This window comes from Heptranchias perlo, chromosome 15 (genome assembly GCF_035084215.1).
Source record: "Heptranchias perlo isolate sHepPer1 chromosome 15, sHepPer1.hap1, whole genome shotgun sequence".
NCBI classification, from domain to species: Eukaryota; Metazoa; Chordata; class Chondrichthyes; order Hexanchiformes; family Hexanchidae; genus Heptranchias; species Heptranchias perlo.
Genome location: NC_090339.1, coordinates 8,277,476 through 8,399,371, shown reverse-complemented (window position 1 = coordinate 8,399,371; position 121,896 = coordinate 8,277,476). Strand labels below are relative to the sequence as shown.

Sequence of the window (121,896 nt, the reverse complement as noted above, 5' to 3'; positions counted from 1 at the left end):
AATAAAAACAGAAAATGCTGGAAAAGCTCAGCAAGTGAGGCAGCATCTGTGGAGAAAGAAACAGTTAACATTTCAGAACTGGACGATGTTAAAGAGTTAAAGTTTTTAGGCAAGTACAGGGCCAGGAAAGAACAAAAGTGAAGATCTGTGATAGGGTAGAGGGCAAGAGTGATTAAAGACAAAAGGGATGATGGTGCAAGGTAAGGAGGGTGGTGATGAAACAAAGGTTCAACCTAGCGTAGCCGTAAATGGCAACAGCAGAACCATAACCAGAAGCTGCAGTCCAATAAATAAAAAAAATATATTGAAAAAAAATGGGAGCAGTGATTATAGTCTGAAGTTATTGAAATCAATGTAGAGTCCGGAAGGTTGTAAAGTGCTTAAACGAAAGATGAGGTGCTGTTCCTCAAGCTTACGTTGAGCTTCATTGGAACAATGTAAGAGGCTGAGGACAGAGGTCAGAGTGGGAGTGGAACGGGGAATTAAAATGGCAAGCGACTGGCAGGTCAGGGTCATGCTTGCGGACAGAGCAGAGGTGTTCAGCAAAGCGATCACCCAGTCTACCTTTGGTCTCCCCAATGTAGAGGGGACCTGGTCATTATCACATTGCTGTTTGTGAGACCTTGCTGTTTGCAAACTGAATGCCATGTTTCCTATGTTACAACAGTGACTACACTTCAAAAGTTCTGAGTTGGCTATAAAGCGCTTTGGGACCTCCTGAGGTTGTGAAAGGCGCTATAGAAATGCAAGACCTTTCTTCTTCCTCCTCTTCCTATGGCCTTCACCTTGTTACAGTCTCTGAAGGGATTTTTGAAATTCCCGCGCCTCCCCTGGCCGTGCTCGCGCGTGCGCACGGGCGGCGGTTGACAGGCGCCGCGCAGTTGCTTTGGCCGGAGCCGCGAGCGCTGGGTGCTCGAGAGACGGGAGCCTGAGGCCTCGGGCCTGATCCGGAGCTGCGATCGGCACCTGCGAAAAGGGCAAGTCATCGGGAGCGAAGCGTTCAGATTTAGACCTTGAAATTTTTCCGGGTTGCGGAGTCCGAGCGCGGGCGAGGCCTGTCTGAGGGCGGCGGCCCGGCTCGATCCGACTGCGGTGCCGGACGGGCCTGTGGAGAAGGCGGGCGGCCGCTCGGGCCTTTCCGATGGTGGGGAGGCTGAGCCGTGCCGGGGCGGCTCGCTTGGGCCCAGCCGGCCAGCGTGCCGGCGTCACTGTCTGTGGCAGGGGCCGCCGCATCCTCGGGCCGGGAGGGGAGGTGACACATCGAGAGTTATTGGGAAAATCCAGAGTGTTTGGGTTTGATCCACAGCCCGTCAGTGACCTAAAAAACCTCAACAGGCACCCCGGGGACAGCTTCCCCTGCCCAGGCTAGCTCCCATTTATTCCCCCACTCCTGATCATCTCCCCCCCCTCTCCTGATCTCCCCCCCCCTCTCCTGATCTCCCCCCCCTCTCCTGATCTCCCCCCCCTCCCTCTCCTGATCTCCCCCCCCTCCCTCTCCTGATCTCCCCCCCCTCCCTCTCCTGATCTCCCCCCCCTCCCTCTCCTGATCTCCCCCCCCTCCCTCTCCTGATCTCCCCCCTCCTGATCTCCCCCCTCCTGATCTCTTCCCCCCTCCTGATCTCTTCCCCCCTCCTGATCTCTTCCCCCCTCCTGATCTTTTCCCCCCTCCTGATCTTTTCCCCCCTCCTGATCTTTTCCCCCCTCCTGATCTTCCCCCCACAAACCCTGGTTCCCCCCTCCTGATCTTTTCCCCCCTCCTGATCTTTTCCCCCCTCCTGATCTTTTCCCCCCTCCTGATCTTTTCCCCCCTCCTGATCTTTTCCCCCCTCCTGATCTTTTCCCCCCTCCTGAACTTCCCCACACAAACCCTGGTTCCCCCCTCCTGATCTCTGCCCACCCCCCCGGTACCCCCCCCCCCCCCCCGATCTCCCCCCCCCCACCCCCCCCCGATCTCCCCCCCCCCCCGATCTCCCCCCCGATCTCCCCCCCACCCCCCCCCGATCTCCCCCCCACCCCCCCCCGATCTCCCCCTCCACCCCCCCTGATCTCCCTCCACCCCCCCGATCTCTCCCGAACCCACCCCCGATCTCTCCCGAACCCACCCCCCGATCTCTCCCGAACCCACCCCCCGATCTCTCCCGAACCCACCCCCCGATCTCTCCCGAACCCACCCTCCGATCTCTCCCGAACCCACCCCACGATCTCTCCCGCACCCGCCCCCCGATCTCTCCCGCACCCGCCCCCCGATCTCTCCCGCACCCGCCCCCCGATCTCTCCCGCACCCGCCCCCCGATCTCTCCCGCACCCGCCCCCCGATCTCTCCCGCACCCGCCCCCCGATCTCTCCCGCACCCGCCCCCCGATCTCTCCCGCACCCGCCCCCCGATCTCTCCCCCACCCACCCCCCTATCTCCCCCCCCCCCCCCCCCCCCCCCCGATCTCCCCCACCCCCGCCCCCTCTCTCCTGATCTCCCCCCCAACCCTGGTTCCCTCCTCCTGATCTCCCCCCGGTTCCCCCCTCCCCCCGGTTCCCCCCCCTCCTGAACTCGCCCGTTCCCCCCCCTCCTGAACTCGCCCGTTCCCCCCCCTCCTGAACTCGCCCGTTCCCCCCCCTCCTGAACTCGCCCGTTCCCCCCCCTCCTGAACTCGCCCGTTCCCCCCCCTCCTGAACTCGCCCGTTCCCCCCCCTCCTGAACTCGCCCGTTCCCCCCCCTCCTGAACTCGCCCGTTCCCCCCCCTCCTGAACTCGCCCGTTCCCCCCCCCTCCTGAACTCGCCCGTTCCCCCCCCTCCTGAACTCGCCCGTTCCCCCCCCTCCTGAACTCGCCCGTTCCCCCCCCTCCTGAACTCGCCCGTTCCCCCCCCTCCTGAACTCGCCCGTTCCCCCCCCTCCTGAACTCGCCCGTTCCCCCCCCTCCTGAACTCGCCCGTTCCCCCCCCTCCTGAACTCGCCCGTTCCCCCCCCTCCTGAACTCGCCCGTTCCCCCCCCTCCTGAACTCGCCCGTTCCCCCCCCTCCTGAACTCGCCCGTTCCCCCCCCTCCTGAACTCGCCCGTTCCCCCCCCTCCTGAACTCGCCCGTTCCCCCCCCTCCTGAACTCGCCCGTTCCCCCCCCTCCTGAACTCGCCCGTTCCCCCCCCTCCTGAACTCGCCCGTTCCCCCCCCTCCTGAACTCGCCCGTTCCCCCCCCTCCTGAACTCGCCCGTTCCCCCCCCTCCTGAACTCGCCCGTTCCCCCCCCCTCCTGAACTCGCCCGTTCCCCCCCCTCCTGAACTCGCCCGTTCCCCCCCCTCCTGAACTCGCCCGTTCCCCCCCCTCCTGAACTCGCCCGTTCCCCCCCCCTCCTGAACTCGCCCGTTCCCCCCTCCTGAACTCGCCCGTTCCCCCCTCTCCTGAACTCGCCCGTTCCCCCCCCTCCTGAACTCGCCCGTTCCCCCCCCTCCTGAACTCGCCCGTTCCCCCCCCTCCTGAACTCGCCCGTTCCCCCCCTCCTGAACTCGCCCGTTCCCCCCCCCTCCTGAACTCGCCCGTTCCCCCCCCTCCTGAACTCGCCCGTTCCCCCCCCTCCTGAACTCGCCCGTTCCCCCCCTCCTGAACTCGCCCGTTCCCCCCCCTCCTGAACTCGCCCTTTCCCCCCCCTCCTGAACTCGCCCTTTCCCCCCCCTCCTGAACTCGCCCTTTCCCCCCCCTCCTGAACTCGCCCTTTCCCCCCCCTCCTGAACTCGCCCTTTCCCCCCCCTCCTGAACTCGCCCTTTCCCCCCCCTCCTGAACTCGCCCGTTCCCCCCCCTCCTGAACTCGCCCGTTCCCCCCCCTCCTGAACTCGCCCGTTCCCCCCCCTCCTGAACTCGCCCGTTCCCCCTCCTCCTGAACTCGCCCGTTCCCCCCCCTCCTGTACTCGCCCGTTCCCTCCCCCCCCTCCTGAACTCGCCCGTTCCCCCCCCTCCTGAACTCGCCCGTTCCCTCCCCCCTCCCACCCACCCCCATCCCGTTCCCACCCCCCTCCCACCCACCCCCATCCCGTTCCCACCCCCCTCCCACCCACCCCCATCCCGTTCCCACCCTCCTCCCACCCACCCCCATCCCGTTCCCACCCCTCTCCCACCCACCCCCATCCCGTTCCCACCCCTCTCCCACCCACCCCCATCCCGTTCCCACCCCTCTCCCACCCACCCCCATCCCGTTCCCACCCCTCTCCCACCCACCCCCATCCCGTTCCCACCCCTCTTGACCACCCCCACCCCGTTCCCCCCCCTCCCGACCACCCCCACCCCGTTCCCCCCCCCTCCCGACCACCCCCACCCCGTTCCCCCCCCCTCCCGACCACCCCCACCCCGTTCCCCCCCTCCCGACCACCCCCACCCCGTTCTCCCCCCCCCACCCCGTTCTCCCCCCCCACCCCGTTCTCCCCCCCCACCCCGTTCTCCCCCCCCCACCCCGTTCTCCCCCCCCCACCCCGTTCTCCCCCCCCCCACCCCGTTCTCCCCCCCCCACCCCGTTCTCCCCCCCCCCCACCCCGTTCTCCCCCCCCCACCCCGTTCCCCCCCCTCCCGACCACCCCCACCCCGTTCCCCCCCCTCCCGACCACCCCCACCCCGTTCCCCCCCCTCCCGACCACCCCCACCCCGTTTCCCCCCCCTCCCGACCACCCCCACCCCGTTCCCCCCCCCCTCCCGACCACCCCCACCCCGTTCCCCCCCCCTCCCGACCACCCCCACCCCGTTCCCCCCCCCCTCCCGACCACCCCCACCCCGTTCCCCCCCCCTCCCGACCACCCCCACCCCGTTCCCCCCCCCTCCCGACCACCCCCACCCCGTTCCCCCCCTCCCGACCACCCCCACCCCGTTCCCCCCCTCCCGACCACCCCCACCCAGTCCACCCCCTCTCCCCTTTTCCCCCCTCCCACTCCCCCTCCCCTTTCCCCCTCCCCCACCCTCCCCCCCTCCCCCACCCTCCCCCCCTCTCCCCCTCCTGTTTCCCCCCTCCTGTTTCCCCCCTCCTGTTTCCCCCCTCCTGTTTCCCCCCTCCGTTTCCCCCCTCCTGACGCCCCCCCCGTTTCCCCCCTCCTGACGCCCCCCCCGTTTCCCCCCTCCTGACGCCCCCCCTGTTTCCCCCCTCCTGATGCCCCCCCACGTTTCCCCCCTCCTGATGCCCCCCCCGTTTCCCCCCTCCTGACGCCCCCCCGTTTCCCCCCTCCTGACGCCCCCCCGTTTCCCCCCTCCTGACGCCCCCCCCGTTTCCCCCCTCCTGACGCCCCCCCGTTTCCCCCCTCCTGACGCCCCCCCGTTTCCCCCCTCCTGACGCCCCCCGTTTCCCCCCTCCTGACGCCCCCCGTTTCCCCCCTCCTGACGCCCCCCGTTTCCCCCCTCCTGACGCCCCCCGTTTCCCTCCTCCTGACGCCCCCCGTTTCCCCCCTCCTGACGCCCCCCCGTTTCCCCCCTCCTGACCCCCCCCGTTTCCCCCCTCCTGACGCACCCCCCCGTTTCCCCCCTCCTGACGCACCCCCCCGTTTCCCCCCTCCTGACGCACCCCCCCGTTTCCCCCCTCCTGACGCCCCCCCCGTTTTCCCCCTCCTGACGCCCCCCCCGTTTTCCCCCTCCTGACGCCCCCCCGTTCCCCCCCCCGTTCCCCCCCTTCCTGACCGGCTCCCTCCACCTCTCGCTGCGCCCCGGCCCCCTCCTGCCAGTTTATGTCAACGGACCTGAATCCTTTCCTGGAGTGAAGGAGGAATGCCATTTACTAGTTAGCGCTGGTATCAGCGATACGACAGGCATTTGCGATCCCTTGAGCCTGCAAATCAGCTGATGATGTGTGAGCTTGCATGGTGCCACCTGATTTATAACCCCTATGGGATAAAAGGTAGATGTATTTATATGCAGTGCATACACTTGATTACACTGCTATTGTCCACATTCATTTTGCTTCAGAGTTTTAGAAATGTTTTGTTTTATTTTTGTTCATTTCCTGGCAGTAAAGTGAAACAAATACATGGTCTCATGTACCGTTAACATGTTTAGATGACTTCAGTGATGAATAGCTAATGGTTTGCATTTGTTAGCAGATATTTTCATCGTGGTGCAATTCTGTGCCGTAAGATCCTTTAGATGAACATGCTTGGGGTGTCACCGGCCCAAACTTTATCTGAGTTTGTTTGTGATACTAGAAACATGTATCATACCCTGCAAATTGCCTGTACATTTTCTGCCGATAATAAGTGCAATAAAGCAGTTCAGAATAGATTGAAGTTTTTTCCAGGAAGTGGTTTGCTTGTGCCGTTCCGGTTCGGTTTTCCAATGCTTTTTGCAGAAGAGTGAAATGTATTTGCCACTTTAGGTACTCAGTGCCTGCCAATAGGAAAGCCGGATGTAGACTGACGATCGCTCTCAACGCCTTCCAGTAACACGTGTTTAAATCTAATTCGAGCAATCCATACAGCACCAGTTTTAATGTCCACATTTCATCACTCCTTCACAGCTTCGGAATGAGATTGAACTTAGTCTTACTTGAGGAATTGGTTTGGCTTCCTTAGATGGCCTAGTAATTAAATTCACCACCTGGCATGGAACTAAGCAGGCTGGAATGGCCTGATGGTGGATCCTTAGTCTGACCTGAGTTAGATGATATCAGTTCGATTTACAGTACAGCTGCTGCAGTTGGCTTCAGCATCCATAGACTTGGGAATTCAAAAAATCAGATTCTTTCCACTCCTTACCACTACCCAGTATACTGTTGGAATATGCATCTGTATAGCTTAGTACCATGCCAGGTGGTTAATTTAGTTACTGGGCCATCTGGATTGGGCTTGACTGTTATGTCCTCCATAATTGAATAGGCTACTTGTACTCACTGTTGAGCTTCATGCATGAATAATAGCCACAGGTGAGGTACCAAGAGGGTGTGGTTAAAGTGAGCTGGAAAGGTCTATTACAGTATGACATTTGGCTCTTAGAAATAAGTCTAGTGTCTGTTGCATTTAGCTGCTTATGGTCTGTGTTCACTGCAAAGAGCATAAAAGCCATTCAGCCTTCCGGTGCAGAGATCTTTTTAACATTGAACTGTAATTCCTGTAAAGCTGGCCCAGACTGCTGTCCAGTAATGCCAATTTGAAATTGTCAAATGATGTGACATTTGCCAGCACGCACACCAATGCCACTCAGCCGAAACTGACACAGGGTTACCGACACTAATCAACATAGAAAAATGTCCCGAGGCACTTCTCAAAGCCGTCAACAGACAAAAATGGACATCAAGCCAAAAAAGGAGATAATAGGAGGGGCATCCAAAAGCTTGCTCAAAGAGGTGGGTTTAAGGAGGGTATTGAAGGAGGAGAGGTTGAAGTATGGAATATATTTGTCTGCTCAACAGAAACATTGAAGAGCGCAGACAAAAAAACACATGATGCCCTAATTTATCCTTGTCAGTTGTACAATTTAAAATATGATTCAACAAAAGTTCATTTAGGGCTGGCAGTATGGAACTTCAGCTGGGACATTTGCTTGTTTGCTCAGCAGCAGCAGCAGCAGCAGCAGCCCAACATCATGGTCAGCAATTGATTTTCATGCCGATCATAAATTCACACATTACTCCCAGTGTGTTTGAGTCTGTTGACCATCCAAACGTTTTAGGATAAAAATAGAAAGGAGGTGCTAAATAGGTTGGCATCACTCAAAGTTAACAAGTCACCCAGTCCAGATGGCATGCATCCTCGGTTGCTGAGGGACGCATGGGTGGGATAGCAAGAATCTCTGACCACAATCTTTCAGTCCTTCGATATGGGAATGGTGCCAGAGGACTAGAGGATTGCAAATGTTGCACCCCTATTCAAAAAAAGGGGAGAGCGATAAACCTGGACCAAATTAATTCTCACTTGGAGAAGCATGGGTTAATAAGGGACAGCCAGCACAGATTTGTTAAAGGCAAATCATGTCTGACTAACCTGATTGAGTTCTTTGATGAATTATCAGAGAGGGTTGATGAAGGTAGTGCATAGATGTATATATGGACTTTCAATAAAATACCACATAACAGACTTATTCAGAAAGTAGAAGCACGTTAGATTAAAGTGACGATGGTAACATGGGTACGTAATGGAAAAAGGGATAGAAGGCAGAAATTAGTGGTGAACAGTTGTTTTTCTGACTGAAGAGAAGTATGCAGTGGGGTCCCCCAGAGATCGGCATTAGGACCATTGCTTTCCTTGTTTTGTGTATATATATATTTCTATGCCCTGTACCCAAGTCCAGGTTATACGATTTCGAAGTTTGCGGATGATACAAAACATGGCACCGTAGTAAATAGTGAGTCAGATAGTAGCAGACTTCAGGAGGACTTAGATAAGCTGGTGATATGGGCAGACAGATGCCAGATGCAATTTAATGCAGATAAGTGTGAAGTTACACACTTTGGGAGGAACAACGTAGAGAGGCAGTATAATCTAAATGGTTCTATTTTGAGTGAGGTGCGAGAGCAGAGGGACCTGGGGGTGCATATTCACAAATCTTTGAAGGAGGCAGGGCAAGTTGATAAGGAGATTAAGAAAGCATCTGGGTTACTTGGCTTTATAAATAGAGGCATTGAATATAAAAACAAGGAAATCATGCTAAACCTTTACAAATCACTGGTTAGGCCTCAGCTGGAGTATTGTGTACAATTCTGGGCACCACACTTTAGGAAGGATGTGAAGGCCTTGGAGAGGGTACAGAGGAGGTTTACCAGGATGATACCAGGGATGAGGGACTTCAGTTATGTGGAGAGATTGGAGAAGCTGGGATTGTTCTCCTTAGAGCAGAGAAGGTTAAGGGGAGACCTAATAGAGGTATTCAAAATTATGAGGGGTTTTGATAGAACAAGTAGGGAGAAACTGTTTCCTCTGGTAAGTGGGTTGTTAACCAGAGGTCACAGATTTAAAATAATTGGCAAAAGAACTAGAAGGAAATGAGATTTTTTTCACACAGAGAGTTGTTAAGATCTGGAACTCACTACTTGAAAGAGTGGTGAATCAGATTCCATAGGAACTTTCAAAAGGCAATTGGACATGTACTTGAAGAGGACTAAATTGCAGGCTTATGGGGGAAAATGCTGAGGTGTGGGACTAAATTGGACAGCTCTTTCAAAGAGCTGGCACAGGCACGATGGACTGAATGGCGGTCTCCTGTGCTGTAAGATTCTATGATACAACACAGAAGGAGGCCATTTCACCCACCGTGCCTGTGCTGGCTCTCTGAAAGAGCTATCCAATTGGTCCCACTCCCCTCCTCTTTTCCCCATAGCCCTACAGATTTTTCCACTTCAAGTATTTATTCCTATGAAAGTTACTATTGCGTCTGCTTCAACTATCCATTCAGGCAGTGCATTCTGGATCATTCATAAGTAGATATGTGTTTATATATTTCTATTCAAAATACTCTGGGTACCATGATCAAGATATAAATTATGTTTTTAAGATATAAATATATCATGTCAGGAAGGAAATAAAATATAAAGAATTAAATGGTCTGCATTTATATGGCACCTTAATGTCTCAGAAATGTCTCAAAGCACTTCACACATGATTAATTGCTTTTTGAAGTGTAGTCACTGTTGTGTAGTGAAATGTGCGCAGCAAGATCCCATTAACAGCAGTGAGATGAATGATGATGACGAGTTAATCCATTTTTGGTGGTGGTGTTTGAAGTAATGTTGGCCAGGAGAACGACTTGCCCTTTAAATAGTGCCATAGGATCCTAGATCAAATCCAAATGAGTCAGTTTAACAATCAGGCGGAGCCTTCATTTAACAAACCAAAAGGCAGCGCCAGCAATGTAGCACCCCCTTAGTACTGCATATTACCTATTTTACTATTGATCGTTAAAAATATGCACAATCAACACAACAAAATTTATATCTCGGTCACAGTGTGCAGAGTATTTTGACTAATGGAGTGGATAGGTAAACTAATTTCATTCCTCTGCTATTTCCATTCCATAGATTGTGAACCTGGATGACGCAAGTGACCCTACCTGATGTGAGGCGTTTGAGTCAGAAATCATTGTCTGCCCTTTAGAACATTGCCACGGTAAGGAGCTCATTGCATTGTGTTGTTCAACAACAGCATGTAAACATCCTTAAAGTTAGTTTTTACTGCCTCTTTAAAACATGTGTTTTGTCAGATTTCATTTTTAGCTTAAAATAGGGAGAAAAGCACTGAGGGGAAAATGGACCCCAGATAATTTAGGTAAATTCAGGGGAAATCGGTAATAGTTTTTATTTTGAACATTGCTGAAATGGAAGAAAACAATTTTCATGGGACTCACCATCAGACTGTCACTTAACCCCTTGATAGTTTTTTAAAAAATAATTAAAACTAAAGTTGAAGAATTTATGTTTATTGTTGTATTTCCAGCCACTTACCCACCACTATGATGGTATAATAATAAAAACGGAGATTATGCCCAGGGGAACAGTTGCAATCTTTGCTTTTCATAAGCAATGCTTTGGTGTGTAGCCTGAGTTAGCCTTTGATTGATGACCTCAGTCTTCGGAGGACTATCAGTGTAACTGTGTTAGCGAACAGCTGTCATTGCTGCCTACCTAACCGGGAATGAAAGACTGAAGTTTGCTGCAGTTTTATTTTGAATTCGTTCATGGGAGGTGGGCGTCGCTGGCATGGTCAGCATTTATTGCTCATCCCTAATTGCCCTTGAGAAGGTGGTGGTGAGCTGCCTTCTTGAACCGCTGCAGTCCGTGTGGTGAAGGTTCTCCCACAGTGCTGTTAGGTAGGGAATTCCAGGATTTTGACCAAGTGACAATGAAGGAACGGCGATATATTTCCGAGTCAGGATGGTGTGTGACTTGGAGGGGAACATGCAGGTGATATTGTTCCCATGTGCCTACTGCCCTCGTCCTTCTAGGTGGTAGAGGTCGCGGGTTTGGGAGGTGCTGTCGAAGAAACCTTGGCAAGTTGCTGCAGTGCATCCTGTGGATGGTACACACTGCAGCCACGGTGTGCCGCTGGTGAAGGGAGTGAATGTTAGGATAGTGGATGGGGTGCCAATCAAGCGGGCTGCTTTGTCCTGGATGGTGTCGAGCTTCTTGAGTGTTGTTGGAGCTGCACTCATCCAGGCAAGTGGAGAGCATTCCATCACACTCCTGACTTGTGCCTTGTAGATGGTGGAAAGGCTTTGGGGAGTCAGGAGGTGAGTCACTCGCCGCAGAATACCCAGCCTCTGACCTGCTCTATTCGCCATAGTATTTATGTGGCTGGTGCAGTTAAGTTTCTGGTCAATGGTGACCACCAGCATGTTGATGGTGGGGGATTCGGCGATGGTAATGCTGTTGAATGTCAAGGGGAGGTGGTTAGACTCTCTCTTGTTTGGAGATGGTCATTGCCTGGCACTTGTCTGATGCGAATGTTACTTGCCACTTATCAGCCCAAGCCTGGATGTTGTCCAGGTCTTGCTGCATGCGGCACGGACTGCTTCATTATCTGAGGGGTTGCGAATGGAACTGAACACTGTGCAATCGTCAACGAACATCCCCATTTCTGACTTTATGATGGAGGGAAGGTCATTGATGAAGCAGCTGAAGATGGTTGGGCGTTGGACACTGCCCTGAGGAACTCCTGCAGCAATGTCCTGGGGCTGAGATGATTGGCCTCCAACAACCATTACCACCTTCCTTTGTGCTAGGTATGACTCGAGGCACTGGAGAGTTTTCCCCCTGATTCCCATTGACTTCAATTTTACTAGGGCTCCTTGGTGCCACACTTGGTGGAGTGCTGCCTTGATGTTAAGGGCAATCACTCTCAACTCACCTCTGGAATTCAGCTCTTTTGTCCATGTTTGGACCAAGGCTGTAAGGTCTGGAGCCGAGTGGATTTGGTGGAACCCAAACTGAGCATGGATGAGCAGATTATTGATGAGTAAGTGCTGCTTGATAGCACTGTCAACGACACCTTCCATCACTTTGCTGATGATTGAGAGTAGACTGATGGGGCGGTAAATGGGCATACCTGGGCAATTTTCCACATTGTCGGGTAGATGCCAGTGTTGTAGCTGTACTGGAACAGTTTGGCTAGAGGCGCGGCTAGTTCTGGAGCACAAGTCTTCAGTACTACAGCCGGGATAGCCTTTGTTGTATCCAGTGCACTCAGCCATTTCTTGATATCGTGTGGAGTGAATCGAATTGGCTGAAGACTGGCTTCTGTGATGGTGGGGATATCAGGAGGAGGCCGAGATGGATCATCTACTCGGCACTTCTGGCTGAAGATGGTTGCAAATGCTTCAGCCTTGTCCTTTGCACTCACGTGCTGGACTCTGCCATCATTGAGGATGGGGATTTTTACAGAGCCTCCTCCCCCTGTTAGTTGTTTAATTGTCCACCACCAATCATGACTGGATGTGGCAGGACTGCAGAGCTTTGACCTGATCAATTGGTTGTGGAATCACTTAGCTCTGTCTATAGCATGTTGCTTCCGCTGTTTAGCACGCATGTAGTCCTTTGTTGTAGCTTCACCAGGTTGGCACCTCATTTTTAGGTATGCCTGGTGCTGCTCCTGGCACGCTCTTCTACAATCCTCATTGAACCAGGTTGATCCCCTGGCTTGTTGGTAATGGTAGAGTGAGGAATATGCCGGACCATGAGGTTACAGATTGTGCTGGAGTACAAATCTGCTGTTGCTGATGGTACTCAGTGCCTCATGGTTGCCCAGTTTTGAGCTGCTAGATGTGTTCTGAATCTATCCCATTTAGCACGGTGGTAGTGCCACACAACCCGTTGGATGGTGTCTTCAGTGTGAAAACGGGACTTCTTCTCCTCAAGGACTGTGCGGTGGTCACTCCTACCAATACTGTAATGGACAGATGCATCTGCGACAGGTAGATTGGTGAGGATGAGGTCAAGTAGGTTTTTCTCTCGTGTTGGTTCCCTCACCACCTGCCGCAGGCCCAGTCTGGCAGCTATGTCCTTCAGGACTCAGCCAGCTCAGTCAGTAGTGGTGTTACCGAGCCACTTTTGGTGATGGACATTGAAGTCCCCCACCCAGAGTACATTCTGTGCCCTTGCTACCCTCAGTGCTTCCTCCAAGTGGTGCTCAACATGGAGGAGGACTGATTCATCAGCTGAGAGAGGGTGGTAGGTAGTAATCAGCAGGAGGTTTCCTTGCCCATGTTTGACCTGATGCCATGAGATTTCATGGGGTCCAGAGTCAATGTTGAGGACTCCCAGTACAGTGTATATCACTGTACTGCCAACTCTGGGATGGTAATGGAAGAGTCTGGGACGTTGGTTGAAAGATATGATTCTGTGAGTATGGCTATGTCAGGCTGTTGCTTGACTAGTCTGTGGGACAGCTCTCCCAATTTTGGCACAAGTCCCCAGATGTTAGTGAGGAGGACTTTGCAGGGTCGACTGGGCTTGGTTTGCCTTTGTCATGTCTGGTGCCTAGTGGTCCAATGCTGGGTGGTCTTATTCTTATTATGACTTTTTGTAGCGAAATTGTACAACTGAGTGGCTTGCCAGGCCGTTTCAGAGGGCGATTAAGAATCAACCACATTGCTGTGGGTCTGGAGTCACATATAGGCCAGACCAGGTAAGGATGGCAGGTTCCCTTCCTTAATTCGGACATTAGGGACAACAAAATGGGTTTTTATGACAATCAGGTAATTACACATTTTTTTAATTCCAGATTTTATTTAATTAATTGAATTTGAATTCCCCAGCTGCCGTGGTGGGATTTGAACTCATAACTCCGGATCATTAGTCCAGGCCTCTGGATTACTAGACCAATAACATAATCACTATGCTACCGTACCCGTAATTATTAATGCAGTATGTGGGATATAGTTCTCAGATCAGGATCTAGCGATGATTCAGGCCACTGTATAAAAGATCCAACTTGCACAGCCTTTGCCTCTTATCCTGCTGCAAATTGGGTCCAGAAGTGATCGCACATCGCATAAGTGACATCAGCAGGCACGTACAGCATGCGATACGTGTGCTGATGTCATGGATGCAATGCATGCAGATCTAATTTGTGGTTTAAAAAAAAGTAATTTTTTCTCAAATTTGAGAAGAATTTTGTTTTTAACCGATTGATAACCCAGAAAAGAAATCTGGGAATGTATTGGTGGAAATCAGTTTAAAAAAAAACAGGTTTAATGTTCACTAACAATGTGGTTAAATAAATAAAGTGTAAATCAATTATTTTGAAACCTTTTCCTTGTAAGTTATCTTGTACAGGCCTCAGTTAATTCCATAATGGTGCTGTTGGGAAAGTGTACAGTCATGCCAAGGATCAATCTTGAAGTGTGTCCAGTCACAACTTTTGTGCCAAGGACAAACGTAAACAGAATGGGGAAATGTCATGATTGGCATAATATGTTACTTACAAATTCTGTGTACCTAGAATCATACAGCAACAAAGGAGGCCATTCAGCCCATCGTGCCTGTGCTATTCATAGAATGAACAATGCACCAACTGTCCATCAGAGCCCCAAGGTGAACTTTTCCTTTCATTGCAAGAAAGTGGTGTAGCAACTTAAAAAGAAACTTTTTTGATAATTTGGGTTTTGTTTCTTATGTTGTAAAAACCTTTGCTGGGAATTAATTTTTCCCCATCTTCCAATCTTTTCTTTCCCCGTAAGCTCTATGCCGTAGTCTCTGCCTGAGTCAATAGTGAGGCAGCTGTAATATTTTGGGGAGTGCTATTCTGCAGTCTCATTAGCTGTGTCGAATTGTGACCTCAGCAGGAACTGAATTAGAGCACCTGATGATCTACCAAGTTTAGCAGTTTGCTGACTTGGAGTAAACCCAAAGTTTCCCAGGCTGTAGCATGAATATATCAGTGAGTGGAGCCAGCAGGCTGTGATCGGATTTTACAAATCTTAAAAAGGTTGAATTCTAGAACTGTAGTTTAGAATTTGACAAAATTCTGCTCGTTTCTGTGTGAACTAGGTTAAATTGTGCTTTCATTTATCTGCAGAAGATGTCAGAAAGCAAATTGAAGAGCTTAGCTTCAAAAAGGACTCTAAGCAAAAAAGGGCAGGAGGAACTAAGAAAGAAGGTTTGTGTTGCTGTTTCCATATGATATTGTTTTGTGAATTCTGTCTGGCTGCTGAGAACTGTGGTACAATGAAGAATGAATCTAATGCACTCTAAAATTCAGTAGCTATACTCATGTATTTTGGACTGCTTTCTAGATTTATGTTACAATAACTAATGCTTGGAAATATTTTTGTAATTTGTAGAAAAACATCCAACTTGAATTAATTTAGGGAAATATTGGGACATTGATTACATTTAATATTGAGAAACATAAGGCATATATGAGCTAAAATATGATTTGTGTAATTCATTGCAAATCAAAAAAAAGGCTGGGTTTGATAGTTTACAAAATATTGTTTTGATAATTTACCAAAAGTCCTGTGCTTGATAAAATTTTAAAATGTAATTTTTGCACTGTAATTCAGTTTTAAACCTTGGAAGCAATATTTAACATTATTATAATGGAAAAATTTTGATCAGATAAAATATAACGGCGAGCATCCTTGTATTTCAAAAAGCAATGGCAATCCTTTGAGGATGAAAAATTGCTGTCCGAAAACTCAGCAAAAGAAAAGTTCCTGCTCAAGTAAAGTACTCTGCCGTGGAGCAGCTCTAATTTGCAGAGGCTAAAATTCGGATAAAGAATGGAAATTTGTGGAGTGAGTGCACAAATTGAGTGCCACTGAAATTGTTCTTTGCTTCAAACATATCACTTTATAGAATGATGCAAGGAATGACATTTATCTCTCAGCAGTAAGTATTTTTAGTTCCTCAAGGAAAGTCGTTTAGAGCAATAGTAGGGTACAGCAGCTTTAATTAGGAGTGACAGTTAGAAAACTGTTTCCCTTAGTGATGTATTTCTTGCCATGTAATGTGAAAATAAATAATAGTTGAAAAAAATATTAACTTTTTACAGGAAGAGGAGCTAAAGGCAGCTGAAATCTATGAAGAATTTCTAGCCTCATTTGACTCGGGCGGTACAGGCAATGTAAAAACTTTCGTAAGAGGTGGCATTGTAAATGCAGATAAAGGTAATTTTTAAAATGTACTTTAAATTGGTTGTGTTATTGTATTAAAAATGGAACTATAGATATCTGAGTATTCGAATAGTGAGAGAGTTAGGGCCATAGTGAAGACTTCAATGATCCTACAGATTATGTGTTCCAGTTATCTTTGTGCCGTTAATTTTCATACTGAACTATTAGTTTTCCCTGTAATTCTGCACGATAACTGAGCGTGAGCTCTATCTCTGGTGGAATATGAACATCAGTTAAGATGATGTGCTGATTTGTATGGCATCTAGTGACTAAAGTAATATACTACACCCTTGCTTATAACAGTTTTATTTATATTTATTCCAACAGTGCATTTTTGCTTTGTAATTGTCAGTTTTAAAAAAAAATTGTATTCGCAAGGCCCTTCCTCTGTTATCACAGTAAATAGCCATTTGAATGCTGACTAGTAAACTTCAGTAATAATTATAAACAACTATTTGCTTTCTAGAGATTGATTCTTTCCCACCAGAAAGAGACCACCTTTAAATTTCTTAAGTTATGAAAGAGCCTAATGTCCTGTTGGCTGTCTTCTAACAGAAATTTTGCTAGAAATTAGAGGTCAGCGAGCAGGACTCAAGTGTATATCATGCGAGCTCTGTTTCCCCTGATTGGGAAGTTATGTGAAAGATTTGGTACCACTTGGTACTGCCCAGACACACCACTCTAAAGGCAGATACCAGTCTCAATGATTCCTGCAGTATAACTGCAGCATCAGACCTGACAGTCACTTTGGGAGTTTGGATATTACACTTCTTTGGTGTTTGTGCTTTTTCGGATTCATTTTTCCAATTTTTCAGATGAGAAGGAAACAGACGAAAGGAGGACTAAACTGTATAAACCTAAAGCTAAGTTTGGTGAATTAAAAATGCCACAGCAGGAAGTAGCTTCTACACCAACTGTACCTTCTGAAGTGAAGAAATCTGTACGTATAATAAAAGGGTATATAATAATTTATATTTACCCACTAGAAGTGGGCTGTTGTAATTTATATGATGGCACTTCATAGAAGTATAATCAGGCAATAATCGACACCAAATCAAAGGAGGAGATATTCGGAGGGGTGACTAAAAGCTTGGTCATAGAGGTGGCTTTTAAGGAGGAGAGGAGCTGGTGAGGCTTAGGGAGGGAATTCCAGGAGCTTAGTGACTGGATGGCTGACGGCACGGTTGGCAATGGTGGGATGAAGGGTATGGTGGATGCAGAATAGGCCAGATATGGAGGAACACAGAGTTCTCAGAGGGTTGTAGGGCTGGATAAGGTTACAGAGGTAGGGAGGGATGAGCCCATAAAGGGATTTGAACATTTGAATTTTTAAATTTGAGGCTTCGGGAGAAATGTCGGTCAGCAATCATAGGATTGATGGGTGAGTGAGACTTGCTGTGGGTTAGGACATGGGCAGTAGAGTTCTGGATGAGTTCAAGTTTATGGAAGATGGGAGGGTCGGCCAGGAGAGCATTGGGATAGTTGAATCTGGAGGAGGGTTTAAATAGAATAAGCTGAGGCAGGGATTGAGACAGGCCATGTTACGGAGGTGGAAGTAGGCGGTCTTTGTGATGGAGAGGACTGTTAGAAGCTTAGCTTGGGGTCAAAAAGGATGGCGAGGTTTTGAACAGCCTGGTTCAACCCGAGACAGTGGCCCGAGAGGGGAGATGGAATCGGCGGAGAGGGAACGGAATTTGTGGGGGAGGAGGGATGCCTAAGACTATGGATTCAGTCATGCCAGTATTTAACCGGCGAAACTAGCGGCTCATCCAGGACTGGATGTCGGACAAGCAGTGTAAGAGATGCATCATCTGAATTTTAAAACTGTTTTGTCCAGCCTGCTCCCAGGGTCAGTGGCTGGTCTGTGCTAACTTAGCTGGGCCGGATTCTTGCTGTAGGCGCTTGTATGTGGATGGTGGGTGAGCACAGGATCAGCCGTGGCTATGATGCCTTGACATTCAAATAGCCTGAAGGTGCTTATTATCTTGGCTCACACATGAAGATCGTTTACTTGGCTGAGGAACCCCCAAGACAATATCAGTATGAGGCAACACCGTTACAAGAAGAGGACGAAGATTATTGGGAGGGAGGGGGTGGGCCTTTAGAAAGTTGTTTAAAACTTAGCAAAGTGTTCTGAGGAAGGAGTGATACTAGGTTCTGTTTGAAGGAAGGTCAAACTCTTTAACTACTGTGTGTATTGGTACTCCATCTGCTTTTCAAAAGTTGTATCCCATCAGTTTATTTTTGGATAATATTGAAGTTCGCCATTGACATCCTGATTTTCTGGATTTCTTTTGAATATACTGGAAATTCTCAATCGGTTTGGCCATTTATCTGAAAGCATTCTGAACTTAAACAGTACTTTGACTATCTGGCCTCATCATACATTTGTTTGTAACTCACCTAATATGAAAAGGAATCACTGCATTGATGTGCTAGAAATCAATGACTTGTGATTGCAGTTTAAAGTATTTGTGCCTTCTGTTTTGGTACACGGTGTTGTATTTATCTTTTGAGGTTTTTGAACTCCAATGCCTCCCGGTCAGTATCCACAACCAAAAATTGGATGGCATTCCTCGTTGTATTTATGGGTTGATTTGCTGAGAGGCCCATCGTTGACATCAGCAGAACAGCTTTATGGGAAGCTTGAGAGTTGGAATGGAGGGTTACTATGAAGGTGGGAAATTGCATGAGGTTTGAACCATCTCCAGTAAGGTGGCAGAAACATTTCTGCTGTTTGTGCTTTTTTTAAACAGAACTAGATGGGAAAGTACTTTATGTTGAAAGTATTCCCTTCTCTACCAAGAATATCAACTAATCTTTCTGGTTAACAAGTGAATTGACTTAAATAGTGTGGGGAAAACTCTGTGTGCATATTTGTAATCAAGAGGCTAAATTTGCACCGATACATTATTATATGGTTGCTTAACTCTAAGGAAAATATACATTATAAGGACAGTATTGGGGAAATGTGTTAGAATTTTTGAAAGTTTGTTTCTAATTTGGAATGCCAGTAAACTAATGATTTCAAGTACTGTTTGACTTCTGACAAAAAGAGCTTTGCAGTGGGATTATGTAAATGTTCTGAGCTTGTGTAAAGGTAAATTTGGATGGAGTGCTGTTGGATCTTGAGTGTGTCTTAGCATAATTGTTCTGTACAGGATAAATAACTTTTTTCCCCCTCCATTCACCTAAAATAGACTATCAAAAAAGTAAAAGATGAAAAAAAGAAGAGTAATCTGGAAATATTTAAAGAAGAGCTCAAACAGTAAGTGTGCTGCGAAATGATTTCTTAGAATATAGAAATGGCTTCTTAGAAAAATAGAATTGAGTACTTATTGCGCATTATTTAGGATGGTGTCTTTTTTAACATCCCTACAGGATTCAGGAAGAGCGTGAAGAGAGACATAAAAATAAAAAAAGGATTAAAGAAGGAAATTTAAGACCTAGTAGATTTGAACCCATGCCTGCCGAACTGGAACAACAGATAAACAGGCGTGTCTGTGAGCATTCATTTCATTATTTAATTCACAGTCGACAGCAAATAGTATAAATTGAACCATTGTTTTGCAGGCAAAGTGAATTTATTAATCCCTTGCTGTGTTATATAGATTTGAACATTAGTCATTGAAAATTTTATCTCCCTTTAATTTTTAAAATTTTTAGTTTATATCCTAAGAGATGTCTAGATCACATGAAGGGAATTAAGAGTGAGCTATACTTGTTAAGTTAGGGAGTGAAATATATTGTAATTTATGGGACTTTAGCATTAAATTGTAATGCCATCTTAAGACTAATGTAAGGAGTCGCACAACACCAGGTTATAGTCCAACAGCTTTATTTGAAATCACAAGCTTTCGGAGCTTTGCTCCTTCTTCAGGTGAGTGAAAGGTTGCATAAAGGCACAGCATATATAGTCAGAGAACAATGCCTGGTGAATACAGATAATCTTTCTAACTGCCCTTTATCACACCTCGGCAGAGAGATAATCACAGCAATCAAAGGAGTGAATGGTGTTCAGACAGGTTGGTCAGGGAAACATTACATCCAAGAATACTGAATACACAAGGGGTCAAATCACAAAGACAGAGAGAGAGAGAGACCAGAAAGACAGAGAGAGAGAGAGAGAGAATGATCAGGTGTATTAAAAACGGATAACTTTTTCTCGCTGTGTATGGACAACAAGCCAACTACGACTTGAGTCTGGATGACTACGTCAGGTGGGGTTACATGTAGCGTGACATGAACCCAAGATCCCAGTTGAGGTCGTCCTCATGGGTGCGGAACTTGGCTATCAATTTCTGCTCGATGATTTTGCGTTGTCGTGTGTCTCGAAGGCCGCCTTGGAGAACGCTTACCCGAAGATCGGAGGCTGAATGTCCTTGACTGCTGAAGTGTTCCCCGACTGAAGTGCAACCCTTCACTCACCTGATGAAGAAGCAAAGCTCCGAAAGCTTGTGATTTCAAATAAAGCTGTTTGGCTATAACCTGGTGTTGTGCGACTCCTTACATTTGTCCACCCCAGTCCTTCACCGGCATCTCCACATCATGGCTACTATCGACACCACAAACTGCCGGCTCAAAGTGGAGAGGATCTCCAAGAAGATCGCGCATATCGACACAGTCATCAAGTTTCTACAGAGCGGCAAGAAAAAGCAGACAAGATCCCGAAAGGACTACAGATAACGAACCCACTCAAGTCGACATACAACTCAGACTACGCTGAGAGACTCTGCCGTCGTACCTCTCGCACACTCCGCAACCATCTTGTACACCAGTTCTACAGCAGACGCCGCAACCTCGAAACCAAGATAGAGTCCATACTCTCAACCTGTACTCAGGACACAGCAGACCAGCTACGAGACACCGCCAAACAGACGAGGCAACAGAACTACGCTGCCTACATGAAAACCAAGAGCAGGAAGCTTGAGAAACTCGGCATCACCACCAGCATCAACCAAGCCTCCCCCGGTACCACGGTTGCAACCACAGGGAAGTCCATCGTCAATTTGTCCGACCACACCCTTCAACCAGAGGAAATCGAAGTTCTCAGCCGAGGGCTCAATTTCTGCCCCACCACCAAAATGGACCCCATCGGTCTCACGGCGGACACAGAAGGAATTCATCAGGAGAATGAGGCTCCGGGAATTCTTCCACAAATCCCATGATTTCAGGAGCGAACCCAATGAGACAATCAATGATCCGGAACATCAGACAGAGGGATCCACGGTACAGCAACCGAAGAAGAAAGATTCAAATTGGACCCCTCCGGAGGGTCACTGCCCTAAGCTTGACATGTTTGCTCAAGCTGTCAGGTGATGCGTCAACGCCAGATTCATCAGCCGCACTCACAAGACAGTCCAGAATGTCACCCGAGCACAACGCAACGCCATCAACGCTCTCAAGACCAACCGCAACATCGTCATCAAACCAGCGGACAAAGGAGGAGCCATCGTCATTCAGAACAGAACGGACTATTGCAAACAAGCATACCGACAACTGGACAACCAGGAACACTACAGATGGTTACCCGCAGGTCCGACCAAAGAACATACCCACCAGCTCAACAAACTGATCAAGACCTTCGATCCAGACCTTCAAAGCATCCTACGTGCTTTCATCCCACGTACTCCCCGCGTGGAAGACTTCTACTGCCTCCCAAAGATACACAAAGCGAACACACCCGGACGTCCTATCGTATCAGGCAACGGAACCCTGTGTGAGAACCTCTCTGGATACGTCAAGGGCATCCTGAAACCCATCGTACAGGGAACCCCCAGCTTCTGTCGCGACTACAGACTTCCTACAAAAACTCAGCACCCACGGACCAGTTGAACCAGGAACACTTCTCACCACGATGGACGTCTCGGCACTCTACACCAGTATTCCCCACGATGACGGCATCGCTGCAACAGCATCAATACTCAACACCAACAACAGCCAATCTCCAGACGCCATCCTACAACTCATCCGCTTCATCCTGGATCACAATGTCTTCACCTTTGACAACCAGTTCTTTACCCAAACACACGGAACAGCCATGGGGAACATATTCGCACCCCCATACGCCAACATTTTCATGCACAAGTTCGAGCACGACTTCTTCACTGCACAGGACCTCCAACCAACGCTATACACCAGATACATCGACGACATTTTCTTCCTATGGACCCACGGCGAAGAATCACTGAAGAGACTACACGATAACATCAACAAGTTCCATCCCACCATCAAACTCACCATGGAATACTCCTCAGAATTGGTTTCATTCTTGGACACACGAATCTCTATCAAAGACGGGCACCTCAGCACCTCACTCTACCGCAAGCCCACGGACAACCTTACGATGCTCCACTTCTCCAGCTTCCAACCCAACCACGTCGAAGAGGCCATCCCCTATGGACAGGCCCTGTGAATACACAGGATCTGCTCAGACGAGGAGGAACGCGATGGACACCTACAGACGCTGAAAAACGCCCTCGTAAGAACGGGATATGACGCTCGACTTGTCGATCGACAGTTCCAACGGGCCACAGCGAAAAATCGCATAGACCTCCTCAGAAGACAAACACGGGACACAACCAACAGAGTACCCTTCGTCGTCCAGTACTTCCCCGGAGCGGAGAAACTACGCCATGTTCTTCGCAGCCTTCAACATGTCATCGATGACGACGAACACCTCGCTATGGCCATCCCCACGCCTCCTCTACTCGCCTTCAAACAGCCACCTAACCTCAAACAGACCATCGTTCGCAGCAAATTACCCAGCTTTCAGGAGAACAGCGTCCACGACACCACACAACCCTGCCACGGTAACCTCTGCAAGACATGCCAGATCATCGACACAGATACCACCATCACACGAGAGGACACCACCCACCAGGTACATGGTTCATACTCCTGTGACTTGGCCAACATTGTCTACCTCATACGTTGCAGGAAAGGATGCCCCGGAGCATGGTACATCGGCGAGACCATGCAGACACTGCGACAACGGATGAACGGACACCGCACAACAATCGCCAGACAGGAGGGTTCCCTCCCAGTCAGGGAACTCTTCAGCAGTCAAGGACATTCAGCCTCCGATCTTCGGGTAAGCGTTCTCCAAGGCGGCCTTCGAGACACACGACAACGCAAAATCATCGAGCAGAAATTGATAGCCAAGTTCCGCAACCATGAGGACGGTCTCAACCGGGATCTTGGGTTCATGTCACGCTACATGTAATCCCACCTGACGTAGTCATCCAGACTCAAGTCGTAGTTGGCTTGTTGTCCATACACAGCGAGAAAAAGTTATCCGTTTTTAATACACCTGGTCATTCTCTCTCTCTCTCTCTCTCTGTCTTTCTGGTCTCTCTCTCTCTCTATCTTTGTGATTTGACCCCTTGTGTATTCAGTATTCTTGGATGTAATGTTTCCCTGACCAACCTGTCTGAACACCATTCACTCCTTTGATTGCTGTGATTATCTCTCTGCCGAGGTGTGATAAAGGGCAGTTAGAAAGATTATCTGTAATCACCAGGCATTGTTCTCTGACTATATATACTGTGCCTTTTATGCAACCCTTCACTCACCTGACGAAGGAGCAAAGCTCCGAAAGCTTGTGATTTCAAATAAAGCTGTTGGACTATAACCTGGTGTTGTGCGACTCCTTACGTTTGTCCACCCCAGTCCATCACCGGCATCTCCACATCACATCTTAAGACTACACAGACAAAGCACTTATTTATGTATTGCAAAAATACAAATTGCTAATATGAAATTCATTATTTTTAAATTGTATCTAGTGCTAGATGATACTCCAGGATCATATGATGCAGGGGATCCTCATACTACAAACCTGTATGTCGGAAACATAAACCCACAGGTACCTTCAAGCCTTTATTGCAGCTTGTCATATTTTAGCATAATTGATACTTAGAGTTCCTTATTTTTTAATAAGACAGTTTTTCCGTAACACGTTGTTCTGTGCTTCTGTTAGATGGACGAAGAGATGCTCTGCAAGGAATTTGGCAAATTTGGCCCTTTGGCAAGTGTAAAAATCATGTGGCCTAGAACAGAGGAAGAACGAGCTAGACTCCGAAACTGTGGCTTTGTTGCCTTCATGAACAGAAAACATGCAGATAAAGCCCTTAAATCTCTCAATGGTAAGTAGAACAAAGTAGAAGGTGCATTTGTACTAAGTTAAATTGCGGGATATGGTATACAGGAGTATTATCTGACACTGGGTGATCTTGGTCATTTCTTGCAAACCTGCCAAAGCTGTATCATGATGTGCAGCAGTTGACTCAAAGACCCAGTTTCATTTAAACGTAAATATTTAAAGATTTTTGTGTGCAGCTGATATTCATTTAGTTTCAAGCTTTAGAGAAAATCTTTTTGTGAATTTGACAAATTAGAGTAGATAAATTATGGCCCAGAATTTGCTGGAGCAGGGCATCTCGCGGTGAGCGCCCTCAATTGGATTTTTTTCCTCACCTTTCAGGTCGTATTATTTGTGCAATGCAATTTTCTGGAAATGTGAATTGATAACCGGGCGGCAAGGTCAATCGGGCATCTGGGATCTCCTGAATGTCTTGTCCAATGGTCTATCTCCTTAACCAATGAAATTTAAGGATAGAGAAAGAAACAGAGCGTGAATTAGAGTCAAATCAGATACAGAAAGAGAAATTGAGAGAGGGAAAGACAGATTGGATTGAGAGAGAGAAAAAAGAGCCAAAGGAAAAGTAAGAAAAAAAATCCTCTCGGAACAATTTACTACCTGCAGGAGTGAAATTCCAGTTTCAGTTGTTCCCTTTGTGGGCCTCCAAGGTTGAGTTTAATGTCGGGACCATAAATCGTTTCATTAACAGGGTTCTTACGACATGAAATACCAGCCCTAAATGTCTGTAGCGAAATTCATTCGTATTTACGATGCAAATTAGAGATTTGAGAAATTAGAGGAGCATGTAACAAGGGTAATGCAATAATCATGGGGGACTTCAATCTTATAGACTGGGCAAACCAAATTGGCAAAAGTAGTTTGGAGGATGAGTTCATGGAATGTATTCGAGACAGTTTTCGAGAACAATATGTTGAGGAACCAACTAAAGAACAGGCTATTTTAGATCTAGTACTGTGTAATGAGACAGAATTAATTAGTAATCTTATAATAAAGGAATCTCTGGGGAAGAGTGACCATAATATATTGAGTTTGAGAGTGATGTAGTTAAGTCCGAAACTAGGGTCTTAAATTTAAACAAAGCCAATGATGTAGGTATGAGGGGTGAGTTTGCTAAGCTAGATTGGGAAGTTAGATTAAAAGATATGATGGTAGATAAGCAATGGCAAACATTTAAAGATGTAATTCATAATTCCCAACGGATATACATACCCTTGAGGAATAAAATATCCGCAGGAAAAGTGATCCAACCGTGGCTAACTAGAGAAGTTAAGGATAGTATTAGATTAAGAGAAGAGTCTTACAATACTGCCAAAAAGAGTAAGTCTGAGGATCGGGAGGATTTTAGAAATCAGCAAAGGATAATTAAGAAATTGATAAAAAGCGAGACAATTGAATATGAGAGTAAACTAGCACGAAATATAAAAACAGATTGTAAGAGCTTCTACAGGTATATAAAAAGGAAGAGAATAGCGAAAGTAAATGTAGGTCACTTAGAGGCAGAGACAGGAGAAATTATAATGGGGAATAAGGAAATGGCAGAGACATTAAACAAATATTTTGTATCTGTCTTCACAGTAGAAGGCTCAAAAAAATTACTGGAAATACTGGGGAACCAGGGGTCTAATGAGAGGGAGGAACTTAAAGTAATTTAGATTAGTAAAGAAAAAGTTTTAGAAAAATTAATGGGACTAAAAGGCGACAAATCCCCAGGACCTAATGGCCTACATCCTCGGGTTTTAAAAGAGTTAGCTGCAGAGATAGTGGATGCATTGGTTTTGATCTTCCAGAATTCCCTAGATTCTAGAACGGTCCCTGTGGATTAGAAGGTAGCAAATGTAACCCCGCTATTCAAGAAAGGAGGGAGAGAGAAAATAGGGAACTACAGGCCAGTTAGCCTGACATCAGTATTGGGAAAATGCTAGAATCTATTATTAAGGACGTAGTAACAGGGCACTTTGAAAATCATAAAACGATTAGGCAGAGTCAACATTGTTTTATGAAAGGGAAATAGAGTTTTTTGAGGGTGTAACTACCAGGGTAGATAAGGGGGAACCAGTGGATGTAGTATATTTGGATTTTCAAAAGGCACTCAATAAGGTGCCACACAAGATTAGGGCTCATGGGATTTGGGGTAATATATTAGCATGGATTGGGGATTTGTTAACAGAGAGAAAACAGAGAGTAGGAATAAACGGGTCATTTTCGGGTTGGCAGGTTGAACTAATGGGATGCCGCAGGGATCGGTGCTTGGGCCTCAGCTGTTTACAATCTATATTAATGACCTCGATGAGGACACCAATTGTAATGTATCCAAGTTTGCTGATGATACAAAGCTGGGTGGGAATGTGAGCTGTGAAGAAGATGCAAAGAGCCTGCAAAAGGATATCGCTAGGTTAAGTGAGTGGGCAAGAAGGTGGTAGATGGAGTATAATGTGGGGAAATGTGAGGTTATTCAGTTTGGTAGGAAAAATAGAAAAACGGAATATTTTTTAAACGGTGAGAAACTATTAAATGTTTGGGGTTCAGCGGGATTTGGGAATCCTTGTACAAGAAACACAGAAAGTTAACATGCAGGTACAGCAACAATTAGGAAGGCAAATGGTATGTTGGCCTTTATTACAAGGGAGTTGGAGTACAAGAGTAAGGAAGTCTTGCTGCAATTGTATAGGGCTTTGGTGAGAGCACTGGAGTACTGTGTGCAATTTTGGTCTCCTTACCTAAGAGAGGATATTCTTGCTTTAGAGGCGGTGCAACGAAAGTTCACTAGATTGATTCGTGGGTTGTCCTATGATGAAAGATTGAGTAGAATGGGCCTATACTCTGGTAGATGTTGAGAGGATGTTTCCCCTGGCTTGAGAGTCTAGAACTAGGGTACATAGTCTCAGGATAAGAGGTCGGACATTTAGGACTGAGATGAGGAGGAATTTCTTCACTCAAAAGGGTTGTGAATATATGGAATTCTCTACCCAGAGGTCTGTGGATGCTCAGTCGTTGAGTATATTCAAGACTGAGATCGATAGATTTTTGGACTCTAAGGGAATCAAGGGATATGGAGATTGGGCGGGAAAGTGGACTTAAGGTCGAAGATCAGCCATGATCTTATTGAATGGTGGAGCAGTCTCGAGGGGCTCCACCATTTAATAAGATGGTTGATGGCAACCTCCCATTTTTGCGAGATTAGGCGCTAATGTGGCGATTCACAACTCATGGCATATCTCTTCCTGCCACACGTTGCTGGTTTTTTTTATGCACTAATAATGATGGGTGCCGTGAACTCTCTGTTATTTTTCCAGCAATTTCTGGGCCAATATGTTATAGTTATAGATAAAGATTTAGTGTTTATTTTTATGGTGTCTTAAAAAAGAACTAAGAAGTATTAAGAAAATTGCTGACAGCTATTTAGATGTAGCTTTTTCGATGTAATTTAATTTGAAATTGCGTCCGTTTGAGCATTCATGATGGTTTTTCTGTTAGTACGTTTTAAATTAATTTGGTAGACTAATACTTAAAAGGGAAACCAAATTATCTGATGTGCTAAAGATCAGGTGTGGTGTCATGTTTACAGGGAAATTTATAATGGGTTATGAAATGAAGCTGGGTTGGGGGAAGGCAGTGCCCACCCCCCCATACCCTATATACATTCCACCAGCTATGATGGAATTGACTCTTCCTCCTCCTCCATCGGGTTTACCTTTTAATGCACAGCCTAGAGCGAGGCTGAGGAACCCCGATATGCCACTGCCACCATCAAAATCCAAGGAGGAATTTGAGAAGGTAAAAAGATGTGAATGATTTCTGTGCATGCTAGAGAATCAAAAATTAAATGTTCATACAAAAATATTATTGTAGGTCTAGTGTTGTAAGTCATCATTTGTTTAAATGTTTGAAGGTTGACTTTCATTACTCGTTCTTAAATTTTGTTTTTTGTAGATATAAATTGCAGTAATGCAAGTGGCATCTTGTTATATTGAGATGTCAAAGTAAATAGAAATAAATTTGGAACAGGTTTTATTTACTCACATGCGTTTGGGACCTTGGCGACAACAATTCAATTCAACCCAAATTTAGGAACATAGGAACAGGAGTAGGCCATTCAGCCCCTCGTGCCTGCTCCGCCATTTGATAAGATCATGGCTGATCTGTGATCTAACTCCATATACCTGCCTTTGGCCCATATCCCTTAATACCTTTGGTTGCCAAAAAGCTGTCTATCTCAGATTTAAATTTAGCAATTGAGCTAGTATCAATTGCCATTTGCGGAAGAGAGTTCCAAACTTCTACCACCCTTTGTGTGTAGAAATGTTTTCTAATCTCGCTCCTGAAAGGTCTGGCTCTAATTTTTAGACTGTGCCCCCTACTCCTAAAATCCCCAACCAGCAGAAATAGTTTCTCTCTATCCACCCTATCTGTTCCCCTTAATATCTTACAAACTTCGATCAGATCACCCCTTAACCTTCAAAACTCCAGAGAATACAACCCCAATTTGTGTAATCTCTCCTTGTAACTTAACCCTTGAAGTCCGGGTATCATTCTAGTAAACCTACGCTGCACTCCCTCCAAGGCCAATACGTCCTTCTGAAGGTGCGGTGCCCAGAACTGCTCACAGTACTCCAGGTGCGGTCTAACCAGGGTTTTGTATATCTGCAGCATAACTTCTGCCCCCTTGTACTCTAGATATAAAGGCCAGCATTTCATTAGCCTTCTTGATTATTTTCTGACACCTCTAATGTGGAATGATGGCCTGGCTAAGAATCTAGATTCCTTTTTTTTTTGAACGAGCTGGAATGTACAGCACCATATCAGTTTGTGTTTGTGGTATTTTGAAGGTAGTGTCATTTAGCAGCCAGTTTAAGCAGAGTTGAAAACTTTGGTTATGAAAAGATTGATTTGGGGTGTCCATTTACATATGCAAATAGTAGGAATTAAACATTTTGGGCGCACACTACATTCTGTTGATCTTTCATAACAAATTGAGTTTCCTAAAATAGGGGCTCAGTCAACAATTGGAAATCTCAATGATCACAACCTACCTCTTTTTACAGTATCTAATATATTATACATATATTAAAACAATTTGTATCAAGTTCACATCTGTCACACCAGCATTATCTGTTGTACAATAAAATACTTTACGCATATCCAAGGAACCAGTCAAAAAGCAGCTCTACTTCACTATCTTACAGCACATCTTAAACAGATTTTTTCACAAGTCCTTTCAGTATGTTCCTACTGTCTTTATTTATTGCTAGTTGGCATCATCAGCATGTCACAGGTAACATTCAATCCATATAATTCCATGATGAATCTGCTATTATTACAAAGAATTACATACAATTTTACAGCACAGAAACCGGCCATTCGGGCCAAATGTTCCATACCAGTGTTTATGCTCCACACGAGCCACCTCCCACCTTGCTACATCTCACGCTATCAACATTTCCTTCTATTCCTTTTTCCTTCACGTACTTATTGTTCTAAATTGGATAGCCAGGTGGTGAAGGATAGACTACTAGAGCCTAGACTGCAATTGCTTCCCAGCCTTTATTCACAGAGCTCACATTACACCCACACTGTGCCCTAGATCAGCTCCCTTATAAATGGATACGAGAGTTCCCAATTGATACGCATCACCTGGATACAATTAACACTAATTGATTTAAATCACATGGATGCAATTAACACTTATCCCCTAAAAAGCATCTATGCTATTCCCTTCTTCCATTCCATGTGGTAGCGAGTTCAATATTCTCACCACTCTGAAAAAGTTTCTCCTGAATTCCTTATTAGATTTATTAGTGACTATCTTATATTTATGACCTCTAGCTTTGAACTCTCCACAAGTGGAAACATCTTCTCTATACCTACCCTATTGAACCTTCATAATTCTAAAGACTTCTATTAGGTCAGACCCCAGTCTTCTCTTTTGTATAGAAAAGAGTCCCAGCCTGTTCAGTCTTTCCTGAAAGTTCTACTCTCTCAGTTCTGGTATCATCCTTGTAAATCTTTTTTGCACTTTCTCCAGTGCTTCCATATCCTTTTTTGTAATATGGAGACAAAAACTGTGCACAGTACTTTTAAGTGTAGTATTCTTTTAAGTTTCCCAGATGGTAACTAAATGCCCACACCACTTTAAAAACAAACTACTGTCTTACTGTCAAAATCTAAGTCTGCATTTTTGGTGATCAACTTACACACTATTTGTAGGATTTAAATATATTCTAAAATGTGCAGTATGCAGTAAAAATGTGTTTGTTTACAGTTAGTAAAATAAAGATTTATTCCCATGTTGAAAACATACAACTTTTTCTCAACTCTAGCCTTTTTGGTTGATACTGATTTTGGATGTCTGTTACACTATTAATTCAGTTACAGATTCAACCAAACGTATCACATACAGAACATCCAGAACTGATTGTTTTCAGCTCATTGTGTCCCAATAATAGGTGGTCATAATCTTGTACTGTTGTTGCACTGTGGACTTCTTAAAATGTTGTTTTTTTTCTTTATTCTGGAGTGCAGAACTCCAGAGACTCCCAAGTCTTGAGATGTTCTAAAAAATCAGGGTAACCTCAGTACTGCGGGATATTGTTAATCATGACCTCTACCATACTGTTGCTTTTACCCAAGTCAAAACAGAACTTGTGCTTTTAAACTCAGGTTTTTTAGGACGATGTTCTGATTCCCACAACACACAAATTATTTTACTTTGCATTTTGTGATACTCTGCATAGAACCCTGTAGTGATATTTTAGAGTATTTCTGTACTGAGGCCCAGCAACTGATGATTGAACCCAGCATTACTCACTAGAGTAGTGTGTGCTACAGAACAATCAAGGGAGAGCAAACTTTATCAAAATCCAGATGTATAGATTTTTATCTGTTAGGCCAATCGTCCTGGTGAGTAAGCTGCTTTGGAGTATTTAGTGCTTTACGTCTGTTTTTGTAATTTTTTGTTTTGTTTTCTGATTAAACGCCAGCTAAACATAGCATTAAAATATCAACTGTTGCTTTTGTTTTGTTCTTGATGCTGTATGTCCTGCAGTGTTTCACCAGCCAATACTCACATTTTTTATATTTTTACTATTTGATGTGACTTCATGTGCAGACTCTGTCCGAAGCCGTAGTCAAAGTGGTTATCCCAACAGAAAGGTACACTTTCAGTTCATTCTTACTACTACTGCTACTACGACTAAGCAGCCTATTTGCGACAAGATGTTTAGTAGACAAAAGGATTTTTTTCCACACGTGCTTACGTGCCTTAAAGGATGGACCCCATTTCTGCGAGCAACCATATAGTTCTAGAAATATTCTGTTTTTAAAATTTTTTAAAAATTCATGTTCCGAAAAGTGGAGTTATCAATAATTAGACCTAGGAATGGCTTTAAAAAAGTGACTGATTAACTAGAGTTAACTATTACACCTATATTGAAATAAAGATTTCATTAATTATAGCTAGAAGTTTGTGGAAGTTATTATAAACTAATTTTGGCAGAGAGGTTTTTTTTTTGCTTTGTTACTAAAATGTTGAAGTGTTGACTTATACTTTGCTATTGCTAAGTAATTAACTTGGTTGAGCTTGTGCTGTGATGTCTTGCTCAGAGGAATGGGGACTCTTGGTACGTAATAGCTTAAAAAAAGCAGAAAAATAGATTCGTGGATAGAGTGTGCCTTAGTCACAGCGCAATGAACGGACCAGAGGAACAGGGGACTGAAGTGGCGGCCTGCTGGTGCCTCAGGACGCTAAACTGAGTGGAGCCTGGTGCTGGTTTTCACTGTTCCGTGCGAATATCCAGGGCTTCGTGGGATAACAAGGATGCGCAACCACGGTTTGAGCCTGTTAGCTCCTCACTCTTTGGTAGTTTGTACTATTAGTAATCAACTCGGCCACATGAATTATGGACACTTGGTACTTTCAGGTAATGCTTGCACTACAAATAGCAACTTCTATATTTGTGTGTACCAGCTACAATGGATTTGTGAAACCAACTTATGACATTGATTTGTTATTTTCAGATATTATATTTTGTTGTAACATATTCTTAAAAGCTTGTGGATAGTCAAACGTGGTTTTAAAAAAAAAATTGTTTTAAAGCTGCAATATACGTCAGTAAAACACCAAGAACATTCAGTACACTAGTGGAGTTTTTGTCATAACTGCATGTACCAGAATTAAAATGCAATCAAAGTTAGTGAACTTTAATTTCCGAGCATCCATCCATTGCCTGTATGTTTCCTGAAGCACATCATGTCTATAATGACTTGTAACTGTTGTAAAATAACTTGGTGGTTATTGAAGGTGGAACATTTAGCAGCGAATATCAGAAAGGATTGACCAAATTGAAGCAAATGTATCAATATTTTCAAATACTGCTTTTCACTTCTTTGGCTGCACCTCAGTAGCAAATCAAACTAACTTAGTGGCAAAAAGGATCCTGCTGTATATTGTGGCTTTAAAAGGCTAAATATTGAGCTATGAATGCTAATTTGGTATTGATATTTGTCATTGCTCCTGAATTTTTGGGTTTTTTGGATTTTGAGGTAAATAAAGTGGAAATAAGTACAACTGTAGGAAAATGCATCATCCAAAACCTTGATAATATATACGTATGCCAGCAAAATAATTAGATTATGCTTGGGGGGTGGGGGGCAGAATTGGGTGGTGCAGTGGTTTAGACACTAGCCTTTCATCTTAAGAGACCTGGGTTCATATCTGGCCCATCTCCTCTGCTAGGTGTAAGGTTCCTCTCAGTGAAATAAGTTTGGGCAGTCTCAATCCATTTCCTAGTGGGCAAAGGACTAGAGCAGAAAACTGGCAATCTCACTCAAGAGAGGCCACAGAATGGCTGGTGTGGGAAATGGAAAAATGCCACACTGGTGCAATAGGCGGTGCTGTTGAGCTTGGGGCTGAGGCCCATTGTTGGAGCAGAGTAAAGGGAGCTTTACTCCACATCTAACTTTCCTGTACCTGACCTGTGCTTGATGCTTACATTGGGTGCCCAAAATGGAAAAGTGTTCCATTTCCCAGCACTAATTGCCTTCACACTGATGAATACAAAATTTGCACAAAATGTTTTTTTTAAATTTAGACTTTTTAATGCAATTGCAAGAATATTGCCTGTAGTAGCTGATAGTAGTAAGTAATGCAGTAAAAAAAATATAGTTGGTTGTAGTTGTGGAAATTTTCTGTTGGATTTGGAGATCTGCTTTATATATTTTGAAACACTACACCAATTTTTTTTAAGATTGTGGATTACACTGAGAAAGGGGACAGCATCAACTTCGAAGCTTGTCTTATTTCTGTTGATTCAAATGCTACAATGGCTTTCACTTTTGAAAGTACTTCTGTCATTTGCTAGTATTTAAGATATGCTTAACTGGGTATTTTTGAACAATTTTTAATTTTCTTTTGTTCTGTTAGGAACCTATTGTGCCTAATTCATCGAATGATCGAATTTGTGGTGCGTGAGGGACCAATTTTTGAAGCTGTAATTATGAATCGAGAAATTAATAATCCCCAGTTTAGGTAAAAATTAACATCATATTGATGGTTATAATTACCTTTTCTATTAATGTAATGAAATAGCATGACTGTTTTTGTTCATCAACTCCTTTGCCAGATTCCTATTTGAGAACAAGAACCCGGCACATATATACTATAGATGGAAGCTATTTTCTATTTTACAGGTAAATTAAAATTACAGACATTTCAATTAATTTGTTTTTAATAGCAATAGTCTCCCTTGTTTTAGTGTTGGAGTGCCTGTTAATAGTGGTCAACCTTATTTACTACGTCTGATCTTTCTTCGGTTGAAGATGTTCCATTCAGGGAAAATAACAGTACATTCCAAATGTCTTACTGGTATATTAAAATATAATACAGTCAGGAGTTATAAATAAACTTTTTAATTTGCTCCAAAATTTCTAAAAGTACTGCCCAATTACTTTATTATCTGAGAAATATTGATCTAAACTAAGATACAGTTTTGAAATTCAAATTGCTTATGTTTCTGTGCACTTAGGGTGATTCTCCTACTAAATGGCGAACAGAGGATTTCCGAATATTTAAATGTAGTTCACTGTGGCATCCTCCACCTATGAATCCCTATTTGCAAGGAATGCCAGAGGACGGAGAAGTGGAAGTGCCTGTTGAGCAAGAGGAACCAGTGAAGAAGGGGCAACTGAAGGATGAGTGAGTTCTACTCTATAAGATGATGATTGAACCTCTGATTAACTGCCTGCAGGAATCTGTAAATAATTGCTGTAGGAATCCCTAAATAACTATTATATAACTGCTTGCAGGAATCTCTATATAAATGCCTTATATAACTGCCCTATTTAGCTGCCTGCAGGAATCTTTGCATAACTTTTACATAACTGCCTGCAAAAATCCCTACATAACATATTAATCAAATCAAATAGCGCAAAAGATCGCAGAATTTTAAACGTAAGTGAGTTGCGCCCATAACTACTTTACACTCAAGTACCCCCGATCTTTTACGCCAGTACACAGCCCCTTTGTCCAAACCAGTCCCCGCCCACAAAACTGCCCATGTCTTCAGGTTGTAATGGTGAATTTCCCCCGATTATGCTCTTTCGGGGGTTTCATCACATTGCACACATACACCTGTGCTCACATTGATCACCTGACCAGCAGTCGGTTGAAGCCACAGGTCTGCCCTATTGCTGCAGAAATCATCAATTAGTTTAAACAGAGAGAAAAGTGCTGCTTCCCTTTTGGTCTCCAGCCTCACTTTCAAGGGGAAATTCTTTCCCAAAACTTTTATACTACCCCACCTAGCACCTTGAGGCCCCATTGGCCCTGTCCGAGTAACGAATCATTTACATTTGATTATGCTGCTTGATTACGCTGATTCATGGGAGATTTTCCGTTCTGGCTTATGTTAATGAGTTTGCACAGAAACTTGGGTGTAACTTCACCTCAGCAAAACTAGTGCAGTGTCGAGCACTTTCTGGGTGCAATTTGCTGATGGCGCCCCTAGCGGAAACTCCAGGCCCTTGTCTTTTTGCGGGAGCTCAGTTCCATTGGGTGTCAGTTGACTGGTAATACTTTGCAAAGGCACTGGTGTTGTGTTACCCTATACAATTACCTTATACGTCTGGTTAGATATAGACATGCAGTTTGCACCAGGTTATACAGTTTTATACCCAAACTAGGATCTAAACGCACACCCACTAGGTTTCTCTGACACTCCCTGAGTGGTCACAGAATATACGTCGTCTCTACGTCCCTGACGTAGGTTCTTCCACTTCCGCGATGGTTAGTCTCCGGAGTCTTCGCTCTGGCTCCACGCCCCAGATTCTTCATTCTTATTCCGAATCTTATCTCTTCAAGCTGTGTTGTCTCTCTCCCTTTGGTTTAGGCTTGCTCGCCTAGTCTGTGTCTTCTGCTCATTGGCTCTGTCCCGAGGACTTAGGTAGCATTACCTCATTACTCCTTTTCTAAATAAGGTCTTGTGTCTTATCACATCTCCTTTGTCTTTCACAAAACTTAGCTAATTCAAACCGGTTCCAGCCAGCTCAGGCCAGCGACTGGACTCAGGTTACTTCAGTTCAAAAGTTGCTCTTGCCTGTGTGTCAGCAGCTGATGTCTCAGGTTACTGCAGCCCCTGGCCAACATCTCACATTTGCTTCCAGCAGGAGTTGCCGGATAGTAATTGGGAGTGGGATCCCAGATTGATTTTTCTCTTCCCTAACCTAGGAGTGCTGAGGCCCACTGTAGCATCCTTGTCACTGTCCCATCTGGCATTGTCCCGCTCTTTATGGCTCAGTTACTCACTGGATAAACAGTCATTGTGGGAACTGGAAACCATGGGGTAAATTTTAACCTCCAAGAACTAGTGGGTTGAGGACGGGTGGGAGGTTAAAATAACAGCCTTTTGGAGCGGGATCGCATCCCGGCTCCAGCTCGCCCACTTCTGGGTTTAACCCAGGCAGGTTTGTATGCGTGTGGACAGCAGACACCAGGAAGTCATGCCCCCACTTAAAGCTGGAGGGCCGATATTTAAAAGGGGAATGTACCTGATTGAGATACTTGAGGTACTTAATATTTTGTGTATTGGAAAAATAAAATGAATTTAACCACATCTATTCGGGTTTCCCATCACTTTCAATTCACATCAGGTGAAAGCAGACGGGAAGGCCGGGTCGATGAGGTGAGTGCCTTTATTGCACTGCTTCTGGGCCAGGAGGAGCAGGAGTGCTTCATCCAGGCCCAACAAGCTTACCATGCCGACAAGTGGACCATCACCTACCTCCGCCTCTTCACGCGACCTCCGATCCCTCGTACCAGCCCCCCAATTCCCCCCTCCGATCTCCTTGTCATCCCGGCCGATCCAATCTCCTCCCCGGCTCATGATCCCTCCCTTTCTCCAAGCCAGGAAGTAAAATTTATTGGCCTTATTAAGGTCGCGACCACCAACTTACCTTCTGGGTTTCACACCCGAAAATCTCCCCCCACCTCCTTCCTAGCTCGAAAGTCAAAATTCTGCCCCATGTGTTCAACAGTGTGTTTAGAATGATACTTCGGAGCTGAACAGTTATGACAGATGAAGTTTCAGCAAGCTTTCTTCACTTAAAGGAGAAAGCATAGTAGAAAATGTTTGGTTCAAATCTCATAGTTTAGATTTTCAAGCAAATGTCTGTCTTCAGTTTCTCAGTGAATGGATGCTTCACTCTTACTAGTGTAACATTAACATTGCAGGATTTTGTGGGAGGATATCTGTAAGGAACACTAGAATTCAGCATTATTTTTTTCATATTAATTTTATCATTGTCTTGGGTTCATGAGTAGCCCATACTATAAAAGTTATTACAGTGGGCTGTACCAACTCAATTAAAAGCCTTTTCATCACTAAATAACCATGGAAACTAAAAAAAACTCATTTAGAGTTTCTGATGTACACCTCACTGACATCAGCAAACTACCCGACTTAATGTCTAAGCTTATACTACATTTATATTTTATATGGAGATGTACAGTGTGTTGCAGCCACTGCAACCTCATGAAGGGACAAGACAAAAATTTCAGTGATGCTAAATGGAAGGTAGTCCATGAGGAAGTGCTGCCCTGGGTCTGTGGGAACAGGCTGCTTTCTTTATCCTAAAATAATCAATTAAAGTAAAGGTGCTTGGGCCCAGGTGTGAATGTATCTGTGCCCAACATCTATTGTAAGGTCCAGAAAATTATTACTTTAACTTGCTATCTTGTTCAGTTGTTTTTTATATTTGTTCTGGAGTGTGGTTGACACCAGCAAGGCAGCATTCATTGCCCATCCCTAGTTGCCCAGAGGGCATTAAGAGTCAACTGCAGTCATGTGTAAGCCACACCAGGTAGGTGTGGTAGGTTACTTTCCCTGAAGGACATTAGTGTATAAATTGGGTTTTTAAGAAAGTCCAGCAGATTTTGTGGTTCTTTTCTGGTGTCAGCCCACAAATTACCAGGTTATTGAATTCAGTTTAACAATTTGCCAAAGTGGGATTTGAGTTCATCACCTCTGGTTTTTTCTTCCAGTACCATAACCTGTAGGCTACCATCTGATTCCTGTCTAACAATCACCCTTTGGTGTGCTGAGATCAAAGAGGAAGGGAATCTCTGCTCGTTAGTTATTTCTGCTATACTGCAGACTTTAGCTATGTGACAATGAAGGCTCGTGCCATGAGCTCATCCTAACCTGGCTCGTGCCATGAGCTCATCCTAACCTGGTCCAGCTCATTGTTATTAAGAGAGTCAGTGAAGTGGTGTGGCTTTTATTATTTTGTGAACACAGGAGTTATAAATTAACATTTGGAATCCAGTGTAGTTTGCTATATTAATCTTTTGCTTCTGTTTTCATTTTAATTTTTAAATTACTGATCCGTAGATCACACAGTGCCCAAAGTGGAAACTCTACCCCTATATGTTTATGTTCACCCTTCGGTTCATAGGGAGCAAGAGCTTACTTGCACTGAGCACAAGAGAACTATCGGGTGCGACCTGAAAATTTAAGAGTGAAATTCCAAAAATATTAGATCCCCATCTGAGCTCATTTTGAGGTCAAATCCTGCCTAATTGTAAAGGTTGCTGATAATTGAATTTCATTTGCTGAAATGCAAACTATCCTGATCATTGCTATTTTTCATCATTATTCTAGTTTATGGTCATTTAAGGCCAAATGCCTTTGCCTTCTGCATATACCACAACAAGTTAAACATTATTGTTGTGGATTCCATAATAGCAAACTAGGGATTTATTTAATGCAGTGACTGCATTTAAAAAATTTATTTGGAAGGGAGAATTCTGAGCATTGTTTGTATTTTTTTGTTAAATTACTAGTCCAAATGTAGACATGTTAAGGTACAAGTTGTAATGTGTAGCTAACACACTGTAAAACTTGCAGGCAAAGAGATAAATTGGAGAATATCTTGAGAGGCTTGGCACCTCATCGAAACGATATAGGAGATGCTATGGTGTTCTGTTTGAATAATGCAGAGGCTGCTGAGGAAATAGTGGATTGCATTGCAGAATCGCTGTCCATTTTACAAACTCCGCTCCAGAAAAAGGTAAACTTTCAAAAAGTGAAATATTCTATGTGCACGTTAAAGTATGCAAGCGTTTGGTTATTGTTTAGTGCAGGTATTGTCCACCATCAATTGTATAACATGAAATATTATCAAGTTTAATTGCATTTTGTACTGCTGTTAAAGTTGGCGTCAGCAAATTCTTGCAAGATTAATATAATTTAAATAATGTTATACATTGGTTTAGTCATTTAGGGCAGTGCTCAGATTTGATATGGACGTTTGCACCTGTTACCTAGGAACTCCTGATTGTAAGAGACGGCTTTTGAAAGCAAAAAGCTGACTCCATTCACTAATGCTTTATATTTACTTTTCATTGCAGATAGCAAGGCTGTACTTGGTGTCTGACATTCTGTATAATTCCTGTGCTAAAGTAGCCAATGCATCTTATTATAGGAAATAGTAAGTTTCGTCCCTTTTTGTAGTAAATCTTTTAAACTTTTTTTGGAAAGGCATTGCTTGTGTAATTTGAAGTGTTTTATTCTTTTAACAGTTTTGAAACCAAGCTCCCTCAGATATTTACTGATATGCACGAAGCGCATAAAGTGATTCAAGCTAGACTTCAGGCAGAGCAGTTCAAGGTACTATTTTGGAGCAATCAGAAGTTTAAAGTTGAAGGAAAGTATGGGGGCGTTCTCTTTGTTCAAAGCATGCCTCCCTTTTCATAGAAAAAATAATACCTTTGTCTAAACTTTATTGTGTTGTTAAAAAAACATGAATTTTGTTGCTGTGACAAAGACCCTTCAGTTTGATCTCCATCCTTGTTATGTGGCTCCATTGATTTAAATTTCAGGGAACAGCTCCGTTACAAATGGCGATGACATGACTTCAGACAGCCTTGGAAGCTGCTCTGGAGTTGACCGGTCCGAGGCTTGCTCTGCAGCAGCCCTCGGACCGGTTTGAATCGCACTGCCTCTGATGGAGCAGCAGAAGGACGCTCCTCGCAATTGATACCCCTGAAGTGGCCAAGCAGGAAAGGAAACTCCACTGGAGGATCTCCACGCTGCTACAAAATTAACTTTAAAAAAGAAATAAAAATGAAAAAATTTCAGCTAAGAATATTATTTTGCCCTATAAAATGGGTACATTAAACAAAAAATACTCCTTCCTCCCAGGCTTCCTTTCCACTTTGAGACCATCTATGACTCTATGACTCTATTTGTCAAGTGGTATCGGACCATCATTTTACATGAAGGATCAGTTATTTTGCTTTGATGTTGCATATTTATAATTCATTAACTAGTACCTAGGTACAAATATTTGTATTATGTGTAGCTAATTTCCATCATGCTGAGACCATCTGACTGCTGCTTACATTTAAATATCCTTATTCCTCCCAATTTGGCACTCACCATAGATGACAGTAGTGGGGAGTAGAATATTTCCCCACTGCTTGGCATATATTGTCAGGATTGAGCACTTTGAGTTTAGGCATAGCACATGCTGGATGCAGAATTAAGATTCCTGTAATCTGCCTCAACCCCAACCGTAGCAGAGTATTCCCTTGTTGCACCAATATTAGTTGTTTTCCAGTCCCCACATCAGCCAGCATTGTGGTATCTCAAAGCAAGAGTAATGCTAAATTACAGCAGTTTCATGAGTCATTAGAAACTGGGTTGAGAGTGCCCAAATTGATTTCACTTGGCATCCTTACAGATATCAGCAAGGGGAGATTTGTTTTTTTAACCATTGTTTACCAATTTTAATTTGTGGTGCAGTTATGGCACAATATTGGTTTTAACAATCTTCCGTGGTCTGTTTCCATTAATAAAAACAGCAACTGTTGTTTTTACTTGTATTTCTAATTTTCCTTTAAAGTTGTCGTAAAAAAAAATTTACGCAGAGAGCTATGATCTGAAATGCACTGCCTGAAAGGGTGGTGGAAGCAGATTCATAATGACTTTCAAAAAGAGATTGGATAAATACTTGAAGGGAAAAAATTTACAGGGGAAAGATCAGGGGAGTGGGACTAATTCGATAGCTCTTTCAAAGAGCCGGCATAGGCACGACGGGCCAAATGGTCTCCTGTGCTATATGAATAATTGTACACAGAAGGTCTGGGCAGTGCCCTGTCTATCCTGGCACACGATACATTATATAGTACTTGTTTCTAAACAGATGAGCTGTGATTTGTACTCTTCATGCTTCAACGATGTTTGGAATTAAAAGAATGTTCTTTTAAATATATTTAAAATAATAATCGTGCTTTATTTTGTTTCTGTTTAGCAAAAGGTAATGACATGTTTTAGAGCTTGGGAAGACTGGGCTGTTTATCCAGAGCCTTTTCTCATTAGGCTACAGAACATATTCCTTGGACTAATGAAACTGGACGACGATGTATCAGAAAGACCTGTAGTACGTACTGGTGTCACTTAAATTATCTTGTTAATGCTTGAAATTCAGGCACATGTTGCGTATAATTTTCCGACTATTTAAATTAGGGGTTGGAAAATCACACATGGTTATAACCCCTTTTTGTCGAGTTAATTCATATTGTATATTTTTATGTAATGCTAGTAGATGGCGAATGAAATTCTTTTCTGGGTTTTCTTCCCTCTTTGAAGTTGCTTTCTCAGTTCTGGAGATGTCACCTGCTGTCACAAGTGGTTGTTCTTTAGGTATGACTTTAGGTAGTGATGGTTGGTTGTCAGGGCACAGCAGCTAAGCGCAATATTGTCTCCAGGGACACTGAGCCTCAGCTATGATCAGCTAACTCAACAGTAAACAGTAGATTCCTATTTACAAGTAACTTGTCAGGTGTTAATTTGATAGCTTATTTGGTTTTATTGTGCTTTCTACGATAGGAAAAGCTTGGTGAGATTCAGTTAGTTAAAAAAGAACTATACTGACAACACCAGTCATGAGAAAAGGCCATTTGGCTCATTGAAGCTCACCCCTCTAGTATGTTATCTCTCCCACCTTGACATCTATTTGTATTCTCAATACTCAAGTATTTTTACCTCTAGTACCTTGCTTGGTAAATTATTCCAAAAGTTGATGGCTGTTGAGTAAAGAAGTTTTTCCTGATACTTGTCCCAAATTTACTTTTCACTAATTTTCATTTATGTCCTCCATTTCTATTTCCTGTTTTCTTGGTGTACTTTTGAAGTAATAATGTGGATTTATAGTGTTGGGGTCATTTTCAAACTTTATACCCCTGGTGGGGCATTTTGTCCAACATGTGCACCTATTGGAAATTCGGGCACGTGTTGCACATAATTTTCCGACTGTTTAAATTGGGGGTCAGAAAATCACCCATGGTGCCCACCCAAATTTCCAATGTGTGAGGTGGGAAAATAACCCCTTATTTGTTGAGTCAATATATTTTTTATATAAAGAGTCTCGAGTCTGAGGTGCTATTTGTCACACCTCGGATTGCTACGTATGAAATAGTCACACCCTTCCTCAGCACTGTATAACCATCCTAACTCTGTCACCCCATCAGTGCTTCCGGACCACAGCTTACCCTACTAGGGCAGCACCCAATGCTCTCAGAACCTAGCACCCTGTCTTCTACTCCTAAACTCACCTCCACCTCCCATTATCCCCAGACCCCTAACATACCACTCTCATTATTGCCACACTCTACAATTCCAATTCCACTGGTCCCACCTTGAGATTATCCACCAAGTGCTCCCACATCCAACAACCCCTTCCCCAATGCTCACACATCCTGCCACCACCATCCCAGTGATTCTGCATCGAGACTAACCTCCCACCACCACTTCCATATTCCCAGACTCAAGGACCCATCACTCCCCAACACTTCTCTGCTGTTCCCACTCCCACCACCCTACTCCTACAGTTCCCAGAACCTGTAATCATCCTCCCAACACTACCAAACTACATGAACTCACTAATGCTCGTACACATTAACCTACTTGGAATATATTCCCTGCTATCTACATGCGAATCCTGAACTTTCAAACAAAGGTAACACATAAAACCGAGTAAATAAATACACCTGTAATAATCAAAGCCACTGATTTAAAATGTCCATGAATGTAAAACAGACACGTAATTTCGACCCAAAAATACTGTTAACATCCCCATGACTCTTTAATCAAAACCCAATTTCACTTATTCAATCACCATAAATCAGCGGCAATCAATCTCGATCAATTAGTCTACAACAGACCAAGACATGACACAAGGAAAACCCCAGTGGTGGAGAGTTTTGGGAACCATAGGTCTAAAGTCATCTGTTCCTCCCAAGCATGTCTCAAATTACTCATATACTGTATCCAAAATGTTATTTTCTGAAAGAAATCTATCTTAATTTGCATTTGAATGAATCAATACTAACTGCTTCCACTGTCTCGCTAGTTCTTCTAAAACAGTGCATCCTCTACTTAGTGTGAGCATCACCTGGGATGTGTGTGCGTGCATGTGTATGCGTGTGTGTGGTTTGTCAATGTTAAATGTTTATGAATTTTTTCTTTGTGTTTGTTTTTACTCAGGTGCATGACGATGTGGATGGTGCACCAATTGATGATGACCATGTTGCTCCATTAGATGATGTTGATGGATTGCCAATTGATGGAATGCCACTAGATGGAGCGCCTTTAGATGATATTGATGGGATTCCTTTAAAATCAGTTGAGGATGACCTTGATGGCATGCCAAGTAAGCACATTAATAATATTGACAGAGGTGGAGTACTGTGGAGACTTGCAGATTTATTTTTGGGGATGGGTGATAATTTTTACCTAATGTTATGAATATTTGAATTTCAGATCAAAGGATTTGTTTTTGACCACAGTGATCCATTGTACATTAAATTCATAGCTCTGTTTTGAAGTAATTTGTTGTACATGTGAACCTGTAGCCATCGAGCCAGCTTGTTGTAATATGTTTTAGTGAAGGAATGCTTGTAAGATGTATTATTACTGAAGCTTCAAGGTTTACCACATGAAGTCAAGTGTGATGGTGTGAAAAACTTATTTGGATTTTTTTTTAATTCAACAGTTTACCTTTAAGAAAAAGTGTCATTTCTTTCGCAATTGCTTTCATATTTCCCAGGTTCAAATAGAAACTAAATCCGTGCCAGTTTTTGTTGCATTCAGGAACATTTACTGTCTTCTGTTATGGAACAGCATCAGAAAGGGGCAGTTCGGTAATATTTGGAGTCTCGATGGCATGGGGCCCACTTTTTTATATTCCAACCCATATTCTGTCATTCCAGAATAGAGACAAATGCACGTGCTTGTTTGAAAATGACTTCATCTCTGCCCACTGGCCTTCTCCAAAAAAAAGAATGACTTGCATTTGCCTTTCACGACCTCAGGGTGTCCCAAAGCGCTTTACAGCCAATGATGTACTTTTGAAGTGTAGTCACTTGTAATGTAGAAAAAGCGGCAGCCAATTTGCGCATAGCAAAGTCCCACAAACAGCAATGAGATAATGACCAGATAATAGGCCATCGAGCAAATGCCAGCAGGGATATAAGTACAGAGAGAAAATCTAAATGGTAATTCACTTCATGGCAGCACCTTATCAGAATTACTCCTAAAATCCTGTGGTTTAAATTAAGGTGGATCTATTTGTGGTAGTTTTCAAATTAAAGAAAAACATTTTTTTTTCTTAGTGGAGGAAATGGTAGTTATTAAAAAGGAGGAACCACTGTTAAAGATTGCTCCTTCCAAATGGGAAACCGTGGATGAATCGGAGTTGGAAGCTCATGGTATGAATTTTTAATTTACTTTTATTTTGATACAGACTAAATGCTATTATGCAGTATTTCAAACTAATCTGGCGTTTTGTTTATCAATGCTTTCATCACCTGTTGCCTGATTAGAAATTCAAGTTTTAGAATAAAGTGTTCAGAGTTCATGTTATGTTTTTCATTTAAGATAGTGATATAAGTAGCAGTATTTTAAGTGATTTAATACATCTTGTTGAGTAACTTAAATATCTTCTCAAATTTTGAAGAAGTTTGTAGATGATGGCATAAAGCTAACAGCTCAAGGACATTTTGTAATTAGCCAATTGGGGATATTACAGTTTTTATCAAGTGAATAATCTGTAGGGTGAAAATAGAGTTAAAGCTAATAATTCATAAATTTTCAAAAAAAATTGGTATTGTTCCTGTAGCTGTCATTTGTTCTGTTTCTAAAGTGAAATGATTTAAAATGCACAAATTGCTGAGTTTCCAGTAACCATGTGAGGCACGTCACTCTTTCACTAAACAATTCTGCTTTTGCTTATGAAGAGTAAAAGTGTAAATTTTACTTTTGCAGCAATTACCACGTCAAAATGGGATCTTCTTGACCATCGGGAGTCAGAAGAAAAGATTGAGATTAAGTGAGTTGCTTCTAACTACTTTTATTATGGGTTAATAACCATTTTACTTGTTAGCGTGCGCTACCAAGTTGCTCAGAAGCAGAGTAGTAGGTGCCTATTAATGCAAGTTCAATTTTTTTTTGACCGTTTGCGAAGAATAAATTGGTTTCCCACCCACCCCCCAAATCAAGTTGGATTACAAGTTATTTACTTGTTAAATATACAAATGTAGCCATTTTCTGGATGCATTAAAGTAGATTCTTAATTTCAGATCTTAATGTGTGTTTTATGTCACTTTTGTTACTTTGACTTGACTTACAAAATGATTGCTTTCTAATTAAGTTGCACATAGTAGCTGATGATTCAGATTTGAATTGGCAGAAGTGCCCGAATTAGAAAAATAAGACACAAATTCAGTTTTCAAAATTTGGTGCTCAAGACTAGAACAGACAGCACCGTAACACGTTTGTATAACATTCCTTTGACCGTTACATCGAGTCTACAGCACAGAAACAGGCCACTCGGCCCAACTAGTCTATGCCGGCGTTTATGCTCCTCGCACCCCTCTTCATCTCATCCTATCAGCATACCCGTCTATTCTTTTCTCCCTCGTGCTCAACTAGCTTCCCTTTAAATGCATCTATGCTATTTGCCTCAATTACTCGTCGTGGTTTCACTTTCTTACCATTCTTTGGGTAAAGAAGTTTCTCCTGAATTTCCTATTGGATTTATTAGTGACTATCTTATATTTATGACCTCTAGTTTTGGACTCTCCAACAAGTGGAAACATTTTCTCTATGTCTACCTTATCAAACCCATCATTATCTTAAAGATCTCTATCAGGTCACCCCTCAGCCTTCTCTTTTCTAGAGGAAAGATGCCAGCTTGTTCAGCCCTTCCTGATCAGTATATCCTCTCTGTTCTGGTATCATCCTTGTGAATCTATTTTGCACCTTTTCCGATGCCTCTATATCCTTTTTATAATAGGGAGACTGGAACCGTGTGCAGTGTAGCCTAACCAAGGTTCTATACAAGTTTAACATAACTTCTCTGCTTTTCAATTCTAGACATGAACCCCAGTGCTTGGTTTGTCTTTTTATGGCCTTACTAACCTGTGTCGCTACTTTATGATTTGTGTATCTGTACCCCATAATCCCTTTGCTCCTATACCCCATTTATCCAAGCAGTATGTGGCCTCCTTATTCTTTCTACCAAAATGCACCACCTCACACTTATATATTGAAATTCATTAGCCAATTAGACACCCATTCTGCAAGTTTATTAATGTCGTCTTGTATTTTGTCACATTCTTATTTTGTATTAACTGCACCCCTCAATGTAGTATCATTTGCAAATTTTGAAATTGTACTTTTGATTCCCCAGTCCAAATTGTTAATGTAAATTGTGAACAACAGTGGTCCCAGCACCGATCCCTATGGAACACCACTTCCCACCTTTTGCCAGCCTGAGTAGCTACCCTTAACCCCTACTCTCTGTTTTCTGTTCTGTAGCCAGTTGGCTATCCATTCTGACTCCACATGCCCTGACCTTAGGCATGAGTCTACTATCTGGTACCTTAGGGACAAAGGCCTTTCGAAAATCCAAATATATTACATCTACTACATTATCCTTATCCACTCTTTCCACTACTTCGTCAAAGAATTCAATAAGGTTGGTCAAGCATGACCGTCCCTTTTGAAATCCGTGTTGACTACTCTATTTTATTTTCAATTTCAAGATGTTTTTCTGTTAGATCTTTGAGTAAAGATTCCAGTATCTTTCCTACCACTGAAGTTAAGTTAACTTGTCTATAGTTCCCTGGACTTGTTCTCTCTCCTTTTTTAAATATATGGAATGACATTAGCTGTCTGCCAGTCCTCTGGTACCATTCCCTTTTCTAATGAATTTTTATATATGCACGTCATAGTACCTCTGCTATCACCTCCCTAACTTATTTTAATATGCGTGGATGCAATCCATCCGGACCAAGGTTTGATTCTCTCTAAGTACGATTAATTTTATCAATTACCTCCCCTGTTTCTATGCTTAATATCTTTTTTGATCTCTTCTAATGTCATGTCTACCTTGTTAGTCTCCCTGAGGCAAAGTAACTTCAATATTTCTGCCATTTTGCTGTAATTACCTGTGACTTTATCAAAGCACGTCCCTTAGTGGCCCAATCCATATCCTGATTTTTGTTATTTGTGTCTGTAGAATACTTTATTATTGCTTTTTATATTCCTTGATAATCTAATTTCATAGCTTCTCTTTGCTTTCCTAATTGTTTTTTGAACTTCTTTCCTAACCTCTTCATATTCCCTTTTGTCACCCTTTCCTTTATTGTCTTTGTACTTAGTGTGTGCCTTTTTGTTTAGTTTCAATTTTACCCTCATCTCTTTATTCATCCATGGTGTTTCATTATTGGCTAGTTTGTAGTTTTTTAGAAAAATATATTTCTCCTGAACTCTTGATCACCGTTTTGAATATTTCCCATTGCTGCTCTGTCTCTGTCAAAATCTTTTTCCAGTTTACCTTCCCTAGTTCCATTCTCATCCCCATCAAGTTAGTTTTGTTCCAATCTATTACTTTCATCTTTGTGTTGCTTATATATTTCTCGATCATTATTTTAAACTTATTATGTTATAATTGCTATTGCCTAGATGTTCCCCTACACTTATCTGTTCTGGTTCATTTCTCATTACTAGATCCAGCAGTGATTCCTCTCTTGTTGAACTTCTCACATATTGCATACAAAAGGAGTCCTGAACACACTGTAAAAACTTAATTCCCTTTTCCTACCTCTTGCCAATTTATTTGGGAATAGTTGAAATCTCCCATGGTTATTATTCAATAACTGTTACTCATTTCATAGATTTGCCTACATATTTCTTCCTCCACTTCCCTTCCACTATTAGGTGGTCTGTAGAATTTACCTATTAATGTGGTGATCCCTTCTTATCCTTTATCTCAGTCCATATGGATTCTGTTTCTATCTTAATCTTAGTTATGTCCCTTTTCTCTACTGCCATTATGTTGTCTCTAATTAGTACAGCTACCCCGCCCCCCCCTTCTTCCTTCCCTATCCTTTCTAAATACGTTATACCCTGCAATATTTAACTGCCAGTCCTATTCTTTATGTAGCCGTGTTTCAGTTATCTCTAATATATCTGGCTCTTCGCTACAAATTATTGCCTCCAGTTCCCCAGTTTTGTTTCGGATGCTGTGCCCATTGTTGTACAGGCAATTTAATTTGTTTTTATTAATTGTTCCCCTCACTTTATTTTTAACAGTCGTTTTATGCTTATGTTCTATAACTATTTGTTCCCTGACCGTTTGTTACCCTTATTCCTTACCGTGGTCTGAAAGAAACTCTCATCTCCTATATCCTTTATCTTTAGACTTGGTGTTATTTTCACCAAATCCTTTCCCCCATCTTACTAGTTTAAAGTTCTATCCACAGCCCTATTTATCCTTTCCACTAGGGCACTGGTCCCATTCCGATTCAGGTGGAGCTTGTCCCAACGGTTCAGCTCCTTCCTGTCCCAATACTAGTGCCAGTGACCCATGAAATGGAACCCTTCCTTCCCGCACCAATCTTTCAGCCACACATTCACCTTCCTGATCTGCCTATCCCTATGCCAGTTAGCACGTGGCTCGTGTAGTAATCCCGAGATTACCACCCGTGAGGTCCTGTTTTTTTAATTTAGTTCCTAACTTCTGATATTCCCGTAGCAGGATCTCCTTCCTTTTCTTCCCTATGTCATTGGTTCCAACATGGACCCTCCTTTCCAAGTTCCTCTCCAGTTGCTGAGATATCCTTTACCTTTGCACTACCCTCATGGACGCTCTGTCGCGACTGAAGAGGACGCTACCTATCCCCCTAATTATCGAATCCCCTATGACTATAACCTTTCTATTCTGCTCCCCCCCCCCGTACTGCCTCTTGCTCCACGGTGCCATGGTTAGCATTCTGACTCTCCGCTCCACAGTCTGCATCCTTATCCTCACAGATAGCAAGTACATTGTGCCTGTTACATAGGACCAGTGTCTGCAGGACCTCCTTCTTTATCTCCCCCATGTTCCCCTTACCTTGTTGACTGATGTCACACTTACCCTTTCTTGCACCAGTGCTTCTCTCTGAGGTGTGACTGTCCTCTGGAGAAAACTATCCAGATATTCCTCCCCCTCCCTTATTTGTCAGAATGTCTCTACTTTGAGCTGGAGTGACTCAGGCTGAGACATTTCCTGCAGATGTGGCAATCCGGGACGTTCTCACTGTCCACAAACTCCCACATATATTTATTTATTAATTAGCTAGCTAGCAGTAATTTATATCTAGGACTAATAGAATCACTTGAGGTCTGTTATTAATTAATTGATGGATTAGTTTGATTTTAAATTAATTAGTAATTAATTACTCTGACTATTAATTATTTATGTATAGCAGGTACTTTTTTTTACTGCAAATTGGATCCCTTTAATGTTGGGCTAATTTAACCTTGTTGTTTTAACAGGGTTAAGATAGAAGACTGTCACGTGACTATAATGAACATTCATCTGTTAATAGCATCTGTAGTGATTTCTATCCTAGTCTTGACAATCTCCTCCATGTACTATGGGAGTTGGCCCTGCTTTTCCATGGGAAGCACCATAGGGTCAAAGACCCCTTACACATTGGTTAGAGGTGGCACCCAAGTCACCTCTTTCAACACCAAATAATGATGCCTCCCATGCATTGTTGGTGCAGTTGCTCCTCCTTTCTGATCTTGCTTTCAAAGTTTAACGTTGTTTTCAAGTACTGTTTGTTTTTGTGTGTGTGGCTGTGCCAGTAGATGTTCAAAATATCAAGATTCAAGTGATGTACCAATTTTGCAGCAGCATTCACCATTGCCAAGCTTCATTGGCCTGTCATCAAAGCACACTGTGAATGTATGTTGAATTCACCTTGACTTGTCAGCCTATACGTAACTGGACTGATTCTAATGTTGGGAGAAAATGGAGAAGCCCGAATCTGCTGCAGGCCCTAGTCGTGGATGTTGGGCCTGCAAACTTGACAGATTGCAAATCCTGGAGCTTTCTGCATGTTGTTCTGGATTCAATCAACTCAGTATCCCTGATAGTTAACAAACTCCGAAGGCTGATAACCTTTGAGAAGCCTATAGTTCAGTCATCAAGTCCTGGATTGTACTAATTTAGGGCGTGATTATTTCTTGGTCATTTAGGAATGGATATCGTCAAGTTGCCTATTTCCACATTACTGAGAGTAGCAGAATTATCTCTCCAATGGACACATTCCCTGCTGCTTACAGGATTTGGAATCTAATAAGGACTGAGGATGTCTGCTGTGATGAAGCCTATCCTTGGTCCATTCACTTCTGTTTGCCTGAACATCATGATCCCTCAGAGTCCTGTCTCAGATATTTCACTATTGGTGCCAACCTGTAGAGGTCCTTCACTGCAAGCTACAATAGACACTCTAGTTTTAGGTGTGCAGTCTATTACCGAGACAATGCTGATGAGCTGTTATACTTGGCTACTTGTCTCAGGTCTGTCTGCGAAGCTGCAAACCAAGCAACTTGAAAATACACTTTGATGCCAGTAGGCTTTTTGGTGATTCATTTAAGGTCCTGTTAGAGGGCTATCCTTGTCAGGCTTGGTGGGTGGACCCATTGCATTTATTTTGTGCCCAAAAAAGGAAAATCTCTCAAGATGTTTAAATCGGAGAGTTGATAAAGTACTTGCATTTTGACCTGGGATTGGCTGGATTCAGAAAAGTAGTCCATGTGGGGACCCTGCACTGACGCCTTGGCAGCCAAGTCACCAGTCTACTTCACTGGGATAACAAAAGAGGCTCAGGCATGTCAGGAAAGGAAAGGATTTTATTTCTGAATTTCATTGTTCCAAAGTTCTTGGTACTTCCTTCTTATTGCAGACCTGTGATCACTGAACAAAGTGCTTGAAAGAAGTTTAAGATGTTTCTACTCATTTTGTAGTTTCCGGTACATTAACTAATGTTGATGGATCTTTGGAATGCCTACTTTTGTATGAAAGTTTGATGAAAGATGAGATAGCTCAAAGATTTTAAATACAGCAATCTAGTGCGTTCTCTGTGTTGCTCATGAACTTTGACAAATCTCTTCTGGCAGACTTGTTCTCGATTGTTTGGTATAGAGTTCTAACCATTGATTTATTACCATAATGTAAACACTACTGGTTTACAGGAAGCTTTCCATTAAGAAAAGCCTAAAATGTCAAGTGGAAGAAAATTGTTCTCTGGTATTCATCCAAACATCTGTGTCGCTTTATTTTGTGGAGTTCTTCCCAGCATGTGTTGAATCTGAAATCAAACTCTATCAAAGTGCATAATGTAATTTCTTTTCCAAGAGATTAATTTGGGGAATACTTTCTATTTTCTGGGTAGTAAAGAAATTTGTCTAATCCAAGTGATTTTTATTGGGGCCTGAATTTAATTTCCCATAAAACATATATCTTCTTTTCAAACTTATATATTCTAAGGATACTAAATTATTTTCATGAAAAACTGCAGACACAGTAACGTTGATGTCAGTTGAATGAATTGGGGTGTCCAAGGCAGTGGAACTCAGTTGTTACTGGATGCAGATCAAGCAGTCCTTGGACCTCATTGGAAATCCTTTCTCAAGGTTGCATAAAATTTAAAATACAACTAGAAATGATTCCCCCTTTCTATCCATTACTAAATAAACTTGTGCATCTAATATTTAGATGCCAAATGAGTATATTATCTTATTCACTGGGACAGAAATAAGCCTATTTGTCTGACATGGGCAGCTTTTTGAATCTTATGGGGCAGCACCATTAGCAATGGTGTTTTTAAACAGGTTAACAGAATGGCTTGTTGAATGTCTTCTCCATTTACACTCCTGGATGAGAAACCTTCAGGAAAGGTCAGGATACCACTTGATATACTTCTACATCTTGGGCTAATCACAAGAATATCCTAGGAAACCTCTGCAGAGATGCTATGACAAGATTTCTCACACTTTCGCCATATACTATGGTTTGAATCTAATATCCAAGACTGATCTGTGATTTGGCAGATCTATTCTTACTGTAGGTCTTTTGCCTAGATCAGAATGGTCATCCTTTTAGCTACTACTAGGGACATCTAGGGCTCAATTTTAAACCTAAATTGTGGGGGCGGGGGCTGCAAAAATTGAAGAAATGCAGAGCGGGTTCGGAAGCTGGCTCCAACCCGCTCACTTCCAAGTTTCCCACAGATGTACCTGTGTGCATGCGGGCGTCCCGAATCCGGAAGTTAAAGCCGGCGGGATGATAGTTAAAGAACCAAATGTACTTCATTGAGGTACTTAAGGCATTTTACTTGTGACATATTAGGTAGTTAGAACGATTTTTAACTTAGCTGGGCAGCTTTCCCACAGCTTCTGATAGGCGTGGAAGGGCCGGATCAGGCAAAAAAGATACTAAATAAATTAAATAACAAACCATTGCACAAAGTTAAAGCACAAAATCAACCTACCTTTCCACCCTGCTCTGATGTCTCCCTCTCCAATCTCCCCCTCTTCCCCCACCCACCCCCTGATCTCCCCTCTCCCCGGCCGCCCCCCTCCCGATCTTCCTCCGTTTCAGCGCTGGATGACGTCTCTTTCTCGCTCTCTTTCCCTCCCCCCACCCACCCCCCGGGCGTTGCAGCTCCTGTCGGCAGCCAGCCAGTCAATCAGGCTGGCTGCTGGACGCGAAACCTCGAAAGAACTTTAATCACTGTCAGTTACATTGCGATCGTGTCGGAAACGGTAAGTTTTTTTTTATTCAGGTTTGCCATGCGCATCTTCACACACCGCCCCCCGCCAACCCACCACCATTTCAAAATTGAGCCCCGATAGTTTGCAGAGGATGCAGTAACAGAAACTAAAGTTAGGTTGCTTGCCTTGTAGAGTCTCCATAGAGTGGGAGCTTGTCCACATGCCAGGACCCTCCCAGTCAGTCCATCTCCTTTTCTTCAGAGATTGGCATGCTTCTTTGTAGTTATGTTATAACATTCATTATGAATATTAATTGGTTCTTATGGTTTAAAGAACAACTGAAAAACATCTGAGGGAAACGCTTCCATACGGTGCAAGGGGTGGGGGGATGGTGGGGAGGGGGAGTTGTTTTTGGGGGGGGCAGTGTTTGAGCAGTATATTTACAATTTTAGTCAATCCATATCAGCTGCCTTTCTTGATTACAGTATTTTCTTATATTTCTAGTGTGTGCTAATCAATGCCGTAGTACATATCCATGTAAACACAACCATTCTAGTGTTAACAGGTATACCTTTGGAGATCTCTTGATGCTATCTGCACTTTTGCCTATACACAGTTGTGTGCATTGCAACCATTAACTTCCAAAAAGCAATTAATTCTAAGTGTTTCTGGTTTACAGGGAGGAAGTAAAAGAGGAATCGGAGGAGGAGGAAGATGATGGTACAGTATCGGAAGAGTCATTCGTACAGAAAGAAGAGCCCGGAGATTTAAAATCTCAAAAAATGTTAGAAATGTCTGAAGAGAAACGTGCCAAACTGCGAGAAATTGAGGTAAGTGCTGAAATGTACTTGTACTAAACCTTGGGTGTGTTTTAATAGATTGTTTTTTGCAGCAAATCAATAAGAAATGTTATTTGAAAATGTATAGTTCATTTGGAGAATCAGTTTAGTAATGGCGGGGCTGTATTTCATCACTTTATCATTGTTTTCAAAAGCTAAGTCTTGTGTAGATATAGAATGATGGATGTGGAGCTTAAAGTCTGTGAAGGTGTCTGAATATAGAACCCAAGTAGTTAAAGGGGAACAGTATTCTGTTGAATTGTCAAGTAGTTCTAAATGTTGCAGCAGTAGATAACTTGCCTTGAAGTAAGACATTAATTGTTCACTGTTCTGAACTACGTACAACTGTGTTGTAGCTAGCCCAGTATTCAAATACCCTCTATGTTAGCAGCTGTGTTAACGCCTCCATCTAGCGACACAACTGTATGTATTTCTGCTGGTATAGCAACAAGTGGCAGCTTATGAATAAATTAGGAATAGGAGACCATTTTATCAATTTTGTTATCTTATCTTTCCTGCTTGCTTTCTCCAATTGCTACTACCTTGCATGTGTTTGCAATAAAACATTTGTTCCCTCTTATTCAAGACAGTGAGCAACTTGGAGGATGCTACTGCGAGGCAAGGCTTTTCCAGCTCTTCACATACTGTGAACTGGTCCAGTAGCTCTGCCTTCCAGGTGCATCTTGAAATGTATCTCGCTGAAAGAGCAAGGGGGAGGAACAATACGTTATAGACTTCTAGCCTCATTGGGTGACCAGATAAAGGAAACTTGGCAGCAGATTGGGTGGAGTAAGGGGAATGGACTTGTCTGGATGTCTCATATTGCAGCTATGTGCCAAGACCATGCTAATTTGAGATTTATTAACAATTTTTGAACCAGGTGCTCTGGATAATGTATTCTGCTTGATTACATTTTTTATGGGAATTGCATTGATGTTAGTGAAAATAAATTGGAATATTACAATGATTTTCTACAGTGTGGTTGCAGCAAGTTCAAAATATTGGAAAGAGGATTTTTTATCCCATAAACAAACTTGTTTTCCTTTTTTTTAAATGACAAATTTGTTTTAAACTGATAACTTTTATTTCTTTTTTGTTAGTTAAAAGTAATGAAATTTCAAGATGAATTGGAATCGGGTAAAAGGACTAAGAAATCGGGAATGACTTTTCAACAGCAGGTTGAGCATTATAGAAGTAAACTTTTACAAAAGGTAAGATAGTTAACTGTAGTTGGCTGGTTTCCTGAAGTTGAACACAGAATCAACAACTGGCTTTCTGCACAGTGTTACATTGAATTACATAGAATTTACATCACAGAAACAGGCCATTCAGCCCAAGTGGTCTGTGCTGGTGTTTATGCTCCACATGAGCCTCCTCCCACCCTATTTCATCTAACCCTATCGGCATATCCTTCTATTCCTTTCTCCCTCATGTACTTCTTTAGCTTCCTCTTAAAGGCTTCTATGCTATTGGCCTCAACTACTCCATGTGGTAGCAAGTTCAACATTCTAATATAAGATCAGAAATGGGGATGCTCGCTGATGATTGCACACTGTTCAGTTCCATTCGCAACCCCTCAGATAATAAAGCAGTCCGTGTCCGCATGCAGCAAGACCGGGACAACATCCAGGCTTGGGCTGATAAGTGGCAAGTAACATTCGCGCCAGACAAGAGCCAGGTGATGACCACCTCCCCATGATACTCAACGGCATTACCATCACCGAATCCCCCACCGTCAACATCCTGGGGTCACCATTGACCAGAAACTTAACTGGACCTGTCACATAAATACTGTGGCTACAAGAGCAGATCAGAGGCTGGGTATTCTGCGGCGAGTGACACACCTCCTAACTCCCCAAAGCCTTTCCACCATCTACAATGCACAAGTCAGGAGTGTGATGGAATACTCTCCACTTCTCCACTTGCCTGGATGAGTGCAGCTCCAACAACACTCAAGAAGCTTGACACCATCCAGAACAAAGCAGCCCGCTTGATTGGCACCCCATCCACCACCCTAAACATTCACTCCCTCCACCACCGGCGCACAGTGGCTGCAGTGGCAACCCACAACCTCTACCACCTAGAAGGACAAGGGCAGCAGGCACATGGGAACAATGCCACCTGCACCCTCCAAGTCACAAACCATCCTGACTTGGAAATATATCGCCGTTCCTTCATCGTCGCTGGGTCAAAATCCTGGAACTCCCTTCCTAACAGCACTGTGGGAGAACCTTCACCACACGGACTGCAGCGGTTCAAGAAGGCAGCTCACCACCACCTTCTCAAGGGCAATTAGGGATGGGCAATAAATGCTGGCCTTGCCAGCGACGTCCACATCCCATGAACGAATAAAAAAAATTTTTTTTACTCCAAAGAATTCAATAAGGTTTTCAAGCATGACCATCCCTTTTGAAATCCATGTTGACTATTCTTGATTATATTTTCGGTTTCTAGATGTTTTTCTATTACATCTTTGAATAAAGATTCCATTATCTTTCCTACCACCGACTTTAAACCAACTGGTCTATAGTTCCCTGGACTTGTTCTATTTCCCTTTTTAAATATAGGAATGACATTAGCTGTCATCCAATCCTCTGGTACTATTCTCTTTTCTAATGAATTTTTATATATATGTAATAGTGCCTTTGCTATCTCTTGCCTAACTCTTTTAGTATGCATGGATGTAAACAGGAGTTTTATCTGCTCTAAGTTTAACTAGTTTATCAATTATCTCCCCCCTTTCTATCTTAAATGTCTTGATATCTTTTTTGATGTTATAAATCAATTGTAATATCGTAAAGGAATAAGAAACTGTAAATGACTAAAGGATAGAGGGCAGAGTCAAAGTTATCAAAGCAATAGTTCCTGCGGTATCATGATTTTATTTTTATAACTCAGGATGCATGATTGTGTTAATAAAATTTGGTAACCTGAAAAGAAAATGTTATTGCAGTTCTAAGTTTACATTTCATATTAAGGCTAAATACTTGCATAAAGATGAGACCAAAAAAAGCTTAATTTTTTTTCTGTATAGGAAAAGGAAAAAGACCAGGATAAAGAACAAGAAAAAGAAGGCGGGGATCCTGAGAGAATAAAAGATACAAGCAAAGAGAAAGACAAGAAGGAGAAAGATAGAATTGAAGAACGGGGCAAAGACCGAGACAGAGAAAAAGTCAAGAGTAAAGATAAAGACAAGAACAAGGTGAAGAACAAAGAAAAGGAGCGCAGTAAAGATCGAGCACGGATTAAAGAGAAGCACAAAGAAAAAGGGAATTCCTTGTCTCCCTCCAGGTGAGCAAATATAAGAAACAGTAACATGGAAGAATTCCAGTGATGTCTGAAATCCAACTAAAATTGAAATAGTTCGCAGACCCTCTCACTTTCCACCAAATTTCACATAGTGCCTAGAAATCTGCAATTGAGCTTTTATTCACACCCCCAATTTTTCATCCATTAGTTTAGCCAAATTGATCCAAAAAGTTCTATGGCATTCTCTCACTGTTTGACCCATGGAATAAGTTGCATGAAAAGATGTACTTTTAGCCCCATTCCTGCGATCAGTTGTTTAGCTGTTGCCTTGAAAATTCACTCAATCGGGATTTTAATTCTTATAGTGAGACTTCTCATTTACATTAAAAAGTCAAGTAAAGTGTGGGCATCTCAATTTATGCAACTTAATTCAGAATTTAGACCAATTGAGTGTGAATCTCACACTGATTTAGAGCACCATCCTTTAACTTATGGAACTTGATCTGGGATCGAGACTGAAGAGGATGAAAGTTTGCAGCTGCTGTTGACCACAAGGTTGTTCTGAAAAAAAGTTGGGCAGTCTCAACTTAGCTTCTAGTAAGCATAGAGTCCTCAGCATTAAGTTGCCTGTACTAAGCATTGACTATCAGAATCTGTATCTGCTATTGGCAGAAGAGGTGTTTGTCCCACTGACTGCATCTAGATTGGGGAGGACTTTTTATAGAATTAGGCAGGTGCTTAAATTTTGGGCAGAAGAAGCTGCTGATCACTTTCCTTTGTCTCAATTTAAGGATGGGCCCAACTTATGATCAGGACTTCCAGTGATTGTATAACTGTGGTGTCCTGTCACTACAGATGTATCCTTCACTTGAATTTTATTGGTATAACACAGACATTGCCCATTGGTGAAGTCACACATTAGTAGGTTAAGGCTCAAAACTGTTTGACTCTTAGTTTAAACCAAACACACAAACACTTAAGTTTCTCAATAAAAGCGGGGTCAATGGGGAAGCATTAACCCAAGAGGCATCTCCGTAGCCCAGAACATAGCATGGAAAGAGGTTTGTTTTAATTCAAATTCATCTTGTTAGTGGAAAAGAAAGAATACGTAGTAAGAAGATTAAGATCAATAGATTTTTGGACACTAAGGGAATCGAGGGATATGGGGATAGAGCGGGAAAGTGGAGTTATTTCCACATAACTAAAGTCCCTCATCCCTGGTACCATTCTAGTAAATCTCTTCAGCACCCTCTCTAAGGCCTTGACATCCTTCCTAAAGCGTGGTGCCCAGAATTGAACACAAAACTCCAGCTGAGGCTTAACCAGTGTTTTATAAAGGTTTAGCATAACTTCCTTGCGTTTGTACTCCATGCCTCTACTAATAAAGCCCAGGATCCCATATGCTTTTTTGACAGCCTTCTGAACTTGTCCAGCCACCTTCAAAGATTTGTGTACAAAGACCCCCAGGTCTCTGTTCTTGCACCCCTGTTAAAATTGTACCATTTAGTTCATATTGCCTCTCCTCATTCCTCCTACCAAAATATATCACTTCACACTTCTCTGCGTTAAATTTAATCTGCCATGTCTGCCCGTTTCACCATTCTGTCTATGTCCTTCTGAAGTCTGTTACTATCCTCCACATTGTTTACTACACTTCCGAGTTTCGTGTCATCTGCAAACTTTGAAATTATGCCCTCTATACCCAAGTCCAAATCATTAATGTATATCAAAAAGAGCAGTGGTCCTAATACTGTTCCCTGGGGAACATCACTCTATACTTCCCTCCAGTCTGAAAAACAGTTGTTCACCACTACTCTCTGCTTTCTGTCCCTTAGCCAATTTTGTATCCATGGGCTTTAATTTTGCTAACAAGTCTATTACTTTGAATTATTGAACAACATAATTATTAGCATACATTTTGCAACCTTTAGGAAAAAGCGGTGGAGCCTGGGCATTAGTGTAAGCATCTTAATGTGTTTGGAAATACTTTTACGTTTGCAATGTGTTTCAGGAAAAGGAGGTGTACAAGCTCACCAAGTCCCTCAAGAAGCATCAGATGTGAAATATCTGTGTCTCCTTGGTCTGAGAGGTCACAGCTAAAAGAAAATACCCTGTCTAGGTCTCCATCCCCAGCATATAAAGATTCCCCAAGGCAGAGTAGCAAGCGGAAAAAAAGGTGGGTACATTTATCAGTGAAGGAAATGTAAAAAGGTATACTTTACAACTGGTTGGATGACTTGCCATGAAATATGTAGAGTTTTTTTTTAGCATGTGGGCGAACTTGTGGAAATTTACACCAAATTAGTTTCCAAATGGATCTGTCAATACACAGGATTCTAATTTCAGTTTAGCTCTTCTGCTAGGCATTTTTACACCTACACTTATTTATCTCAATTTTTTGGTAGATCTTGGTCACGATCTAAATCTCCTAAAAAGTCAAAGCATTCTCGCTCAAATTCTCCGAAGAAATCAAGACGATCGAGGTCACGCTCAAGGACTCCTCACCGGTCTCACAAAAAATCAAAGAAGAGCAAACGCTGACAATCCATTAGGTTTGTTACTGCGCTGTTATGTACATAAAGGATGATGCAGCATTTTTTTTGTACTTTGTTTTGCCCCTTTGTTACTCTCTTCCATTTGTTTTATAGATGGAATAAATATTTGCTTTTGTATTTGGATAACTGCAACTCATGTTTAAAATGGGAATGTGATTCAGATCTGAAAATGGTAATCAGTTAGAAACCATTTGTGTAACTGTTGTTCTTGCCAATGTAAAGAATTCATCTCTGCACCCTTGCCTAGTTTTGCTTTTGCTTCAATACACGTGTTGTGGTTTTTTATATATAACATACAGAGATAAAGAGCTGCAGGGCCAGTATTTTTGTTTTGTTTTGTGACCCATATAAGCATCTCTGTGTTCAATTTCTGTAATTATCGCAACATGTAAATAAAGTTTTGTGGCTCCTTTCTCTGAGGTTCGTTATTTTGAGTATTAAATAATAGCATTACAACTTAATTGGATCCAAATAGTTTTATCACGGGTGTTTGCTTTTCCTGCCCATTTTTTTGAGAGTGGATTCATGTTCTTTGTGGGGTATGCACCATCTGCGACCGAAAGAAGGGCAGGTAGCCTAGGCCCTCGATGCTTCCAGTACCACTTCGAGCTGCTGCCAGGGAGGACTCCATTCCAATTTTCCCACCTTGTATCAGCACAGCTGGAATTGGGAAGCTTAGTGTGAGAAATCGAACCTATGTTCTCCCATTGCTATGGCCGTGTACCACTGTGGTATTATGAGTGCCCTGTTAGAATTTGTGCACAATTTAGAAACCGTCAACTTCAAAGGTATGTTATAGCTGTGTAAATACATTAGGGAGCATTCTAGCCTTTCATATACAACATGCCATCTTGTCATTGCTTGTAAGGACATGGTTCTTATAGTTTTATATGCCTTAAAAGAGTGTATTAAGCTGAATTACCACAGTGATGAATGTTACAGTGGGAGATGCGCATATACTGACTTTCTCCGTTAACCCCTCATTACAGAATTTTATGCTTTAACATTGTTGGCCTGGGAATGGACATTATAACTAAAATTCAATCTGATGCAACATCCTGGAAGTCATGTTTTTTTTGGCAGCATCTGATCCTTTGCAGCCATTCCTGAACCCATTTGTTAGCTCCCAGCCTGTACCAAAAATTGTTTTGAGATTAATTTCCTGTGTCTGTAGTTCAAGTAACATTTTTGAGGGAAAAGTTAATTTATGCTTACTTAAGTTTTGCAAAGTAGTAGGTAGCTTTTAAGACCCTCTTCCAGCACTAGCCCAGTTCTTGTCTGATTTTGACTAAAATGTCAATTATATTCTCTTCCTTTGGAGAGATTCTTCACTTGGATTTGGTGCATTCTCAGTTTGAAACTCTTGAGACAGAGAGGCCTGGCCAATAATCAGAATTTTATTCCTATGCTATTTGTATGGTTACACTCATTGAACTTGTCTTTATATATGTTGCACCTATATCAATTAGTTTGCCTCATCATGTTCAGAATTACTACATTTTTTGATTTTATTATGCAAATAGTCTTCAGTATAATCAATATAATTTCTTATATGAAGCATTCTGATGTCATGCTGCTTGATAAAGAATTTCTTCATAATATACATATTCATTGTATGCATAAATCCCCTGACCTCAGCACTGAACAGCAGCCTTTCTCCCTTCGTAACTTTCCTATACTCTGTTGGTTTTTTATGTACATGACAGTCGTGGAATATTACCCACCCAGTTGTGCTCAGCTGAAGGATAGATCACCTTGCCCAGCACAATGGTTTCTTATATTCCTACCCTCCTCATTAGCGATATCACCAGTTCTTTCTGAACACCTGAATATGTCTATTATTATGTCCTCACTATTTGGTGGGAGGAGGTAGAGAGTGAAGTTTCAAACCACAAGAATCTTATATTGCTGTTTCTGGCTTGTATGTATTGACTTCAGGAGGCTATTATAGTGCAGTGATGTTGATATAAACTAATCGATCTCCCCCAGCACTGCTCAGGAGTAGACCAGGATCAAGAGTGTGCAGCCTAAATGTGACAGCAATTTGCCCATTGTGTAATAACAGCAAATTTAATTTAAAAATACATCAAGTGACTTAAAGATGTGTAGTACTATAAAAGTATTACATTTCTTACTGATACTGAGAGATAACAGGCCTGGTAGATATACTGGCCTAGGTTTCCCAACTGTAATGCCAATGTGTAAAGCATTCATTGTAACACCAATTGTAATCCATTAAAATCAGAAAACCTAAGCCAATATTTGTAATACTGCTTATCTACCACTTCACACAATTTGCTTAAGATTCAAGTAACTTCTTTTTTCCCTCCCCAAAGCCTCTTGCTGTCAGTTATTGTATATTTTTTTAAATTTTGCACTCCTTTCCATGGTAGATTTGCAGTATTTGCTTTAGCTGCAAGTGCCTCATTTGTTTATTCTTCCTTCCTCTCCAAAACCTTCCTTTTTTTTGGTTATTGACATGATTAGAAAATTATTTTTTTCCCTTTCCCCTTGTATCCCATGGTAGTCTTACTGAAGCTGTCATTGGTGTAGCATTGCCCACCATAGTGCCTTCAGTGACGCATTGGTGTAGCATTGCCCACCATAGAGTCTCCAGTGACGTATTGGTGTAGCATTGCCCACCATAGAGTCTCCAGGGATGTATTGGTGTCGCATTGCCCACCATAGAGTCTCCAGGGATGTATTGGTGTCGCATTGCCCACCATAGAGTCTCCAGGGATGTATTGGTGTCGCATTGCCCACCATAGAGTCTCCAGGGATGTATTGGTGTCGCATTGCCCACCATAGAGTCTCCAGGGATGTATTGGTGTAGCATTGCCCGCCATAGAGTCTCTAGTGACGTATTGGTGTAGCATTGCCCACCATAGAGTCTCCAGTGACACACACTTTGAACAGTTGGATATTAGCCATGCTACGGGCCTGATCAACTGACTGAATTTGGCTGCGGTGTTTGAGCTTAGTAGCTAAATGCTTCAAACATCAGCCTCCAGCCCAGTTACATGAAACAAACCTCATGCCAAACAACATTGTTTACTCAGTAATTTTATTTAATGGGCTTAAGTTGTATAAACATTGAAAAAATAATTTTTGTGCATTGTTATTCTGCTTGTGCTCCACTCATTTATAAATTTTCTAGCTGGTTATTATGTGACAAGAATCATTACATTGTAATTTGGGTATTGTAGTTCCACACAAGCAAGCATGCTTCTCTCGCTCTCTCAAATTTTCAACTGAAGCTATAATTCCCCAGCCCAGTTGAAGGATCCTTTTTACGGTGGTTTTGATGTAACCTGGGTTATCATGGTGTACTCTGGGTTTTGTAGTTCAGCAGGAGCAGGTTCAAGACAACTCCTATGATGCCTATTTTTCTCACACAATTTGTTCATAGTAACAGGAAATCCCCAGTAGCAAGTTTGGGTGACATTTCTAACTTGTGGACTGAAGTAGAATTTAAGCCTTAGGCTGTTGACAGAGGGCAGGCCTGGGTGGGGTAAAATCTTTTGCAGGTATTTATAGTTTTATATAAGTTTACACAGAACTGTGTTTTGAATGTGTCTGTAACGCTATAAATGTAACTTTTAACTGTTTACACAACGTTGAGTGAAGAAGGAAATCGGTACCAAGAACAATGTTGGTCTTGCAGGTTGGTCTTTTGAATGCTGCTTTTTGTTTGGTAGTTTCCATATCTTCTTGCTACTTGTTCATTGGTGGGTTCTCCAGCTGCTCAGCAATATTTCAGGTTTTTGATATTGTTCAGTTAAGAGTGACTTGTTTTTAGGACTGATGTTTGAGCCAGTCGTGACATACACTTTCCACTTTGAAGTGTGATAGATACATGCTAGATACCCAAGCCCCTCGTACTCTGTGACTCCAGGGCTGTGGCAATCACTGCAGAATTTCCCTTGTGCCTTTATTTTCCCTTCCTAATGAAAACATTCCCCTGTTGTAATTGTATTGGAACCAATGCCTGGTGTTCTGATTTCAAATGGTATCAGATGGCACCAATTTTCTAATGTCCATAAATATGCAGCTCTTTAACCCCCATGAATTTCACACCTTGCATACTTCACCTACAACTAAGATATGCAGTGAGTGGAATGCATATAAAAGATTGATGTCAGATGACACCATTCTGTTTGAGAACACCAGGTATTGGTATATCACGTATCAGTTACTTAGAACTTAGAAAGAAAGTAGGTCAGAACTTGCATTTATATAGCACCTTTCGCGACCTCTGGACGTCCCAAAGCACTTTATAGCCAATGTACTTTTGAAGTGTTGTAAGAATGTTGTAGGAAACGTGGCAGACAATTTGCAATGAGATAATGACCAGATAATCTCTTTTTTTGGGATGTTGGTTGAGGAATAAATGTTGGCCAGGACACCAAGGAGAATCCCCTACTTAACAACTAACTGTCTCACCTGGATAGGTGAAGAGTCAGGTGCTAAATGCAATTATTACAGTCAACAGCTGAGGGGAGACTCAGGCCGAACTGTATTTAAACAAGTTAAAATGCATGTTTTTTTTTCCAAATACAGGTCTCCAATTTAGCCCTGTTTTATACAGTATTTAAAAATATTTAAAAATACTGTATTGAGCTTGCGTTGTCCCCTAACCCTCGAAAGACTTGCTACAGAATCTATGGACTCATGCCGCAGAATCTCATTGCTGTTATCACAGAATTCTCAGGGCCCTCATTAAACCTCACAGTTTCTCATTTGGTATTTTTATTTATATACCAGTATTTTGTGGCTCTTTATGTAACATTTTTAATAAGCTTTCCACAAACTTTCCCAGGATAAAAATAAATACTATGCTGAATATAGTGTGTATAGTGACCTTGCAGTCACGGGGCATTAGGTTCTAGTTCCACGGCACAGCATCTAATGTAGTAGGAAAACCAAGGATTGTGCATGGATATATTGCAATGTAGATAAAGAGGAAAAAAGAAAGTTTGCATTTATATAATGCCTTTCAGGTCCTCAGGACATCCCAAAGTACTTAACAGCCAATGAATTACAATAAAGTGTAGTCACCTTTGTTATGCAGGTAAATTTGGCTGCCAATTTGTTTCCATAACAGGACAAATACTGAAATCTTCAGAGACTGCTGTACCTTTTTGCATGCAAAATGTGAAATACAGACTGTTTATGCACTTTTATCAATTGAATTAATTCCTTAGGTATCAGCCTTGACTCAGTGGCAGAACTGTTGGCTCTGGGTCAGAAGGTCGTGGGTTCAAGCCACACTCCAGAAACTTGAGCACAAAATCTAGGCTGACACTGGGAGTGCTGCACTGTCAGAGGTGTCGTCTTTTGGTTGAGACGTTAAACCAAGGTCCCATCTGCCTGCTCAGGTAGACGTAAAAGATCCCATAGCACGATTGGAAAAAGAGCTGGGGAGTTCTCAGTTAGAAAGAAAGAACTTGAATTTATACAGCACCTTTCACGACTTCAGGACGTCCCAAAGTGCTTTACAGCCAATTAAATACTTTGAAGTGTAGTTACTGTTGTAATATAGAAAATGCAGCAGCCACTTTGTACACAGCAATGAGATTGTGACCAGATAATCTGTGATGTTGGGTGAGGGATAGATATTGGCCAGGACATTCCCCAGCTCCTCTTCGAATAGTGCCATGGGATCTTTTACGTCCTGTAAAAACGTAGACAGCTCTGTAGCCAGGAGCTACAAGAGTGGCCATGTTCTCCTATGTTCTGAGCTGGGTACTCTGTTGGTAGCAGAAACGTCATGTTTAATAAATTATGTTACAGATGCTGGTGTAGGTTTAGGAGGGTCAGTGAAGTCTTGTAATTTTTCTTGTATACAAGAAGTTTTAAGTTCATTAAGTAAAATCCACTGCACTGACTTTCTGCTACTGTTGAATTTCTACCTTTATAAATCTGATTTGATGGTTTATAGCTCAGTTGCATGGCCTGATATAATGATGTTTCTTCTGTTATCTGAAAGCCAATAGAGCTTGAGAGGACTCTGGTTGATTCCATTGAGCTAATGGCAGTAACAATGGCAGTTATATCACTAGATATTGTGGGCAAGTCACATAGGGAGTGAGAGTTGACCTCGAGCGAAGTTTCTTGATGCTGAGAACCAGAGAAATGTCCAGTGAACCTCAAAAATGTAACATATAGCTTTAAGGCTATACTAGTGTATATATTAGATGAGTGGCTTCTCAGAGCTACAGCCAGAGATGGTGCAAACATCAATCATCTACAAGTGAAAAGTGTGGGAAACTTGCTGATCCAAAAGATGCTTGCATCATTGCACCAAATGAGAAGGTGAGGCCTGTAAGTATGTTGCTTTCACAAAGGAAAGTCATCACTGTTTCAGTGTACATTTGATTGTGACGGCTGGTTTTGATTACGACAGATGTTAGTGGTAGGTTTTACTAATTATTTATAATGTAAGCTTTCTCAAGCAGAATAAATATACCAATATTCAATATAAAAATAGCCACCTCCTGCATATGAAAGTGGTATATTTTACTTTCTGGAATTTTGCCTGAATTAAGCCTTTCCCATGTATCATATGAATGAAAGCTTAACGACTGAACTGAAGACTTTGCAGGAACCACCCACAAAGTATTTTGGCTGCCTGCCTCTTTCCAAATTGTAACTGGTTCCCATCTCTTCAAACTTGATTTTAAATGTAAACACTGAGCTGTAGATCAACCCAAATACATCTATAATGCATGAGCAAATCTCTGATGTAATGTGCAATATAGCACTTTACTGCTAATGTGGATCTGTTTTTGACAAATCTATGAGTTTTTTGAGGGTGTCACCAGCAGGGTAGATAAGGAGGAACCAGTGGATGTAGTATATTTGGATTTTCAAAAGGCATTCGATAAGGTGCCACACGAGATTGTTACACAAGATTAGGGCACATGGCATTGGGGTAATATATTAGCATGGATTGAGGATTGCTTAACGGACAGAAAACAGAGTAGGAATAAACGGGTCATTTTCGAGTTGGCAGGTTGTAACTCGTGGAGTGCCGCAAGGATCATTGCTTGGGCCTCAGCTGTTTACAATATATATCAATGACTTAGTCGACCGAGTGTAATGTATCCAAGTTTTCTTTCGATACAAAGCTAGGTGGGAAAGTAAGCTGTGAGGAGGACGCAAAGAGTCTGCAAAGGAATATAGACAGGTTAAGTGAGTGGGCAAGAGGGTAGCAGAGTGTAATGTGGGGAAATGGGAAATGTGAAATTATCCACTTTGGTAGGAAGAATAGAAAAGCAGAATTCTTTTTAAAAGGTGAGAGACTAAGAAATATTGGTATTCAGAGGAATTTGGGAGTCCTTGTACATGAATCACAGAATGTAAACACGCAGGTACAGCAAGCAGTTAGGAAGGCAAATGGTATGTTAGCCTTTATTGCAAGGGAGTTGGCGTGTAAGGGTAAGGAGGTCTTGCTGCAATCATAATAGGGCTCTGGTGAGATCACACTTGGAGTACTGTGTATAGTTTTGGTCTCCTTACCTAAGGAAGGATATACTTGCCTTACAGTGGGTGCAATGAAGGGTCACTAGATTAATTCCTGAGATGAGAGGGTTATCCTATGAGGAAAGGTTGAGTAGAATGGGCCTATATTCTCTGGAGTTTAGAAGAATGAGAGTTGATCTCATTGAAATGTATAAAATTCTTAGAGGGCTTGACAGGATAGATGGGCTTTTTCCCCTGGCTGAAGAGTCCAGAACTAAGGGTCATAGTCTCAAGATAAGGGGTCGGCCATTTAGGACCGAGAAGAGGAAAAATTTCTTCACTCAGAGGATTGTGAATCTTTGGAATTGTCTATCCCAGAGGGCTGTGGATGCTCAGTCATTGAATACATTCAAGATCGATAGATTTTTGGACATTAAGGGAATCAAGGGATATGAGGATAGGGCAGGAAAGTGGACTTGAGGTGGAAGATTAGCCATGATCTTATTGAAGGACAGAGCAGGCTTGAGGGGCCGTATGGCCTACTCCTGCTCCTATTCCTTATGTTCTTGTTCTTATGTTCTACATAACAACAGCCTGTGACGGACATAGAGGGGAGTGTGTGGTTTGACTACCCTTCAAAAGCAATTCATTGCATCTGAAGCACCCTAGGACGTCCTGAGGACTTGAAAGGCACTATGAAAATACAAGTTCTTTTTTCTTCCATTATTAGTCCCTATAACAGCAAGAAAACGTTCAGGATAAACCAGCAAACTTGCCACAAAACAGCTGGCATTCAATCAAAATATATTGATAAAGTTTACCATTTATAAACTGAAACCAGAGAGTATTCAGCCACACATTAAAGAGATTAATGGTCCTATTTAATTTAGATCATCCTTTGAAGCAGAGGAAGATACATGCTATGGGGAGACAGCAGGCAGTGAGATTTGTCTTGTATTGGTCTAGTGAAGAGCCGGCACACACAATAGGCTGAATGGCCTCATTCTGCTCTGCAAACTTCCACAGTTATATAGAGGATGAAAATTCCAATGAGCACCAATGAAATGGGATTTTTACATTTTTAGGTTAATACACTACTATCCATTTGAGAATACTAATCCAGCAATTTTGCCATAAAGTACAAAAAAACTCCTAAGGGGGTTGAAATCATGTATGGTATGTTTATACGCCAACTTTAGCATCAGTACGAAACGATTTCTACTTCGCTAAAGTTGCCGTATACTCTCAAGGTTGGGAGTCAAATCTGATTCTGGAGAGAAGCAGTGTGCCGCTTTATGGAGGAGCCCATCCTTAGTTGCCCTTGAGAAGGTAGTGGTGGGCCTTCTACTTGAACTGCTGCAGTCCTTTGTGGGGAAGGTGCTCCCACAATGGTATTAGGTAGGGAAGTTATGGTCATTTGAGGGCTGGCACCAGAAAAATGACCATGAAAGCTGCCAGATTGCAAATATCCAACTGGTTCACTAATGCCCTTCCGGAAGGGAACCTGTCAACCCTACCTGATTTGGCCTACACGTGATTCCTGTCCCACACTTTTGGTTGACTCTAAACGTCCCCAGGAAACTAGGGATGAGCAATAAATAACGCCTAGACTGTATCACTTACATCCCAACTCCAGCAATACCACTGCTAACGTTTGTGGGTCCTCACGTGTAGTCTAAGTCAACCTGGGTATAGACTCTCTGGACAGGTAAGGTCGGGTGTGTCGCTATGAGGAGAGAATGCACACTCTATATGGACCAAACAGAAACTCCAGCCTGTGTGGATTTCTCAGGAGATTGGTTTGGGGATTTTTAAACATGGGAATGGATTTCTATGCAGGTCAGACATCCAGCTGACCAAAATACAAATTCTTCTAAATGTGACAGAGAAATGTGGCGGATGTGAAAAGTGCACTAAACGTACTAGTGCAGCGTAGACTTACTGGGATATTACCAGGGACGAGGGATTATAGTTACGAAGAGAGACTTTTTCACCAGAGCTGAGGACACTAAGGGATGATCTGATGGAGTTCTTTAAGACTATGAAATGTTATGATAAGGTAAATATCGATAGATTGTTTCCACTGGTTGGTGAGATGATAATGAGAGGGAAAAAATTTAAGACAGTCACAAAAAGACATAAAGGGGAAGCTGGGGAAAAAATTCTATCCACAGAGGATGGTTAGAATTCTGTGCCACAAACCATTGTTGAAGCAGAGCCTACACATTCTTTTAAAAGGGAGTTTGATAGTTGCTTAATAAAGAATGTTAACGGGTGTAAGTGGAGTGAGCAGCAGAATAAAATTTAGACAAGGTGGCTCATGGAGAAAAATCACCAGCTCAAAGCTGATGGGTTAAATGGCCTGTTTCTGAGTTGTAATATTCTATCAAAAATATGTTACAGACAAAAGTTACAGTAACATCTTTCGGATGAGAAATTAAACTGAGGCCCCGTCTGCCTTCTCAGGTGGACATAAAGGTTCCCATGGCACTAATTGAAGAAGAGATTTTTTTTTTATTCGTTCATGGAATGTGGGCGTCACTGGCAAGGCCAGCATTTATTGCCCATCCCGAATTGCCCTTTAGAAGGTGGTGGTGAGCCGCTGCCTTGAACCGCTGCAGTCCATGTGGTGAAGGTTCTCCCATAGTGCTGTTAGGAAGGGAGTTCCAGGATTTTGACCCAGCGACAATGAAGGAACGGCGATATATTTCCAAGTCGGGATGGTGTGTGACTTGGAGGGGAACGTGCAGGTGGTGTTGTTCCCATGTGCTTGCTACCCTTGTCCTTCTAGGTGGTAGAGGTCGTGGGTTTGGGAGGTGCTGTCGAAGAAGCCTTGGCGAGTTGCTGCAGTCCATCCTGTGGATGGTACACACTGCAGCCACAATGCGCCGGTGGTGAAGGGAGTGAATGTTTAGGGTGGTGGATGGGGTGCCAATCAAGCGGGCTGCTTTGTCCTGGATGGTGTCAAGCTTCTTGAGTGTTGTTGGAGCTGCACTCATCCAGGCAAGTGGAGAGTATTCCATCACACTCCTGACATGTGCCTTGTAGATGGTGGAAAGGCTTTGGGGAGTCAGGAGATGAGTCACTTGCCGCAGAATACCCAGCCTCTGACCTGCTCTTGTAGCCACAGTATTTATGTGGCTGGTCCAGTTAAGTTTCTGGTCAATGGTGACCCCCAGGATGTTGATGGTGGGGGATTCGACGATGGTAATCCGTTGAATGTCAAGGGGAGGTGGTTAGATTCTCTATTGTTGGAGATGGTCATTGCCTGGCACTTGTCTAATGCGAATGTTACTTGCCACTTATCAGCCCAATCCTGGATGTTGTCCAGGTCTTGCTGCATGCAGGCTCGGATTGCTTCATTATCTGAGGGGTTGTGAATGGAACTGAACACTGTGCAATCATCAGCGAACATCCCCATTTCTGACCTTATGATGGAGGGAAGGTCATTGATGAAGCAGCTGAAGATGGTTGGGCCTAGGACACTGCCCTGAGGAACTCCTGCAGCAATGTTCTGGGGCTGAGATGATTGGCCTCCAACAACCACTACCATCTTCCTTTGTGTTACGTATGACTCCAGCCACTGGAGAGTTTTCCCCCTGATTCCCATTGACTTCAATTTTACTAGGGCTCCTTGGTGCCACACTTGGTCAAATGCTGCCTTGATGTCAAGGGCAGTTACTCTCACCTCACCTCTGGAATTCAGCTCTTTTGTCCATGTTTGGACCAAGGCTATAATGAGGTCTGTAGCCGAGTGGTCCTGGCAGAACCCAAACTGAGCATCGGTGAGCAGGTTATTGGTGAGTAAGTGCCGCTTGATAGCACTGTCGACGACACCTTCCATCACTTTGCTGATGATTGAGAGTAGACAGATGGGGCGGTAATTGGCCGGATTGAATTTGTCCTGCTTTTTGTGGACAGGACATACCTGGGCAATTTTCCACATTGTTGGGTAGATGCCAGTGTTGTAGCTGTACTGGAACAGTTTGGCTAGAGGCGCAGCTAGTTCTGGAGCACAAGTCTTCAGCACTACAGCCGGGATGTTGTCGGGGCCCATAGCCTTTGCTGTATCCAGTGCACTCATCCGTTTCTTGATATCACATGGAGTGAATCGAATTGGCTGAGGACTGGCTTCTGTGATGGTGGGGATATCGGGAGGAGGCTAAAATGGATCATCTACTCGGCACTTCTGGCTGAAGATGGTTGCAAATGCTTCAGCCTTGTCTTTTGCACTCACGTGCTGGACTCTGCCATCATTGAGGATGCGGATATTTGGATATTTACAGAACCTCCTCCTCCTGTTAGTTGTTTAATTGTCCACCACCATTCACGACTGGATATGGCAGGACTGCAGAGCTTTGATCTGATCTGTTGGTTGTGGAATCGCTTAGCTCTGTCTATAGCATGTTGCTTCCGCTGTTTAGCATGCATGTAGTCCTGTGTTGTAGCTTCACCAGGTTGGCACCTCATTTTTCGGTACGCCTGGTACTGCTCCTGACATGCTCTTCTACACTCCTCATTGAACCAGGGTTGATCCCCTGGCTTGTTGATAATGGTAGAGTGAGGAATATACCGGGCCATGAGATTACAGATTGTGCTGGCAGTTCTCCCCGGTGTCCTGGCCAATATTTATTCCTCAACCAACATCAGTAAAACAGATTATTTGGTAATTTATCTCATTGCTGTTTGTGGGACCTTGCTGTGCTGTGCTGTGCATTCGATTCTGTGTTTCCCTACGTTACAAGTGACTACACCACAAAAGTACTTCATTCATTGTAAAGCGCTGTGGCATGACCTGAGGTCGTGAAAGGCACTTTTTAAGTGCAAGTTCTTTCTTTTCTTTCAGTATAATTATCACAATACTGTTATGGTTAGCTAACTATCTGAATGCAGAGTACATGTGCTGGGTGGGGAGGGGCATATCGGGAAACAATGGAGCACCATCTACATTCTTCCGACATAGTGACCAACTGATTGTAATAATCAGATGTAACCTGCCCAAATTCTTCACTGGAAACCAAAGGCTATAATATCTTTACTTGGGATGGTGAAATGGACCGCGGCACACTTAAACATAAAGGGCTAGAAATTCGGCTGCGTAGCGCCCATTTTTCAGGTGTCACGCAGCCTCCTAAGGTCCTAAAATGGCGTCCGGAAAGCGCGCACACGCTTCTACGCTTCTAGCCTGATGTGTACCGGACGCCATTTTGGTGAAAGTGTTTGCTCACGTGTCGATAATGAACAGCGGCATCGTGCAAAGTACGGAGAAAATGCGGTTAGATCAGTGTGCAACACTGATTTAAAGGGGTAGACACCATTTTGGCACCCAACACTCCAGCCAATGTACTTTCTTAACCACAAATAGCTGAACATGTCTTAGACGGCCTGGAGGACCCCCCACCAGCACAATTTAAAGGGATCATGCAGGTTTTGCAGGTTAGTGGCTGGATTATTGCTTCTGGCTGCTGGTACAATTGTACATTTTTGTTGAAGCTTCCTATACTTGGATAGAGTTGCTATAGTATATAGAGAGTGGTTTGACAGGTCCTGCATTACTGTTGGTGTCATTTACAACAGTGTGCTGAACAAGATTCCTCGCAACCATGGGTGGCCTGCTAGGTCTCCCGCTGGGCATAGAACACGACTGGGAGCATGCAGAGAGGCCATGCAGAGTGGGTCAAGCTGTGAGGAGAGGGAGGAGGAGGAGGTGCAGGGCACTGAACAGGAGGCCATATCCCATGAGAGCCTTCAGGGAATAATACTCTTACCTCAACATGAGCGAAGGTCGGTGCATCCGACGGCTGCGGTTCACCAAAGAGGTTGTGATGGAGATATGTCAACTGCAGCCTCAGGGCAGGGCAAGGATAGCATTGCCTGTGGCTGTCAAGGTAAGAGTGGCGCAGAATTTTTATGGCTCTGGGTTCTTTCAGGCTTCCGCTGGCGATCTGTGCAACATCTCACAGTTTGTAGTGCACTGCTGCATAAGGGAGGTCACGGAGACACTGTACGATCTGCGCAACAGGTACATCACGTTCCCTCTTGACAGAGAGAGAAGCAGAACGAGTGAGCACAAGGGTTTGCTCACATTGCAGACTTCCTCATGGTGCAGTGTGCCATTGACTACATGCATGTATCCATGCGTGCTCCATATCTCAACTCGGCCATCTTTATGAACAGAGAGGGGTTCCACTCCCTCAACGTGCAGCGACCACATGCAGTGCATCGTGCAGGTCAATGCCCGCTACTCTGACTGCAGTCATGATGCGACAATCCAATGTCCCAACTATCTTTGCACCAGCTCAGCAAGTTGAAGGCTGGCTACTGGGTGACAAGGGCCATCTCCTCATGAGGTGGCTCGTGACTCCAGTCAGGCACGCGTGCACAGGTGCAGAGTAGGTATACAACAAGAACCATGTGGCCACACAGAACGCCATCGAGCACACCGTAGGCTTCCTGAAGCAGCGCTCCCGCTGCCTGGACTGTTCTGGTGGAGCCCTGCAGTACTCCGCTGAGCAGGTGTCAAGACTCATCGTGGTATGCTGTATGCTGCACAACCTCAACCTTATGAGGGAACAGCCTTGCCACTGCCTATCCGGCAAGACCCTGAGCCAGAGGCGGAAGAAGAGGAGGACGAGGAGAAAGAGGCTGAGGTGGAGGGGGCGGAGGAAGAGGCTGGGGAGGAGGAAGAGGCTGAGGATGAGAGGAGGCGATGGAGAAGGAAGTGGAGCAAGGCGCAAGGAAGCAACAAAGTGCACAGGCCCTGTCTGCCAGGGCTCTGAGTGCTCACCTTATTCATGAGCAATATCACTAACCTCAATAATACTTCCCAAGTCAACAACAGGCCTACGGTACCCACCTCTCCTCTCCCACATGACCATCACATCACATTACCTTCCAGATGATTACACATTGTTTCCTCCCGCAGCTCAGCGCATAAATAAAAGCCACCACCCACTGCGACTTCAAATCCAACTTTATAATGTAATACATTAACTCAAGTATCAAATATTAGACTGTTCACCCTTGTGCTTCCTCTCAGTGCCTGTTACCGTGAGCCTTTGCATTTCCTAGTGCTCCTACGAGGTGCATTCCCAATGGCTGAAGCATGGGTGGTGGGAGGCTGCTGACCTTCAATGGAGGAACGTGCAGATGGCCTTGGAGGACAAACTTGAGCAGCTCTGGGCCTGCAGGGCCCGGCTTCAGACTGCACCATCTCAGCATGGGCTGCAGCAGTCTGGCCTGGCTGGCTGACAGGCAACAAAGGGGCACTGGCAGAGTGGCAGGGGTGGGAGCAGGAATGCTGTCATCCTGAGAGAGGGCAGCAGGTCCGACTGCCATGGTGCCACTGCCACTCTCCCGGGGCGGCGCCTCAGCAATCCTGGTAATGAGCTGGAGAACGGATTGCTGGAGTGCTGTGATGCACTGGAAGCCCCGTTCCACAATCGTCCCCAGAGCCACGATAGCACAGTCTGAACTTCCATTGCAGCAGTCTGAGCTCCAAATGCAGCAGTCTGAGCTTCCACAGCAGCAGTCTGAGCTTCCACAGCAGCAGTCTGAGCTTCCACAGCAGCAGTCTGAGCTCCAAATGCAGCAGTCTGAGCAGCAACCATAGCTTGTAGACCTTTGATGACATCAGCTTGTACTGCAATGGAAGCCGCGACATTGGCCATCAGACGCTGCATCATGGTGGGTTCCACAGGTGTGCTGATGGAGGTGACCACCCGTTCCATGTGGGTAAGGATGGCTCCAAGCTCTGTGCTAAGTTCAAGCTGGACTCCTCCATGCCCCTGACATTTTGTGCAGGCTTTCTGGCCGGCTTTCCACTGCCCCAAGCATTTGTTGGTGTACACCCATCAGCCGTCTTCTGTAGCCTGGCCCATCGAAGTCCTCATCTGACTCCTCAACAGCAGAAACATTGAGCGACCTCGCCCTCCGGCGAGCTGGCACCAGTGGTATCTGTTCACCCCGGCTCCTGCGCACTTGTGCCCAGTGTCTCACCATGTGCAGATCCCTCCTCCATCCTAGCCTCTAAAGGATGCGCGGTGCCAGTACCTGAGCTGGTGGATGCGAGCGACAGATCAAGTGATGGTGTGGCTCCTCCTCCTCCACCTTGGATGGTGCTGGCTCCAGTTCTTGGGCACCTGCAATAACAAAGGGAGACGGGTTGAGTTGTGGAGTGGGGATAGGAGTGAGTAAGATGTGCGTGCTAACACCACCTGCAGCACGTGCGTCAGAAAAGATTGTGGGATGAGGGAGATGTGGGAAACGAGAAGGAGCATTAGGTATGCAGAGACCCCCTTCGTCAGGACCTCCAGCGTTGCCAGTGGCCACGGCTGCAGCGACGGCCCATCCAATGATGCATAACACAGTCTTCTCCAGGACGGTGAGGACGTTTCCTCCCTTGGGTCTTTCAGTCTGCCAGCTGTTATGTGCTATCTTCTCCTGCAAGACAGAGGGAAGTGTGTCAGTGAGTGTCCTGCAATGTGTTTGGTTGATGTGCCTGTCATGGTAGAATAGCTGCCAGTATGTGTGACCTGTGAGTGGTGGTTCTGTGGATTGCAAGCGTGTGAGGGTGAGATGCAGCATGCGAAGTGCAGCGTTGCATACGGATGGGCAGCATTTGTTGGTGGGTGAGTGACTGCGGGTGTGATGCGTGGAGCAGTGCTGCAGTTGGTAGGATGTGCCACTCGACACTTGCATTCACTCACCTTAACTACTCGTGTCAAATCATTGAACTTTTTGTGGCACTGTATCCACACGCGTGGTGCTATTCTCCTAATCTTCACCTCCACGGCCACTTCCTCCCATTGCCTCCGCAGCTGGTGTCCGGAAGGTCTCCTGCCACCCTGCAAGTACAGGATGGCTCGTGAACTCCCTCCACTAAGGTCCCCAGTGCGCTGTCGGGGCACGTTCCCTTGCCGCTTCAGCCATTCTGCTTCCATTGACAGTGCACCTCCCCTTTAAGAGATGCAGGCTGCCTTTACCTAGTGTTGGCCACGCCCCATATCGGGCCTCCTGCAGGTGCGTTCAGCCACTCAACAGCGCGTGTAGTGCTGGCTGCTTGTGGGAATCATGGAAATGAGGATGCAGCACGAATCTCGCATGCTGCCTGCATCGGTAACACCTGGCGCGGGTTAACCGCACACCACGACTCCCATGCCTGGTATTGGGCCTTATCTAATTTAACCCCCAAACAGTTGCTATGAGTTACATTCCATGAGAACTTTTGAAATAGAAGAGATTGACCGTGTCAATGTGAGAGGATTTCTTTAAAACGTGTTTACACACTGTATAACCAATAGTTCTTTTTGGAAGTTCTAATCTCTTCTTTCATCAGAGGGGAAAGGTCTTGAGGAACATAATGACTAAGTTATTTTTGTTGTCAAAACAAATGCTGCCAAAGTTTCTGTCCCACGTTTTGAAAAATTCCATTTGGATGCAAATAACACCATGTGATTTCTGTTGAGAGAATATAAAGGAGGACACAAGGGCACCGTATCGGTATCTGCAACCAAATCCAGATTGACATCCAGAAGATAAACTCCGACTCTCATCCAAGGTCCCAGTTACTGGTAAGCTAAAGTAAAAAGTTTAGATACTTAAAGTTGTTTTGATTTTGGAAGCAAGCTTGTTTAGTCGTTTAGCATAAAGTTGTCAAATTTGGGACAAATAGAAAAAGGAAAATGAGCATTCAGAGTTTCACATTTCAAAACAGCAGTTAATCTAAGATCACCACTAGTGCTGTCAGTGAATAACTTTACCTGAATATTGGATTTACAAACAAAAATGAGGCACAATATTTTAAGAGGGAAGCTGAAGATGGTCTGTCTTAATTTAAACAACATATATCAAGGTAATAAAAACAGAAAATGCTGCAAACACTCAGCAGGTTGGCAACATCTGGGGAGAGAGAAACACAGTGAGGGTATGCTGCATGAAGGTGAGTTGGGGTCTTTAGAGCAATTGGATATTGAGCTGAGCTCATGTTTCATGAAGACTGAAATTCTCTTTGTATTACATGGGATTCCATGATTTTAACTGGTGCTTTGGGAATCTCATTCCATGAGTCCGTCCATTTAGAAATAAAGACATTGGATTTTGATAATAATATTCTGTTTCCATTACTTGGGATTCCATGATCTTCTGGGATTTATATTTGATGTTTACAGGATTGACTTATTTGATCTGTCCTTTTCTTTACCTGTGAAAACTGCAGATCAATGACCCCAATGATGACCCTTGCAATTTGGAATTCCTTTTTAAATGTGCGTTTAGATCAAAGTGGTACAAGTTTACTGGAGTCCCAATTTAAACAGAATAAACAACATTATGCAATAGATAAGACCAAAGGTGAGGAATATAAAAAGTGTTGTGAGGAGATGAAAAAGGAAATTAGAAGATCTAAAAGAGTATGTGAAAAAAAGGCCAGCACATAATACAAAAGGAAATAGTAAAGGCTTTTACCTGGATATAAAAAGTAAAATAATATTTGATGAAAGAATAGGACCACAAAGGGATGATGGAGGAAGCCTAACAGTGGCAGATGAAGTTAAGGCAGAGATATTAAAGAAATATTTTGCATTGGTCCTTACAGAGTAATGGTGGGAGTGAGAACATAGATGTGCTAGAGGAACACACAGAACAACTGATAGCACTAACTGTAGCAAAGGAATTGGTTTTGAAAATATTAGCAGAACTTGAAGTGGATAAGTTACTGGGCCCTGATGGCTGCCCCCTCGGCTGCTGAAAGGAGTCAGAGGGGAGATAGAGGCTCAGGCCATAACTTTCAATCCTCCTTAAAGATACAAACTGTGCTGTGGGACTGGAGAGTGACCTATGTAACACCTCTGTTAAAGAAAGGAGTGAAAGATAAACCGGGTTACTACAGACCAGTTAGTCTTAACGTTAGTTGTGAGCAAACTCTTAGAATCCCTAATTCAAGATAAATTTTGTGAGCATTTAGAAATGCATGGGATAACCAACTACGGTCAGCGTGGATTTGTTAAAGGCAAGTTGTGGTATTCAAATTTAATAGAGTGGATGTTCTCATGACATTAAAAGTTACCTGTCCAGGGAGCAGAGCTGAACGCAGTGTGGTATGCAGCCAGAAATGTAACGCTGATGTTCCCGCTCCACATCACACTCCACTGAGAGCAGCAGATGTAGTAAACAGCTCCCTCCATCTCCAAACAAAGCCCCGAGGGTTCATTAGTGATAAACTAGCTATGTTAAAAATGGCATCTTGCTGAACATAATTAAATAGGCAGGAAGCCCCATGATTATATTTTCATGAAACAGAAACCTGATCTGTTATCCATGATCAAAGAATGTTGCCCCTGCTTGTTAGCAACTCGGGAATAAAATCCCTGTCCCCTCTAATTTCAGTGAGAAAGTGGATATGAACATAAAGTGGAACAACTTTTTATACATGTGCCTACCTTCTTGTTAAAATTTCACTCCTAATTAGATCAAATGCCTTTTATAAAATGGTTATTAGAGTCACTCAATATTTTATGCATCGTTTAATTGCCTAGTTCATTGCAAATCCAGACATAGTCTCGAAGTGTTTTTGTAAAGTACAAACACGAGTACACAGCTGAGATTTTTAAATCTTTACTCTTTGTATTAAGAGTGTGGATTTCTATTATGTTTTTCAGGTTGAACAACCAATGGAAAACATTACCAGTGGAAACCTTTCCTCACCAGAGATGGACCCATTGCTTTCCAGTCCCTCTTCTGTCTATAATACAGAAATTACTGATGAGACATCTTATTCACGGTTTACTATGGCTCCCCTACATAACGTGTCTGACCAACCATGTCACATCATTGTGCCATCCCAGTATATTTCCAATTTCATCCCAGCTGCCTACAGTATCATCTTTATCTTGGGCTTCATTGGCAACAGTGTGATAATCGCCGTCCTTTGCCATCGGGTTCATTTCAAAACTGTTATTAACATCTACATCACCAACTTATCAATTGCTGACTTGATCTTCTTATCCACTCTTCCAATTTGGGCAGTCTATTATGCTACTGGGTACAATTGGCTTTTTGGGTCACTGATGTGCAAAATATGTAGCTCTTTTGTGTCTCTGAATTTGTATGCCAGTGTATTTTTCATTATGTGCATGAGTATTGATCGTTATTTAGTAATTCTCCACGCTTATGGATCCCAGACTAAGAGAAGCTTATGCCAAGCTCGCTGTGTCACAATCCTTGGGTGGACTTTGGCTTTGGTTGCAACCTTTCCGACTATTTACTTTCGAGGTGCCCGTTACATCGAGACGATAGGAAGCACAGAGTGTGTAATGCTTTACCCTCCCAGTAAAGCGAATCATTGGTCTGCGGCAATGTGTTTGGTGAAAAATACTTTGGGCTTCTTCATTCCCTTCACTGCAATAGGCATGTGCTGTGGTTCTGTAGCCTATCATCTGATGAGGATGGAAGTATTAGGAAAAAACAAATGCAAACGAGACAAGGTACTGTGGATGGTGATTGCAGTCGTGTTGGCTTTCTTTGTCTGCTGGTTGCCCTACCATGTCATAACTTTTATGGATGCATTGTCAAAGATGAAGCTCATCACTGATTGCCAAACCATCACTATGATCAAAACTGCAATGCCAATCACTGTTTGCCTCGGGTTTGCAAATAGCTGCATCAACCCTTTTTTTTATTACTTTCTGGGAGATAATTTTCAAGAACAGCTAACTGACATGGCTCGGAGAGGGTCCTCCAGCCTTTACAACCGAAGGAGCTCATCGACCAGGATCAGCATCTCTTCTCGCAAGGACAGTGACACAGGGGATATTGGGCTTAAGAATTCATGAGATGTTGGACGGATTCAATGAAACGAAGATAGCCCCCCAACTAAATTTCTGTTGATAGCCACAGTGTTTTGTTCTTTATTTTCCATAGATGTAAATGTCCCAAGAAAGTGCACAGCTAACATTAAAATCTATGATCCCTAAATGTATTGGAAGTACAGCATTATGATGATTATGTAGTTGACTCTAAAGGTTGCTTAATATCATGAGCTTTTCTATGGAATAGTAGCAGTGCTTTAGATGATAACTGGGGATTACCAGACAACATCCAGACACCAAGAGGTAGAGTTTCCTCTTTGGGCACAATTGGGAAATTGTACCCAAAATGTGCTTGAAATTCCACTGGTTCGGTTACAGTTCAAGTTTCCGCTAAAATTAATTTGCATAACCACAAATGTAAAATCTTCCATGAACCAGCTCAATTGGGCAGCATAATAGAATGCAATCATTTCTTTCTTTTCTTTCCGTTAAAAAGTATTCATTGATGTATTTAAGAGTGGTGACCTGGTGCAGTTTTATTAATACAACTGAAAATGGGTTTATCAGTAAAAATCAGCATTTTTAATAAGTGTCCAGTCCTCCACCTGTGAGTAACCTGATTTAAAATCACTGAAAATGATTTAAACAAACTATACTGAACCATTTAATAGTTTCATTGGTGTACACTAGTTAGTTTCTTAGTAAATTAAATATTTTTTGATATGATAAAACTTTTGAAACGAGCCTACTAGTGCCTGTGTGCCGAAGAAAATGAGCCCAATTTGAAGAACCTTCTTGAATTGGAATCGGTGGAAACTCACAATTTCGACCTGGGACCGTGGCCAGTTTTGTGGGCGGGGCCTGATTTGGTGAATTGAATTTTAAACCAGCGTAAAAGATCGCGGAAAACACAAACGGAAGTGGTTTTGGGAGGAACTCATGTATGTTTGTATCCAGGTGAGCTAATGATGGGGTCTTTTCAGACTGGGACCGGTGTGTAGCGAAGATTAAATTTCACTGTTCTTCTGCTTGGTATTCACCATCTAATGCAGCATTTTATTTTTGGTTAATGTTGCAGCATTAAATAAGGTCAATGATCCTGTGTTAATATTTATCTGCTTGGCGGCTGCTCTACACCACGAGATATCACATCCTTGGCCTATGACTAAATGAAGTGTGATCTTTTGACTGGTAGATAGGATGCAAATTATATGAAATCATGTAAGCAGAAGGTTGTTATTATAGAAGTGGATCTATTTGGGGCCTAGTTACAAATGGAGTTCCTTAAGGTTCTATACTGGGACCAGTGTTGTTCACCATTTTCATTAATGATCTAGAGGAGATCTTAGATCAAACCGTTCACAAATTTGTGAATGATACAAAAATGGAGGCTAGTAATTCATTGGCTGCAGGCCAATTTAGATAAGTTAGGTGAATGGGCCTGTATGTGGCAAATGTCATTTAATGTGGACACATGCAGTGTCATACACATAGGGTTAGGAAACTCCAAGAATGTCTATACCTGCAGGGGTACCAGAACCAGAGCAGGAAAGAGACCTGGCCTAGTGGTCAATCACTTGTTGAAGCTGTTCCAGCAAAGGGAAGCAAATCAGGTTTTTGGTTGTCTTGGTGTAAAATAAGTTGAATGCAAATAGAAGAGTACTATATTTAGGCTATACATCTCGTATGTCCACTCTTGGAGTATTGTGAAGAGTTTTAATCCCAACTTATGATGAAGGATATCTGAGCTCTGGAGAGGATGCAGAGGAAGGCGAGTAGGATGACATCATATTTTAGAGCTCTTTGCTATGAGGATAGGCCCCAAGAATTAGGGTTAATTACTTTACAGTTACAGGATTACAGGGAATATGATTGAGGTTTTTAAAATGATGGGTCCAGTCCGGTTAGATGGATTATTTGAAATAGATTGTGATGATAGGACTAGAGGTCAGGCTTTTATCCTAGTATCATAGAATCATAGTATGTTACAGCACAGAAGGAGGCCATTTGGCCCATCGTGCCTGTGCTGGCTTTTTGAAAAGAGATATCCAATCAGTCTCATTCCCTTGCTCTTTTCCGATAGCCCTATAAATGTTTTCCCTTCAATTATTCGTTTTTGAAAGTTATTATTGAATCTGCTTTCACCAACCTTTCAGGCAGTGCATTCCAGATCATTACAACTCTCTGCGTAAAACAACGTTTCCTCATGTCACCTCTGGTTCTTTTGCCAATCACTTTAAATCTGTGTCCTCTGGTTACTGACCCTTCTGCCACTGGAAATAGTTTCTCCTTATTTGCTCTATCAAAATCGTTCATGATTTTGAACACCTCTATCAAATCTCCTCTTAACCTTTTCTGCTCCAAGGAGAACAACCCCAGCTTCTCCAGTCTCTCCATATAACTGAAGTCCCTCATCACTGGTATCATTCTAGTAAATCTCTTCTGATTCCTCTCTAAGGCCTTGACATCCTTCCTAAAGTGTGGTGCCCAGAATTGAACGCAATACTCCAGCTGAGGCCTAACCAGTGTTTTATAAAGGTTTAGCATAACTTCCTTGCTTTTGTACTCCATGCCTCTTAACAAAGCCAAGGATCCAATATGCTTTTTTAACAGCCTTCTTAACTTGTCCAGCCATCTTCAAAGATTTGTACACTTATACCCCCAGGTTTCTCTGTACCCCCTTTAAAATTGTACCATTTAGTTTATATTTCCTCTCCTCATTCTTTCTATCAAAATGTATCACTTCACACTTCTCTGCATTAAATTTCATCTGCCATGTGTCTGCCCATTTCACCAGTCTGTCTATTTCCTCCTGAATTCTGTTACTATCCTCCACATTGTTTACTACATTCCCAAGTTTTGTATCATCTGCAAATTTTGAAATTATTCTCTGTATCCCCAAGTCCTGCTCATCAAAAAGAGCAGTGGTCCTAATACTGACTCCTGGGGAACACCACTGTATACTTCCCTCCAGTCTCAAAAACAAACATTCACCATATTCTCTGCTTTCTGTCCCTTAGCCAATTTTGTATCCACGCTGCCGCTGTCCCTTTAATCCCATGGGCTTTAATTTAACTAACGTCTATTATGTGGTACTTTATCAAATGCCTTTTGAAAGTCCATGTACACAACATCAACCGCACTACCCTCATCAACCCTTTCCGTTACCTTATCAAAGAACTCAATTAAGTTAGGCAAACACGACTTCCCTTTAACAAATCTGTGCTTACTTTCATTTATTAGCCCATACTTTTCCAAGTGCCAATTAATTTTGGCCCGGATTATTGCCTCTAAAAGTTTCCTCATCACTGATGTTAGACTGACTGGCCTGTAGTTGCCGGGTTTATCCCTCTCCCCTTTTTTGAACATGGGTGTAACATTTGCAATCCCCCAATCCTCTGGCACCACCCCCATATCTAAGGAGGATTGGAAGATTGTGGCTAGAGCTTCCGCAATTTCCACCCTTACTTCTCTCAGTAACCTGGGATGCGTCCCATCCGGACTGGGTGATTTTTCTACTTTGAGCACTGCCAGTCTTTCAAGTACCTCCTCGTTATCTATTTTTATCCTCTCCAAGATCGCTCCTGCCTCCTTCTTTAATGTTACATTGGCAGCATCCTCTTCTCTGGTGAAGGTGGATGTGAAGTATTCATTTATTACCTCAGCCGTACCCTCTGCCTCCACAAGAAGATCTCCTTTTTTGTTCCTAATCAGCCCCATCCTTCCTTTGACTACCATTTTGCTATTTATATGTTTATAAAGACTTTTGAGTTCCCTCTTATGTAAGCCTCTAATCTATTCTCATACTCTCTCTCATTCCCTTTTTCAGATCCCCTCTGTACTTTATGTATTCAGCCTGGTTCTCTACTGTATTATGAACCTTACACTTGTCATAAGCCTCCTTTTTCTGTTTCATTTTAATCTCTATATCTTTAGTCATCCAGGGAGCTCTAGCTTTGGATGCCCTTCTTTTCCCCCTCGTGGGAATGTGTCTACACTGTACTCGAACCAACTCCTCCTTAAAGGCCTCCCATTGTTCAATTACTTTTTTGCCTATCAATTTATGATTCCAATCCACCACGGCAAGATGCCATAACTCACTGAAATTAACCCTCCTCCTGTTAAGTACTTTTACATTTGATTGTTCCTTATCCTTTTCCATAACTATTCTAAATCTAATGATATTATGATCACTGTTCCCCAAATGCTTCCCCAGTGAACTATGCTCTGTCTGCCCCACTTCATTCCCTACAACTAGATCCAGCACTGTTACCTTCCTCGTTCGGCTTGAAACACACTGTTCCAGAAAGGAGAGTGTGTCACTCACAAATCAGTATTCAGTGTTGAATATCGGAGCGTGTTGACACCTTGGGGGAGTGCAGTCAGGAGCAAATCCACGGCACATGGGAGACACGGCTGCACGGGGGTCACAAGAAAGTGTAGAAATGCAGTTGTTGTAGGGGATTTGATAGTCAGGGGGATAGACAGGTGTTTCTGCAACTGCATGTGAGTCCCACATGATGTGTTGCCTCCCTGGTGCCAGGGGAAAGGATATCACTGAGAGGGTGCAGAACATTTTGACTGGGGGAAGGGGAACAGCCAGAAGTCGTGGTCTATGTGGGAACCAATGACATAGGAAGGAAAAGTGTTGAGGTCCTGCAGTCAGAGTTTCAGGAGCAAGGGAGGAAGTTAAAAAGCGGGACCTCAAAGGTAATAATCTCTAGATTACTCCCAGTGCCATGCGCTAGTGAGTCTGGAATAGTAGGATAAGATAGGTTAATGCATGGCTGGAGAAATGGTGCAGGAGGGAGGGCTTCAGATTCCTGGGGCATTGGGACCAGTTCTGGGCCAGGAGGGATCTGTTCAAGATGGACGGGTTGCACCTCATCAGAGCTGGGACCAATGTCCTCATGGGGAGGTTAACTAGTGCTGTGGGGGAGGGTTTAAACTAATTTGGCAGGGGATGGGCACCATGATGAAACATTAGAGAGAAGAAACAAGGTGCAAAGTAGACAGGGAGAGACAAATAGCACAAATAACACAAATAGCAAATAGTAAAGAATAGTTCAGAAATAGGATGGATCAGACAGGGGGCAAATTCGAGGCAGTCTAAGATGAATTTAGAGTGCATGTGTGTAAATGCACGTAGCGTACTAAATAAGGTTGGTGAGCTGCAGGCTCAAAGTTGCCACGTGGAACTATGAAATGATGGCAATAACAGAGACCTGGCTCAACGAAGGGGAGGATTGGGTACTTAATATTCCTGGCTACAGGGTATTCAGGAAAGATAGGGAAGGAAAGAAAGGAGGGGGCAGTATTGATCAAAGAAACTATTACAGCACTGGAAAGGGATGATGTAGTTGAGGGGTCAACGGCAGAATCTATATGTTTAGAATTAAGGAACAATAGAGGAGCTATTGCACTATTGGGTGTAGACCATAGGCTACCAAATATGGGAAGGAGATAGAGGAGCAAATTTGCAGGCAAATTACAGAAAGGTGCAAGAACCTTAGAGAAGTGATAATGGGGAACTTCAATTATCCCAATATAGACTGGGATATGACAGTGTAAAGGGCGAAGAGGGGGAGGAATTCCTGAAATGTGTTTGAGAACTTTCTGGAACAGTGTGTTTCAAGCCGAACGAGGAAGGTAACAGTGCTGGATCTAGTTGTAGGGAATGAAGTGGGGCAGACAGAGCATAGTTCACTGGGGAAGCATTTGGGGAACAGTGATCATAATATCATTAGATTTAGAATAGTTATGGAAAAGGATAAGGAACAATCAAATGTAAAAGTACTTAACAGGAGGAGGGTTAATTTCAGTGAGTTATGGCATCTTGCCGTGGTGGATTGGAATCATAAATTGATAGGCAAAAAAGTAATTGAACAATGGGAGGCCTTTAAGGAGGAGTTGGTTCGAGTACAGTGTAGACACATTCCCACGAGGGGGAAAAGAAGGGCATCCAAAGCTAGAGCTCCCTGCTCCCTGCACTGCCTGTCTGTTCCTCCTAGTCTGTCTGGTGGTAACTCACTCCCTCTCTGCCTGAACTCTCTGTAGCTGCGGGGTGACCACCTCCTGAAACGTGCTATCCACAAAACTCTCAGCTTCCCATATGCACTGTTGTGACGCGAGTTGCCCTCAAGCTCAGAAACTCTAAGCTTGAGCTCGAGCAGTAGGCGGCACTTCCTGCACATGTGGTTTTCCAGGACACACAAAGTCCGTGTGGTGAAGATTCTCCCAAAGTGCTGTTAGGAAGGGAGTTCCAGGATTTTGACCCAGTGACGATGAAGGAACAGTGATATATTTCCAAGTCGGGATGGTGTGTGACTTGGAGGGGAACGTGCAGGTGGTGCTGTTCCCATGTGCCTGCTGCTCTTGTCCTTCGAGGTGGTAGAGGTCGTGGGTTTGGGAGGTGCTGTCGAAGAAGCCTTGGCGAGTTGCTGCAGTGCATCCTGTGGATGGTGCACACTGCAGCCACGGTGCACCGGTGGTGAAGGGAGTGAATGTTTAGGGTGGTGGATGGGGTACCAATCAAGCGGGCTGCTTTGTCCTGGATGGTGTCGAGCTTCTTGAGTGTTGTTGGAGCTGCACTCATCCAGGCAAGTGGAGAGTATTCCATGACACTCCTGACTTGTGCCTTGTAGATGGTGGAAAGGCTTTGGGGAGTCAGGAGGTGAGTCACTCGCCCCAGAATACCCAGCCTCTGACCTGCTCTTGTAGCCACAGCAATTATATGGCTGGTCCAGTTAAGTTTCTGGTCAATGGTGACCCCCAGGATGTTGATGGTGGGGGATTCGGCGATGGTAATGCCGTTGAATGTCAAGGGGAGGTGGTTAGACACTCTCTTGTTGGAGATGGTCATTGCCTGGCACTTGTCTGGCACGAATGTTACTTGCCACATATCAGCCCAAGCCTGGATATTGTCCAGGTCGTGCTGCATGAGGGCTCAGACTGCTTCATTATCTGAGGGGTTGTGAATGGAACTGAACACTGTGCAATCATCAGCGAACATCCCCATTTCTGACCTTATGATGGAGAGAAGGTGATTGATGAAGCAGCTGAAGATGGTTGGGCCTAGGACACTGCCCTGAGGAACTCCTGCAGCAATGTCCTGGGGCTGAGGTGATTGGCCTCCAACAACCACTACCATCTTCCTTTGTGCTAGGTATGATTCCAGCCACTGAAGAGTTTTCCCCCTGATTCCCATTGACTTCAATTTTACTAGGGCTCCTTGGTGCCACACTCGGTCAAATGCTGCCTTGATGTCAAGGGAAGTCACTCTCACCTCATCTCTGGAATGCAGCTCTTTTGTCCATGTTTGGACCAAGGCTGTAATGAGGTCTGGAGCCGAGTGGTCCTGGCGGAACCCAAACTGAGCATCGGTGAGCAGGTTATTGGTGAGTAAGTGCCGCTTGATAGCACTGTCGATGACACTTCCATCACTTTGCTGATGATTGAGAGTAGACTGATGGGGCGGTAATTGGCCGGATTGGATTTGTCCTGCTTTTTGTGGACAGGACATACCTGGGCAATTTTCCACATTGTCGGGTAGATGCCAGTCTTGTAGCTGTACTGGAACAGTTTGGCGAGAGGCGCAGCTAGTTCTGGAGCACAAGTCTTCAGCACTACAGCCGGAATTTTGTCGGGGCCCATAGTCTTTGCTGTATCCAGTGCACTCAGCCGTTTCTTGATATCACGTGGAGTGAATCGAAGTGGCTGAAGACTGGCTTCTGTGATGGTGGGGATATCGGGAGGAGGCCGAGATGGATCATCCACTTGGCACTTCTGGCTGAAGATGGTTGCAAATGGTTCAGCCTTGTCTTTTGCACTCACGTGCTGGACTCTGCCATCATTGAGGATGGGGATGTTTGCAGAGCCTCCTCCTCCCGTTAGTTGTTTAATTGTTCACCACCATTCACGACTGGATGTGGCAGGACTGCAGAGCTTTGATCTGATCCGTTGGTTGTGGGATCGCTTAGCTCTGTCTATAGCATGTTGCTTCCGTTGTTTAGCATGCATGTAGTCCTGAGTTGTCGCTTCACCAGGTTGTTTAGCTAACATTAAAACACTAACCACCAAAAACACTGACCAATAAACTAAATACTTATCTGTAATTTAATCTCGCCACTCCGCCTTGTATTGTGACATCACTTTTTGATTTTTTTTTCTGTCTGTTTGAGACTCACGCTCTCTCTCTCTCTCTCTCTCTCTCTCCGCTGCTCCTTTACACCAGACCCCTGGGGGGGGGGGATTCCCTCACTTTCCCTGGGCTGCTCTCTCTCTCTCTCTCTCTCTCCGCTGCTCCTTTACACCAGACCCCTGGGGGGGGGGGGATTCTCTCTCTCTCTCTCCGCTGCTCCTTTACACCAGACCCCTGGGGGGGGGGATTCCCTCACTTTCCCTGGGCTGCTCTCTCTCTCTCACTCTCTCTCCGCTGCTCCTTTACACCAGACCCCTGGGGGGGGGGGATTCCCTCACTTTCCCTGGGCTGCTCTCTCTCTCTCTCTCTCTCCGCTGCTCCTTTACACCAGACCCCTGGGGGGGGGGATTCCCTCACTTTCCCTGGGCTGCTCTCTCTCTCTCTCTCTCTCCGCTGCTCCTTTACACCAGACCCCTGGGGGGGGGGGATTCCCTCACTTTCCCTGGGCTGCTCTCTCTCTCTCTCTCTCTCTCTCCGCTGCTCCTTTACACCAGACCCCTGGGGGGGGGGATTCCCTCACTTTCCCTGGGCTGGTCTCTCTCTCTCTCTCTCCGCTGCTCCTTTACACCAGACCCCTGGGGGGGGGGGATTCCCTCACTTTCCCTGGGCTGCTCTCTCTCTCTCTCTCTCTCTCTCCGCTGCTCCTTTACACCAGACCCCTGGGGGGGGGGATTCCCTCACTTTCCCTGGGCTGCTCTCTCTATCTCTCTCTCTCTCCGCTGCTCCTTTACACCAGACCCCTGGGGGGGGGGGATTCCCTCACTTTCCCTGGGCTGCTCTCTCTCTCTCTCTTTCTCTCCGCTGCTCCTTTACACCAGACCCCTGGGGGGGGGGGATTCCCTCACTTTCCCTGGGCTGCTCTCTCTCTCTCTCTCTCTCCGCTGCTCCTTTACACCAGACCCCTGGGGGGGGGGATTCCCTCACTTTCCCTGGGCTGCTCTCTCTCTCTCTCTCTCTCCGCTGCTCCTTTACACCAGACCCCTGGGGGGGGGGGATTCCCTCACTTTCCCTGGGCTGCTCTCTCTCTCTCACTCTCTCTCCGCTGCTCCTTTACACCAGACCCCTGGGGGGGGGGGATTCTCTCTCTCTCTCTCCGCTGCTCCTTTACACCAGACCCCTGGGGGGGGGGGATTCCCTCACTTTCCCTGGGCTGCTCTCTCTCTCTCTCTCTCTCTCTCCGCTGCTCCTTTACACCAGACCCCTGAGGGGGGGGGGATTCCCTCACTTTCCCTGGGCTGCTCTCTCTCTCTCTCTCTCTCTCTCCGCTGCTCCTTTACACCAGACCCCTGAGGGGGGGGGGATTCCCTCACTTTCCCTGGGCTGCTCTCTCTCTCTCTCTCTCTCTCTCCGCTGCTCCTTTACACCAGACCCCTGAGGGGGGGGGGATTCCCTCACTTTCCCTGGGCTGCTCTCTCTCTCTCTCTCTCTCCGCTGCTCCTTTACACCAGACCCCTGCGGTGGTGGTGGGGGTGGGGGATTCCCTCACCTTCCCTGGGCTTCTCTCTCTCTCTCCGCTGCTCCTTTATACCGGGCCGCTGGGGTGGGATTTCCGCACTTCTATCGGCAAAGAGTTAGATTGGATGCCAGGAATTATTTATTTTCACAGAAGCTCATTGCTCTCTGGGACAAACTGCTGAGGCACAAGAAGGCAATTTTCCCATTCAGCAGCTGGCCAGTAATTTTTTTTTAATTTTTTTTTCCTTTTTTCCAAATTAGACCCCCCTTTTATAAGAAGGGGGGGTGTGGGGTATGCTTACGAACTAAAAAACCCAAAGAAACCAAAACCAAGTTTTCAAATTAAAACTTTATTAGCCTCGTCCAGGTTGCACTCCAGCCCCTGCGGTGCCCACCGGTCGCGGAAAGCCTCAAACGTACCGGCAGACACCGCGTGCTCCATCTCCAGGGCCACCCGGGCGCGGAGCAACCCGCGAAAGAGAGGCAGACAGGCCGAGCGCCCGCCCCCACGGACCGCGAGCATCCTAGACCTGTGGATAGCCACCTTGGACAGGCCCAGGAGCAGGCCCACGAGGACGTTCACTGACCCGCCCGCCCCCCTCCTCACCGGGCGGCCAAAGATCAGGAGCGTGGGACTGAAGTGCAGCCAGAACTTGAGGAGCAGCCCCTCCAAATAATGGAACAGGGGCTGCAGTCTCGCACACCCAGTGTACAAATGGAAAACGGACTCCTCCAGGCCGCAGAAAATGCAAGCGGCCTGGGTGTCCGTAAAATGGCGTAGCCGCCTATTGCACGCGACTGCTCCGTGCGCCACCCTCCACCCCAGATCCCCAAAGTAACACGGGAGGACCCCTGTATAGAGAGCCTCCCACTGGGGACCCCCGTCTCCGCCGGACGGCAGGATGGCACGCCAGGGCGTGTCCGGGCGAGAGACGAGGGCGAGGAAGTGGATGGTGTGCAGGAGCAGCCCATACAGGAAATCCCTCCGCGCGGTGTGAAACGGCACGGAGGGAATTCCCGAGAGACGGCTCAAGTTGTGAGGCGCGGCCCCCCGAGGCCGAGGAGGAATTCCGTCCGAACGGGGGTCAGGTCGGACAGGATGGCTCCGCACGCCTGAGCCGCCTCCACACCCCGAGTGGAGTCAGGGCCGAGCGCCGATTTCAACGCCTGGATGGCGGCGGCCGCGTCCCCGGCACGCCACGAGGACATGCGAGCGGCGAGCGCCCACGGCTCGAGCCAACCCGACCCTCCGCCATCCAGGACGTCCCTGACTCTGGTTACCCGACCGGCCACAGCCCTCCGCTCCGTCAGCCACGAGCGGCCGAAGCCGACATCGCGGAGGAACGGATTCCCGAGCAGCGGCTCCTGCAGGACGGCCGCTACCCCCGACGGGCGAGAGCTCCGGCTGGAGGCGACCATGGTCCAGACCCTGAGCAGATCCTGGTACAAGACAGGCAGCTCCTGCAAAGACGTGCGGCCGCCCAACAGCGAGACGAACAGGAGCTGCGTGTCGTAGTTCAGGCCGTGCAGCTGGCGGAAAAAATACGTCGCCAGCGCACGCCATCTAAGAGGACGCTCCGCGTACAGGTATCGCTGCAGCGTCCGAAGGCGGAAAGTTGCCACCTGGGTGCGGACGCACACCAGCCCCTGACCGCCCTCCCTAAGCGGGAGACTCAGGACCGCGGCAGTGACCCAGTGCATCCCCTTGTCCCAGAAGAAGTCGACGAACTTCTTCTGAATCTTGGCGACAAAATCAGGGGTGGGGGGTCAAAGGGACCAACCGGTACCACAACATGGCGGCCACCAGCTGGTTTATGACCAACACTCGACCCCTGTAGGATAACACTCGGAGCAGTCCTGTCCAGCGCGCCAGGCGAGCGGTGACTTTGGCCTCCAGTTCTACCCAGTTCGCCGGCCAGGCTTCCTCGGCAGGGCTAAGGTGGACTCCCAGGTACCGGAGGTGCGTGGTACTCCAGGCGAAAGGCCGTAGCTCCTCCGGCAGGGAGTCCACCTGCCACTGACCCATCAGGAGTCCGGAACATTTCTCCCAGTTGATTCTTGCGGAGGACGCGGCAGAGTAGACCTCTTGGCACTCGCGCATCCTCCGCAAGTCAAGGGGATCGGTGACCATGAGGAGCACGTCATCGGCGTAAGCCGAAAGGACGACCTCCACGCCCGGCTCGCGCAGAGCCAATCCCGACAGCCTCTTGCGCAAGAGGCGCAGGAAAGGCTCTACGCAGACGGTGTATAATTGGCCGGACATGGGGCACCCCTGACGCACTCCTCTCCCGAAGCGAAGGGGCGCCGTCAAGGATCCGTTAACCTTAATCAGACACTCCGCGGCGGCGTACAGAAGTCGGATCCGGGCGATGAAATGCGACCCGAACCCGAAAGCGCGCAGAGTCCCGAATAGGTACTCGTGATCCACCCTGTCGAACGCCTTCTCCTGATCCAAGGAAAGGAAGGCGACCGACAGACCAGCCCTCTGGGAGTGGTGGATCAGGTCCCGGACCAGGTGGATGTTATCGTGGATTCTCTGGCCCAGGACCGTGTAGGACTGGTCGGGGTGGATCATGTGGGCCAGCACGGTGCCCAGGCGAGCAGACATCGCCCTGGCGAAGACCTTATAATCCGTGCTGAGGAGGGAGACCGGGCGCCAGTTTTTAAGGTTGCGGAGATCCCCCTTCTTAGGCAGCAGGACCACGACCGCCCTGCGCCACGAAAGGGGCATCTCCCCGGTCGCCAGACATTCCCCCAGGACCCACGCGTAGTCGCCCCCCAGGACGTCCCAGAAGGCCCTGAGGAACTCCACGGTCAGCCCGTCCAGCCCCGGGGATTTGCCCCTAGAGAGCTGGTGGAGGGCGCCGGTCAGCTCCGCCAAACTGAGCGGAGCGTCCAGACGCTCGGCGTCCTCCGGGCCGACCTTCGGCAGGTCCTCCCACAAAACTCTGCGCGCCTGCCAGTAATCTGGCAGAGCACATTGCCCACCCATGAACAAAACCTGCTCGATTTTCATCTGATTGATTTAATTGGGATGAAACGATCCGCTCTGCCGGATTACCATCCAGTGAAAAAAAAAATTACCCGCGAGGATTCACTCAAGTAACAAGGGGCAGCTTTCGCAAGAGCCGAGGATGGGGGCCGGCCAGGAGGCATTTTCAATTCCTACATTGCGACAGTGACTACACTTCAAAAAGTACTTCATTGTGTGGCTATAAAGAGCATTGGGATGTCCTGAAGGGCACTGTACAAAGGCAAGTTCTTTCTTTCTAAATATCACTTTAACCAAGATTTGATCTTAATAAAAAAATAAAATGGGAAAATAGAAGTTTCCACTAGATGGGGCTAATACACTTCGAAAATCAATGACAGCTTCTCCTAAATGATTAGAAGGGCAATGGATTGCATGAAAACACTGATCATAGTGACTTGGCAAGTGATACGGGAGTGAGGGCAAAAAATTTGATTGTAAGTAATCATGACCTGAAATTATAGTTTACAACATGTTTATTTAAAGTAATTAATATGCAGTTTATTTTGACCTTTATATCTTACAAATGGTTCGTAAAATAATAGCCGCAACTTTCAACTTCAGCGGGGGTGTAGAACAGGAATACCCTTGAACAATACCTGGAAGATCAGCTCATTGTATTATAAAGATAGCCACACCCAGTGTGTAACACTCATAATACAAATATCATAAACTACTGGTGAGGGGTACATGTTAACGCAATCCGAGAGCTCACAAAGCAAAAATAAACCAATTAGGCTTCATGTTATTGTAGGGTATCATCAAAGGAATAAAAAGTTATGGTGTTAAGTGGGTATCAATTTATGGTGTTAAGTGGGTATCAATTTATGGCATTAAGTGGGTATCAATTTATGGTATTAAGTGGGTATCAATTTATGGCGTTAAGTGGATATCAATTTATGGTGTTAAGTGGGTATCAATTTATGGTGTTAAGTGGGTATCAATTTATGGCGTTAAGTGGGTATCAATTTATGGTATTAAGTGGGTATCAATTTATGGCATTAAGTGGGTATCAATTTATGGTATTAAGTGGGTATCAATTTATGGCGTTAAGTGGATATCAATTTATGGTGTTAAGTGGGTATCAATTTATGGTGTTAAGTGGGTATCAATTTATGGTATTAAGTGGGTATCAATTTATGGCGTTAAGTGGGTATCAATTTATGGTGTTAAGTGGGTATCAATTTATGGCGTTAAGTGGGTATCAATTTATGGCGTTAAGTGGGTATCAATTTATGGTATTAAGTGGGTATCAATTTATGGTGTTAAGTGGGTATCAATTTATGGCGTTAAGTGGGTATCAATTTATGGCGTTAAGTGGGTATCAATTTATGGTGTTAAGTGGGTATCAATTTATGGTGTTAAGTGGGTATCAGTTTATGGCATTAAGTGGGTATCAATTTATGGCGTTAAGTGGGTATCAATTTATGGCGTTAAGTGGATATCAATTTATGGTGTTAAGTGGATATCAATTTATGGTGTTAAGTGGATATCAATTTATGGCGTTAAGTGGGTATCAATTTATGGTGTTAAGTGGGTATCAATTTATGGTGTTAAGTGGGTATCAATTTATGGTGTTCAGTGGGTATCAATTTATGGTGTTCAGTGGGTATCAGTGTATGGTGTTAAGTAGGTATCAGTTTGTGGTGTTAAGTGGGTATCAGTTTATGGTGTTAAGTGGGTATCAGTTTGTGGCGTTAAGTGGGTATCAGTTTATGATGTTAAGTGGGTATCAGTTTGTGGCGTTAAGTGGGTATCAGTTTATGGTGTTAAGTGGGTATCAGTTTGTGGCGTTAAGTGGGTATCAGTTTATGGTGTTAAGTGGGTATCAGTTTATGGTGTTAAGTGGGTATTGGTTTGTGGCGTTAAGTGGGTATTGGTTTATGGTGTTAATTGGGTATCAGTTTATGGTGTTAAGTGGGTATTGGTTTATGGTGTTAAGTGGGTATTGGTTTATGGTGTTAAGTGGGTATCGGTTTATGGTGTTAAGTGGGTATTGGTTTATGGTGTTAAGTGGGTATCGGTTTATGGTGTTAAGTGGGTATCAGTTTATGGTGTTAAGTGGGTATCAATTTATGGTGTTAAGTGGGTATCAATGCTGTATAAACAATTGGAAAGATTCTTGAAGCAGCATGAATATCGAGGTGGATTGGCTGGAAGGTATTTATTTTTGGAGGTTATTGATTACATACAGCAGTGGCTTTCAAACCTTTCTGTTTGGGGGAATCCTTGCAAGTTTCGACACGTCCTGGGGACCTGAGTTTTAATTTCTGACAGATCCAAAGGAAAACAATGCTATCGTGGCAAAATGTTTTTATTACTGTACAGTAACTGAAATAACATTCAAACAAGTCAACAAATACAGAAACATTCAGAAATCAGTTGACCTCATGGGCTCCCTGGGATCTTCTCATGGTCACTCTAGGGTGGTGTTGTCCAATAGAAATTGCTGACTCGCCACAGCTGTGGCTGTGTTGACACTGCTTTAAACGCACACACTCAATACAGGGAAATGTACTTCACGTGTATATTTACTTAACAAACATCTACCACTATTCAGTAATCAAGGAAATAAAGCACTCAGCTTTTCATCTTACTATTTTACCAAAAAATGCTCAAGAAGGTTGAAGTTCACCTGCATACACCATGTGAATAATATTGAGATCACTTGCCCAATGATGGTGCCTATTAGTCATTTTTTATTTACTAATCAGAAATACAATTGGTCCCATCCGGATTTCAAATTAGTCACATGTGGCCAGTGGCTAACGCATTGGACAACACTGTTCTGGGGTCCAGGGAGAGCAGTTTAAAAACCTATGACATGTAGTTTATCGGTGAGATTGCTCCCAGCAGTTTATATTGGACTAATCTTCAGTATATCATGTGTGTCTTCCTTACTGAGTAATAATCTGCTGTCTTTCTATCTGAATAAACTGCTTTGGTTTGTATCCAACCGTGTCCAACACTTCATGCAAAAATGGCATCGAGAAAAGGCTTCAGGCTCTGGCCTGGATAACTACCAGTACAACGACTAACTACTTGCATTTATACAGTATCCTTAATGTACAAAAAAATCCCAAGACACTTCACAAATAGAGGCAAATGGATGTCAAGCCATAAAAGGGAGATTAGGAGGGGTGATGTTAATCTTGATGAGTTTCCAGAGAGAGTTCCAGAGAAACTGGCCCAAGGCAACTGAAGGCCCTGCCACCAAAGGTGGGGTGAAATGAATGGGGGGAGAAACAAACACAAAGAATTCAGGATGGGATATAGGGCTGGAGGAGATTGCAGAGATTGAGTCGGGTGAGACAATGGAGGTGTTTGCAGAGGAGGAAAAGAATTTTACATTCAACACACTGGGGGACACGGAGCCAATGGAGGCCAATGAGGATAGGCTGATGGGCAATTACAGCTTAATGGGGGACAGGATACAGGCGGCAGAGTTTTGGGCAAGTTGGAGTTTATGGAGGGTTTAGGATATATTGTGACCATTATTTCCTGATAATCAATTATAGACTATTGCTCATTAAACATGCAAAACAAGCATTCCTTTAATCTAGATGTCAAAAGTACACATAGATCCCTGGCTACTTGTCATGATGCCTGGCAATAAATGGGCCAAAACAGACTCCACAGTTCCATGATCCATCTATAATATATTAAAAGTCTTAAGTCTGCATGCACAGCCTTTTGGGGAGAGAGTTCCAGATTTCTACTACCCTTTGTGTGAAAAAGATTTAACTCCTGAATAGTCTAGCTCTAATTTTAAGATTATGTCCCCTTGTGCTTGATTCCCCCTCCAGAGGAAATAGTTTCCCCGGATCTACCCTATCAAATCCTTTTAACATTTTAAACTCCGGTCAGATCACCCCCCAATCTCCTATACTCAAGGGAGTAAAACCAAGTTTCTGCAACATATACTAATAATTTAACCCTCCAAGCCCCAGTATAATTCTGGTGAATCTGCGCTGCACTCCATCCCATGCCAATATATCCTTCCTGAGGTGTCCAAAACTGAACAATTGGACAGGTAAGAGTGGAACCAGCCGAGCGCAGTCCCACTCAGCTGGACAATGAAGGAGAGGCATTGGAGGAGGATGGTATGGTCGACCGTGTCAAAGACTGCAGACAGGTCGAGTAGGATGAAGAGGGATAGTTTACCATGGTCACAGTCACGGAGGATGTAATTTGTGACTGTGATTAGGGCTGTTTCAGTGCAATGGGAGGCACGGAAATTTGTTTGGACATGTTCAGACATAGAGTTACAGGAAAGATGAGCCCAAATTTGGCAGGCAACACATTCAAGGACTCGGAAGCGAGCTTCATCCTATCCCCACCACAAATCCACGTGTGCACATTTCTAGCTAATTGAATAGCAATCAGGAATTCCTGAGCGGTCCTGAAGGAGCATCAAAGATGCAGAGAGTGGACCTGGAGGATCAATAAAAGGTGCAGAGAGAGTGTAGACCCCGAGGATCAATAAAAGGTGCAGAGAGAGAGAGTGCAGACCCGAGGATCAATAAAAGGTGCAGAGAGAGAGTGTAGACACCGACGATCAATAAAAGGTGCAGAGAGAGAGTGTAGACACCGAGGATCAATAAAAGGTGCAGAGAGAGAGTGTAGACATGAGGATCAATAAAAGGTGCAGAGAGAGAGTGTAGACATGAGGATCAATAAAAGGTGCAGAGAGAGAGTGTAGACATGAGGATCAATAAAAGGTGCAGAGGGAGAGTGTAGACCCCAAGGATCAATAAAAGGTGCAGAGAGAGAGAGAGAGAGTATAGACCCCAAGGATCAATAAAAGGTGCAGAGAAAGAGAGTGTAGACCCCAAGGATCAATAAAAGGTGCAGAGAGAGAGAGTGTAGACCCCGAGGATCAATAAAAGGTGCAGAGAGAGAGAGTGTCGACCCCAAGGATCAATAAAAGGTGCAGAGAAATAGAGTGTAGACCTGAGGATCAATAAAAGGTGCAGAGAGAGAGAGTGTAGACCCCGAGGATCAATAAAAGGTGAAGAGAGAGAGTGTAGACCCCGAGGATCATTAAAAGGTGAAGAGAGAGAGAGTGTAGACCCCAAGGATCAATAAAAGGTGCAGAGAGAGAGAGTGTAGACCCGAGGATCAATAAAAGGTGCAGAGAGAGAGTGTAGACCCCGAGGATCAATAAAAGGGGCAGAGAGAGAGAGTGTAGACCCCGAGGATCAATAAAAGGTGTAGAGAGAGAGTGTAGAACCGAGGATCAATAAAAGGTGCAGAGAGAGAGGAGACCCCAAGGATCAATAAAAGGTGCAGAGAGAGAGTGTAGAACCGAGGATCAATAAAAGGTGCAGAGAGAGTGCAGACCCCGAGGATCAATAAAAGGTGCAGAGAGAGAGCGTGTAGACCGGAGGATCAATAAAAGGTGCAGAGAGAGAGTGTAGACCCCGAGGATCAATAAAAGGTGCAGAGAGAGAGTGTAGACACCGAGGATCAATAAAAGGTGCAGAGAGAGAGTGTAGACATGAGGATCAATAAAAGCTGCAGAGAGAGAGTGTAGACCCCAAGGATCAATAAAAGGTGCAGAGAGAGTGTAGACCCCAAGGATCAATAAAAGGTGCAGAGAGAGAGAGTGTAGACCCCAAGGATCAATAAAAGGTGCAGAGAGAGAGAGTGTAGACCCCGAGGATCAATAAAAGGTGCAGAGAGAGAGAGTGTCGACCCCAAGGATCAATAAAAGGTGCAGAGAAATAGAGTGTAGACCCGAGGATCAATAAAAGGTGCAGAGAGAGAGAGTGTAGACCCCGAGGATCAATAAAAGGTGAAGAGAGAGAGTGTAGACCCCGAGGATCATTAAAAGGTGAAGAGAGAGAGAGTGTAGACCCCAAGGATCAATAAAAGGTGCAGAGAGAGAGAGTGTAGAACCGAGGATCAATAAAAGGTGCAGAGAGAGAGTGTAGACCCCGAGGATCAATAAAAGGGGCAGAGAGAGAGAGTGTAGACCCCGAGGATCAATAAAAGGTGCAGAGAGAGAGTGTAGAACCGAGGATCAATAAAAGGTGCAGAGAGAGAGTAGACCCCAAGGATCAATAAAAGGTGCAGAGAGAGAGTGCAGACCCCGAGGATCAATAAAAGGTGCAGAGAGAGAGTGTAGAACCGAGGATCAATAAAAGGTGCAGAGAGAGTGCAGACCCCGAGGATCAATAAAAGGTGCAGAGAGAGAGAGAGAGTGTAGACCCCGAGGATCAATAAAAGATGCAGAAAGAGAGTGTAGACCCCAAGGATCAATAAAAGGTGCAGAGAGAGAGAGTGCAGACCCCAAGGATCAATAAAAGGTGCAGAGAGTGTCGACCCCGAGGATCAATAAAAGGTGCAGAAAGAGAGTGTAGACCCCAAGGATCAATAAAAGGTGCAGAGAGAGAGAGTGCAGACCCCAAGGATCAATAAAAGGTGCAGAGAGAGAGAGTATGGACCCCAAGGATCAATCAAAGGTGCAGAGAAATAGAGTGTAGACCCCAAGGATCAATAAAAGGTGCAGAGAGAGAGAGTGTAGACCCCGAGGATCATTAAAAGGTGCAGAGAGAGAGTGTAGACCCGAGGATCAATACAAGGTGCAGAGAGAGAGAGTGTAGACCCCAAGGATCAATAAAAGGTGAAGAGAGTGTAGACTCCGAGGATCATTAAAAGGTGCAGAGAGAGAGAGTGCAGACCCCAAGGATCAATAAAAGGTGCAGAGAGAGAGAGTGTAGACCCCAAGGATCAATAAAAGGTGCCGAGAGAGAGAGAGTAGACCCCAAGGATCAATAAAAGGTGCAGAGAGAGAGAGTGTAGACCCGAGGATCAATAAAAGGTGCAGAGAGAGAGAGTGCAGACCCGAGGATCAATAAAAGGTGCAGAGAGAGAGAGTGTAGACCCCAAGGATCAATAAAAGGTGCAGAGAAAGAGAGTGTAGGCCCGAGGATCAATAAAAGGTGCAGAGAGAGAGAGTGTAGACCCCAAGGATTAATAAAAGGTGAAGAGAGTGTAGACTCCGAGGATCATTAAAAGGTGCAGAGAGAGAGAGTGCAGACCCCAAGGATCAATAAAAGGTGCAGAGAAAGAGAGTGTAGACCCCAAGGATCAATAAAAGGTGCCGAGAGAGAGAGAGTAGACCCCAAGGATCAATAAAAGGTGCAGAGAGAGAGAGTGTAGACCCGAGGATCAATACAAGGTGCAGAGAGAGAGAGTGTAGACCCCAAGGATCAATAAAAGGTGAAGAGAGTGTAGACTCCGAGGATCATTAAAAGGTGCAGAGAGAGAGAGTGCAGACCCCAAGGATCAATAAAAGGTGCAGAGAGAGAGAGTGTAGACCCCAAGGATCAATAAAAGGTGCCGAGAGAGAGAGAGTAGACCCCAAGGATCAATAAAAGGTGCAGAGAAAGAGAGTGTAGGCCCGAGGATCAATAAAAGGTGCAGAGAGAGAGAGTGTAGACCCCAAGGATTAATAAAAGGTGAAGAGAGAGAGTGTAGACCCCGAGGATCATTAAAAGGTGCAGAGAGAGAGAGAGTGTAGACCCGAGGATCAATAAAAGGTGCAGAGAGAGAGAGAGAGTGTCAACCCCGAGGATCAATAAAAGGTGCAGAGAGAGAGAGTGCAGACCCCAAGGATCAAAACAAGGTGCAGAGAGAGAGTGTAGACCCCGAGGATCAATAAAAGGTGCAGAGAGAGAGAGTGTAGACCCCGAGGATCAATAAAAGGTGCAGAGAGAGAGAGTGTAGACACGAGGATCAATAAAAGGTGCAGAGAGAGAGAGTGTAGACCCCGAGGATCAATAAAAGGTGCAGAGAGAGAGAGTGTAGACACGAGGATGAATAAAAGGTGCAGAGAGAGAGCGTGTCGACCCCGAGGATCAATAAAAGGTGCAGAGAAACAGAGTGTAGACCCCAAGGATCAATAAAAGCTGAAGAGAGAGAGTGTAGACCCCGAGGATCATTAAAAGGTGAAGAGAGAGAGAGTGTAGACCCCGAGGATCAATAAAAGGTGCAGAGAGAGAGTGTAGACCCCGATGAAAAAATAAAAGGTGCAGAGAGAGAGTGCAGACCCCGAGGACCAATAAAAGGTGCAGAGAGAGAGAGTGTAGACCCCGAGGACCAATAAAAGGTGCAGAGAGAGTGTAGACCCCAAGGATCAATAAAAGGTGCCGAGAGAGAGAGTGTAGATCCCAAGGATCAATAAAAGGTGCAGAGAGAGAGTGTAGACCCCGAGGATCAATAAAAGGTGCAGAGAGAGAGTGTAGACACCGAGGATCAATAAAAGGTGCAGAGAGAGAGTGTCGACACCGAGGATCAATAAAAGGTGCAGAGAGAGAGTGTAGACATGAGGATCAATAAAAGCTGCAGAGAGAGAGTGTAGACCCCAAGGATCAATAAAAGGTGCAGAGAAAGAGAGTGTAGAACCCGAGGATCATTAAAAGGTGCAGAGAGAGAGTGTAGACCCCAAGGATCAATAAAAGGTGCAGAGAGAGAGAGTGTAGACCCCGAGGATCAATAAAAGGTGCAGAGAGAGAGAGTGTCGACCCCAAGGATCAATAAAAGGTGCAGAGAAATAGAGTGTAGACCCGAGGATCAATAAAAGGTGCAGAGAGAGAGAGAGTGTAGACCCCGAGGATCATTAAAAGGTGAAGAGAGAGAGAGTGTGGACCCCAAGGATCAATAAAAGGTGCAGAGAGAGAGAGTGTAGAACCGAGGATCAATAAAAGATGCAGAGAGAGAGTGTAGACACCGAGGATCAATAAAAGGGGCAGAGAGAGAGAGTGTAGACCCCGAGGATCAATAAAAGGTGCAGAGAGAGAGTGTGGAACCGAGGATCAATAAAAGGTGCAGAGAGAGAGAGTAGACCCCAAGGATCAATAAAAGCTGAAGAGAGAGAGTGTAGACCCCAAGGATCAATAAAAGGTGCAGAGAAAGAGAGTGTCGGCCCGAGGATCAATAAAAGGTGCAGAGAGAGAGAGTGTAGACCCCAAGGATTAATAAAAGGTGAAGAGAGAGAGTGTCGACCCCGAGGATCATTAAAAGGTGCAGAGAGAGAGAGAGTGTAGACCCGAGGATCAATAAAAGGTGCAGAGAGAGAGAGTGTCGACCCCGAGGATCAATAAAAGGTGCAGAGAGAGAGAGTGCAGACCCCAAGGATCAATACAAGGTGCAGAGAGAGAGAGTGTAGACCCCAAGGATCAATAAAAGGTGCAGAGAGAGAGTGTAGACCCCGAGGATCAATAAAAGGTGCAGAGAGAGAGCGTGTAGAACCGAGGATCAATAAAAGGTGCAGAGAGAGAGTGTAGACCCCGAGGATCAATAAAAGGGGCAGAGAGAGAGAGTGTAGACCCCGAGGATCAATAAAAGGTGCAGAGAGAGAGTGTGGAACCGAGGATCAATAAAAGGTGCAGAGAGAGAGAGTAGACCCCAAGGATCAATAAAAGCTGAAGAGAGAGAGTGTAGACCCCAAGGATCAATAAAAGGTGCAGAGAAAGAGAGTGTAGGCCCGAGGATCAATAAAAGGTGCAGAGAGAGAGAGTGTAGACCCCAAGAATTAATAAAAGGTGAAGAGAGAGAGTGTAGACCCCGAGGATCATTAAAAGGTGCAGAGAGAGAGAGAGTGTAGAACCGAGGATCAATAAAAGGTGCAGAGAGAGAGTAGACCCCAAGGATCAATAAAAGGTGCAGAGAGAGAGTGCAGACCCCGAGGATCAATAAAAGGTGCAGAGAGAGAGTGTAGAACCGAGGATCAATAAAAGGTGCAGAGAGAGTGCAGACCCCGAGGATCAATAAAAGGTGCAGAGAGAGATCGTGTCGACCGGAGGATCAATAAAAGGTGCAGAGAGAGCGTGTAGACCCCGAGGATCAATAAAAGGTGCAGAGAGAGAGAGTATAGACACCGAGGATCAATAAAAGGTGCAGAGAGAGAGTGTAGACACCGAGGATGAATAAAAGGTGCAGAGAGAGAGTGTAGACATGAGGATCAAAAAAAGCTGCAGAGAGAGAGTGTAGACCCCAAGGATCAATAAAAGGTGCAGAGAAAGAGAGTGTAGACCCCGAGGATCATTAAAAGGTGCAGAGAGAGAGTGTGGACCCCAAGGATCAATAAAAGGTGCAGAGAGAGAGAGTGTGGACCCCGAGGATCAATAAAAGGTGCAGAGAGAGAGAGTGTCGACCCCAAGGATCAATAAAAGGTGCAGAGAAATAGAGTGTAGACCCGAGGATCAATAAAAGGTGCAGAGAGAGAGAGTGTAGACCCCGAGGATCAATAAAAGGTGAAGAGAGAGAGTGTAGACCCCAAGGATCAATAAAAGGTGCAGAGAGAGAGAGTGTAGAACCGAGGATCAATAAAAGGTGCAGAGAGAGAGTGTAGACCCCGAGGATCAATAAAAGGGGCAGAGAGAGAGAGTGTAGACCCCGAGGATCAATAAAAGGTGCAGAGAGAGAGTGTAGAACCGAGGATCAATAAAAGGTGCAGAGAGAGAGTGGACCCCAAGGAACAATAAAAGGTGCAGAGAGAGAGTGCAGACCCCGAGGATCAATAAAAGGTGCAGAGAGAGAGTGTAGAACCGAGGATCAATAAAAGGTGCAGAGAGAGTGCAGACCCCGAGGATCAATAAAAGGTGCAGAGAGAGAGTGCAGACCCCGAGGATCAATAAAAGGTGCAGAGAGAGAGTGTAGAACCGAGGATCAATAAAAGGTGCATAGAGAGTGCAGACCCCGAGGATCAATAAAAGGTGCAGAGAGAGAGAGAGAGTGTAGACCCCGAGGATCAATAAAAGATGCAGAAAGAGAGTGCAGACCCCAAGGATCAATAAAAGGTGCAGAGAGTGTCGACTCCGAGGATCAATAAAAGGTGCAGAAAGAGAGTGTAGACCCCAAGGATCAATAAAAGGTGCAGAGAGAGAGAGTGCAGACCCCAAGGATCAATAAAAGGTGCAGAGAGAGAGTGTGGACCCCGAGGATCAATAAAAGGGGCAGAGAGAGAGAGTGTAGACCCCGAGGATCAATAAAAGGTGCAGAGAGAGAGTGTGGAACCGAGGATCAATAAAAGGTGCAGAGAGAGAGAGTAGACCCCAAGGATCAATAAAAGCTGAAGAGAGAGAGTGTAGACCCCAAGGATCAATAAAAGGTGCAGAGAAAGAGAGTGTAGGCCCGAGGATCAATAAAAGGTGCAGAGAGAGAGAGTGTAGACCCCAAGGATTAATAAAAGGTGAAGAGAGAGAGTGTAGACCCCGAGGATCATTAAAAGGTGCAGAGAGAGAGAGAGTGTAGACCCGAGGATCAATAAAAGGTGCAGAGAGAGAGAGTGTCGACCCCGAGGATCAATAAAAGGTGCAGAGAGAGAGAGTGTAGACCCCGAGGATCAATAAAAGGTGCAGAGAGAGAGAGTGTAGACACGAGGATCAATAAAAGGTGCAGAGAGAGAGAGTGTAGACACGAGGATCAATAAAAGGTGCAGAGAGAGAGAGTGTAGACCCCGAGGATCAATAAAAGGTGCAGAGAAACAGAGTGTAGACCCCAAGGATCAATAAAAGCTGAAGAGAGAGAGTGTGGACCCCGAGGATCATTAAAAGGTGAAGAGAGAGAGAGTGTAGACCCCGAGGATCAATAAAAGGTGCAGAGAGAGAGTGTAGACCCCGAGGACCAATAAAAGGTGCAGAGAGAGAGTGCAGACCCCGAGGACCAATAAAAGGTGCAGAGAGAGAGTGTAGACCCCGAGGACCAATAAAAGGTGCAGAGAGAGTGTAGACCCCAAGGATCAATAAAAGGTGCCGAGAGAGAGAGTGTAGACCCCAAGGATCAATAAAAGGTGCAGAGAGAGCGTGTCGACCCCGAGGATCAATAAAAGGTGCAGAGAGTGAGAGTCTAAACCCTGAGGATCAATAAAAGGTGCAGAGAGAGAGAGTCTAAACCCTGAGGATCAATAAAAGGTGCAGAGAGAGAGTGTCGACCCCAAGGATCAATAAAAGGTGCAGAGAAATAGAGCGCAGACCCGAGGATCAATAAAAGGTGCAGAGAGAGAGAGTGTAGACCCCGAGGATCAATAAAAGGTGAAGAGAGAGAGTGTAGACCCCGAGGATCATTAAAAGGTGAAGAGAGAGAGAGTGTAGAACCGAGGATCAATAAAAGGTGCAGAGAGAGAGTAGACCCCGAGGATCAATAAAAGGGGCAGAGAGAGAGTGCAGACCCCGAGGATCAATAAAAGGTGCAGAGAGAGAGAGTGCAGACACGAGGATCAATAAAAGGTGCAGAGAGAGAGAGAGTGTAGACCCCAAGGATCAATAAAAGGTGCAGAGAGAGAGTGTAGACACGAGGATCAATAAAAGGTGCAGAGAGAGAGAGAGTGCACACCCCAAGGATCAATAAAAGGTGCAGAGAGAGTGTTGACCCCGAGGATCAATAAAAGATGCAGAGAGAGAGTGTAGACACGAGGATCAATAAAAGGTGCAGAGAGAGAGTGTAGACCCCAAGGATCAATAAAAGGGGCAGAGAGAGAGAGTGTAGACCCCGAGGATCAATAAAAGGTGCAGAGAGAGAGAGTGTCGACCCCAAGGATCAATAAAAGGTGCAGAGAAATAGAGTGTAGACCTGAGGATCAATAAAAGGTGCAGAGAGAGAGAGTGTAGACCCCGAGGATCAATAAAAGGTGAAGAGAGAGAGTGTAGACCCCGAGGATCATTAAAAGGTGAAGAGAGAGAGAGTGTAGACCCCAAGGATCAATAAAAGGTGCAGAGAGAGAGTGCAGACCCCGAGGATCAATAAAAGGGGCAGAGAGAGAGAGAGTGTGGACCCCGAGGATCAATAAAAGGTGCAGAGAGAGAGTGTAGAACCGAGGATCAATAAAAGGTGCAGAGAGAGAGTAGACCCCAAGGATCAATAAAAGGTGCAGAGAGAGAGAGTGTCGACCCCAAGGATCAATAAAAGGTGCAGAGAAATAGAGTGTAGACCCGAGGATCAATAAAAGGTGCAGAGAGAGAGAGTGTAGACCCCGAGGATCAATAAAAGGTGAAGAGAGAGAGTGTAGACCCCGAGGATCATTAAAAGGTGAAGAGAGAGAGAGTGTAGACCCCAAGGATCAATAAAAGGTGCAGAGAGAGAGAGTGTAGAACCGAGGATCAATAAAAGGTGCAGAGAGAGAGTGTAGACCCCGAGGATCAATAAAAGGGGCAGAGAGAGAGAGTGTAGACCCCGAGGATCAATAAAAGGTGCAGAGAGAGAGTGTAGAACCGAGGATCAATAAAAGGTGCAGAGAGAGAGTAGACCCCAAGGATCAATAAAAGGTGCAGAGAGAGAGTGCAGACCCCGAGGATCAATAAAAGGTGCAGAGAGAGAGTGTAGAACCGAGGATCAATAAAAGGTGCAGAGAGAGTGCAGACCCCGAGGATCAATGAAAGGTGCAGAGAGAGAGAGAGAGAGAGTGTAGACCCCGAGGATCAATAAAAGATGCAGAAAGAGAGTGTAGACCCCAAGGATCAATAAAAGGTGCAGAGAGAGAGAGTGCAGACCCCAAGGATCAATACAAGGTGCAGAGAGTGTCGACTCCGAGGATCAATAAAAGGTGCAGAAAGAGAGTGTAGACCCCAAGGATCAATAAAAGGTGCAGAGAGAGAGAGTGCAGACCCCAAGGATCAATAAAAGGTGCAGAGAGAGAGAGTATGGACCCCAAGGATCAATCAAAGGTGCAGAGAAATAGAGTGCAGACCCCAAGGATCAATAAAAGGTGCAGAGAGAGAGAGTGTAGACCCCGAGGATCATTAAAAGGTGCAGAGAGAGAGTGTAGACCCGAGGATCAATACAAGGTGCAGAGAGAGAGAGTGTCGACCCCAAGGATCAATAAAAGGTGAAGAGAGTGTAGACCCGAGGATCAATAAAAGGTGCAGAGAGAGAGAGTGTTGACCCGAGGATCAATAAAAGGTGCAGAGAGAGAGAGTGTAGACCCCAAGGATCAAGAAAAGGTGCAGAGAAAGAGAGTGTCGGCCCGAGGATCAATAAAAGGTGCAGAGAGAGAGAGTGTAGACCCCAAGGATTAATAAAAGGTGAAGAGAGAGAGTGTAGACCCCGAGGATCATTAAAAGGTGCAGAGAGAGAGAGAGTGTAGACCCGAGGATCAATAAAAGGTGCAGAGAGAGAGAGTGTCGACCCCAAGGATCAATACAAGGTGCAGAGAGAGAGAGTGTAGACCCCGAGGATCAATAAAAGGTGCAGAGAGAGAGAGTGTAAACCCCGAGGATCATTAAAAGGTGAAGAGAGAGAGAGTGTAGACCCCAAGGATCAATAAAAGGTGCAGACAGAGAGAGTGTAGAACCGAGGATCAATAAAAGGTGCAGAGAGAGAGTGTAGACCCCGAGGATCAATAAAAGGGGCAGAGAGAGAGAGTGTAGACCCCGAGGATCAATAAAAGGTGCAGAGAGAGAGTGTAGAACCGAGGATCAATAAAAGGTGCAGAGAGAGAGTAGACCCCAAGGATCAATAAAAGGTGCAGAGAGAGAGTGCAGACCCCGAGGATCATTAAAAGGTGAAGAGAGAGAGAGTGTAGACCCCGAGGATCAATAAAAGGTGCAGAGAGAGAGTGTAGACCCCGAGGACCAATAAAAGGTGCAGAGAGAGAGTGCAGACCCCGAGGACCAATAAAAGGTGCAGAGAGAGAGTGTAGACCCCGAGGATCAATAAAAGGTGCAGAGAGAGAGAGTGTAGACCCCGAGGATCAATAAAAGGTGAAGAGAGAGAGTGTGGACCCCGAGGATCATTAAAAGGTGAAGAGAGAGAGAGTGTAGAACCGAGGATCAATAAAAGGTGCAGAGAGTGGACCCCGAGGATCAATAAAAGGGGCAGAGAGAGAGTGCAGACCCCGAGGATCAATAAAAGGTGCAGAGAGAGAGAGTGCAGACCCCAAGGATCAATAAAAGGTGCAGAGAGAGTGTAGACCCCGAGGATCAATAAAAGATGCAGAGAGAGAGAGTGCAGACCCCAAGGATCAATAAAAGGTGCAGAGAGAGTGTAGACCCCGAGGATCAATAAAAGATGCAGAAAGAGAGTGTGGACCCCAAGGATCAATAAAAGGTGCAGAGAGAGAGTATAGACCCCAAGGATCAATAAAAGGTGCAGAGAGTGTAGACCCCGAGGATCAATAAAAGGTGAAGAGAGTGTAGACCCCGAGGATCAATAAAAGGTGCTGAGAGAGAGAGTGTCGACCCCGAGGATCAATAAAAGGTGCAGAGAGAGCGTGTAGACCCCGAGGATCAATAAAAGGGGCAGAGAGAGAGAGTGCAGACCCCAAGGATCAATAAAAGGTGCAGAGAGAGAGAGTGTCGACCCCGAGGATCAATAAAAGGTGCAGAGAAATAGAGTGTAGACCCGAGGATCAATAAAAGGTGCAGAGAGAGAGAGTGTAGACCCCGAGGATCAATAAAAGGTGAAGAGAGAGAGTGTAGACCCCGAGGATCATTAAAAGGTGAAGAGAGAGAGAGTGTAGACCCCAAGGATCAATAAAAGGTGCAGAGAGAGAGAGTGTAGAACCGAGGATCAATAAAAGGTGCAGAGAGAGAGTGTAGACCCCGAAGATCAATAAAAGGGGCAGAGAGAGAGAGTGTAGACCCCGAGGATCAATAAAAGGTGCAGAGAGAGAGTGCAGACCCCGAGGATCAATAAAAGGTGCAGAGAGAGAGTGTAGAACCGAGGATCAATAAAAGGTGCAGAGAGAGTGCAGACCCCGAGGATCAATAAAAGGTGCAGAGAGAGAGAGAGAGTGCAGACCCCGAGGATCAATAAAAGATGCAGAAAGAGAGTGTAGACCCCAAGGATCAATAAAAGGTGCAGAGAGAGTGCAGACCCCGAGGATCAATAAAAGGTGCAGAGAGAGAGAGAGAGTATAGACCCCGAGGATCAATAAAAGATGCAGAAAGAGAGTGTAGACCCCAAGGATCAATAAAAGGTGCAGAGAGAGAGAGTGCAGACCCCAAGGATCAATAAAAGGTGCAGAGAGTGTCGACCCCGAGGATCAATAAAAGGTGCAGAAAGAGAGTGTAGACCCCAAGGATCAATAAAAGGTGCAGAGAGAGAGAGTGCAGACCCCAAGGATCAATAAAAGGTGCAGAGAGAGAGAGTATGGACCCCAAGGATCAATCAAAGGTGCAGAGAAATAGAGTGTAGACCCCAAGGATCAATAAAAGGTGCAGAGAGAGAGAGTGTAGACCCCGAGGATCATTAAAAGGTGCAGAGAGAGAGTGTAGACCCGAGGATCAATACAAGGTGCAGAGAGAGAGAGTGTAGACCCCAAGGATCAATAAAAGGTGAAGAGAGTGTGGACTCCGAGGATCATTAAAAGGTGCAGAGAGAGAGAGTGCAGACCCCAAGGATCAATAAAAGGTGCAGAGAGAGAGAGTGTAGACCCCAAGGATCAATAAAAGGTGCCGAGAGAGAGAGAGTAGACCCCAAGGATCAATAAAAGGTGCAGAGAGAGAGAGTGTAGACCCGATGATCAATAAAAGGTGCAGAGAGAGAGAGTGTAGACCCGAGGATCAATAAAAGGTGCAGAGAAAGAGAGTGTAGGCCCGAGGATCAATAAAAGGTGCAGAGAGAGAGAGTGTAGACCCCAAGGATTAATAAAAGGTGAAGAGAGAGAGTGTAGACCCCGAGGATCATTAAAAGGTGCAGAGAGAGAGAGAGTGTAGACCCGAGGATCAATAAAAGGTGCAGAGAGAGAGAGTGTAGACCCCAAGGATCAATACAAGGTGCAGAGAGAGAGAGTGTGGACCCCAAGGATCAATAAAAGGTGCAGAGAGAGAGTGTAGACCCCGAGGATCATTAAAAGGTGCAGAGAGAGAGAGTGTAGACCCCGAGGATCAATAAAAGGTGCAGAGAGAGAGAGTGTGGACACGAGGATCAATAAAAGGTGCAGAGAGAGAGAGTGTAGACCCCGAGGATCAATAAAAGGTGCAGAGAGAGAGAGTGTAGACACGAGGATCAATAAAAGGTGCAGAGAGAGAGAGTGTCGACCCCGAGGATCAATAAAAGGTGCAGAGAAACAGAGTGTAGACCCCAAGGATCAATAAAAGCTGAAGAGAGAGAGTGTAGACCCCGAGGATCATTAAAAGGTGAAGAGAGAGAGAGTGTAGACCCCGAGGATCAATAAAAGGTGCAGAGAGAGAGTGTAGACCCCGAGGACCAATAAAAGGTGCAGAGAGAGAGTGCAGACCCCGAGGACCAATAAAAGGTGCAGAGAGAATGTAGACCCCAAGGATCAATAAAAGGTGCTGAGAGAGAGTGTAGACCCCGAGGATCAATAAAAGGTGCAGAGAGAGAGTGTAGACCCCGAGGATCAATAAAAGGTGCAGAGAGAGAGTGTAGACCCCGAGGATCAATAAAAGGTGCAGAGAGAGAGAGTCTAAACCCTGTGGATCAATAAAAGGTGCAGAGAGAGAGAGTCTAAACACTGAGGATCAATAAAAGGTGCAGAGAGAGAGTGTAGACCCCGAGGATCATGAAAAGGTGAAGAGAGAGAGTGTGGACCCCGAGGATCATTAAAAGGTGAAGAGAGAGAGAGTGTAGAACCGAGGATCAATAAAAGGTGCAGAGAGAGAGTAGACCCCGAGGATCAATAAAAGGGGCACAGAGAGAGTGCAGACCCCGAGGATCAATAAAAGGTGCAGAGAGAGAGAGTGCAGACACGAGGATCAATAAAAGGTGCAGAGAGAGAGAGAGTGTAGACCCCAAGGATCAATAAAAGGTGCAGAGAGAGAGTGTAGACACGAGGATCAATAAAAGGTGCAGAGAGAGAGAGTGTAGACCCCAAGGATCAATAAAAGGTGCAGAGAGAGTGTAGACCCCGAGGATCAATAAAAGATGCAGAAAGAGAGTGTGGACCCCAAGGATCAATAAAAGGTGCAGAGAGAGAGTGTAGACCCCGAGGATCAATAAAAGATGCAGAAAGAGAGTGTGGACCCCAAGGATCAATAAAAGGTGCAGAGAGAGAGTGTAGACCCCAAGGATCAATAAAAGGTGCAGAGAGTGTAGACCCCGAGGATCAATAAAAGGTGCAGAGAGTGTAGACCCCGAGGATCAATAAAAGGTGCTGAGAGAGAGAGTGTAGACCCCGAGGATCAATAAAGTGTGCAGAGAGAGCGTGTAGACCCCGAGGATCAATAAAAGGTGCAGAGAGAGAGAGTGCAGACCCCAAGGATCAATAAAAGGTGCAGAGAGAGAGTGTGTAGACCCCAAGGATCAATAAAATGTGCCGAGAGAGAGAGAGTAGACCCCAAGGATCAATAAAAGGTGCAGAGAAAGAGAGTGTCGACCCCAAGGATCAATAAAAGGTGCAGAGAAAGAGAGTGTAGACCCGAGGATCAATAAAAGGTGCAGAGAGAGAGAGTGTAGACCCCAAGGATCAATAAAAGGTGCAGAGAAAGAGAGTGCAGGCCCGAGGATCAATAAAAGGTGCAGAGAGAGAGTGTAGACCCCAAGGATCAATAAAAGGTGAAGAGAGAGAGTGTAGACCCCGAGGATCATTAAAAGGTGCAGAGAGAGAGAGAGTGTAGACCCCAAGGATCAATACAAGGTGCAGAGAGAGAGAGTGTAGACCCCAAGGATCAATAAAAGGTGCAGAGAGAGAGTGTAGACCCCGAGGATCTATAAAAGGTGCAGAGAGAGAGCGTGTAGACACGAGGATCAATAAAAGGTGCAGAGAGAGAGTGTAGACCCCGAGGATCAATAAAAGCTGCAGAGAGAGAGAGTGCAGACACGAGGATCAATAAAAGGTGCAGAGAGAGAGTGTAGACCCCGAGGATCAATAAAAGGTGCAGAGAGAGAGAGTGCAGACACGAGGATCAATAAAAGGTGCAGAGAGAGAGTGTAGACCCCGAGGAACAATAAAAGGTGCAGAGAGAGAGTGCAGACACGAGGATCAATAAAAGGTGCAGAGAGAGAGAGTGGAGACCCCGAGGATCAATAAAAGGTGCAGAGAGAGAGAGAGTGTAGACCCCAAGGATCAATAAAAGGTGCAGAGAGAGAGTGTGGACACGAGGATCAATAAAAGGTGCAGAGAGAGAGAGAGTGTAGACCTCAAGGATCAATAAAAGGTGCAGAGAGAGTGTAGACCCCGAGGATCAATAAAAGATGCAGAGAGAGAGTGTCGACACGAGGATCAATAAAAGGTGCAGAGAGAGAGAGAGTGTAGACCCCAAGGATCAATAAAAGGTGCAGAGAGAGTGTATACCCCGAGGATCAATAAAAGATGCAGAGAGAGAGAGTGCAGACCCCAAGGATCAATAAAAGGTGCAGAGAGAGAGTGTAGACCCCAAGGATCAATAAAAGGTGCAGAGAGTGTAGACCCCGAAGATCAATAAAAGGTGCAGAGAGTGTAGACCCCGAGGATCAATAAAAGGTGCTGAGAGAGAGAGTGTAGACCCCGAGGATCAATAAAAGGTGCAGAGAGAGCGTGTAGACCCCGAGGATCAATAAAAGGTGCAGAGAGAGAGAGTGCAGACCCCAAGGATCAATAAAAGGTGCAGAGAGAGAGTGTGTAGACCCCAAGGATCAATAAAAGGTGCCGAGAGAGAGAGAGTAGACCCCAAGGATCAATAAAAGGTGCAGAGAAAGAGAGTGTCGACCCCAAGGATCAATAAAAGGTGCAGAGAAAGAGAGTGTAGACCCGAGGATCAATAAAAGGTGCAGAGAGAGAGAGTGTGGACCCCAAGGATCAATAAAAGGTGCAGAGAAAGAGAGTGCAGGCCCGAGGATCAATAAAAGGTGCAGAGAGAGAGTGCAGACCCCAAGGATCAATAAAAGGTGAAGAGAGAGAGTGTAGACCCCGAGGATCATTAAAAGGTGCAGAGAGAGAGAGAGAGTGTAGACCCGAGGATCAATAAAAGGTGCAGAGAGAGAGAGTGTAGACCCCGAGGATCATTAAAAGGTGCAGAGAGAGAGTGTCGACCCCAAGGATCAATAAAAGGTGCAGAGAGAGAGAGTGTAGACCCCAAGGATCAATACAAGGTGCAGAGAGAGAGAGTGTAGACCCCAAGGATCAATAAAAGGTGCAGAGAGAGAGTGTAGACCCCGAGGATCGATAAAAGGTGCAGAGAGAGAGCGTGTAGACACGAGGATCAATAAAAGGTGCAGAGAGAGAGTGTAGACCCCGAGGATCAATAAAAGCTGCAGAGAGAGAGAGTGCAGACAAGAGGATCAATAAAAGGTGCAGAGAGAGAGTGTAGACCCCGAGGATCAATAAAAGGTGCAGAGAGAGAGAGTGCAGACACGAGGATCAATAAAAGGTGCAGAGAGAGAGTGTAGACCCCGAGGATCAATAAAAGGTGCAGAGAGAGAGTGCAGACACGAGGATCAATAAAAGGTGCAGAGAGAGAGAGTGTAGACCCCGAGGATCAATAAAAGGTGCAGAGAGAGTGTAGACACGAGGATCAATAAAAGGTGCAGAGAGAGAGAGTGTAGACCCCGAGGATCAATAAAAGGTGCCGAGAGAGAGAGTGTAGACCCCAAGGATCAATAAAAGGTGCAGAGAGAGCGTAGACCCGAGGATCAATAAAAGGTGCAGAGAGAGAGAGTGTAGACCCCGAGGATCAATAAAAGGTGCAGAGAGAGCGTGTAGACCCCGAGGATCAATAAAAGGTGCAGAGAGAGAGAGTGCAGACCCCAAGGATCAATAAAAGGTGCAGAGAGAGAGTGTGTAGACCCCAAGGATCAATAAAAGGTGCCGAGAGAGAGAGAGTAGACCCCAAGGATCAATAAAAGGTGCAGAGAAAGAGAGTGTCGACCCCAAGGATCAATAAAAGGTGCAGAGAAAGAGAGTGTAGACCCGAGGATCAATAAAAGGTGCAGAGAGAGAGAGTGTAGACCCCAAGGATCAATAAAAGGTGCAGAGAAAGAGAGTGCAGGCCCGAGGATCAATAAAAGGTGCAGAGAGAGAGTGTAGACCCCAAGGATCAATAAAAGGTGAAGAGAGAGAGTGTAGACCCCGAGGATCATTAAAAGGTGCAGAGAGAGAGAGAGTGTGGACCCGAGGATCACTAAAAGGTGCAGAGAGAGAGAGTGTAGACCCCGAGGATCAATAAAAGGTGCAGAGAGAGAGAGTGTAGACCCCAAGGATCAATACAAGGTGCAGAGAGAGAGAGTGTAGACCCCAAGGATCAATAAAAGGTGCAGAGAGAGAGTGTAGACCCCGAGGATCTATAAAAGGTGCAGAGAGAGAGCGTGTAGACACGAGGATCAATAAAAGGTGCAGAGAGAGAGTGTAGACCCCGAGGATCAATAAAAGCTGCAGAGAGAGAGAGTGCAGACACGAGGATCAATAAAAGGTGCAGAGAGAGATTGTAGACCCCGAGGATCAATAAAAGGTGCAGAGAGAGAGAGTGCAGACACGAGGATCAATAAAAGGTGCAGAGAGAGAGTGTGGACCCCGAGGAACAATAAAAGGTGCAGAGAGAGAGAGAGTGTAGACCCCAAGGATCAATAAAAGGTGCAGAGAGAGAGAGAGTGTAGACCCCAAGGATCAATAAAAGGTGCAGAGAGAGAGTGTAGACACGAGGATCAATAAAAGGTGCAGAGAGAGAGAGAGTGTAGACCTCAAGGATCAATAAAAGGTGCAGAGAGAGTGTAGACCCCGAGGATCAATAAAAGATGCAGAGAGAGAGTGTAGACACGAGGATCAATAAAAGGTGCAGAGAGAGAGAGAGTGTAGACCCCAAGGATCAATAAAAGGTGCAGAGAGAGTGTAGACCCCGAGGATCAATAAAAGATGCAGAGAGAGAGAGTGCAGACCCCAAGGATCAATAAAAGGTGCAGAGAGAGTGTAGACCCCGAGGATCAATAAAAGATGCAGAAAGAGAGTGTGGACCCCAAGGATCAATAAAAGGTGCAGAGAGAGAGTGTAGACCCCAAGGATCAATAAAAGGTGCAGAGAGTGTAGACCCCGAAGATCAATAAAAGGTGCAGAGAGTGTAGACCCCGAGGATCAATAAAAGGTGCTGAGAGAGAGAGTGTAGACCCCGAGGATCAATAAAAGGTGCAGAGAGAGCGTGTAGACCCCGAGGATCAATAAAAGGTGCAGAGAGAGAGAGTGCAGACCCCAAGGATCAATAAAAGGTGCAGAGAGAGAGTGTGTAGACCCCAAGGATCAATAAAAGGTGCCGAGAGAGAGAGAGTAGACCCCAAGGATCAATAAAAGGTGCAGAGAAAGAGAGTGTCGTCCCCAAGGATCAATAAAAGGTGCAGAGAAAGAGAGTGTAGACCCGAGGATCAATAAAAGGTGCAGAGAGAGAGAGTGTAGACCCCAAGGATCAATAAAAGGTGCAGAGAAAGAGAGTGCAGGCCCGAGGATCAATAAAAGGTGCAGAGAGAGAGTGTAGACCCCAAGGATCAATAAAAGGTGAAGAGAGAGAGTGTAGACCCCGAGGATCATTAAAAGGTGCAGAGAGAGAGAGAGTGTAGACCCGAGGATCAATAAAAGGTGCAGAGAGAGAGTGTCGACCCCAAGGATCAATAAAAGGTGCAGAGAGAGAGAGTGTAGACCCCAAGGATCAATACAAGGTGCAGAGAGAGAGAGTGTAGACCCCAAGGATCAATAAAAGGTGCAGAGAGAGAGTGTAGACCCCGAGGATCTATAAAAGGTGCAGAGAGAGAGCGTGTAGACACGAGGATCAATAAAAGGTGCAGAGAGAGAGTGTAGACCCCGAGGATCAATAAAAGCTGCAGAGAGAGAGAGTGCAGACACGAGGATCAATAAAAGGTGCAGAGAGAGAGTGTAGACCCCGAGGATCAATAAAAGGTGCAGAGAGAGAGAGTGCAGACACGAGGATCAATAAAAGGTGCAGAGAGAGAGTGTAGACCCCGAGGATCAATAAAAGGTGCAGAGAGAGAGTGCAGACACGAGGATCAATAAAAGGTGCAGAGAGAGAGAGTGTAGACCCCGAGGATCAATAAAAGGTGCAGAGAGAGAGAGTGTAGACACGAGGATCAATAAAAGGTGCAGAGAGAGAGAGTGTAGACCCCGAGGATCAATAAAAGGTGCCGAGAGAGAGAGTGTAGACCCCAAGGATCAATAAAAGTTGCAGAGAGAGAGAGTGCAGACACGAGGATCAATAAAAGGTGCAGAGAGAGAGCGTGTCGACCCCGAGGATCAATAAAAGGTGCAGAGAAACAGAGTGTAGACCCCAAGGATCAATAAAAGCTGAAGAGAGAGAGTGTAGACCCCGAGGATCATTAAAAGGTGAAGAGAGAGAGAGTGTAGACCCCGAGGATCATTAAAAGGTGAAGAGAGAGAGAGTGTAGACCCCGAGGATCAATAAAAGGTGCAGAGAGAGAGTGTAGACCCCGAGGACCAATAAAAGGTGCAGAGAGAGTGTGCAGACCCCGAGGACCAATAAAAGGTGCAGAGAGAGAGTGTAGACCCCGAGGACCAATAAAAGGTGCAGAGAGAGTGTAGACCCCAAGGATCAATAAAAGGTGCCGAGAGAGAGAGTGTAGACCCCAAGGATCAATAAAAGGTGCAGAGAGAGTGTAGACCCCAAGGATCAATAAAAGGTGCCGAGAGAGAGAGTGTAGACCCCAAGGATCAATAAAAGGTGCAGAGAGAGAGTGTAGACCCCAAGGATCAATAAAAGGTGCAGAGAGAGTGTAGACCCCAAGGATCAATAAAAGGTGCAGAGAGAGCGTAGACCCGAGGATCAATAAAAGGTGCAGAGACAGAGAGTGTAGACCCCGAGGATCAATAAAAGGTGCAGAGAGAGCGTAGACCCGAGGATCAATAAAAGGTGCAGAGAGAGAGTGTAGACCCCGAGGATCATTAAAAGGTGAAGAGAGAGAGAGTGTAGACCCCGAGGATCAATAAAAGGTGCAGAGAGAGAGTAGACCCCGAGGATCAATAAAAGGGGCAGAGAGAGAGTGCAGACCCCGAGGATCAATAAAAGGTGCAGAGAGAGAGAGTGTAGACACGAGGATCAATAAAAGGTGAAGAGAGAGAGAGAGTGTAGACCCCAAGGATCAATAAAAGGTGCAGAGAGAGCGTAGACCCGAGGATCAATAAAAGGTGCAGAGAGAGAGAGTGTAGACCCCGAGGATCAATAAAAGGTGAAGAGAGAGAGTGTAGACCCCGAGGATCATTAAAAGGTGAAGAGAGAGAGAGTGTAGAACCGAGGATCAATAAAAGGTGAAGAGAGAGAGAGTGTAGACACGAGGATCAATAAAAGGTGCAGAGAGAGAGAGAGTGTAGACCCCAAGGATCAATAAAAGGTGCAGAGAGAGAGTGTCGACACGAGGATCAATAAAAGGTGCAGAGAGAGTGTAGACCCCGAGGATCAATAAAAGATGCAGAGAGAGAGTGTAGACACGAGGATCAATAAAAGGTGCAGAGAGAGAGAGAGTGTAGACCCCAAGGATCAATAAAAGGTGCAGAGAGAGTGTAGACCCCGAGGATCAATAAAAGATGCAGAGAGAGAGAGTGCAGAACCCAAGGATCAATAAAAGGTGCAGAGAGAGTGTCGACCCCGAGGATCAATAAAAGATGCAGAGAGAGAGAGTGTAGACCCCGAGGATCAATAAAAGGTGCAGAGAGAGAGAGTGTAGACCCCGAGGATCAATAAAAGGTGCAGAGAGAGAGAGTGTTGACACGAGGATCAATAAAATGTGCAGAGAGTGTAGACCCCGAGGGTCAATAAAAGGTGCAGAAAGAGAGTGTAGACCCCAAGGATCAATAAAAGGTGCAGAGAGAGAGAGTGCAGACCCCAAGGATCAATAAAAGGTGCAGAGAGAGAGAGTATAGACCCCAAGGATCAATAAAAGGTGCAGAGAAATAGAGTGTAGACCCCAAGGATCAATAAAAGTTGAAGAGAGTGTAGACTCCGAGGATCATTAAAAGGTGCAGAGAGAGAGAGTGTCGACCCCAAGGATCAATAAAAGGTGCAGAGAGAGAGAGAGTAGACCCCAAGGATCAATAAAAGGTGCAGATAAAGAGAGTGTAGACCCCAAGGATCAATAAAAGGTGCAGAGAAAGAGAGTGTGGACCCCAAGGATCAATAAAAGGTGCAGAGAAAGAGAGTGTCGGCCCGAGGATCAATAAAAGGTGCAGAGAGAGAGAGTGTAGACCCCAAGGATCAATAAAAGGTGAAGAGAGTGTAGACCCCGAGGATCATTAAAAGGTGCAGAGAGAGAGAGTGTAGACCCGAGGATCAATAAAAGGTGCAGAGAGAGAGAGTGTAGACCCCGAGGATCAATAAAAGGTGCAGAGAGAGAGAGTGCAGACCCCAAGGATCAATAAAAGGTGCAGAGAGAGAGAGTGTGGACCCCAAGGATCAATAAAAGGTGCAGAGAGAGAGAGAGTGTAGACACGAGGATCAATAAAAGGTGCAGAGAGAGAGTGTAGACCCCGAGGATCATTAAAGGTGCAGAGAATGAGTGTAGACCCCGAGGATCATTAAAAGGTGCAGAGAGAGAGTGTAGACCCCAAGGATCAATAAAAGGTGCAGAGAGAGAGAGTGTAGACCCCGAGGATCAATAAAAGGTGCAGAGAAAGAGTGTAGACCCCGAGGATCATTAAAAGGTGCAGAGAGAGAGTGTGGACCCCGAGGACCAATAAAAGGTGCAGAGAGAGAGTGTAGACCCCGAGGATCATTAAAAGGTGCAGAGAGTGTAGACCCCAAGGATCAGTAAAAGGTGCAGAGAGAGAGAGTGCAGACCCCGAGGATCATTAAAAGGTGCAGAGAGAGAGTGTAGACCCCGAGGACCAATAAAAGGTGCCGAGAGAGAGGGGGTAGACCCCAAGGATCAATAAAAGGTGCAGAGAGTGTAGACCCCGAGGATCAATAAAAGGTGCAGAGAGTGTGTAGACCCCAAGGATCAATAAAAGGTGCAGAGAGAGAGTGTAGACCCCGAGGATCAATAAAAGGTGCAGAGAGAGAGAGTCTAAACCCTGAGGATCAATAAAAGGTGCAGAGAGAGAGAGAGTAGACCCCGAGGATCAATAAAAGGTGCAGAGAGAGAGTGTAGACCCCAAGGATCAATAAAAGGTACAGAGAGAGTGTCGACCCCAAGGATCAATAAAAGGTGCAGAGAGAGAGTGTAGACCCCGAGGATCAATAAAAGGTGCAGAGAGAGATAGTGTAGACACGAGGATCAATAAAAGGTGCCGAGAGAGAGAGTCTAAACCCTGAGGATCAATAAAAGGTGCAGAGAGAGAGAGTGTAGACCCCGAGGATCATTAAAAGGTGAAGAGAGAGAGAGTGTAGACCCCGAGGATCATTAAAAGGTGAAGAGAGAGAGAGTGTAGACCCCGAGGATCAATAAAAGGTGCAGAGAGAGAGTGTAGACCCCGAGGACCAATAAAAGGTGCAGAGAGAGTGTGCAGACCCCGAGGACCAATAAAAGGTGCAGAGAGAGAGTGTAGACCCCGAGGACCAATAAAAGGTGCAGAGAGAGTGTAGACCCCAAGGATCAATAAAAGGTGCCGAGAGAGAGAGTGTAGACCCCAAGGATCAATAAAAGGTGCAGAGAGAGAGTGTAGACCCCAAGGATCAATAAAAGGTGCAGAGAGAGTGTAGACCCCAAGGATCAATAAAAGGTGCAGAGAGAGCGTAGACCCGAGGATCAATAAAAGGTGCAGAGACAGAGAGTGTAGACCCCGAGGATCAATAAAAGGTGCAGAGAGAGCGTAGACCCGAGGATCAATAAAAGGTGCAGAGAGAGAGTGTAGACCCCGAGGATCATTAAAAGGTGAAGAGAGAGAGAGTGTAGACCCCGAGGATCAATAAAAGGTGCAGAGAGAGAGTAGACCCCGAGGATCAATAAAAGGGGCAGAGAGAGAGTGCAGACCCCGAGGATCAATAAAAGGTGCAGAGAGAGAGAGTGTAGACACGAGGATCAATAAAAGGTGAAGAGAGAGAGAGAGTGTAGACCCCAAGGATCAATAAAAGGTGCAGAGAGAGCGTAGACCCGAGGATCAATAAAAGGTGCAGAGAGAGAGAGTGTAGACCCCGAGGATCAATAAAAGGTGAAGAGAGAGAGTGTAGACCCCGAGGATCATTAAAAGGTGAAGAGAGAGAGAGTGTAGAACCGAGGATCAATAAAAGGTGAAGAGAGAGAGAGTGTAGACACGAGGATCAATAAAAGGTGCAGAGAGAGAGAGAGTGTAGACCCCAAGGATCAATAAAAGGTGCAGAGAGAGAGTGTCGACACGAGGATCAATAAAAGGTGCAGAGAGAGTGTAGACCCCGAGGATCAATAAAAGATGCAGAGAGAGAGTGTAGACACGAGGATCAATAAAAGGTGCAGAGAGAGAGAGAGTGTAGACCCCAAGGATCAATAAAAGGTGCAGAGAGAGTGTAGACCCCGAGGATCAATAAAAGATGCAGAGAGAGAGAGTGCAGAACCCAAGGATCAATAAAAGGTGCAGAGAGAGTGTCGACCCCGAGGATCAATAAAAGATGCAGAGAGAGAGAGTGTAGACCCCGAGGATCAATAAAAGGTGCAGAGAGAGAGAGTGTAGACCCCGAGGATCAATAAAAGGTGCAGAGAGAGAGAGTGTTGACACGAGGATCAATAAAATGTGCAGAGAGTGTAGACCCCGAGGGTCAATAAAAGGTGCAGAAAGAGAGTGTAGACCCCAAGGATCAATAAAAGGTGCAGAGAGAGAGAGTGCAGACCCCAAGGATCAATAAAAGGTGCAGAGAGAGAGAGTATAGACCCCAAGGATCAATAAAAGGTGCAGAGAAATAGAGTGTAGACCCCAAGGATCAATAAAAGTTGAAGAGAGTGTAGACTCCGAGGATCATTAAAAGGTGCAGAGAGAGAGAGTGTCGACCCCAAGGATCAATAAAAGGTGCAGAGAGAGAGAGAGTAGACCCCAAGGATCAATAAAAGGTGCAGATAAAGAGAGTGTAGACCCCAAGGATCAATAAAAGGTGCAGAGAAAGAGAGTGTGGACCCCAAGGATCAATAAAAGGTGCAGAGAAAGAGAGTGTCGGCCCGAGGATCAATAAAAGGTGCAGAGAGAGAGAGTGTAGACCCCAAGGATCAATAAAAGGTGAAGAGAGTGTAGACCCCGAGGATCATTAAAAGGTGCAGAGAGAGAGAGTGTAGACCCGAGGATCAATAAAAGGTGCAGAGAGAGAGAGTGTAGACCCCGAGGATCAATAAAAGGTGCAGAGAGAGAGAGTGCAGACCCCAAGGATCAATAAAAGGTGCAGAGAGAGAGAGTGTGGACCCCAAGGATCAATAAAAGGTGCAGAGAGAGAGAGAGTGTAGACACGAGGATCAATAAAAGGTGCAGAGAGAGAGTGTAGACCCCGAGGATCATTAAAGGTGCAGAGAATGAGTGTAGACCCCGAGGATCATTAAAAGGTGCAGAGAGAGAGTGTAGACCCCAAGGATCAATAAAAGGTGCAGAGAGAGAGAGTGTAGACCCCGAGGATCAATAAAAGGTGCAGAGAAAGAGTGTAGACCCCGAGGATCATTAAAAGGTGCAGAGAGAGAGTGTGGACCCCGAGGACCAATAAAAGGTGCAGAGAGAGAGTGTAGACCCCGAGGATCATTAAAAGGTGCAGAGAGTGTAGACCCCAAGGATCAGTAAAAGGTGCAGAGAGAGAGAGTGCAGACCCCGAGGATCATTAAAAGGTGCAGAGAGAGAGTGTAGACCCCGAGGACCAATAAAAGGTGCCGAGAGAGAGGGGGTAGACCCCAAGGATCAATAAAAGGTGCAGAGAGTGTAGACCCCGAGGATCAATAAAAGGTGCAGAGAGTGTGTAGACCCCAAGGATCAATAAAAGGTGCAGAGAGAGAGTGTAGACCCCGAGGATCAATAAAAGGTGCAGAGAGAGAGAGTCTAAACCCTGAGGATCAATAAAAGGTGCAGAGAGAGAGAGAGTAGACCCCGAGGATCAATAAAAGGTGCAGAGAGAGAGTGTAGACCCCAAGGATCAATAAAAGGTACAGAGAGAGTGTCGACCCCAAGGATCAATAAAAGGTGCAGAGAGAGAGTGTAGACCCCGAGGATCAATAAAAGGTGCAGAGAGAGATAGTGTAGACACGAGGATCAATAAAAGGTGCCGAGAGAGAGAGTCTAAACCCTGAGGATCAATAAAAGGTGCAGAGAGAGAGAGAGTGGACCCCGAGGATCAATAAAAGGTGCAGAGAGAGAGTGTAGACCCCAAGGATCAATAAAAGGTGCAGAGAGAGAGAGAGTAGACCCCGAGGATCAATAAAAGGTGCAGAGTGTAGACCCCAAGGATCAATAAAAGGTGCAGAGAGAGAGAGTGTGGACCCGAGGATCAATAAAAGTTGCAGAGAGAGTGTGGACCCGAGGATCAATAAAAGGTGCAGAGAGAGAGAGTGTGGACCCGAGGACCAATAAAAGGTGCAGAGAGAGAGTGTAGACCCCGAGGATCAATAAAAGGTGCAGAGAGAGAGTGTAGACCCCGAGGATCAATAAAAGGTGCAGAGAGAGAGAGTGCAGACCCCAAGGATCAATAAAAGGTGCAGAGAGAGAGAGTGTA

General features: G+C 44.8%; 2 protein-coding genes across 7 annotated transcripts; both read left to right on the top strand.

The window, feature by feature from the left end:
* Positions 1-857: 857 nt before the first annotated feature.
* On the top strand, positions 858-59,875 carry LOC137332854 (U2 snRNP-associated SURP motif-containing protein-like). Of its 6 annotated transcripts, XM_067996811.1 has the most exons (27): positions 858-977; positions 9,964-10,051; positions 14,381-14,472; positions 14,957-15,037; positions 15,935-16,049; positions 16,871-16,995; positions 19,256-19,323; positions 19,437-19,558; positions 23,843-23,922; positions 24,037-24,202; positions 27,785-27,993; positions 31,325-31,368; positions 33,638-33,742; positions 33,837-33,903; positions 34,239-34,408; positions 38,616-38,778; positions 39,119-39,198; positions 39,290-39,377; positions 41,023-41,151; positions 43,257-43,422; positions 44,384-44,479; positions 45,036-45,099; positions 53,500-53,650; positions 54,760-54,870; positions 56,694-56,950; positions 58,920-59,084; positions 59,314-59,875. In XM_067996811.1, exons 3-27 carry the CDS (start codon positions 14,437-14,439, stop codon positions 59,447-59,449), a joined length of 2,994 nt encoding a protein of 997 aa, XP_067852912.1. In that variant the 5' UTR covers positions 858-977; positions 9,964-10,051; positions 14,381-14,436; the 3' UTR covers positions 59,450-59,875. The 6 variants fall into 6 exon arrangements, with proteins under 6 accessions (XP_067852912.1, XP_067852914.1, XP_067852913.1 ...); XM_067996813.1 differs by lacking the exon at positions 14,381-14,472 and having other exon boundaries at positions 14,960-15,037; XM_067996812.1 differs by lacking the exon at positions 14,381-14,472.
* A 16,457-nt stretch (positions 59,876-76,332) lies between these two features.
* agtr2 (angiotensin II receptor, type 2) lies at positions 76,333-80,442 on the top strand. Its single transcript, XM_067996626.1, has 2 exons — positions 76,333-76,499; positions 78,585-80,442. Exon 2 carries the CDS (start codon positions 78,597-78,599, stop codon positions 79,755-79,757), a length of 1,161 nt encoding a protein of 386 aa, XP_067852727.1. The 5' UTR covers positions 76,333-76,499; positions 78,585-78,596; the 3' UTR covers positions 79,758-80,442.
* Positions 80,443-121,896: the final 41,454 nt, after the last annotated feature.

What these genes read in the sequence shown, in the direction of transcription:
- LOC137332854 (XM_067996811.1), top strand. Translation starts at nt 14,437, where the DNA reads ATGAACAATGCACCAACTGTCCATCAGAGCCCCAAG. An exon ending in CTGTCCATCAGAGCCCCAAG is followed by an intron (nt 14,473 to 14,956) that starts GTGAACTTTTCC and finishes ATTTATCTGCAG; the next exon opens with AAGATGTCAGAAAGCAAATT. An exon ending in AGCCCTTAAATCTCTCAATG is followed by an intron (nt 24,203 to 27,784) that starts GTAAGTAGAACA and finishes TCATGTTTACAG; the next exon opens with GGAAATTTATAATGGGTTAT.
- agtr2 (XM_067996626.1), top strand. Translation starts at nt 78,597, where the DNA reads ATGGAAAACATTACCAGTGGAAACCTTTCCTCACCAGAGATGGACCCA.